Source organism: Artemia franciscana, chromosome 7, assembly GCF_032884065.1.
Source record: "Artemia franciscana chromosome 7, ASM3288406v1, whole genome shotgun sequence".
Classification (NCBI taxonomy): Eukaryota; Metazoa; Arthropoda; class Branchiopoda; order Anostraca; family Artemiidae; genus Artemia; species Artemia franciscana.
The window spans coordinates 59,652,793-59,796,971 of record NC_088869.1 but is presented as its reverse complement, the minus strand read 5'-3'; the positions used below and the strand labels follow the sequence as shown (position 1 = coordinate 59,796,971).

The 144,179-nt window shown below is 35.5% G+C and overlaps 3 protein-coding genes across 3 annotated transcripts; 2 read left to right on the top strand and 1 right to left on the bottom strand.

The window, feature by feature from the left end:
- Positions 1–9,410: 9,410 nt before the first annotated feature.
- LOC136029557 (protein lin-52 homolog) lies at positions 9,411–29,730 on the top strand. The gene is made up of 4 exons (XM_065708036.1): positions 9,411–9,525; positions 14,473–14,541; positions 20,866–20,979; positions 29,526–29,730. Exons 1-4 carry the CDS (start codon positions 9,471–9,473, stop codon positions 29,666–29,668), a joined length of 381 nt encoding a protein of 126 aa, XP_065564108.1. The 5' UTR covers positions 9,411–9,470; the 3' UTR covers positions 29,669–29,730.
- Positions 29,731–41,065: 11,335 nt separating this feature from the next.
- LOC136029742 (pleckstrin homology domain-containing family J member 1-like) lies at positions 41,066–41,572 on the bottom strand. The gene has a single exon (XM_065708248.1). The coding sequence runs from the start codon at positions 41,570–41,572 to the stop codon at positions 41,066–41,068; it is 507 nt and encodes a 168-aa protein (XP_065564320.1).
- A 46,087-nt stretch (positions 41,573–87,659) lies between these two features.
- LOC136029550 (cyclin-dependent kinase-like 1) lies at positions 87,660–143,575 on the top strand. The gene is made up of 8 exons (XM_065708025.1): positions 87,660–87,748; positions 108,709–108,907; positions 114,189–114,310; positions 120,623–120,786; positions 123,027–123,224; positions 131,263–131,405; positions 137,281–137,418; positions 138,758–143,575. The coding sequence occupies exons 1-8, from the start codon at positions 87,729–87,731 to the stop codon at positions 138,938–138,940; spliced, it is 1,167 nt and encodes a 388-aa protein (XP_065564097.1). The 5' UTR covers positions 87,660–87,728; the 3' UTR covers positions 138,941–143,575.
- Positions 143,576–144,179: the final 604 nt, after the last annotated feature.

The following is a 144,179-nucleotide window of genomic DNA, read 5'->3' as shown; positions in this document are numbered from 1 at the left end:
CCAGTCTCTCTGGCTTAAGTCACAGACATCGTTCGTGCATTGTAAGGCTGGCCATGTAGTTTTTGGTTGGGCTGGGCAAGCTAGCCAAAATCCTTCAAATATGAATTGAAATTTGAAAAGGGTCATTTGCTAGAAATGCGTCATCTTTCTGCTTAAATTCGTTAAGTTCTACAGTGAATGTGAGAGTTGTTTTGTTAATGGGGGCTACTTGGCCTTTTTTTCTCCCGGGCAGAAGAATTTGCTTGTGGTAGGGCCAAAAAATACTATGGCAGTCTGGTGATTAAAAGGCTAACATATATCTACAAAAAATTTCTGAAACTGATAAAAAAAACAAAAAACTTTGTGAAATTCCAGCAGCCTAGTAAATTCAAGCACTTTGTACTTTGGTGCGATGCAAAACTTAACTTCACAACCTTTTCCAAGATTGGGCAATCCTGAAATATGTTTTAGGGAGAATTGGGTTTTAAAAGATTTTTTTCCAGGAAAGTGTCATAATTTCCGAAATGTTTAAACTTTTACACTTTTAGTATATTTTTGGTCTTCTAAGTGTTGCCCAAACCCTTTTGCCATACCCAGTGGATACCCATGAAATAGTTTCTTTGCTTCAAGTAACTTATAACTATTCTTTTTCAGGTTCTGAATTAAATATCAACCATAGAGGTTAGATACAATGATTGCATTAATCCTTTGAACTGCTACATTGAATACAGTAAAGAGGCTGAAAATCCGTCGGAAGGAAGTAGAATTTATGCAGACCATTAACCCTTAAAAGCCATTTATTTCAGCTATTGGCGTGACATAACAAAGCTAGATACACAAGTAAACCCTTGTCGAAGCTGGACAATAAGGCTACCGCAATATCTGCGTAATATTCCGGAAATCAGTTGAATTCAGGGAAGAAAAGAAACACTTGTCAGAAAGGGTGGTCTTGAAAAGGAGAAATGGTTCCTACTGCTTTAACAAGAGGTTCTGAGGAAGAAAGTATACCGATTCAAAATTTGTAGCTATTTTGAAATGGAAAAGGGAAAACTTATTTTAAAAGGACACTTTACTTTGTCACTATTTTTTCGGTTGATTCCATTTCATTCAAAATTATAGTAAATGGATGTCTAAATAAAACTGCTACGGTAACACTAAGACATTTCCTAAAGGCTCAAGTGCGCGAGGCGAGTTTACAAGCTACAAGCCGGTATTTTCACGAGTAGTTCGTAAACTAGTCCGGTGTACCCGATGCACATGACCTCACTCCGTTAGCTACTTGTAAAAATATTCTAAAAAAGGTGAAATGTCAGTGACATGACGTACCAGTCGTCACTTTATGAGTGACCTAGATTGTTAGCCCCGTTTACTCACATTAGCTTGTGGATGAGTTGCTGGTAACATTGACATTAGGCTTAATAATAGACTTCAACACGTAGTTTACACGTACCAGTGAGTTGGCTACTGAGCAAGCTGGGAACTTTGTGTTCTCGACTACTAGCTTACTCGTCGGCTTTTTGCAAGCCAGCTTGTTAGCTCTCAAACTCGACCTATGTGATTAAGACTTAGTACACCGTATTGCCTACGAGGGAAGATTTCACCTACTTACCAAAGACTCGTGGGCTCAACTCCCGCGCCGACTGCAAAACTTGAGCTAAAATTAGTCAGATTCAAGCAAGAAACGAAACATTTGCCCAAAAGTATTGTCCTGAAAGGAAAAAAGGCTCCTGTTTCTCTAAAAAAAAAGCCTCTGAGGGTGGAAGTAGACTATCTCAAAATCAATATCCATGTTGAAATGGAACGAGGAAAACCTACTTTAAAAGGACACTTTAATTTTATTCCTAACTTTTTCTTAAGGTTCCAATTTATTCAAAATTATAGAAAGCTGATAACCGAATAAAACTTCTACGGTTTAAATCAAACACTTTTGTAGTCAGGGATGTCAAATGGAGATGTGGTCTTTGCCCTAATCTATTTTTAGGCTACTTGCGCTTCTTCCTAGACTTTGAGAATACCTGTCTTAAGCTATTTTCATTGAGAAACGTCTTTTTTCTGTTCATCAAAAAAATGAAAAACAATAAATTGTCCCATATTTTTTTTAAATAAATTCAGTTCCCCCTCCCAGATTTTTGTACATTGGTACCACTAAATACAGTTAATTTACTGTTTAGGAAGTCAGTCTTCCTAAATCTCAGCTCTAGAAAAACTCTAGATACTAAAAATATTGAGAATAATACAACAAACAAAATAACTCATAGAAAATTTTCTAATAGGAAGTGTTTGTTATAACAGTAAAATGCCAGAATCGAACGTCATAAATATTATGTGTTACTCAAAATGATAATTAATAAAACATGAGAGTAACGAGGGGTGTCACTATATATTGTCTCTATTTGGCATTCCACTATTTGGCAATCGTTTAAACATATATTTAATTATAATAGAAAAGCGGTGAGAGACTTGTGCAGCATTTCAGGAACGGGCAAGGGTTTTAAGTTACAACTGTCAGGGAATTTTTAGGGGGATGTTGAACCGAATTAAAAGACACTTTGCCCATAGTGTATCTAATTTGTCAAAAGGGTGTATCTGCAATTTCTCAAGTATTAAGGTATTAACAAAGGTATTAAGCTAAAACTTTCAGAAAATGTTGATAAAGGTGGTGAAGTAAATCCAAACACAACTTGTGCATTCTAGTGGTCAAAAGGGTTGTACCTGTAAGATCTAATGCAATATTTTCAGGAAAACTCCAGCCTCCATCTTGAACATGACAATATAGATTTAGTCGATGAATTTATCTACCTTGGTAGCTTACTGACCTCCGACAATAATCACTCCAAAGATATCAAGAGGCATCTAGCACTTGTGAATTCCAACTTTAAAAGTATGATGTCACTCTGAAGGAACAAGAAATTATCAACAATGCTTAAAGGCTATTTATCTCGCTTATCACCCCTATCACCTATCACCCGGAATCTAAAAACATATGATGAATATCGTCTTGCTGCCTTCGAAACAAAATCACTGCGACGCATTGCCAGTATCACTTATGATGATAGAATTTCCCATATCAAGCTCCTCCGTAATCTCTAGGTCAAACTAACCGTCTTCGACAGAAGAAAACTTCAGCAGCTAAGAAGACTAGGGCGCACACTGCGTGTTGACAGTACTTGTCTCCCGAAGATAGCTTTTGAAGGCCGGGTGCATGGCTCCCATCCTAGAGGCCCCCTCCCCCCCCAAAGCGATAGAAGACAACTTCTTCTCGCTTGGCCTAACGCAGCTTTTCCACTTTGCAGAATATAGAAGTGCATACAGGTGTTACATCAATAGAATGGTGAAAGAAGAGGCCCCAAAATAATCACCAAGTACATATGGGACTTCAGTCAAAGTAAGTCAAGTTGTAACTAGAATATTGCAGACACGTCTTTTTGACAGCCTGAATGCAAATAGCATCTTTTGATTTTGCTCGTTATTTACCCAACATTCTCTAAAGGTTTTATCTTAATATCCTTAGCTGTTCCTGCAATACTGAACATACGTCATTTTGAGAGCCTGGATGCATACAGTGTCTTCCAATTTAGTTGAACACCCCTCAAAATTCCCTGAAAGTTTTAGCTTAAAATCCCCAGCCGTTCCTGAGATATTGGACGCACACCCTTTTGCCAGTGGCGTAGAAAGTCTTTTGACACCTGGAGTGGAATTTCAACTTGTCACCCCCGCCCTCTAAAGGCTTTTCTCCACTTGGATTCACATAAAAGCTTTTTATTTAGTTCAGTATCCTCCTTAATATTCCGTGATGGTTTCAACTTAATTCCCTTAGCCTTTCCTGAGGTATTGTAGAAGCGTCTTCTGCCAACATGGATACACAAAGCATTTTTTCATTTAGTTCAATATCCCCCTCCCCTTGGCACTCCCCTGAAAGTTTCAACTCAAAACCGTTAGCTGTTCCTCAGATATTGCAGATATGCCCTTTTGAGAACCTGAATACATATAATGTCTTTAAATTTACTCATGGCATCTTCATCAACAGTACCTAAAAGTTTCACTTTCATATCCTCACCCGCTCTCAAGATGTTGCTCCGTTCCTTTTGATTTAGTTGAACTTCCTCCTCATCATTCCCTGAAAGTTTCAGATTATTCTACTCATCTGTTCTTGAGATCTTGCATATACGCCCTTTTGACAACAAGAGTACATAGGGTATCTTTTGATTCACTTTAATACCTTTATCAAAATTTCCTGAAAGGTATAACTTAATACCTTTAGTTGCTTCTGATTGCATATCCATCTTTTAATTCAGTTGAACATCCCCCTCAAAATTCACCGACAGTTTTAACCTAAAACCCTTGTCCGTTCATAAAATACTGCACAAGCCTCTCCCCCCTTTTACAGTGTAAAAATACGATCAAAGGATTGCCTATTGGCATTATTTACGGACTTTGCTCCTGGCCTTGCGGTGGTAATGCCATCCCCGGAGGGATATCTGTTCAACCTTTAGACTACAAGAAGGAAAAGGCTACCTAAAAATCTAATCGGATGTAAAAAATGTAAAGGATACGGCATTAGACTTTACAGTCCTTACCGGCGGTGCTGATCTCCGTTTCTTGGCCCTTCAGCCAGGAAGTGCAATGGGGGGTTGGGGGCCAGCCATCCTGTGCTTTCGCACACCCTTACTGTTTACCTTCCCCAGATTTCTCCAGGTACCCATTTAGAGCTGGGTCGACTCTGGCTAAGCTTACAGAGTCACGCCACTGACCCCCGTCCCAAACTGAAGAATTGGGTACACTGGGATTCGAACCCGCGTCCTCTCAGACAAGGGATCCCGAATCCAGCGCACCAACCCACATAATGGCAAGGGATTGGGACTGATTGACCTACATCCCATTTTGACTCCTAGAAAGGGCACTAAATTTTTAAAATTCAAGTCCAGTGAGCCCCCTCTAAGGTTTCTACGATCATCTCTTTCATATGAAGTGGTTCTGGGAAAAGCAAATAATATATTAGAGGCTTATGGCTCATTACCTTGGGCAACCAAGGTTGCCAACCACTGACGTCCAAAAAGAGTGCAAATCAAGGTAAAAAAAAGTGCACAAGTAAAACAAAATTGCACGTACAGGGTTGCCAAAGATTCCGTATCACCTCTCAGATATAAAACAGTGGATTACAAATGACTAAATGTTGAGGTTGGTGATCCTCTTTCTTAGGTTAATTACACTTCTGATGAAGTTACCAACTACTGACGTTCAAAGTGAATGAAAACTAACACCAAAAAAGAGTCATTTTCGCTCTTTGCTTCCCCTCTTTGGTTAAAAAAAGAGTTCATTTCACACAAAAAGTGTGCAAGTTGGCAACCCCGCGGCGCTGTCTCTATTAAAGAGACTTTGTCCTGAGAGCGATTGTTCATCCGCTTAAAACTCATCCAAAAACCTGTCTATTCTTTTCTTTGTGATGACTACTATTAAATGCTGGAAAATGTGGAAGATGCTCCAAATTAGGCGATGTAACTCTACAAATAGTAAAATACCAAATAGAAAGAATGCATGGTGATGCCCCTCGTTACTCTCATATTTTATAGACTTCCTTTTCATTAATACTAGATATTCAAGATATTCGATTTAAGCACTTTACTGTTATCACAAGACACTTCCTATTAAGAAATTTTCTATGATTTATTTTGTTTGTTGTATTATTATCAATATTATTAGTTTCTAGAGTTAATCTAAAGCTGAAACTGAGGAAGACTGACTTCGTAAACAGTAGATTAACTATATTCAGTGGTACCAATGAACGGAAATCCAGGGGGGACCAATGTATTTTTCAAAATATAGGGGGCAAGTTATTGTTATTGTTTTTTTCATTTTTTTTTATAGACCTAAAAAAAGAAGACCTTTTTCAATGAAAATACCCTAAATAAGATATTCTCAGAATCTAGGAGCGAGCACAAGTACATATAGTTGAGTGCAGGGACACAGCCTTCATTGGACACTCCCTTGCTACGTTCTAGATAGTAATAACATTGATTGACAACAGAATCTTGACTCAAGTATCGAAAGTTAACCTGAAGTTGTGGTTTAGGAAAATTATCACAATATTTGTACACAGCAAAGGCCCTGGGAGAACATGATATTTAATGACGATAAATAACAGTTCGATTAGGGATATAACCCTTTACTAGACAGTGAAAAAAAATAATAAAAAAGTATACTGGTTATTTCGATCACATGTACAGTGATCGTCATCGGCAGAATTTCTGGTTTTTTTTTTTTTTTTTTTTTTTTTTTTTTTTTTTTTTTTTTTTTTTTTGTCATCTATTAGGAGTCAAACGAAAAACCGATTGACGCCAAAAAGATTTCCTCAAATGAGAAATTACATATATAGAAAATATAAACTGTATGCAATGGGTTGGGTGTCAGAAAGAAAAATTCAGGTCTAGGTACACTAGCTTGAAAAAGGAAATGTTTTTTCTTCTACATAATGTTAATGCGAATTGGTTTGTATGAGAACCTAATGGAACAAAAATAAAAAAATAAAAGCTTTTGAAAAACTAAGTATATGCCTTAATAAGTAAGGCACACTTAGATATAGCAACTACTTTTCAAATAAGCCATTAAACAGCTCTTTGTGATCTTCCAGTACCGCCCCAGTGGTGAAGAAAACTAAAGAAAAGGGAAAAAAATGAAACATCAGTTCTACCTGTTCAAAAATGAATTTCCCTTGTTATTCAAGGCTTTAAGTTCTTTGGATGGGGGATTTCACCAATGATAATTCCAATGGTATACTTTTTCTTTTGGTTTCAGGCTATTTTTCGAAATTCCCATAAATTTTTCTTCGCAGTAAACTTTTATTATTAAGACTAATCGAAAAAGAAAGTTACAGTTTTTGCATCAGCTACGAATGGCAACTTATGTTACTTGAAATTTTTGAACAAATTTTTACATTTTCATTTACTAAGGCTCATGATTCGTTCTGTACATGGTTGCAGCTATAGGTACAACCATGATCTCCTTGTGTAACATTTTTTTGTCGATGCACGTGTTGCTTTCCTTGTTTAGCATCTTCACAATAAAGATTAAAATTCTAATGGATCATTCCTTTGGATGGGGTTGGATGTGAATATCTGTTTATCTGAATTTTTTGGTTAAAGTTCATTTAGAAATTTGTCTTATCGGAAACTTTCTTAATCAGGGCTTTTCCACTGCCACCAGGCAACAGCTGGTCATATCTTCTCCAGCATCGCTTTCAGTATTATCAGATTATCCTCTCAACAGCTGCATCAATTCGCAAAATTGTAGGGGGGGATTTTTACGGTTTTGTTTTAAAGAAGATGGAAAGAAAGAACAACATTGATCAAACGAATATAATATTGATATAGTAACTCTAGAATTAATTAATATATGGGTAGAAAAAAAGTAAAACCTCTTATAGGGAATGAACTAAACCAGTAGTCTTAACAAGTCTACATAAAAGGTTTGTGCTTAGTCGGCTAGCTCAAGGAGAAGATTTATGTTGTCCCAGAACAGAACGCATTGTGAATGCCTTAAACGCCTTCTAACGGAAATTCCTTAGTGTTTCCCTCTCTTTTTCATATTTTCTACAGTTGAAGATGATGTGACATATGTCTTCTTACACTCCACACGTGTCGCAATTGGGGGATGGGGGCATTTTTCAATGGAATAGTATTGATTTTGTCTTAACATGACCATAGCTAGGACGGAAGAGGGAAGTTGAAAGGATGCGAGATGTGAGGTATATTTCTTTTAATGGCTGCTTATAATCATAGAGATCCAGGAGCTGAGTACGAGAAGAATGGAGCAAACCTCTTCTTCCTTCAAAACTTTTGGACTGATTGAAGACAGAAATTCAGGACCATTAATAAGAGTTTGAGCGATCAGACCCAGTTGGGAGGCTTGTTTTGCAACCTGGTCTGCTAGTTCATTTCCTGTTATACCACTGTGTTCTGGAGCCCATATAAATAGAAATGATATACCCTTTCTTGCTAGCTTTATAACCAAATTTTCAATCTCAATGCCAACCTTTCTTGCTTGGTGTTGCTGGCGTGAAAGGTAATCCAGAGCTGACAGTGAGTCACTGCAGACAATATACTCCTTATGTTTGACCTCTGTTTGGCTTGAAGAGAAAACTTAAACGCCATAAATTCTGCAGGAAAAATTGCCAAGTTAGGGGGTGAAGGGTAGTAGAGAGACAAGCTCTGGAAGGGTATAACTGCAGCACAACAGCATTTATTTTTCCATCTTTGAACCATGTGTGTAAACTTGGATTTAGTCCTGATATTCAGCAATCTTTACCAAGAATATAATTTTCATCAATGCCTGGAGAAGACTTCCAATTTTGCAATGCTGATCTCATAAATAATCAGTCCCCGATTCCTTTAGAGGCCCTAGAAGAATCATAATCCAAATTAACAGTCAGCCTGTCTTTCTCTATGAATTCTTCCATGCCAGGAAGGCAAAGTAATCTCTGGTAATCTCTGTTGGTTTAAATCGGATATCGGGGTTGTGGTGGCTAATAAATCCTTTGTAGATAGTGTGGTCATCGAGTCTTACCCTCTTTGCAAAATATATTGCAAGGATATATTTTCTTCTCGAGTGAAGAGACTGGATCACTTTTTCATAGTACATAGCTGCAATAGAAGCTGATTTCAGGCCACCAAGGGATCTTCGTAAAATTGCATGGAGGGTAGTGTCAAGCTTCGTCAGGAGACATTACTTAGCAGATCCATAAATAAATGATCCATAGTCCATCATGGATATCACCAATGACTTGACAATAGTTGAAGCAAATACTGTAGGGGCTCCTCTTCTTCCAAGGCAGAGATCATTAATGAGGTTTTGCCTTTGTTTGAGACTACCACTCAGCTCATCTAGATGGGGTTTTCATGTCATTTTTTGGTCAAATACAGCTCCATGAAAGAGTTCATGTTCTGCAACTACAATCACCTGTCTATTCAGTTTTACCAAAGGTTTGAAAGCAGCCAGGTTATGCATTTTGTGGAAAAACACACTAACTAAATAATGGCTTGAGAAAACCATATTATTACTATTTGCCCAAATTGATAGCATATCTATAGCTTTTTGGGAGGCAGTTTCTAAGCACAAAGGGCCCCTCCCCACAAATGCAACAGCAATATCATCAGCATATAGAAAAAGCTCTGCTCCAAAAACATTTTCAGGCTTATATCATGACAATAAACTGAGAAGAGAAGTGGACTTAGAACAGCCCTTTGAGGGAGTCCAATGTCATAGTCTTTTCTCTTAAACTCTGAGTAGGAGCCCCTCAGGGACGTCTGAACTTCCCAACCCATCAAGATTCAAGAATTAGTTAATCCAATTTACCAGTAGGTCTTACAGTAGTTTCGCTTTTTTCTATTTTTAGTCAAAAATTTCAATGTATTTTGATCCCTAGCGTCATCTATTACAAGACATTAGCTTTGCTTGATTATCAATTTCATCATTTAGAATAATTGAAATTTGAAAAAATGCAGGATGGATCTCTGAAGTCTGAACATAGGTTTCATTCTGAGCAAAAAAGAGGTAATTCATAAAGAGTCCCAGCAGAAATTGTTCGGTGTAAATCTAAAATGTTGAGGAGGAAACATGTCAAGAAAACAATTCTTTCTTCATCTTATGTAGAATAATTGTAGGCTTGTTAACATGGCCTATTCTCAACTCCACCATACTTTACCTCCTCTTCTAATGTGGGAATTTGTAGTCCAAAATATATATTTGTCAAGCACCACTTTTGTTTCAACGTGTAGTAAAATTCTATTTAATAGACTTCTTGCTACCTCAGAAAGGGTTTATTTTAGGAAAATGAAACCTTCAGGGATGGGTCTACAGGCTAAAGTATGTCCCAGAAAGATATTTTAAAGTATCCATCTCCATTTCTTCTCCCTCTAGAGGGCCCTGAAATTTGCCTACATGACAGATACCTACTGAAATTTTGACAAAATGACATTTTACCATAATTTTCAGTTACTAGTTGCTTTTTCTCTGCCTTTAGTTCTGAAAATGCAATTCCTGTTATTTGAGTAGAATTTTGAGCCATATCAATGTTTTTTTTTTAGTTTAGGAAATGCATTTGCATATCTTTAAAACCTCATAAAATGGAATTAAGCAAAGTTATGAAGCTGAAAACAATTTTGTTGTACTTCAATGAAGCAGAAGATCTAATTTGCAAGGTTTCACTTTTATAACACATGTATTTTTAAAGGTCAGGGCCCTCTAAAGGGAGAAGGAGTAGAGGTAGTTACTTCAAAATACCTTCCCAGGACATACTTTAGTCTATAGATTCATCCCTGAAAGTTTAATTTTCCTAACCCAAACCCTTTCTGAGATATGAAGAAGTCAGTTAACTAGAATTTTACCCAACTTGCTTATCTGTAATTTGAATCAACTAGAATGAAGTCAGAAATCACATGGGAAATATATAATTGGGTTTATGTAGCCTACTTGCACATGAATGGGGGGAGGGGTGTTGGGAGTAAGTAAAGTGGAGATGCAGTGAAATTATGTATGCTACAATTATTCTGCATAATATGTTTTTTGAATAACACTGAGAAATCCTGCATCCCCTTCATGGAAGTTCTCTTCCCTCACAATAAATTTCCCCATGGAAAGATCCTTCTATATAACCCCCTCTCCTAACCCCACCCCAACACAAAAAAGCCCCCCTGAAAATGTCTGTACACTTCCTGATAACCATTACCATATATAAACAATGGTCAACGTTTGTAACTGTCAGCCCCTTCCCCAGGGACTGTTGGGGAGTAAGTTGTCCCCAAAGACTTAGTTATTAGGTTTTTGACTGCCAAATAAAATGGCTATCTCAAAATTTTGATCTGGTGACTTTGGAAAAAATGAGCATGGGAGGGGGTGTAGGTGTCCCTCCAATTTTTTTTGGTCACTTAAAAAGGGCACTAGAACTTTTAATTTCCATTAGAATGAGCCCTCTCAAGACATCCTAGGACCACTGGGTCAATACAATCACCACTGGAAAAAACAAAACAAATAAGCATGCATCAGTGATCTGTCTTCTGGCATAAGATACAAAATTCCACATTTCTGTAGATAAGAGCTTGAAACTTCTACAGTAGGCTTCTCTGATATGCTGAATCTAAACTGAATCTTAATCTTGTTACTAAAATATTATATTTTAATTAGATTTGGATGTAGCCTATTTCATTATGATTAACCCAACTTCACTTCTGGAGTGTGGTCAGGATAATGTGTGAGTACCAAGATTTTAGTCATATTTTCCAAAGGCATTGATTTATTACAAGAAACTTAGTATAACAGTTCAAAATAGGGATGAAACCTTTTAATTGACAGTGAACAGATATAAAATTTTTAACCTCATATTTTGAACACATATACAGTGTTCATGATCAGCAGTAAACTGCTGAGTTGAGTGCTGACTGCTGACCAGTTTAACTGCTGATGATGAACACTGTTTATTTGTTCAAAATATCCAGTAAAAATTTTATATCTGTTCACTGTCAATTAAAAGGTTTCATCCCTATTTTGAACTGTTATACTTTTGTCATGGAAAGGCAGTGCAGTCTTCAAGGTTATCTAAATAAACTTAGTAATTCACAAATCTTATGATTCCAGCATTTTAGCCATTTTCCTAATGGTAAAACTTTGTGGTACATTAGCAAACAGAACAAGCTTTAGACAAATAGCTGTTTCAGCATGACCATAAAATTATTATCAATTCAACACATTACTGTGTGAAGGTTGCACATTAATGTACCCATGAGCTACAGAAATTTTTTTGATAATAATGATGCAAGTGTTGATCTTGTAGGTACATTGTTTTCCTTTATTTTATATTAACTTAATTTTATAACCTTATGTTTGCCAATTTATATCTATATTTTCTTTATATAGTATTTTCAGCAAGGTAAATTAATGTGGAGCCTCTTGTAAAGGATCTTGCTGATGGTATGTTAGGATTATAGTCAGCCTTTTTAATTTTGCATTGATTCAGCATTGGCAAGTTTTAATTGACTCCTTTCTGGGACTAGACAATGTTTTGAGAGAAGCAGAGTGGATAGAATAAACTACAAAAACTGATGGTGATCTTGCTTGATGCAATGGAGGACCTGCAGCTTCATTACCTTAAAACCTTAAATCACAATTGTCAGCAATAAGAACAAATCTGGTATACTGGGGGGAGGGGGCTATGGTCATGCCTAACTCCAGGTGTGGACATACCATTGCATTGTGACCACACTTGGTGTTCTGGTGTTGAATGTCTATTTTACAAGCCCGGGAGCTTGGTTTGCTTTTGCATTTTGAGCTTGTGTCTTGCTGTAAAATATGAACTCATTCTCAACAATGACCCCCAAGTCTTTCTCCTAACTGGCTGCCTCAAGCTTCCAGCTTTAGTGCACTGTATGAAAAGAGAAGATGTTACAACAACTTGCTGGAAAATGACTTTTCAGGTCAAGTTTTGCACCATCTCTCTCAACCACCACAAGAGGGCACTCAAAGAAGCTGCAGGTCCTCCATTACAAAACATTCTCCAGTCCCAAACCCTAGAAGCCTTCAAGGCCAGGCCAATGCTGAATAAAGGTAAATAGGGAAGGCAGATCATAACCATGACACACCATCAGCAAGATTCCTTACAAGGAGCTCAACACTGGTTTATCTTGCCAAAAATACAATATAAGGCAATAAAGCCAGTGCTAAAATGATGAGTGCTATTCTACTTGTGTGTATTTTTAACATTGAATATAGAAAATGAAATAAAACAATAACTACATCAGAAAAGATAAAAAAAATTAAAGTGAATTAATGCAAACTTACATTTGGGGGGGGGGGATTTAAAAGATTATCAATTAGTATATTCAGAGACAATATTAAAAGGTATGCTATATTGAGTGGTTGAGTGTGAGAAATTGCACTATATTAATAATTGTACAACTAGGATATCTTTCAATAGCATGAAGAGTATAATTTTATAATAACTCAAGACAAAATAAACACATGATTATCAAATTTAAGGAGCTTGAAATAAACGAACCCCACAAGATCCTCAATATAGTTAGCTAATTTCATTCCTGCAAAATACAGTACTTGGAGGGAGAGTCATTAAACAAGGAGTGAATGACCAATGGGCATATTGAAATGAAATTTTGAAATGAAAAATATGAGATGAAATTTTATCCTCAAAATAGTTCTCACTAGCAAACACTGCTGAACTTGCATTTATCATAAAAAATTTGTAATATACAAAAAAAAATACACTGCTCTTGATAAACGAAAAAGAATAATGTCTAATTAAAAAGGTCAATGCATAGAGAGGTATTAATTATATAAGAAAGAACTTAATAATGTACACAAAGAAAGCTTGTCTGTCAATTATGAATACATTAAGAGAATAATAAATTGAAAAAGATAAACATACAACAGATGCCCAAAGATAAAAATCAAACTTAGAAAAGACCACACATAGTTAAACATTAGTATTAGAGCCGACAACCTTGTAGAAGCTCTCTTACATTTATCTCTTTTGCAATGCATTGGAATTATAATGGAGACCTTTTGGTGATTTTCTCTTAAATTTCCTGACTGGGCTTTGGTAAGGGGTGGGGAATTGTTCCTAGGTCAGGGAATTAATTAAGCCTTTTGGCCAATGGTGATGCAAAGGGACATGTATCTGTCATGTAGGATGATTTAAATCTCCCTTCTTTAAATGATAAAATATTAAAAAAAAAATTCTGTAACTGTAAGGGTGTAATTTTATCAAATCCTGGAGAGAGGGAGAAAAAGCTCAAGACAATTTTCAAAGTCAATTGAAAATGACCGTGTGAAAAATGAGCCAAATAGTACCATAAAGGAAAATGTTTACTAAAGAAAACTGATCTGTTCCTATGGCTGCATCAATTATGTAGGCTTATCTTAATTTTGAGAAGATTTTTGAAGACTTATAAATTTCAGCCCCTGTCCCATTGCAAATTACACCTATGTTCTTTTGAATTGTTTAAATTCCTACACTCACATTCTGAGTTTGGTGGTAATACTGATATTTGCTTACTATTAATGACAGGATGTGTAGTTTATTTGGTCCATTTAATACTTAAAATTTCCATCCACTTTTGTTGCATTTTCTTACTGTAGTGCCACTTTCTATGCAAAATAGGTGCCTTGCAGGCTGTTGTGGTGTAATATCAATTCTGTCCTTACTTGATATTGCATGAGCAAGGATCAGTAAGGACACTAGTTCTTGGTTGGGCCTACATCATAGTTGTATCCAGTTTTTGTTTCAGTTATTTTGTTGTCAGATTTGTTTTTGCATTACTCCACTATTTACATGTATTGTTCAGTGGGTTAAAAATAAATTATTATTATAGTTCAGCTTCTGTGATTTTTAAACTTAAGATTTGTATGTGGTTCAAGTAACTAGAGAAGAAAAAAAAAAGCAAAAATGTGTTTGAACTATTTGCTAAAAAATTTAAACTTTTTTCTTTCTAGAAGTTCTTAAAGAGTTAGTCAGCATGGAATCTCTTGACAGAGCATCTCCTGACCTTTGGCCAGAGAAAAGTAAGTATTCACCAAAACATCTTAAATTTAGATCCCCTCCCCATGTGTTTTGTAATAAATGTATTTATAAGATGTTTAAAGTTTCTGTTATTTGCTATTTTAACATCAAAACCATCTGTTTAGTGCAAGGTCTTGTTGCTAGAATGAAAAGGGGGCAGACTTGAGAAAAAAGTTTCAAAACTCATGTTCTAAACAATTGTTACTACTAGATGTTGAGTTCTATAGGAGATAGTTATGCAAAAACAATCTGAGCTAGATTTGTGCTAGATCAGACAAAGCAAAGACTTTCGTTTTGTTTGTAATGTCTGTTGAGTGTGAATACTGGTAGAATAATTATCTAGTAGCAATTGCTGCAGCCAGAGGTAAACTCTGCCAAAACCCTAAAAGTATGATCTAGGGTCTCTCTCTTCTTCAAAAACAATTAAAAACGACAAGGTTTAAGTACATGAAAGTAATAACGCCAAAAACTTAAAGCAACCATATAAACCTGAACAAGAGGGGCCTTTCCTCCCATTTGCAACATTCAAGTGTTGCTATCTACTAAAACAATACATTTTTTAGCTTTAGTTGAAAACTTTAAAATTCTTCTATTTTTTGAAAACAAATGAAACGTTTGTAATACCAGTTGATTTTTTGTAGTGAGTCTCGAGTAAAGCTCAGTTAACACTTCAATGCCACGAGTTGACAGGGGGAGATATATATATCCCTCCAGTTAATGGTGATTTTTGATTGCTTTAAATTTTTAACATTCCTCTTTGTTTGTATTTTTAAAAATTGCATTCTCCTTATGTTTGTTTCTAACTTCTATTCAAATATAGCTTTTTCCCTCATTTTCAAGGGTCAACCCTTGGTACCTTGCTAAGCCCAATTGTTGACAACCCTTGGTCTTCTGATAATGGATTTTCAGTTTTACTTACTGGGAAAAATAGAATCTCATTCTGTCTAAAGCTCTCAAAATACCTTCCTCACACTGTTGTAGAAGTGGTCATTCAGAGATTAAAAAAAACAAAAAAAAACAGGCTTTCTGTCTAAAGCTTTCAAAATATTTTCCTTACTCAAAAGAGTATAGCAGCATTTGAAGCTAACAGAAGCATTGTTTCTTAACAGAAAAAAGTTTATTATCAACTTATTTTGTTGTTTTTGCCAGTTCCTTTTGTGTTTTTATAGAAGTGCCTCATTAATTGTGAATATTTTCTTCTGCTTTTTTATATATATATATATATATATATATATATATATATATATATATATATCTATATATATAAAAATAAGTTGTCTGTCTGTGGATCAGGTGACGTCATGTTTCTGTGTCGGCTGACGTCATGAAGTTAGTTGTCGTCATTTTTGCTATGACGGTGACGTCATTAAAGATATTTAAGACATATATGTTCACGTAGAAATCTATTAGTGTTTAAGTTTAAAATGACTGATGAACTTACAATGGCAAAAGCCGATGAAGATGCTCAAAGAGTCTATGCCAAAAAACTTGCTGCTGATAGAGAAAGTCAGAAAAGAAAGCGTGCCGAGGAATCAAAAGAACAGCAAGGAAACAGGCTTGAGGCTAAAGAACGCAAAACCGCGCAGTTAGATGAACATCCACCTGGACAGCGAGAGTCAAAACATATCAAAACTGAAAATGATAGCGATGATGATTGGGTTTGGGATTTTGACTCGGATAAGGTCATCAATGCCTACCAGATTTTAGTTAAAAAAACAAAGGTTCGGCGATATGTATTTCATAGTGAAGCTGAAAAATAAAGAAGAAAAAGAAAACTGAAAAAAGAAAAATGTAAAAAACTAAAAAATACTAAAAAGAAAAAACGCTCAAAGAGAAATTACAGACTGGGACACAAATGACGACCGGGACAGAGGGAATATAAATAACGACCGGGACACTCAAAGAGAAATTACAGACTGGGATACCGGGACACAAATGACGACCGGGACACAGGGAATATAAATGACGACCAGGACACAGGTATTTAAGAATATCGTTCAAAGACAAATTTTTAATTGTAAGAAGACCGTTGAAAGAGAAATTTCTAATTGTAAAATGACTGAAGAACCTACAATGGCAACGGTACCACCATCGAAGTAGATAACCAGTGGGTTGTTCCATATTCCCCATTAGTGCGAAACGTCAACCCCAAGTCAAATTCGTGCATTGTTTGGCATCATTTTAACAACTTGCTCTCCATCAGCTCCTACAGAGTTATAGGAAAAATATAAGTCAAAAATGTCCGAAGATATACTCCATCGAAAACAGTTAGAGACGTCAGATATGACTTTTGATTTTACATCAGAAATTTATAACTACACTTTAGTTATTATAGAAGATTTGTGCGTACGTATGGCAAACAAACCTCTTCAGGATTTGGGAATGCCTTCACCTAACCGTATCGCTGCTGTTTCGACATGTGTAGAATTGGATCGTGAAAAAAGTTACAGTACGAATGATCTATTGTCGTATGTACAAAATAACATTTCCAAGTTAACATCGGAACAAAAAGACATTTATGATACGATAGACTAAATTTCAGGACGTATACAACTACCTGCTGATTTCTGTAATTTAGTGACGTCCAAAAATGAATTGATTGAAAAAGTATTTCAGAATATTCTAAAAAATTATAAAAATAATAAATGGCTAAGTGAAAGAGCGATTCTCGCACCCAAAAATATAGACGTCCACGAAATCAACAATATTGTTTTGACCAAGATTCGAGACCAGGCAGTCCTTTACAAGTCAGTCGACACAGTTTTGGAACCAAATGAAGCGGTTAATTATCCATCTGAATTTTTAAATTCCATAGATCTTTCAGGGTTTCCACCACACGTGCTACAACTAAAAATAGGCGTACCAATAATACTTTTAAGAAATATCAACCCACCAAAGCTTTGCAATGGCACGCGACTTGCCGTAAAAAAAAACAATGGAAAACCTAATAGAGGCCACAATCTTGACAGGGCCTTTTGAGAGTGAGGCTGTTCTTATTCCTCGCATTCCCATGATTCCAACGGATCTGCCTTTTCAATTTAAAAGATTGCAATTCCCAATTCGATTAGCATTTGCAATCACCATTAACAAAGCTCAAGGTCAATCATTAGAAAAATGTGGTATAGATCTTAATACTGATTGTTTTTCCCATGGACAATTGTACGTTGCATGTTCGAGGGTCGGTAAACCTGACAATCTATTTATATGCAGCGACAATTGGACAGCGAAAAATGTTGTATATTCGCAAGTTTTACGCAGTTAATTTGTATTGTATCTACCTATCTATCTATCTATATAAAAACGAGTTGTGTGTATGCATGTTTGTTTGTTTGTAAAAAGAGCGTTTGCATATGACGTCATTATTAGTACATACGGCTTTGTGTATGCACAGACAATGGGAAAGCCAAGAATGTTGTATATTCGCAATTTTTACGTAGTTTAACTCCTGCAGACGAAATGAATGCTTGCCTGAAAAATTCTAATTTATGGGCACACGTAAAAATATTAAAATTAACTACAAGTATGCGTGTCCGATTGCAAAACGATGACTCTGGTCAAACATTTTCAGATCAATTGCTGGCAATTGGAAACGGAAAGCTCCCAGTAGTGGGAAAGCCAAAAATGTTGTATATTCGCAATTTTTACGTAGTTTGAAACACATATATAAATCTATCTATATTCACAGGTGGGACACAGGGACACAACTACAATGGCGCGTAACTAATATGGCGCGTAACGACTTACGCGCGCGGGGGGGGGCTTGGGGGGGCACGAAGCGCCCCACCAACTAGGTGTTGGGGTGGGGACACCCCACAGGGACACAACTACAATGGCGCGTAACTAATATGGCGCGTAACGACTTACGCGCGCGGGGGGGCTCGGGGGGGCACGAAGCGCCCCACCAACTAGGTGTTGGGGTGGCGCGAAGCGCCACCCCAACAGCTAGTATATATATATATATATATATATATATATACATAATGTACAGTGGATATATGTAGATCGTACCGCCTGTAGCTTTCAACTGCTGAAAGTTGTTGTTAAATCTCTCCAATTGGCTAGACTCATTTATGTTTTTGACAGCCGTCTTTCGTCAACATTTGAGGTTTTTGCATTACTTAGCTTTTTTTTTTCATAAAATAATGTCTATCCATAAATGTAAAGGCTCATAAATATGTCCATAAGATTATAAAATATACATCGGTGACATTCCTCCTTTCCCAAGCATGAAAAAGGAGGATGGTTGAGCGCTGTGCTAGCAAGTTATTTCTGTAAAATAAAGTCCTCTAAAGAAACGTCAACAATAATCCTTGGATCTGAACCTTTCAATTTGATGATTACTCATGCAAACCCTGGACAAGATATTTGAATGCTAAGAAACTGCGTGTACGAACGTGATGAAAGAGCCCTTCAGACGAGTCTCAACCCAGAGGGGAGGACATCTATGATTCAGCTCACTTAAGGGACGATTAGAGGCACAGTAGATATATCTAGACAGTACAATCATCTCCTATCTCAAATAAACCAAGACAAACATAAGCAACATTAGATTTTTTCATGGATAGGCACGCGTGTGGTATCAGTACTCACAGCCTGGAGAACAGGAAAAGAAATAAGATGAATCGAGCATCTAAGGGGTAAGGAAGAATGCAATATGTTGAAGAGATAAAAAAAGAAAAAGGAAAGTAATTGGTCTGGCTGTAATAATGCAAAAGGCAAAGATAACATTGGTTTGAGAATGAATAGAAAAACAAAGAATGAATTTATAAGGATAATCAAGGTAAAAATAAGTTTTAGTTGAACAATGCCATAACGTGATGACATTTGATTAGGAAGTTTGGCGCTTTGTATTGGTATTCCGGTTTCATAGCCTTATCAATTTTTTCTTAAAGGGAAATTGTGGGGTCGACATTAATGCAAACTTGCAGCTAAATTAAATTTAGTCACTTCTGTAAGTCCTTGAAATGCCAAATAAAGGTGTGAGCTCTACAGGCGGATAGTACAGATAATACAAGCAGTGAATACTGATGCCCAGACAGATTTTCAAGAAAGGCTTTATCGACAGACTTTATTCTACATATTGCGATCACTATATTGTTTCTGTCTGGTTTGCGCCCGTTTTTTAATAATCAAGATTAAAAAAATATAAGAGCTCTGTATTTTCGTTATTGCAAATATTTATTGTATCTGCCGTGTTCTTATAGAAATAGGAAGATTATTAGAATGTTTTGTGCCACTGATATTATTTTTGTTTATTAGAACACTATGCTTGATTAGGTGCTGATGCCTCTCAACGCTTGGGTCCTTACCGCCCTTTGATTAGATTGTATTGTCTGTTTTATTTTCTTTGTCTTTCCTTTTGTGTTTTTACTCCGCTTAAATTGTTTAAACAAGTGGTTAATAAATAAATTACTATTATAATACAAAGATATTCAAAAGCAGAAAGGGGCATTACAGAACTCTGTTAGCTAACACTCAAAGCCTAAAGGACGACAATTTTCTTTGAAAGCGAAGTTAATTATGCCAAGACAGCTGAAACAAAAACTGAATGTATAGAGTCAAAAGAAAAAGAAAAACTCAACCCCCCCCCTTCTCCAAAAAGGAAAAATTCTAGAAATGCACATGACTAGAATCATTTGTTTTGGCATCTGGAAAATTCAAGGGAATATTTGACCCTTACCAAGAAGAAAAAGTTTTGACGCTCCGTGGTTCAATATTACTATCTAAAACCAGATATTACTGTGAAAACCATTAGATGATCGATGCTAAAACTATTAGGCCTTTGTGGTCATTTTGTGGCAAATTTCCAATAGTCCCGCCATTTAACGGATCCCTCCCCCTCTATATAATAAATTCCGGCTATTTTCCTCTTGCAGCGTTGATCAGAAGTTAGCACTGGAATTTTTTGTATTTGCTGAAATTTAATCCAACCCCCCCCCCATCTAGAAATCCGGGGTCCGCCACTCGTCAAGTCATAAGCCATACCTCTGAGATGGGACAGTAGCAAACCACTTCACAGGCTCATCCTCTTTCTTTCTGCTTTTGGAATTATAAATAATACAGGTTCGCACCATTTTCAAAGTTAATCGAGAAACTGTAAAATATACAATGGATCACTTAAACAAATGAAATGGGAGGAGCTTTTATACACGCCGATACTCTAGGTGAAAGATATTTTTTAGGATGATTGTACTGTCGCAGATATCTCTACTATGATTGGAGGCTACTAACTAGCGCCCTGTGGAGAAACTAAGGTCTAAGGTAGCGATTGAAGCTGTACTCTCTTATGTGACTGTGTTCTACATGTTGGATGATTTGAAATTTAGTTCCAGGTATTTCTGACTATACTAACACTGAACAAGAAAATGGTGAACCAAAGAAAAACCCGACACAAGGACTAGATGAAGAAATGGATGAGCAGGATTACAATCTCCTTGTTGGTAAGGGATTGGTCTTTGATTATTGTATGAGCCAAACTAATTAACTCTGCTTTTTATATTTCGCGGCTGCTACGTGCACACCTCGTATTAATGGAGAAAGCAAACAGTTCAGGATACGATAAAAACTGATTTGATGGTGCAATTCTTTAGATAAAAATACCAAACAATTCCGCATGACTTACGTACATCAAAAACATACTAATAATAATAAGGAGTTTAATAAATAAGGAGTTTTCCTTATTTTGTCATATAAGTATTGGAGGTAGAATTTTTCGTTGTCATCGTGATTTGATATTTTTTTATTTTTTTTTTGAGTGATAGGCCTACTTCATCTTCAAAACCGGTTCTGGAAAGAAAACTAGTTTCTCCTTATTCAGATTCTCCTCAAATTGCCAACCCCTAAAGCGATCTTTTTTTGCTCCATGGTTAAAACTTAGTACATCCAGGGGATCAACTCCTCCCTCCGGGAATGATTTTGGCTGCCATGCTTGGCTTCAGCGCACCCAGCATTCCACGAAGTGTCCTGCCTCGTGGTCACTTGGCTGGATGCTTACTTCATTTAGTATTAGTATGCCCCTATTTGTGCTTAAGCCTTCTACCCTCAGGGGCATGACGAGAAGGTTGTCATTGATATCCCGTACGGGGTGATGATAGGGGAGGAAGGGAATTTACATTCCCTTCATTAAAATACTAAAAAGTAAAGGACAACAAAGTAACAATATCAAACATTTTTGTTGTCATATAAAAAGTGTGCACGTTTATTAATTAATTAAATAAAAAAAAATTAACTAAAAGTAAGGAGCGAAATTAAAACTTAAAGCAAACAGAAACTATTCCGTATATAAAAGGGGCTATCCCCACCTCAATGCCTTGTTCTTTACGCTACAGTTTTTCATTGTTTTAAAAATTAGAGTTGTGACAAAGAATTAAACTTTAGTTAAACATGAAATATACCCCCTCAAGGAAAACTCCGTGGAAATTTCATCCTGCGTAAAGTGCACAACCCCCCCCCCCCCGTCAAATTTTGCGGACAATTCAGCCTTAAAGATTGCCCTTAGCATTCTTTCATTTGAATAAGACTTTAATCTCTAATCGGTTTCTTGATAACTCCAGAAATGCCCCCTTCCCTGGAAATTATTTCCCAAAAATCTAAAAACGCGGAAAATAGCCCCCAGATATTTCCCCTGGAACATCACATGTAAAATTTGGGAAGAGAATGTAAGAAAATTAAAAAGAATTCTTGTAGTAATTCTGTCAAATCGCCCCGGTGTAACATTTCCCCTGGAAAATTTCCCTCTCCAAGGAAGGTTATCCCTATTGAAAGCCACCCCAAGCACAACCCCCCCTCCCTCCCGAAAAATGTTCACAGTATCACAGTATTGATTCACATTTCAATGTGTGAGGACCTCTTTTTGGATTGAACCTGTCACTAATATTTGGTAAAGGATTATCGTCACTACCTGACCCATAGCCAATATTTTCATAATAATTAATTCAGTGACCAAAGAATTATAAATAAGCGGATAATTTTGAAACTTGAGTGAAAATTCTCTTGGGAACTGTGAATTCTCTTATTGATGTTTTCATGGCCTATATACGATATAAGTCAGGATTAAGCAGTTGCGAAAATAATTATAATTTCTGATATTATAGACAATTATATTACGATAAAGGTGAGAGGAGAAAAGAAAGTTGATAAGAAGTAAAGAAGAAGTCAAAATTATCTTGATCAAATATATCTACAACCAGCATTGCTTTTATTCTGATAGAGGAAAGGTCTTGTCTTGTCTATTTTATAAAACCAAGAAACAAAGGGTAGTTTACTGTATTCATTATATTGTCCTTTTTCTTCTTAAACTCTCATGAAGTAAATTATAAAAATGAGCCGAACAACCAGAATCAGGCAGGCAACAAATACACACAGTCCAGCCTTCAGTGCTACAAACAGGGGCAAAAATCCCTCAAATAACACCCCATCACACCAAACAGCGGATGGGAACCCAGTTGATTCGAGAAAGGACCCAAATCCCCCATTTACTTCAACTGGTAGACAGATAGCCAAACTCTGTGCTGAGACCCAGTTGTGCTGTATGATTTGATTAAAAGAGTTGATATTTCAGTCCAACAGATTTCATCTGAAATAACTCTGCTACGAACTGAGCTTGCCCAGAAGCCTAGCTATGAAGAAATGCATAAATATGTAGATGGTGCATCTACATATTTACTTCAACTGGTAGACAGATAGCCAAACTCTCTGCTGAGACCCAGGTGCTGTATGATTTGATTACAAGAGTTGATATTTCAGTCCGACAGATTTCATCTGAAATAACTGCTACGAACTGATCTTGCCCAGAAGCCTAGCTATGAAGAAATGCATAAATATGTAGATGGTGCATCTACATATTTACTTCAACTGGTAGATAGATAGCCAAACTCTCTGCTGAGACCCAGGTGCTGTACGATTTGATTACTAGAGTTGATATTTCAGTCCGACAGATTTCATCTGAAATAACTCTGCTACGAACTGAGCTTGCCCAGAAGCCTAGCTATGAAGAAATGCATAAATATGTAGATGGTGCATCTACATATTTACTTCCACTGGTAGACAGATAGCCAAACTCTCTGCTGAGACCCAGGTGCTGTACGATTTGATTACTAGAGTTGATATTTCAGTCCGACGGATTTCATCTGAAATAACTCTGCTACGAACTGAGCTTGCCCAGAAGCCTAGCTATGAAGAAATGCATAAATATGTAGATGGTGCATCTACATATTTACTTCAACTGGTAGACAGATACCCAAACTCTCTGCTGAGACCCAGGTGCTGTATGATTTGATTACAAGAGTTGATATTTCAGTGCGACAGATTTCATCTGAAATAACTCTGCTACGAACTGAGCTTGCCCAGAAGCCTAGCTATGAAGAAATGCATAAATATGTAGATGGTGCATTTCTGGACCTTAACTCTCGGTTGCAGAATATTGAAGAAAAATACACCTAGACTTCCCAGCAGACTGATGAGATACGAGTAATTGTAAGGGAAGAAACATTCTTCCATCATGAAGCACAACGGAGAAAAACGAATATTATTGTAAAAAATCTACCGGAACAAGAAGGAGTTGATGATGTAACTCAGGGGAAGCAAATAATTCAAAACCAGCTGCAACTTCCTGTGCCAACAGTATTCAAGACAACCAGGCTGGGGGAGAAAAAACCAACCACTCAGAACTCTGTTACAAGATACCAACCCATTCTAATTCAGCTCTCAGAATCAGAAACTGCTCTGAAAAGACAGATTGTGCAAATGTTTTATGTGAAAAGAGAAAGCCTACAAACATTCTTTCGCAATGATGTACCCAAACGGTTTAGAACAGCTGGTAGTATTAGTGAACCTCTCTCAAGAGGACCAAAAAACTAATTGAGCATGTGACCATGAGTAGCAGCTCTATTGCTGACAAAGGGAAAGTGTTTGTCAATAACCCTGGTGTGATACTTCATTTCTCCCACTCATTTCCTAGAATCCATCTTGCGAATGTAAGGTCACTAGTAAATAAAATGGAGGAACTACAAATTATTTTTGACAAAAACCAGATTGATATTGCTTGGCTTACAGAAACATAGTCTGCTACAGAAGATTCTTGTTCAATTCCTAATTATGACTCCCATTTTAAGCCCAGATTGGACAAAGATGGTATTCCTCTATCTCATGGTGGAGGAGTGGCTTTTTTTTGGTAAGTGTACCCTCCCAAATCGGATTCTTTCATTTCCTGAAATAAAGAACAAACTCCAAAACTGAAGTTTTATGGCTCTGAACCAGACCCAAAAACCTCCCAAAAGACGTATCTTGCATGATTTTTGTATTATTTATTACCCTCCTCGTATTGGATTTAAGAAGGAGCTGATGGCATATCTGCAACTTTATACTGACAGAATTCGCCGCAAGTACCCCTATGCTGCAATTACATTAGGTGGTGATTTTAATGAGCTTGACCAAAGGTGGCTTAGCGCTGCTCTTAGTCTTGACCAGGTAGTCAAGTCGCCTACACAAAGTGATAAAACCCTAGACTTGATTTTTACTAACATTGAAGATTACTACTGTGCCCCAAAAATAACCCCTCCATTAGGGGCAAGTGGCCATCTATGCATCTTTTGAACCCCTTTATCATCCTTTCCCCCTAAAAGATTGATCAGTTATTCATATAGACCCATTACTGACGAGAAGATTGTCCATTTCAAAGTAAAACTTAACTCCAAATCCTGGGCGAATATCCTATGTCTTACCAATGGTGATGAAATGGCTTCTAAGTTTTCAGCTGAACTTTTCCAGTTATACTGTGACACCTTTCCAGTGAAAAAAGTCAATCGCAAATCCAATTGTAAACCATGGATAAATGAAAAAAAAATTGTGCCTGATAAATGACCGTGATAGACTCTTTAAGGAAGGATTTTTCCAAGAATCTCGAAAACCTCGAAACATTGTTATTAGTGAAATCTGTAAAGCAAGAAAAGAGCATGGTGCTCACGTGCTCAATATGTTACTGTATTCTAACACTAAGAATTTCCACAAATGTATCCAAGATCTCATGGGAAAGGCCTCTTCTAAGTTTCTCTTACTGGATAGTAACGGTGTCCCAGTGAGTGCAGATATCATAAATGATTATTTTGCTTCAATTTGTAAAACTCACCCGCCACTCTAAAATATGCCGGCCAACAGTGCAGCGAGTGACATTCCTGTGATTGAAATACATCAGACCCAGCTTAAACTCGAAAATCTTGATACAAATAAGTCAGTATACCCAGGTGATATCCCTACCAAATTGATTGTGAAATGTGCCCATTATTTAAGTGTACCTCTAATTGCAATTTTTACCCAATGTTTTGTAGATGGTATTTTCCAGTGTGTTTTAAGCGAGCTATTATATCACCTATATCGAAAAACAAGACCCCAAAAGTTCCCCCCCCCCGACTTAAGACCAATATCAAAAACTTCTATTTTCTCTAAAATTTTTGAAAGTTTTATTTACAATTCCTCTTTGACGATATTCGAGATAAAATTAACCCAATTCAGTTTGGCTTTAGGCCGAATCGTAGCACCACGCATTGTTTATGTTATATACTTGACACTGTTTTCAAGCATTTTGAGTTAAGTAGTTCCTACGTTGAGGCTGTTTTTGCTGATATTAGCAAAGCCTTTGACAACTTGGATCATCTGACAGTTATTGCTAGCAAGGGCTTTAGGTGTCAGAGATTTTGCTTTACGTATGGTAACTAGTTTTTTATCTGGTCGTGAGCAATGTGTAGTCCTCCCTAGCGGAGATTCATCATGTTTTACCTCGATTTCCTGTGGAGCACCCCAAGGGACTAAGTTGGGTCCTTTAGCATTTTTAATTGTTTTTAACAATGTTTTACCAAACTTTGACAGCACTTTTAAATTTGCGGATGATTTGACATTACTTAACCTTTGTCAAACCTCAAATACTTTGCACGTTAAACTTGACTCACTCATTAACAACTTAAAGAATGATCTTAACAATGCTAAACTCAACCTAAGCATACCGAAAAGCAGTTTAATGCTATTCTCCTTTTAAGAAAAATATACCCCCGATAATAATTACCTTTGTATTCCAAATTTAAACATGGTTAAGCTGCTTGGTGTGCACTTGGACAATGACCTTAAATGGAAGTCTCACTCTTTTCACTTATTTAAAACAGGTCGTTTTCCCCTTAAATCTTTCTCCCTTCTCAAACGGTTCTCCATATCAATCCAGAACCTTAAAATAACTTATTGTTCTTATATAAGACCTTGTCTTGAATTCGTTTGCCCTGTCTGGCACCCTGGGTTGACCAAATCCCAATGTTCTAAAATTAAAAGAGATTCAAGAAAGAGCTATAAAAATTATACTGGGGACGTCCTATACTACTTACGATGAAGGTTTGGCTAGACTTGAACTTACTACATTGAAATTACGACGTCACTTCCTTACCATGAACTTTGGGCACAAGTGCCTTAGTTCTGACTATCATCGACGTCCTTTTCCCCCCTTCAAAGAAAATCCCCAATCCTTCCTAATACAAGAGTTAGTGCTCGTAGAGCTCCAAATTTCCAACTTGACTTGTGTCCCCAAATGTTGACCATGAGGTACAAAAACTCTTTCGTTCCCTATTTTGTTTTGCATTTAAATAATTGATTTAACTTTGTAACTATGTTTATCCCTTAACGTTTATTTTATCATTGTAATTGTTCTGACGTGCTTATGCTAGCTTGTGTGCTATTCTAGCCAATAAATTCTATTCTATACTATTCGTAAACAATGGGCAAATTTCATAGCTTACAGGCTTCTCTCGGCGGACTGTGAGGGATCATCCTTAAGACATATTTGATCTTTCAACTTAACAGAACAAAATGGCTATCTCAAAATTTTTATCAGATGACTTTGGAGAAAAATAGGCGTGGGAGGGGGGCAGTTGCCCTCCAGTCTTTTTGGTCACTGAAAAAGGGCACTAGAACTTTTAATTTCCATTCAAATGCACCCTCTCCTGATCTTCTAGGATCATTATTTCAATACGATCAGCCCTGGGAAGAAGAAACAAATAAACGCGCATCTGTGATCTGTTTTCTGGCAAAAATAGCCAAATTCCACATTTTCGTATATAGGAGCTTGAAACTTCTACAGTAGGCTTTTCTGTTACGCTGAATATGATGGCGTGATTTTCATTAAGATTCTTTGAATTTTAGGGGATGTTTTCCTCCTATTTCAAAAATTGGGCAAATTTTATGAGACTCGAACTTTTGATGGGTAACAGTAAACTCGATGAATCTTAAACATTGAAATCAGCACAATAAACTGATTGATGTGTCTATTGATATTAAAACTCCGTTTTTTAGAGTTTTGATGACTGTTTATCTATCAACTGGATTATCATCAGTTATCAAATGGCAGCTAATTTTGCCGTAGGACTGCAGAAAAATAGCATATTAAAAACTTGTAGGGGGGAAATAAACCTCAAAAATAAGGAAAGGACTTGATGCATACCTTTGCTGTGTATATCTAAATACCTGTAATTGTGATTCTTAAAGCCCTTGCACCTTTTATTGTATGATACACTCCCAATTTAAGCTACTAACCAAAGAGTATGGATAACTGCAGAATGGAACCTGGCCCTAATGTTGATAAAAAGAAACACCAAACCCATTCATCGTTTGACGTCTATGCTTTTTTTTAAGCTTCGTCCTCGTGTTTTACACAATTTTAGTTATTTAAAGCACGAGTTAAAAGATAGTATTTTACTTGGTAGTCCTGTGATAATAAAGATTCCCAGAATATCAATGGTGCAAAATCATGGAAATTTCCCGAAAGCACAAAAAAGGCATAATTCCTAGATAGGGGAGGGGGGATTAAATGTTTTTAAAAACTTGTTGGAAAGACGGAAATAAGTCAGACATTTCTTTGTAATAGTTTGTAATATAAAAGTTATTTTACTTAAAATATATTAAGTTATTTAAAAAAAATCTTAGAAAATGTTTTCTTTCTATCAGTTTGAAGCATCAAAGTTGCTTTGATAAAAAAAAAATCTAGTTAGTTGGCTTCTTGATGGGATTAATGTTCGAAGCTAATTGATTAATGGAGCAACAGCCGGCAGTGCCAACTTAAAAGAAATCTCGAGTGCAAAAAAAGAAAATCGTGAAATTGTCTTTTTCACAAAATTAAAAAATCCTCAGAGACCTTAAACCAGCTATTTTGAAATATTACCCCATTTTTTTTGTTTTTCTATATATTTGGTCCTTCTTTTCTGTCTTTCTATTCTATATATTTGGTAATCCTATTATGAAAGGATGTATAGTGCTCCCAAAAAAGGAATACTGAAAGAATACATGCTCACAGGGGGGGGGGGGAGGTTCCTCCCCGGCCAGTCCTAAGCCTCCTCTTCCCAGAAAGGTCAAACATAGTGCCTAAGAGTAAGGTTTGATCGTACCCCCCCTCCCCAATCACACACAAGGATAAAACTAGTGTGTACCTATAGTTACAAGTATTCACAGAGTAATAAAATAATGAAAAAGTGATTGAAAGACGATTGTGGAAGTTTTGTTAAAAATAACTCGCAACGTTGAAGCAAAAGTTGATTTAAAATAGGCCTAATTAATAGTAGATAGGTCAGCAGGTATAAATCAGAATAACTAACAGCGATTTGAAATGTCCTCGTCATTTGTTTCTTCTAATGCTCCATCCAAATTACAAGAGATGGTAAACTGAAAATTGACGTTAAGTACCAGGAACATGTGATATCTTGAAAAAGAATTTGCTCGAAAAGTAAATTTTGTTTGGGAGGGGGGGGGGGTAGTATATTTGTTCATCGAGATGGCGTTCAATGCAACACGGCTGATCAGTAGTTTTATACAGTTGCTATGGGGTCTTTTTTAATTTAAAAAGAAACGGTTTTTTTTTTAATTTATCGGCATGGCCTTAGATGAAATACGTCTGATTGATTGTTTTATTCATGTGATGTGGTGTGCTTTTTCATCTCTAAGTTTTATGTTTGAATTTCAGAGTATTCGTCGCTATCACCTGCTTCATTGGTTCGAGAGTACCAACGACTCCAAAATGTAGCGTACGAGCTTGGGCTGGAGGAGGCAAAGGAAATGACGCGTGGAAAGTACCTTAACGTCTTGCAGAAGAAGAGGAGAAAGTAGAACTTATGTATAGTTTTATTTTTATTTTTGTATTAAAATTCATATTTTGAAACCAAAAATAATAGGTTCGTCATAAAATAACTCCTATTTCTTCGAAAATACGACGGTGAATTCTTATAGCGCACATTTCCTAGAGTATGGATTCTTTTGTTATATCTCAGGAGGAAACCCCTCCTGTACAATTGCGTACTTACATATACTTCTGAGAAAATCTTTCGTGCCAATCTAATTTGTATATGACACTTAACATCTTTGAATCAAAATTTTGAACACTTCAGCAAAGCTTTTACTAAAAAGGGTTCGATACATTTTATAAAGTTTTACTAGAGCGTTTGATTTTTGTGTTGAAAAATTGTTCCTTTCTTCTCCAATATGCAGGCTAGATCCTCTGTAGTAGATGGGACCTGGCTAATTCTCTTCCCGCGATATCCCCCCCCCCCGAAAAATTCTCCCCACATGTAAAATTGAGCAGCCAAAGGGAAATTAACAGAAATAAAAAGAACAGTGTATAATTGTACATTAGCTATTATAAAGGAGGACCCGTGGGTCATTTTGTAGGGGGTGGGGGGCCAGATACCTAAAAAAGCACATCTCAATGCCTTACTTGTATAAGTCTCTATGAACCTTCTAGTGAATACAGTAAGGGGTATGGGAGGGAGATATAGAGTAATCTCTTATTCCACTTCATTTAGACTAAGCCTTAACGGTGCTGCTGGGTGACATCTTCCTTTTTATTGCAGAAAATTGTTTTTGATACTGATTTTTAAACTTCGTTTAATTTAAATAATTTGCTTCATATTTCATAAAATTGTATGCAATAATGCGCAAGTCCGCATCAGCTATTATCAAAGGATGGGGGGGGGACTGGATCATCAATAAATTTTCGTTCAAGGATGACATAACCCCCGAGAGCCCCTTGGATAATGGTCGTAGATTATACGAACTGTCAGTCTTTACAGATAGTTTTCGTAGTGGAAAAAAGGAGGTAGCATGTTATAACTTGGGAATCCAGTGATGTGAACCTTTAAGAGATTATTCTGTTGGTCAAAAAGATCATCAAGATCTTGCTGTGTGGAGGGGTTAGGTGCCCGGAAGTTAGCCATACAAACTTTTTCCTTATCAATTTGAAAGTTATAGCCGTAAGTCATTGGACCAAGGGGACCAATGTACACAAAATATTCAAAGGATTGGTTCCTTCTCTAAAGAAGGGGGCTCAAAAAAGAGCCGTTTTTTTTTTTTTTTTTTTTTTTGATTCGCCTGAAACTTATATGAAACCATGGGCCTAAAAGGGACTTGGATATAGAAGGAAAAAATTGCTTCCCCTCAAAATGCAGCCCAGAAAAGTGCCAAAAACTTTTTCCCACTCACTGCAAATGGAATGGGTTATTTTGGAAATTTAGGAGGAAGATCATTCAATTGAAAGTTATTGTTTCCTTTCTAAAGGCCGAAAGCTACCGGAGGACAATAAACCTCCTTCTCGGTTTCTTTCTCTCTTGTTCCTTTTCTCCTCTAACTCTTATGATGTCGAATCCAATTTTGAGATATTTGTTTTGTTGAAAAACTTCGAAATGTCTAATAATCTTTTCCTTTAGAGTTGACATAGAGCCTTAATGTTAGTCTTGCCCTGCTATGATAAATCAGTCCCCCAAAGCACGAAAAAAGAGTTAATTTAAATAAAAATGTAAAAATAAATATTAAATGGTATTCTACACCACATATTCTGCCTATACTTTGGATTATTCCAAACTTCCTTCTTTTCTTCGTTATTTTTATTTGTTATACTTCCCCTTTAGCTGTACGATTTTGAATGTGGGGGAATTTTCTGGGGGTAAATAAGTCCACCGCCGTAATAGGTCATTAAACAGATAAAAAGAGTTTTCATTTGTTGATCTTTTACTTTTTATAAAGATCCTTTATATGAGGTCCTTGTTTGTGTATTCAGGTCCTTACTTTTTCTTAAGATCTTTCACTTTGTTTAAAGATCCTCTGTAGTAGGTCATTACAGAGAGAAAGAGAGAGTTTGCTTGTATATAAATGCGACACTCCAGAAGATTTTGTTCTTTTTACTTTCTTAAGGGGTGACGATACCTAAAAGGAGCATCCAATTTCGTCCGTTATAAACCTTTTTAGTTCGTTTGGCTAAATATTTAGAATTGATTGGGTGCTTTTGCCAGAATTTGTAGAGCCTCCATAAGAGATTGGAATAAACGACAGAAAACTAAAAGCACAAAACTACTTTTCCAGAAATTTTAGAAAAACCATGAACTTCTTCCTGTTTCGTGCCGAAGAATGAGATATTCAGCATTAATGAAACTTAAATCAAGACCACACTGCCTTTCCATCACGAACATCAAAAACAAGAACAATAGGGAATTCTTTTCGCAAGACAGTGGAAACCCATCTAGAGTGAATATTTCGGCCCTCTGTCCAAGGGCCGTCCTCAGCAAAACATAAATATAGAAGAAGAAAAAAAAAACAAGATACAACCAATATAATTAAAATGAATTTTTTTTTACAGTCCCAGCATCCTTACTTCAGCGAAGTTCAACCAAGACTGATAAAAAAAATAAGGTGAAACGATGCAATTCATTGAAATGAAAGAGAATGATTAAAACCACATTTGTAGTGCTAATCTTGCTTTTTTGGCTGCTGATCTCAAAACTCTATTTGCGACAGGTTCTGTGTTAACTATTTTTTTTGTGTGATATTTTGCAAGATCGTTTTTAGTTAAATTTGTGTATAGAGCATTTAGGTAATATTCTCCTAAGTCCCTATTCAAGGAAATATTATTATTAATCTTAAGTCAGATTTCAATTGCTTCTAGAACTACTTGCTTTATGCCTAGGTCATAGCTAATAAGGGCGGATTCTTCAAAAAGTATTTTGTAGCTAGGATTTTCAAACACGTAGCTGCTTAAAGCAGAATCATAAGAAACAGCAGCAATATTGGAATTTAGAGCTTAGATGATATCATCTTTATGCTTTTGTAAAGCTCTAAATTCTAGCATTGCTGCTGTTCCGTTGGAATCCCCTAACGTTTTCCTATTTTTCTAATTTTTCCTCTCCCTTCAGCCCCCCCCCTCCCCAGATTGTCAAATTGGAGAAAACGACTTTATCAAGTCAATTTGTGCAGCTCCCTGACACGTCTACCAATTTTCATCGTCCTAGCACGTCCAGAAGCACCAAACTCGCCAAAGCACTGAACCCCACCCCCTAAGAAAGCGGATCCAGTCCGGTTACGTCAATCACGTATCTACGACATTTGTTTATTCTACTCACCAAGTTTCATCCTGATCTCTCCACTCTAAGCGTTTTCCAAGATTTCCGGTTTCCCCATCCGACTCCCCCCCCCCATGTCAACAGATCTGGTCGGGTTTTGAAATCGTTCTCCTTTTGGCTATTGATCTACATGCTTAATGTTAATCAATAGGGTAGAATTTTTTTTCTCTTTTGTATTGCAGCTAAAGGTACATAAAAAGCTTCGTCCTTTTTGACAAAGATGTAGATTAAGTTTTCTGCAAGTTCTACTCATTCTTGTCGAAAAGTACTTTGTTTACTTTCCTTCCTTTCAAATTTTACTTTTCTATCTTCATTAGTAAACAGAATGGTCATTTTTTCAGCTTTTCATGTCATTCTTCTTCTCGTCTCATGTTACAACCCATTAACCTAGTTGTAGTAGACAGAGATGCAATATATGGAAAAGGGAGGCAATCGCACCATTGGAGTCCAAACTTCTATAAATTACATTCCAAAAGGTGAATATTCAATTGAAATTTTGTAAAAAAAAAACATGCGGTTTCTATAGCCTTGTTCTTCCAAGAAAAGTAATTTCAGCTTAATCGTCAGATTGCATTTCAGAAAGTCTTTTTTTGAGCTGAAAAAATTAATTTGGCATCACAGTTTGATATATTTTTTGAAGAATACACCCTAACTGAAAAAAGTCAAAACAGCCACATACGCAGGGAGGGAGGGGGCCTAGGTTTATGTTATTTCTTAAATCAAAACTTCTATGATCTTCTTTGTGATTCCTCACACATCTCGTATAGCTTGCCTTTAGCATTTTCGAATCCCCCATTCGGCCAGTAGATTGTTGTGTATGCAGCTCATACCACTTTTTTTTTATTTTTGAATATCACATCAAATCTTAGTCTTGCTTCATGTGGAACATCACTTTAAAACTAATATTGTATAGGACAAAGATAAATTGTAGAAGCAAAATGCACATCCTACATCATTTTGCTTCCATATTTTATCACTATCTTCTACAGTATCAGTTTTAAAGTAGTGTCGTACACGAAGTAAGACTAAGATTCCATGTGATATTTTTTTCAACCTGAGGTCAAGTGCATACAAAGGAATTTTTGAGATTTCTATGGAATTATGGAAGGAATCACAGAAATGTTTATATTTCAGTAGTGAAATGACACAAAGCCAGCGGTAAACGGGGTTGGGGCAGGGTTGTCTTTACCCCCCCCCCCCTGATCTTGAATAAAAATCAGGGGGCTACTTGTATTTGCCCCCCCCCCCTCCTCCCTCTCAGGTAAAAATGTTATTTTTTGAATTCTCAATGAAAAAATGATAAATCCCTCCCCCTTATATAGAAAAACACATTTGTCCCATTCACTAAATCTTCGATTGTGAAAGTCACTCCACAAAGCCCTTTTACCTCGGTCTAGGGTCTCTTTGGCCTTCCTTCCCACTCAGGTTTTTGTATGAAAAAATCAAAGAATTTTGTATTTTTCAAAAAATGTCATTATTTGTGACTCTAAATTAATGTGTTCAGTCGAAAAAAAAAACCATTCTTTTTACTAATACAAGAATTAAATAAACGAACTTCCTTTGAGTTTTTTTTTTACAAAGCTATAGTGCAAAACGAGTAATCGCGGATAGCGCATCGACGAAGTCGAATTAGTGGAAATGTTAACGAGGGCGTTCCAGTGAGGTCGCTTTTCTTTATATGATCTTTTCCGAGGCCATCATGACCAACTTCATTAATAAAAAACGCCGTGTATTCCAAAAAGGAAGATTCATTCCTGGTCTTGATTTTAATCTACTAATCAGCCCTCAGTCAAAAACATCCATTATTTTGTGTGCTTTCTTATGTACTTAAGAGTGGAGAAAGTTCTTGAGCGTATTCAAAAATGGATTTAGTCGGATTGGCTTCTGAAAAGTTCGCGTCATGATATATAATATATCAACTATGGGAATAACTAATGCTGTCTAAATTATCGTTAAAGTAGAACTAAAACATGCTTTATTTTAAACCATGTAATAACTTACATAATTGTATCATTTTGCAGTTAGCTATTGTGGCAATACAACTTTCTAAGAATATTATTATTAGAATCATTTAATTCAGTTTTAAAAGAATATAATTGAAATTTCATAAGTTACAATCCCGACTGAAAACCTAGAAAGCATTTTAGAGGCCAATTGCCACTAACTGTTTCCTATGATTTTCATCCCAAATGGTGGGTAACTAAAACCCACGTCCGTTTATGCTTGTTCATCAGCTAAACAGGCAAATATTTTAGCCTTCTGCACTTATAACCCTAAAAATGAATCAAAAGTTTTGTTATACGATGGGCTTGGAACAACTACAATAAAAACCGATTAATAATCATTAAATTAATGACAACTGACTTCTGGAACTCACCCCAGGTTAGATATAACAATTGGAATAAAAATAACAGCAAAAAAGAAAATTATTATACACAAAACTACGAAACAAATTCGAAAAAAAACGAAGTGATTTCACGATAAAAACATAACATACACAAAAAACAAAACTTGTTTGATATTGACCAGTTTCAACATAATCGTATCATAAGCCTTTGAGTTGATCAAAATTAACATTTTAAGTCTCTTTTTATTGAAGAAAACGGGTTCAGTATCACCAACATATTTTTCTTCTCTTAACAACGAAATGAATAAGAGATAAAACCCCTCTATTTAATGTTCTATCAGGTTTGAAATTAGAGGCTTATGGAAATTCACATAAAGAAAAAACTTCGTGATAGACAAATAATAAGGCATGGAACAAATAGTATGAGTAATTTACGATAGTGAAAACTGGTGCTAGTGGCGACAAAAAACCTCAACACCATCTAGCGTTTAGCGACACTTGTATTTTTTTTCCCAGTTTGCTCAAATGTCAAGCCACACGTTTTATTTATTTATTATATTTCAAGTTTGGTTATCTAAGTAATGGATTTTTAGTAAATTTTTGCTAAATGGAGTTGGAGTAATAGGAATAATGAAAGATCCTTTGGGATCTGAATTGGAGTCAGAGTTTTGGAATCGCATAAAGGCATTTAAATTCTCAAAGGTGTTTTCTATAGGGTGCTGGCTTGTGATATGTTTCAAACAGGCTAAACTGGCTACTTAGGTCTACTTTTGCAGTATTAGCAGTCTTTAATAAGTTTTCTTCTTCATTTAAATTCTCAAAGGTGTTTTCTATAGGGTGTTGGCTTGTGAGATGTTTCACACAGGCTAAATGGGCTACTTAGGTCTACTTTTGCAGTACCAGCAGAATTTCTAATAAGTTTTCTATATTCATTTAAATTATCAAAGGTGTTTTCTATAGGGTGTTGGCTTGTCAGATGTTTCAAACAGGCTAAATTGGCTACTTAGGTCTACTTTTGCAGTACTAGTAGGGTTTCTAATAAGTTTCCTTCTTACTTTAAATTCTCAAAGGTGTTTTCTATAATATATATATATCAGACAAGGTGTTGGTTTTCTATAAGGTGTGGCTTGTGAGGTGATGCAATCAGGCCAAATGGGCTATTTATTAGTTAATTATTAGTTAACATGCTAGGTTTTGGTAGAGGACAATAGAGCTTTTTTGTGTTTTCTTTATTTTAGGGCATAAATTAAAAGGAAAGTTGTACTTTATTACAATTATTAATTAGTTGCAATAGTTAGTTAATTATTAGTTTCATGCTAGGTTTTAGCAGAGGACAACAGAGCTTGTATATGTTATTTTTGTCCTTTACTTTATAGTCTAAATCAAAGTAAAGTTGCAATCTACTGCAACTATTTATTAGTTGCATTAGTTAGTAAAATTATTAGATAATCATGTTAGGTTTTTGTGGAGGACAACGATAGGGGAAAGCCCTACAGATAGGTAGAGTAGTTCCATAGGAGGCTTAGACCAAGTAGGACCTTGTCCCAGTGGGGCCCATAACAGAAACTGGGAAACCCTCCCCTGGGGGTCATAATTAATGGTGGAGGAGGAAGAAGGCCCCTCAAATGTACACTCAGCAGGGCCAACTGCCGTGTTCACACGTCAGATGAGTTACAAACCTTCTCCCAGTAATGGGTTAAATTGCATGGTGAAGCAGAACACCATCGTGGGAGGATCCTCTATAGGAGGACAACTGCGGCAGGGCGTAAGATCCAGATTTATGGACAACGGCCTCTGTAAAGGGCTGCCTCGACCCTTTCGGGGTACCTGCAAGACTGGGAAACTTGCGGTCAATTTTTCCCACTTGAGGAGTGGCGCCCCTCGAGGAAATTATAGCGATGAACAGGTGACATTAGGTAACGAAAAGATTGATCAGGTTGGGAGCTTCAGTTACCTTGGTAGTATTATTAGTAAAGATGGTGGGAGCAGTGAAGATGTTAAAAGTAGAATAGGTAAAGCTCAGGGTGTTTTTTCACAGTTAAAAAAAGTTTGGAAGAATAGAAAGATAAGCCTACAAACCAAGATTAGAATATTGGAAGCTACAGTGATGACAGTGGTCAAATATGGCTCTGAAGCATGGGCACTCCGAAAAGCAGATGAAAATTTACTAGATGTTTTTCAGAGAAATTGCCTACGGATTGTTCTGGGTACCCGGCTGACTGACCGTATTTCAAACAGTAGGTTGTACGAAAAGTGTGGTTCAATCCCGCTTTCTGGGGCTATAATGAAAGAAAGGTTGAGATGGCTAGGCCACGTTCTACGGATGAAGGATGACAGATTACCGAAGATTGTCCTTTTTGGCCAACCGTCTGGGGCTACACGGAAAGCAGGTCGTCCTTGTCTGGGTTGGGAGGATGTCATAAATAAAGATTTAAAGGAAATGGGAACTTCCTGGGAGGGTGTAAAGAGGGAGGCTTTAAATAGATTAGGTTGGAGGAGGAGCGTGCGTAGCTGTGTTGGCCTCAGGCGGCTTGGTGCTGCAGTGAGTTATTAGTAGTAGTAGTAGTCTAACAATGAAAACAATAAATTCAATTTGTGTAGTTAGTAAAATTAGTGGAGTAATAATTATCTGATCTCAGTTCCTAACAGAAGAACGAGTACAAAGCTTGAAAAAACGCCAAGTGTTGCCAAACGCTAGATGGCGTTGATGTTTTTTTTTACAACACTAGCGCCAATTTCCACTCTTATAAGTTACTAATACTTCTTGGAATGGAACACAAACAAATTCTATTTTAATAGATTCTACTGCTTTCTAGGGTCTCAAGAAAAACGTGATAATTTTTGGCTTCAGTACCAAGCAAGTGGAGAAAATCGTTAATATTAAGTTGGTATACTCAATGGGTGTTTTCAAGACGATATAAATACCGAGATACAAACGGAGCCTTATTTGTCCATAGCTATTAAAGCCGATAGTAACAAGGACACTCAGTTATTTTAATTTCAATAAAACAACATGAACATTTTTCAATTCATTTGTGACTTCTGGCATTTGCTAGGACCATAAAAAAAGGTTTGTCACTTCTTATTCCAATCAACCAATTAATTATATTCACAAGCCATAGCAATAAAATTGATATATCAAAAATATCACTTTCTAGTGATTGGCGATGGCCAACCCTGGGAAGCATTAGTTGGTTATCAGTAATTCTAGAATAGAATCTTAAAAAATAAAATACACTGATAAAAATGCGCTTATGAAAAATTAATTTTCATTAAGCAACAATAAAATTAAGCAATAGTTGAGCAGAATTCAATAAATAAGTAAATACTTAATTATTTAATCGGAAAAATTAGTAAAGTAAAATCATAAAATCAACAGTAAAATTCATTTAATACTAAACAATATTAGGATAACGTCCTCGTAACAAAAGACATAGTCTACCACTTTTGCTGACAATGAGCGTTTGGGAAAAAAATGTATTATTTTTGGCTTTCGGTAAACCTACTAAAAAATAAAATACTAGTAATAATACGGATGAAAGTTCGTCAATACCTTTAATCACCTGAAGTGGCGTCAAATTGGGGGCTGGAGGCCAGTACCCTCATAGATTTTTAAAGTTTTTTTTTAACTTTTTAGGGTGCTTTTCATTGAACAATTCTTTGGAGGGATTTTCATTGAAAAAAAATTGAAAATAGCAACAAATTTTATACCCTCCCCTAAGTTTTCATGAATGGTCACCAACAGAGTATTTTATACTAAATATGACGAAGACCACACTGCCTTTCCATAATGCAAATACAGAAGAGAGAATAATGAGGACTTTTTTTCCCAAGACAGTGAACCAACAAAACCTGTTTGAATATTCTCTTCTGTATTTGTATTTTTTGTATACTACACTACTAACAATTCACTGCAGCACTAAGCCCCCTGAAATTTTTTTTTGTAAAAGTTGTTTACCTCTTTGATGATAAAATTAAGGTAAATATTCGAAGAATCAAGCTGTGTAAATAAACACAGCTGTTCCTTTGAAGAGTTCTAAGCCCTTATTTTATGACATTTAGCCCTTATTTACGACTATTAGCCCTTATTACCCTACGACTTATTAGCCCTTAGATTACGACAAAAGGGACTTGGTAAGATCTTGCATAAGAACAGGTTCCTCGTTTTTAACTGAATACCTTACACAATCATTTCCTATATCATGGCTTTAATATCGCTCGATACATAAGAAATAAATTAAAATCTGTACATACAAAGATCGTCACAAATTTAGTATAAAAGGCACAACAAGTAAAGGATTATGTAACACATTACTTAATGACAACTAATAACGACCGAGAATTCCTGACGAACGTAAAAGTTAAGTCACAACCTGTCTTGGGCTTTAGTAATTCAATTATAATCTGTAGTAACATATTATCAAAATTGTTTAACTTTGTTTAAAGTTGATGATTTGTAGTTTCAGTTGGTTTTGATCAGATTTGTGATAATGCCTATTTTAAGGTTTACGAAAACCAGCTTCCAAATAGCTTAAGTCTTTGCCAAAGGGCATGGATAACTTATAAGAGAGGACACTGGCGTTAGTGTCGAAAAACTATCAGCACGATCTAGTCCAGCACTTGGTGACAATTGGCATTTTATTGACCTTTGTAATCGTTTTTCTGTGAGGAGCAAAGACTAGACACTTATTACCACACTAATTAAACTAATTTTTCTCATTATTACACAAGAACAAAATGCCAAATGTCACCAAACGCTAAATGGCATTGATAGGTTTTTTGTCATTACTATCGCCAGTTTCCACTCTTATAAGTTACCCATGCTATTTGGTCTTAGACCTAAAGTATGCATAAAAAGCACTACAGATCTTAAGTAAGAAAGATCCAATGAGGGAAAATGTTTTATATATTACTTTTAAGAATTTTTTTTTAATATTTGATGACGGCTAAGCTCAATTTCAGATTTAAATATCCATAACTTTCAATTCCAATATACTGCTCAAATAATAATAATTTGGTATTAATTCAAAATTTCTACTCTTTTAACTGAAATATATTTTTGAAAACTTCTTGCTAGGGTGACATTATCAAGAGTAAAAGTGACCCTAAAAGAAGGAAAAGTAGACGCTTTCGTCATATTAAATTTTGAAATTAGTTGGCGCTCTTAAGAAAAATTTGCGTCTAAATAACATGGAAAAAGAAAAAAATAACATTCCAGAAATTAGATGTTTGTATTCGAAAATGGTCTCTTTTATTAATGTACAGCATAGTAGAAATAAGTTCTTTTGAAGTCTTTTTCTAATATATATTACATATGAGTAATTCTGAACTATTCCATAAAAACGAAAACATGTCATACAAGTCATGACCCAGACAAGAAATTATGAATTAACTTACTTTGTCAGCTAAAAGGCTACTAATAGACCGGTGGAATATATTTTTCTTGTTATTTGACAAAATAAAACAGATCTCACTAATACAAAAATAATCATTACTAAATGTAGGACTTAATCAGTAACTATAATTAGTCACAACTTTAGATTTATTAACTGAATAAATCCCAGATAATTTTGGAAACATTACAAAATGCCACCAGGTTAACAGCCACCAGACATCTAACAAGAAAGGTCGTAATACGGAACTAGATCTTAATAACCAGTTTTCTCTGCTTTAAACCCCTAAGGAAACTAATGCACGGTGGTATATTAGGGGGCTAGTCTGTTTTTAATTAACACGTCTATAGTGAGGACGGATTACTATGTCATCAAATTATCACAGGTCAATAAGGTTAACATATTTAGTAAAACTCTCTGAGCTTTCTTGATTATTTGTTTCGGATATTAAACCTAGCTTAGGTCGCACGCCTGTTTTACTCTCCATATGACCCTTTAAGAAATCATAACGGTTCCGAAGTTGGTCATACCCAGCACTGTTAATGGTCTTCACCCATTTGTCAACACTTTGTATACTACTGCAGCCAAAAATGTACTGCTTGTCTCTATCAAGCTTAAACTTTAACAAAAACGAAAATGGAAAAGTATTGTCAGTGTACTGTAAAGCTTCGCAATGTTCGAGGAATATTGCACCTAATGGCACTTTTTCAATGCCCGATGCGGCACAACGAAAGTAAAATAAACAATTTCCAACCAATCTAAAGTACCGGTCTTTGGGTGTATCTTCTTGGTGCTTTTCCAAATGCTGGGTTTTGAAACTTAGTTTTCCTTCAAGTGCACAGGGTTGGAGAGCAATGACTGAAAGTTCCTTTTCATTAAATCTCATAATGAATATACCTAAGCAAAAGAAAGTTTTAATGGAATTTGCATATAGAAAATAGATCTAATAAATAATATTTTGCACTTTTGGCTTATTGCACTCTTGGCTATTCATACAAAAAAAAATCAATGAAACACCAGAGTATTCAAAAAAATAACGCCTACCCCTGGTACGTTTCAGAAACCTTACACCCGTCAAGGCCCGCCCTCAACTTGGTTTTGAGGGCGGGCCCAACGACTTTATTGAGTTGAGAGAGAGAGAATGTGTGACCATGACAGGAAACTTCTTTCTATGTTTAGGTATATTTGAAAGAAACCTTTGCTACTACTTGATTATTTATTTATATTTCTTGAATTTATGCAGGGAAAATAGAATTTACTCATTTATCGATGCTCGTAATAAGGTTAACTATGTCCTCTCTGGTAACTCCCATTGGAATCTCGAGCGATTCACGACTTTGAATGAATGAACTTTATTACCCGTAAAAGTATAAAAAACACAAAGTACGGAGTATTATAAATAAACAAAAACAAAAACGATAAACAGCGAAGAAAAAAAAATTCAAACTAACAAAAGACAACATGGACTAATTAACCAGTATCAATATGGAAAAAAGGCTGCAGAGGGTCATAAAAGTGAATAAAGTTGATAGTCTTTTTACATGAATCCTGACTGGAAGACCGAATCCGAGGAGGCACATCAATTAAACCAAATCGAGCAATATTTTTTTTGTTTCGGTGCCACCTAGGAAGCCAGAGGAGGAATTTGCAATATCTGAAATAAGCCGTACGTAGAGTATGTCGATCTTTCTTACGAAACAGATGAGCCATGCCTGATAAAAACAAAAGCACAGGGGCGCAATAAACGTTATAAATCATGTACAAACCGTTACGGTTGTAACGGCTTTTGTTTGGGTATATTTTTCCGTAAGCGACGCGTAGGTTTTTCACGGCTTGATTCACTAGGGATGAACAGGTAGTGGAAAGTGTTGGGCCGAAACACAGACCAAGCCAACTAACTAAAGAAGAACATGGTAGAACTGCAGTCCCAGCAACGAATGGAGCGACCGCATAAGGACTATTAAAACAAATAAACTCGCATTTAGACGCATTAACTGACAGTCCAATCTTAGATAGTTCATTGGTTAATATAGAAAAATTAGAAAGCAATCCACGGCGAGTCCGGGCAACAGGAAGAACGTCATCTGCAAATGCAATAGAAGACAAATACGGCACCTTGCCGAACTCCCTTATTAATTTTTACCGGGTCAGATATTCGGCCATTCCAGGTAACTTGAATTTTCGATTTTGAATACCAAGAAGACAATAAACTTAGTACGGAAGGATTAACACCTGAAGACGCTAGGGAAAATAGAGCCTGGGAGTGCACAATATTGTCGAAAGCTCCAGAAATATCAAGAGTAAAACAGTATAAAGACATTTTAGTTTTTACGGTATATTTCATGAGTCGGCTTAAAACATGATGTGCATGGGAGCAACCGAAACTTTTCCGAAAACCAAATTGAAAAGGCGTAAAATCACAGTTCGGCTCAATTTCTGGTAGTAACAAATGTTCAAGCAACTTACTTAAAAAACACGATACTATAATGGGACGTTAATTTACGCATGACGTGGGGTCCTTGCCTTACTTTTGAATAGACGTTACACGACCACAAAGGAAACTATCAGGAACAAGCGACTGTGCTAAGCAAGACTGGAAAAATATTTGTAGATGCTTAAGTAGAGCAGGACAATCATAAGCAAAAAATCGGTAAGAAAGGCCGTCACCATCAAGGCTATTTGAACGCTTAATTTTTCTTAAAGCCCGGCGAATTTCAGATATTGCTACAGGCTGGACGTGAGCCTGCAGGAGACGGTATAGTAAAAGCGGTTTAAGCAACTAATAATAAAAAGAATGAAGAAAACTATTAAATACACTGAACACACGCTTATAATGATCAACAAAATTAGCTAGCTGGAGACAAGATAGGGCAGATGGGGAACATTTCTCACTACTAATAACCTTATTCCAGGAGGCCTTATCGGTGGGGCCTGGCCATGCATTCAAGCGTGCTCTCTTCAGACTGACCTTATATTCAAGTTTACACTTTTGTTTCACAGAGAAAACAGCTCCGGACGATGGTCGGTCACATGATATCCACATACGTAGCCAAAATTTGGCTTTTTGCTTAGCACATTTTACTTCAGGATTAACGTTCCAATTAGGCTTTCTTGTACCAATCCGAACTTTATCCACAGGCACTGCAGCTTTGGAAGCTGATTTAAGGCAACGGACAATTTGATAATAATAGCAATTTAGGTCAACTCTACTTGAAGGCGAGGAAACTGAAGTTTGCAGCAGGTGATATGGCACTTTTATGATCGACAGTAAAGCAGTTAGCGCAGCAAGGTATAGTGGGACATTAGCACGATTCCAGTTCAACTTCGTATGCCACTTCGGCTGAGCCAAAATTGTTTTGCCAGATAGCTCACAGGACAAATTACAGCTAAGAATAAGGTGATCGTCATCAATCTTCTCTTCGTCCACCCTGGCAATCGATGATATTAAGCTGGAACTGGAAGAGATAACGTGATCCAGGTTCGATTTGGAACAGCCTCTGTTATGAATATACGTGAATGGGAGACTCTTAACTGCGACGTGATATATGCTAGGAAGTGATTCTAGCATGAGATTGACCTATCGGAGGTACCAAGAATGTCACAGTTAAGGTCACCAGCTAAAACCCAGCTTAGGTCTTTCAAACGTAGACTTTCGAGTAGAGACTTTAAACTGGAGCAACATTTAGCGAAAGATGTGAACGATGCTATAGAACGTCGATCCCAAGGTAAGTAAACGTTTATAAAGGCGGTACTGTCACATTGAATCGCTAAGATATTATCACCACAATGAATCACAGAGGGCTTTGATGGGGAACGGAAGAAAATTGCTAGGCCACTGGAAGGGCGGCCTCTAGTTTTCTTGGCCTTTTGCTAAAAAAAAAAAAAGGGTGGAAAGAAGATCGCTTCAGGCTAGAAACGTTTGATTTGGTCAAAAGATGTTCTTGCAAGAACACTATGTCATGGACTAATAATTAATTAATTAACAAGTCTTTGTCTTTTGTGTCGTTAATATTGAGAGAAGCAAAACTTAAATAGTGGCTTGGTTCATTTTGGAGCAGAGTTCAGAGCCCGTTTGATCACTGGGCAATTCATACTATAGGAAACATGAGCTTCGCCGCAGTTGGCACATTTCGGAGCCTCTAAGCAAGGATTGTCTTTAGTATTGTAATGGTATCCAGAACATTTAGAGCACTTCATCTCATTCGGGGTACATGGGCATTGAGCTAACGAATGATGGATACTTTGGCATCTAAGACACCGTACGGGCAGTTCTTCGTATTCCGATATTTTAAAACACTCGTAACCCAAGCGCAGACCTGTAGCGATGGCAGATTTTAGTGCAGCGGAATCAAGGAACTCTAAACAGAATGTATGAGAAGAGTCGATCTGGCTGGCCTCAACAGGACCAGGAATGGCGGAGATGAGTATACTGCTACAAATACTATCGGGAAGTCCCCTAATTACTCCAAGAGGTTTGCGATCAATCACTTTAGCAAGAATATTTTGATAGCTCACAACTGCAGATGCGGCAAGAGAATGGGCGGAAACTTTATCCCGCGTAACAACAACCCATCTTTTCCTTACCGGATTGGACTTTACCGACATAATTCCGTCATGTCCGGCGAAAGAATCAAGCTTTTCCTTGCGAGAAACGGCTCTTAGTTCTGGAGGCGGATATTTAAGAACGACGGCGTACGAGGGTTTGCGATTGGTACCCTTACTATCTGAGACCAAAGAACTATTTATAGACGTTTCTGGACTATTGAGGTGAGCAAGCGATTTTAGCTGATCAAGGCACTGGTTGACTTTGGCGGTAAGGATAGAATAAGCTGACGCCGGAATGCTAGGGACTTCAGAGGGGGATTTGATCACGAACTCTGGAATATAAATATTTTCTGCAGAGCAGCGAGAAAGAGTAGCGATAATGTCCGACAATGAACTATTCTTAGCACTGGGTCCCGAACGACGAGGTATAGGCTCATCTGGGAAGCAATTGCTATATAAAAGTTTCTTAGCGCCAAGGACATCTTCATACGGGAAATGATCACTAGCGTATTTCACAATCGACTGATGGTCCAACCCCTCATCGAGATTGTGCTGAGCAAAATTCAAAACTGGGCAATAATAAAGCGTACTGGTATTCCAATTGTCCATGATAAGCAAATTTCACTCACGACTCGGCATCAGTCCAAAAACAATTAAGCCGAAAAGGTATATCCACAGAGAAGTTCTCAATAAGCACAATTATGAAATGATCCAAACTGGCTAAATGAATGCAATGAGAATAAATAATAACTTATCTTTGAGTGGGGCAAGTAACCCAGCGATTTGCAAGTAATCCGAATATTTCGACTCGGATGATAGTAGTGCTGAATACCAACTCAAAGCCACAATCCATAAATAATCCTTAAGCCGTAATCATATACAAGTTTATAAATTTATCTAACAAGTTTCAATTACAAGTTCAAAGTCTTTCACTCGTTATTTATTCCAAACAGGTACAGAGTTAATCTGGCTTAAACTCAATTAGTTGTTGACTGGTCAAATATCAAAAGAGAACCGTTGCAACGATTCATAGTTTAAATGAGTATATACATGTCTACGCACGGGGTTCAGTGGCATTAATTCACTCAAATCAAGGGAGGGGGCAAAAATATATTTTTCAAAATGTAAGAACGGAGGCAACTTGTGTTTTTTCCAATAAAATACCAAAAACAGGTATTTTTCAAGATCTAGGGGGGGGGAATCTCAAGAGGGGCAGATTCATCGCCTGATTGACGCTGCTATCAGTGTTATATTTACTTCTTATTGTTGATATATTACAATCATGTAAAGAAGAAATATTAAACAAATCCACATAGCACCTTTGGCAAGTAGTAATTCAAATTTCAAAAGTTCAACAACTTTTCAAAAAAATTTTCTTAAATCTTTGATGTTTTAAGTTCTTATTGTGTATCTGTCTTGATATGTCTATTTATTTTTATTCTCTATTCAGTAAAACTATCAAATCTTTGAAGGATGGAGGGGCAATGATGCTTCAACACAAATTTTTTCTCCGAAACCATGTTATTCCACACCAGTACATTTGTAATTCAAAATTTGAAAAATGTTTTATGTAATTTTCTATTTCAATTGGAAGAACTATTTTAATTTCTATACTATTAATCGTAACCCTGGCTAATAAGACTGAGTAACGTTATGATTAACACCAATTAATAGTAGAAACATGGAAGCTAAAGCTGTGGTACTATGAGTAGCCATGCTCAGTTACATAGCCCATGTTCCTTGACTATCCGGATATGGACCCCTCTTGCCCCACTCCCAACAAAAATGTTGGATCTACTCCCCTGGTAGCAGGCAAAAATAGTTATGCTATTTGTAGTGGTAGTAATCCTGGTTAAAGCAGGCATTCTCTGAATGGTAGTAGTAGGAGTAGTTCTAGTTGAAATAGCACCAATAAGAGTAGTTCCAGCGGAGTATTGTGGAACTGGTCATGGTTGAAGTAGTTGTAGCATAAGTAGTTATAATAGAAACATTTGTAGAAACAGAATGTTACTCTTTCTGCAGAGCTTCATGTATTAGATTAGAATTAGATTAGAGCAAGAGAAAAGAACACCCTCCCAATCTTTAAAGACCACCTCTTCCACACGAAGTGACTGGAGATGAAGAAAGGAAAATTAAGGAATTGACAAATAATAATAAAAGAAAAGTAAACTAACAAACAATAATATATTTTTTTACGGTGACTACTCTTGTAAATCACTGATTATTTTGCTTAACTCTTATGCTCAGAATGTTATATTGTTTTCAGAATTTTGATCATGGTTACATATGCAATAGGTCACTATTTACTATTACCAAGATCGGTTTTGAATTTAGCTTAAAGGTCCAAAAGGAATCATTTATAATCTTTTTTTATTTCATCTTTACTAGATTACCATACATGTATAGCTTCATGTGTGCAGGTTGGACGCTTTCTGCGTGGCTAAATTTGCTCAAATTGTAAATTAATTCATTATTTAAACATTTATGATTTATAATTGAAATAAATTGAAAATATATAACGATGGGTAAAACCTTTTAATCAAGACAATAAAAATGAATATCAAAATTTTATAAGTTCTAATAAAAGCCTGAGTATTTTAGCTTCACATTTATAAGCTTTACAAGGGAAAACTAATATATAGTAAATAGTTAGAATACAAGAAAATAGCATAAATAAAATATGTAATACACACAACTTGAGTGTGTGACCCAAGGAAAAATTGAGCAACAATTATATCTAAATCGCAGTTGTTCTTCAAAACAAGTCCAAAACAAAATCCAAATGGTGACAAAAACACTATATCAATAAAAAAAAAGCAATGGTAGAGCCCAATATCTTATAGGTCCATAAGGTTATTATTTCTGGTATATAATAATAATTATTTGCACTTAGAACTGGTCCCTTAGTGCTGAAATGATCAAAAGTTAGCAAAACAATTTGTCTGAGTGGGGGGGGGGCTGAAACTTGGTAAACTAAACTCTACAATAATAGAGGTATGTAAAACAATTTGGTTTTCTGCTCAATCACATATTCTAAATATAATGAGGACTATCATGACAATTGAGTCCTCAGCCCCCCTGAATTCCTGGATACAGCCATAGGCTATATCAAAAGCTTGCTAATTCTGTTTTTTTTTGCTTATTTCTTATAGTTGGCTCACAATGTCAAATAGGCTAATATCAGTTGAAAACCCACAACCAGATTCAAAACTTTAGTATAAAGATTAGGGCTGTATCCAGGCATTAGGAAGGCGACGGGACTGGAATTCAATGTATTTATTATATTTTGGAAGAGCTGTAAATGTGTGCAGTATTACTCTTTGGATATTTCAGTGTTTATTTCCAAAAAGGAATCTTATACCAAGATAATATTGGCAATACTAAGAAATCACAAAAGTAAGAAGTTATGCGTGATTGATCACAAGAAGTCCTTGCATTTGGAACAGACGATTGAGAAATATCAACATAGCATTAAATTTTTAATCGGATGATAAGCTTCTACCTTATAAGAGTAGATAAGAGTTTACAAAGGAAATTACCTTATAAGCTCAAATCAGAATTGGTAAAGGTATATTATAGGGTAGTATTCACTAAGAGAAAAAAAAATCATTAGATTCTCTCTTCAATGCTCTTTCTTAATATAATCACCACCGCTGTTGTGAATTCCCTTCCACTCCCCTCCCCTAACGGGGCAGTGAATTTGGAGCTCTTTAAATTACTTTGCTAGGTAAAAGGTAAAAACGCCACACCTTGGAAATTTGTATGCGTTTTCCAAACATACCTTAATTGCCTTCATTCACAGCTCACAGCAATTAGGGTCCCCGCACAGCCATTTCTGGCTCTATCACTAATATAGGCACATACAAATGTTACTCTGAATGTCCAAAATCTGGTTAATGTCAACACTTGCTGGTGAATGTCTGAAATTCAAAGTTTGACCTCGGCGTCCCCCTCAACCAAAATGGAAAACCAATCTCCTTTGCATCACATTCACTAAACTCCAGCTAGCAGAACTACTCGCAAATAGAGAAGGAACTTTATGATATCCTTTTCGGCTGCGTACGTTTCCACCAGTACCTCTAGGGTCAGAAATTCATGGTCTTCTCTGACCGCAAACCCCTGCAAGTAGTCCAAAATCACCCAATCAAGACTGCACAGGATACTTGTAAGGATTCAACCATACAATCTCATAACAGTATTTCGCCCCGGCAAGGAAATTCCCCTTGCCAATGCCCTGTCGCAGCCAAACTTCCCCAATTCAATTAGATCCAGTTTCGATTGGATCCAATTAGCTTTGCGAATCGGCTTTTTCAGTCTTATACAAGCTTTGATGATAAAAACTAAAGTTAGGTTAGTTTAAATTAGGTTTTCATACACTACAAATTTATATAATTTATTATGCAAATTTATATAATTTATATATTATACAAATTTATATTAATAAATAATTCCATTTGATTCAGTTTCGATAGGATCCAATTAGCTTTGCGAATCAGCTTTTTCAGTCTTATGCAAGCTTTGATGGTATAAATTAAAGTTAGGTTAGTTTAAATTAGGTTTAATATATCTAATTATAATATTATATATTATAATTCTCTATAAATTAATTTAATATATCTAATTGAACACAATTACAGGTTAGTTTAGATTAGGTTATAAATCTTAGAAATGGGTTAAAAACTTGACCTAAAAAAGTTCCGTAAGCAAAAATGGGTAAGCAAAAAGTTCCAAAGCTGCCAGTAGCAGAACTCAACAGAATTCCAAAACCTGCCAACACTTTAGCAGCATAAATTGTGTTTTGACAGCTTTGCTTTGAGCAAAAAATATTTTATATATAAAATCTGCAGAAAAGTAACAAATATAACTTAGTATAGCTTGCTTTCAGAAGTAACAATAGTTTCCTGAATTACCATTAACATTGGAAACATATTTACTAGAGCAAATATGATATAGAACTTTTGATAAAATGGTACATGTAAAATTATGGAGAATTTAATACTGTTTTGCAATGTTAAATGTAGTATAAAAATAATGCATACCCCACTACATGCTTGATACTCTTTTACCACAATAAGTAAAAGCTTTGCTTTGAGTAAAAAGTATTTTATATATAAAATCTGCAGAAAAGTAACAAATATAACTTAGCATAGCTTGCTTTTAGAAGTAACAATAGTTTCCTGAATTACTATTAACATTGGAAACATATTTACTAGAGCAAATATGATATAGAACTTTTGATAAAATGGTACATGTAAAATTATGGAGAATTTAATACTGTTTTGCAATGTTAAATGTAGTATGAAAATAATGCATACCCCACTACATGCTTGATATTCTTTTACCACAATAAGTAAAAGCTTTGCTTTGAGTAAACAGTATTTTATATATAAAATCTGCAGAAAAGTAACAAATATAACTTAGCATAGCTTGCTTTCAGAAGTAACAATAGTTTTCTGAATTACCATTAACTTTGCAAACATATTTACTAGAGTAAATACGATATAGTACTTTTGATAAAATGGTACATGTAAAATTATGGAGTATTTAATACTGTTTTGCAATGTTAAATATAGTATGAAAATAATGCAGACCTCACTACATGCTTGATACTCTTTTACCACAATAAGTATAAAAAGCATCAACTGATTTTTTAAGAGAAAAATATTAATTGGCAGTCACATACATTTTGAAGCGTTAATATTAGTTTTACCCCAATCCAATTCCCATAAGAAATAGAGAAGTGCTGCTACATTGTAACTACATTTAGGCTACTAATCTTCCTTATTCCAGTTCCATCTTTCCTATTACCTGCTTTAACTGTATGTGCACATTGATAGCTACCAGCCCTCTTTCTATAAGACAAATAAACATTTATGACAGGATTTGGGGATTTATCCAAAACTTGAGCATATATTTACTTTCAGTTGAAGAGAAATGAAGAAAGTAAAACCTGTTGAAAAGAACAAAGCATTGAACAATTTTTATAAAGCAGCAGCATGTCACCTTCTGCTCTATACTTTAAGTTATTTTTTCAAATCCTACTGCTGAAACAACTGCTTCCTAAGTGTCTCAAACGGAACTTTCCAAAAATTACAACCCACTCCGTTAGATACCAAGATACAGTACTTATCTTCGAATTTGACCTAAACTTTATCATACGAAGCATATTGAGTTACTTTTTTCAAGTTAAATTTACACAAGTAATTTAATGCTTTTTTTCTGGATTTGGCTGTATTCCAGTAGAGAAACATAACCAGGTAAAAAAAAGAACATTACAAACGAAAGCTGCTCTTTTTTGTTTTGCAGTTGCGCTTATTTTAAGTTTTTGTTACTGTTGAGTTGAGTTGCTCTTACTTACAATTTATTACTACAAACTGTTTGATCAATCTTCAAACATAGATACCAGGTAGCAGAATATGAAATAGCCTAAAGACCAACAGTTTGTGGAAAATAAGTCCAAAATAATGTAAAACTTCACAATAAAACAATCCGGTACTAATAGCCTAACTTTTTCTTTCAGCTAAAATATTGTTTATAGTTTCATAATAAAAAACGTGATTCATTAACAATTGTTTGTTTTATAAACAATTGTTAATGAATCAAGTTTCTGGGGTTGCTTCCATTTGAATCACCTGTTCCCTGACTTCAAATAGTCTATAAGTAAATTTTGTCTCGTTAGAAAGGGCAGAGGGGGTTGCAATTTTTATGGTAAGAAGATAATATTTAGGAAGAGTTTTGAATGAGAGATATAATTCTATGACAATTTTTTTTTCAATTCTAATGTTTCCATCTCAGGATTAGCCTTCATATAGGGTTAATAATTGTTCAAGCATTGAAAACAGAAAGAAAGGTCTATATTTCAGAAAGAAAGGCCTATATTTCAATGATCTCTGTCTAGTTTTGATGATTAGAAAATAATTAAGAGAAAAATTTGCAAAGCTGTGAACAAATTATCTTAAGAAAAGTGAAAGTAATAGTCACTTTTATGTGGACAGTCACTAGTGATAAATCACAAGGAAAGGCAACCCTGACCAAAAGGTGATTTCAGAAAACCATTTTTTTTTTTCAGGGAAACGGAGACTCTTGGGGAAAATCCCCCTAATTTTGGGAATAGTAGAAGCACTGGCATTCTCTAACAAAATCTGCCCACAAATTTCAAAAGACCTTAAATACTACCAAGCAACATTGCTACCATGCTACCCCACTTTTTGTATGCCTGCCTGTCACTATCAAACCTTGCATAAAACGGAAAAAGTTCACTGGCAATGCTGACTAAATCCAGGGGAAAAAAAGACATTTTGGAAATTCACTAGTGAATGTTGACATTCACCAATTTTGGACAGTCACAGTAACATATAGGTTACACACGTATATTAATCCTATTTGTGCAAAATTAGAGATGGAAATCCCAGCCATTTCTTGAAGGCTTGGCAATCTTAGTCAAATCTCTTTCTGAAATTATTATTTGATGCTGAAGAAACAGCACCCTAACTCAAACTGTTCCAGTCATTGATCACTCTTTGGTTAAAAAGTCTTTTCTAATTCTAAGGTTCACTGAGTGCTTATGAAGCTTCTTTGAGTGACCTCATGTTCAAGCTCTCTTAATTTCCAGACTAATTTCACTAAATGACAAATCCAAACTATAATACATCATACAACAGAAAAGAATACATTTACAGAGCGTGTCTAAAAAGTGAGTCATGCTTGAAAACCAGCACAATTAAAAAATAATAATAATAATAATAGTATAAAAGTATGGTAATGAAAAAAGAAATAATAATACAAATAAAAATATGAGCAGGCAGTGTAAAGAATCTGTTATTGGTTTGGTTGAAATGATGTGTGTTAGCATCATGTTGCTATATACTAGTTAGCACACTAGCATCTGCTTCCTTTATAAATTCCATTTTGAGCCCTTACAGTTCAGACCTTGTTTCTTATTATTTGCCCAATAGAAAGTGGTTATTGAAAATTCTGAAAACTACTTTAGAATAATAATAAATACTACTTATCTTATTGCTATTGGTGCATTACTTCCCTTTACCCCCTCCCTTCCTCTGATAGATAAAAACACAGTCCACTGTATATTGTTAAACTATAGCTTACAAAAGCACAAGTCTTTTCTTCCTTGTTATTTTATACTAGACGTTAACCAATTCAAAGGAAGGGATGCTGTTCAAGAAAATAGTGTAAACATACATAGCACCATAGGCTATCTATGTATCTATCGGGAAGGGAGGGTGAAGCAATGTACTTTTAGGAATGAGATAAGAAAGTAATTATGACTGTTTTAAAATAATTTCCGAAGTTTTTGGTAAGCACTTTCCACTGTCTAACAATAAGGAACAAGGTATCCCCTTAAGGGTCCTGTTAAGGGCTCAAGTGGATTCAAAGTGTAAATTGTCAGATTTGATATTTGGAAATAAGATATAATAACAAACCTAATGGCACTACTTCTATTTTATTGACATCTTTCCTTCTGTGGGGCTGCTAATAATTATTATTTTCTAAGCTTTATGAGAAATAAGTACAAAAAAGGGAAATTTGCTGAAGTTAACCAAATCTAAAGAAAATATATTAATAAAATGAATTATTACCATAAGATTCTTCTTCTTTGGCAAATATCACTTGGAGTTGCATCATTCAGGGTTGTTATGGCTTTGAAGTTGGTTGCATAATTACTTGACTTTCCTCATATGTTCTCCTCCATGGCATGGAGTTTTGTCTTTTGTTCTTCTAAAGAAAAAACAACTTTGGCTTCTTCACAAAGGGGAAAACAAGGGAAGTGTAAAATCCTATCTTTTCCCTACAGTTTAAGTGTATAATACTTGGCGAATGCTGCTACAGCTCTTGCAACAAGACCTTCCTCTTCCTCAGCTTGTCAACACTTCCTGTTACCATTTTAAAAGCTTCTCTTACAAGATATTAAGACTTTGGAAGAAGTCAGTTATCTCATTGAAAATCCAATCCATCACTCTTCATGGACTACGAGGTTTGCTTCTAGCAACAGCTTGAAATCTTCATGATTTCCCAGATTCCTTGCTGTCCTGGTAATCTTGGAGGAGCTTGTTGTCAACTTTCAGTATTCAAACAGGAGATACAGAATAATCTCAATAGTTGATGCAAATTGGCAACAGAAAGGGCTTAGGTGCCTGTTCTACATGTGTTCTTCCATCCAGAGAATCATTGCTTGGCTATTAATCTTCAAAAATGTCAAGTAGTCCCTGTGCACCTTAAAGCTGAGTTTCCATGGTCTATAGTGAGGAAAATTGTAATTTATATGTCTCAGTGCATCTCTAAGGGTAGTAGATACAGAGCTTTAACTGATACCAGAAGAGCCCTCAATTTTCTGGCTTGTCAGTTTGTTAACTTCATCATTATATGACATTCCCTGGTGACTTGGGATGTTTCGAAAAGCTAGTTCTATCTCCTCTTTGACAAGGTTTATAAAAAATTATCACAATAGATGGAAGCCTCTGTCTGTGACTTCAAATTATTTTTTTTTTTAATTTGGAAAGATGATTGGGAGTCTGAGAATACAAATACCTCTTTCCTGGGATTTAGGTTTTCATGGACTACCTCCAGAGCCTTGTATATTGCAGTTATTTCTGTCATGAGAATATAGGAACTGTTGGGAAACATTTTTGAGATGTAGAGGTTTAGCAGGGGGATGACTGCAGCAGCTGCTGCTTTACCTGCTTGTATGGCACCATCTGTGTAAATTTACAGGGAATCATTGAACTTTGTCACTCTAAGCTCTTGGAGTTTTTCTTGAACTATCACTGGGGGACATTTTGTTTCTTTTCAGCAATTAATTGTAGGAAAACATTAACAAAGGGTATAATCCATGCTGTTGGAACTGGAAGACAAGGGAAAGTAATTGGTCATACTGCCAAAAGGGGCATTTGGGAATAAATATTTTCATACCCCCATTCTCCCTGAAGATTGATTAGATACTTTACTAAATATTAGCCAATACAATGGGTGTTCTAAGCCATATGCCTGAATCCTATTGTAATGGATAACCGATTGTAATGCTATAATGTGTATATATATAGATAAGCATGTGAACAAGGCCTTGACCTTACTCACCTAGGACAGACAGTACAGCCAACCAAAGAAAAGGGTCCATGGAAATGCTTTACACAATCATAGTTGCATAACCATGGACTTAATCCTTATCCCCCCCCCCCCTCATACATAAATATATAGCCCAAATCGTATATTTGTCATGCATTTTCAGTTTCTTCATTTCATCATCCATCTGTACAGTGATACACAACAACCTAGGGCTATATCAAGCCTTATTAGGGAGATCAGGGTTATAAGACCCAACTATGAGAGGAGCAATTATTATATACATATATCTCCATAATTGTACATTTTCAGAAGAGCAAATAAAAAACTTCACAAATTTTTATTTCCCCTCAAATAACCATAAAAAATGCATTGATACGTAAAAGCAAGTGTTTTACATCATCCTTGTGCCTGAGCAGAGGCAATTGCAAATCTTTACTTAGGTGGAACAACACATATTCATTCCCTTGCATACCACTCATTTGCTTTCATTTGAGAACTGTGCAAGGCATATTCATTCCCTGAATATGCCTGAATAACAACACAGATTCATTCCCTTGCCTACCACTCATTTGCTTTCATTTGAGAACTGTGCAAGGCATATTCATTCCCTGAATATGCCTGAATAACAACACAGATTCATTCCCTTGCCTACCACTCATTTGCTTTCATTTGAGAACTGTGCAAGGCATATTCATTCCCTGAATATGCCTGAATAACAACACAGATTCATTCCCTTGCCTACCACTCATTTGCTTTCATTTGAGAACTGTGCAAGGCATATTCATTCCCTGAATATGCCTGAATAACAACACAGATTCATTCCCTTGCCTACCACTCATTTGCTTTCATTTGAGAACTGTGCAAGGCATATTCATTCCCTGAATATGCCTGAATAACAACACAGATTCATTCCCTTGCCTACCACTCATTTGCTTTCATTTGAGAACTGTGCAAGGCATATTCATTCCCTGAATATGCCTGAATAACAACACAGATTCATTCCCTTGCCTACCACTCATTTGCTTTCATTTGAGAACTGTGCAAGGCATATTCATTCCCTGAATATGCCTGAATAACAACACAGATTCATTCCCTTGCCTACCACTCATTTGCTTTCATTTGAGAACTGTGCAAGGCATATTCATTCCCTGAATATGCCTGAATAACAACACATATTCATTCCCTTGCCTACCACTCATTTGCTTTCATTTGAGAACTGTGCAAGGCATATTCATTCCCTGAATATGCCTGAATAACAACACAGATTCATTCCCTTGCCTACCACTCATTTGCTTTCATTTGAGAACTGTGCAAGGCATATTCATTCCCTGAATATGCCTGAATAACAACACAGATTCATTCCCTTGCCTACCACTCATTTGCTTTCATTTGAGAACTGTGCAAGGCATATTCATTCCCTGAATATGCCTGAATAACAACACAGATTCATTCCCTTGCCTACCACTCATTTGCTTTCATTTGAGAACTGTGCAAGGCATATTCATTCCCTGAATATGCCTGAATAACAACACAGATTCATTCCCTTGCCTACCACTCATTTGCTTTCATTTGAGAACTGTGCAAGGCATATTCTTGAGCAATGGGATGCTCTCAAATTTTTTGGGGGCTCTTTAGTTATTGCAGATCCCTCACATACAAGTGACCACATAAGGATGGTATTTAACAATCCATGCCCAAGAGCTTGAATACATTTTGTTGAATACATCCAAGGATTGAATTAATTTAATGCTATGTTTCAGGCACAGAAACCACAATTTCATTTTTTTTTTAAATGCCAGGTAGAAATGTTCCTGTGAACTTTAGGTTTAAACTTCATGAAATTTTTACATATTCCAGAAACTAATTCTTTTGACACTAATCTGCACAATGCTGCTAACTATATTCCCAACAAAAGCATTTACATTGGATATAAAGTAAATGATTTCCTTATAGGAAAACAAGCAAATATGTTGATGGTTTTTTTTGTAGCTAAAAATGGCCAAATTCATTGCTCTGTAAGATATTTTTACATGGAAGCTACCAAACAAATTCTAGATTATCTTCCCTTCAATTCTTGTTATACCCTAGTCATGATCATAGTAATGTTCTTTTGCTAGTCATTTCTTTTTCAATTTCATTTTTCATGTCATATCTGAGGTTCACTGTACACTTATCTTTACAAAGTTAAAACATTGACTTTTGATATGGAAAAATGGCCAGAAATTCAGTACAAACTCAGTAGCTGTAACCTACATGGAACTAGGTCATATCTTTTCAAGCTTAGTTCTCACTTTTACAAGCATGCTGAGCATTTGCTTATGACCTGTACCTCAGTCAGATAACTAGGAATTTTCCATTGGAGATGTCAAGCTTAAGGAAAGGAGAGCAGGATATATCAAGAAATACAGTTACAAGAACTTGGATCTTGGACACTTTTGACTGTAGATAAGGGCCTCACTACCTTTTTGTCTTTTGAGGCAGGGGAATTGGTGAGAATATGCTGACAAATAAAAATCTGAACAAAGCTGATATACTTTTTTTTAAGCAAGTAAATGGTATACTCTCTCAAAACAGTGAAGATTTGTAGAAAACTATAACTACAAATTGCCTTATTCTTAATGTTTACTTGTTTGAAATATAATTTTAGCAACTAAGCTGTGTTAAAATGCTTCTGTGGTGCAAAGGATCTAAAATACAAAAATCAGCATTTTAGTTAGAAATATTATATTGCATGTTTGCAGAGCCAGCAGTGATTTTTCAATCCGGCATTTACATCTTTTGGAAAATGTCTGTGGTGGGAAAGTGGGAGTGTAGATGGGTACTTCTGTCCTTTTTCAGTTTCTGAGAAAAAGCTAGAGAACAAAAAAAAAATGAAAATGGGACAGAAAAGAATAGTATGCACTACTTTTCTGGAGAAACTGCAGGACAATATAATGATAGACAGCCTGTACCATAGGCTTTCCACAAAACCAACCACAGCCTTTTCACAGAACAAGTAGCCTGGTTCAAGCCATTAGAGATAAAGAATGGATCTGCCCCTCCCAGACCTCAGTTTGCCCCCCCCCCAGCTGATGGTTTTTCAAAAATCTTTGTACTTATCTCTTATAGCAGCAACATTCAAGAATTATGCTATAGGCTATAAAACTTAAGAACAAACTGATTTCATCTGTCTGTATTAAGAGACAATTAGCTTATGCTCAGTAGGAAGCAAGTGGCAGATGACACAATACATTGGACAAGATATTTGCACAATAGGGGGGGGGAGGAAGGAGCAATGTATTTGGACAGCATTTTGTTTCTAAATTATTATATTTTTATCGTGTTTTGGTATTCTTCATTATGATTAACCCAGTTTCACTCTCTTCATGTTGCTCTCAGGCTATAATAATTAAGTGCCAAAATCTCTTCAAACTAAGACAATTCTGCATAATTCAAGAATCCACAGAAATTAGTCCACAGGATATGTTAACCCAAATTTTACATTTCCCATGCATTTCAATGCATTACTCTTGTTTCAGCTTGCGTTCCTGTAAACTGGATCAATGCTGACAAAATCAGAAATAGATCAAACACCTTGGAAATATATAATTTGGGCTTTATACCTTTTAGAGCCTCAGCTCTAAGCTTCTACTTTTTAAAAGTTCATTACTCTAAAACAGCTACAATCCTACAAATTTAAGAAAACCAAAACTCACAAAAGATTGAAAGCCTAGGTTGACAAAAACACAATTGACTTGTAAGTTTGAAATATATTTTGTAACGCACTATCTATCTATCGCAAGAATATTAGAGAGCGATAACTTTTAATTGAACAATTTGACTTTTCTATAAACTCCTCAATTTGGCGCTGTTTTCAAAAATAAGCACGAATTGTGTGTAAATACTTGGAAGAATTCAGTTTTAGTTAAATTGAGTGAAAACTGAAAAAAAATTGGCTGTTTTTTTAAGAATGACAGCCATACTATTGAATTACTAAGAGCTCTAGCCAAATATTTATGTCAATTATTTAAAAGTGGATATAACCAATTGGTCGGACGCATATGACTTATTGATATGAACGCATATGACCTATTGGTCAAACATGTTAATTCCCGAAAATAAAAGCAAATGTTATCTTCAAATTTTTATACCACGATGAATTATTTTTCTTTGTAAAATCAATGAAAATTCAATGTTATACAAGTATCTGTGGAAAAGTCTGTTGAAAATAAATCATGGCCTTTAAGAAAGAAGCAAGATGAGAATATATATATTTTTAGCTGTGAAATGAGAATACAGAAATTTATTTGAAAAAGAAGGTTCGTTTAAAAAAAAATTCTCCGATGAGAATAATCCACCTAAAAAAGGAAAAAATTCACGTATTTTTCTTGATCAAGGCTTAATTGGACATTGGACTTCATGTCCAATGCAGTGTTGGGCAATACTTAAGTAAAAGTACTTAAGTAATTATTTAAGTAAAAAATACGAGTATTTGTACTCTACTTAAGTAAAAAATTTCTAAAGTACTTAATACTTTTACTTAAGTAAAAAATTGAAGTATTTTAGGGTATTTAAGTACTCAAGTACTTTCTTTATGGTACGGAAAAATTATACCGGCATGACGCAGGGCGATGCGATGAATTGAACTTCATATATATTAATGGATGAATGGACTTTTGTCCTTGAGAACAGCGGCTCCTGGCCTGTTGCAAAATTTCAAAAAAGGACACTATCATGGCAGAACTACAATATATATTGAACGGACAATTTTTTTGTGATAAATGTAATAAACAGTAAGAACAAAAGGAAATCAAGTAGCAAAGAGGCTAGTGAACTTGTAGGCTCACTTTTGGGATCGTCTGAATCTGAAGATAATGCTGGTCCTGATTATAGCTCACCTTCTAAAAAAGTTAAGCGAGGTTTCTTTGCTGCAAGACCATAGAAACTGACTCAGTCAAAAGTGAATTCTTTGGCACTGGACTACATTGTGGACGAGATCCGACCCCCGTACACTGTTGAGAAGCCATCATTCAAAATCTGATAACACGTCTTGCACCTTGTGCAAAGGTTCCAGGAAGAAAAGCTTTAGCTGTGCAAATTGAAGCTAAGTTTTTGAAGTGTATAAAAGATATGGTTCATGATTTTGAACTCACCGACTACATTTCGCTGACAACACACATTTGGTCTGCCAACAACAAAAGCTACTTGGGAATGACTGCACACTTGCTCAATAAGGATTTGAAATGGAAATCTTATGTCCTTGCTTGTTGCCGGTTCAAGGGCTTACACAGTTATGACAGAATTGCTGAACAACTGAATGGCACATTTGCCAGGTACAAAATTGCAGTTGATAAAAAGGAACAAGGGATTTTGACCGATAACACCTCTAACTTTAGTAAGGCATTAAGGGAATATCTGATGGTTTCTGATGAAGATATTCAAGACAGTGATAAAGAAAATGAAAATGAAGCAGGTCAGAATGACTCATTCTCTTTTACAAACGTTGGAGAGATACTCGATTCTCATAACGACCCCGAGTATTTCCCACTTCCTCCACACTTCAGGTGTGTCAGCCACACACTTAACCTGCTTTGATCCACCAATGCTGATAAAGCCCTCTGTGACATTGTATATTAGAGGCAGTACCACTCCGCTTTTTTGAAGTGTATTGCTCTCTGGGATGCCGTGAATAAGAGTTCAAAAGCTGCTGATGCTGTGAAAGAGGTATATGACAAACAGCTTATAAGGCCTGTGGAAACCAGGTGGCACTCAAAGTATGAAAGTGTCAAACGTTTGATGGACTGTCACAAAATTGGAAAGCTTGCTAACATATGTGATGCTTTGCAAAAACCAAGGCTAACTTCTCGTGATATTGAAATTCTTGAAGAATACATAAAAATTATGAAGCCAGTAACAGTGGCATTGGACATTCTTCAGGTGGAGGAAAAATGCTACTTCGGTGCTATCTATCCTACAATTAAATCACTTGAAAGGAAGCTCAAAAAGCTGAAAGATTTGGCGAAAGTCAGCCAGCCTTTGGTACATGCTCTACTTGTGGATCTCTCATGCAAGAGACTATGTTATTGTCACGGCAAGTCATCCTTTTTTCAAATTGAAGTGGTTTCCTGATAAAGGCTGATAAAGGTGGCTTTTTGTCTGGAGATGAATACTTTGATCTTAGTGCTGAAAAAACTACTCATGATAATTATGGCAACCGTGGCCGTGAAACCAATTCTGTGAAATTTTGTCATATTTGAATGAAAAGCGAAAGGAACTATCTGTGCTCAAAGCGTACCAAAGGGCAATGAAAATTTTCAGGAAGTACAGCTGTATCTTTCCTTCGTCTGCACCAGCACAAATACTTTTGTTTGGTAGGTGATGGAATTTTTTACTCCAAAAAGAAGCATGCTTGGAATCGGTATGTTTGAAAAGCTTCTGCCATTGAAAGAAATTAAAAGTTATTATGAAGCTGTAATGAAAGTTCTTTGTAATTTTTTTCTTTTTATATCTTAATCGAAGCAAAATGCAAGTAAAACCGAAATACTTGGGTATTTAAGTACTGAAGTACTTTTTCAAAAGTACTTATTACTTAAGTATATTCTTAGAGAAGTACTTAATACTTGTGCTTAAGTAAAAATTTCTCTGAGTACTTGGTACTTGTACTTAAGTAAAAAAAAAAAGTACTTGGCACAACACTGGTCCAATGATATATTTTTTTCCCTAGAAACCGCTGGCTTTTTAAAAGGTGTTGTGTAAAAGGTATTGGAATATTTTGTTTTTCAAATTGAACGATTCTAGAAAAGAAAATATTCTACAAAAAAGTGTCATTCCTAAAAAGAAAAAATTTCTATATCATGCTAAATTAAAAAATAAAATGTCTCACATTTTATTTTAATTTGAGTGCTGAGTAGAAATATAGCTTTGTAACTATTCAAATTTCAGTGCAATAACACCTCTTTTGGACTCATTGAAAGTTTTTTTTATACAACAATACGCATTGAAAAAGTGCAAATTGGATTAGTGTAAAACTTGTCTCATTGGTTTTATCAAGACTTTAAACATTTCACTGTGAGACTGCTATGAATTACCTGAATGTATTAGAACATATAGCTTCGCTGTCATCCTAACCAAGCTATTATGTGTTGCCAGATGTTTCTGAGGAGGGAAAAGAGATGAGGAAATCGGTTACAAATTAAGGACCGATTGCTCGTGAATCTAGCTGTTCTCATTCGCTCAATTAATGCCCTATAAAGCAAAGTGCAAGTTCTGTTCTATGTGAGTAAAAAAAGGAGATTTTAGGTGAGCGTATTCTTTCGATTATTTGTTTTAAATTTATTGGAGAGGTTCATTATGAATGACGAAAAAACAGAAGAAGCAGCAAAAGCTTTACAGTTCCAACATTTCCAATGTCTCGGTAGGTGCTTCGGTTGAAGAGTTTTCAGTAAAATCATTAGATTACAGCATAACCATAATTTTAGCAACAGCAAAGGGCAATTCAACTGCTTTAAAAGGTCTAGTGGTTAGTATGAAAGCAGTAGAAAACCAATCAATGGCAGTGGAAAAATCACTGACGGATTCGAAAAAGGAAATATCCTAATCAAAGTCGCGAGTTTCTGCAGCAGAAGATGAAGCGTCAAATTTGAAGTTACAAATTTCGTTCTTGGCTAGTGAGATAGCGAATTTAACAACAGAGTTGTCTACAATTAAGAAAAACATCCATCGAGTAGAAAGTAAAGAAACACATAAGAATGTGATTTTATGGAACTGAGTGATGTGGAATCAGCAAAAGTGGTGTTCGAAAAAGTCGTCAAAGATGGGTTAGACAATGAATATGTTTACAGTTATTCAGTTTTGGAATATGGAAAGGAAATAAAATACATCAAAGTTGAGATACATATTGCAGAGATTCGACTAGCATTGCTGAAAAACGCTAAAAAATTATATAGCAAAGTTGTGATGTACTTTTCTAATATCTATTTGACAGATGATATGCCACTTTCTATTAGAGAGACTCGTCGGAAATTACTGGCACTTAGAAAGAAGATTATGGACTTCCAAATCCGAGAATTGGACGTTTGGGTTTCAAAGTTGGTACCATCTCTTCTGTGCATTCGACGTCATGTAAATGCTCCCGTGGAAAAGTATATGTCTGAGCAGATTCCAGTAATTTTTTAAGAAACAAAGTAATAAGTAGTAAAAATATGCCGATACGAGAATAGCCTATAGACTGTTAAAGTATGTATGAGGGCAGTAAAGTATGAGGATGAGTGAATTGTTTTGTGAAAAATATTGGTTGTTTTGTTTGCATCATTATTTGGTTATTTATTTTTTTATTAATTTATTGTAGTGCTACTAGATGTGATATTTAGTGTTTGTTAAATTGTTTCTTAAGTGTGAGTTCGAATGAATAGATTTTTATTTTCCTTTTTTCTTTTTCTCTTTTCTGGTTATGACTTAATTTAGTTGTTTTTGAATATTTAGCCAGGTTAGATGCTGCTAAAAGGGAATGGTGATTCGTTTTGTTTGTTTTATGTTATATCAAATTATGAGATTTGAGAGCATGTATTTAATTGTGACTGGTATTCGCCCTATTCGAAACCAATGACCATTCAGTTCTTTATTAGATAGTGGTTAGAGAACTTGTTATTCCCCTTGGGGCTCACAGCATTGTTGATTTGGAAAATCAGAGGGTAAACTTTTATGATTATTTTAATGAAAGCATTAAAAAAAATCTGGATTTTATTGTTCCGGCTTCTGAACCCCCTGAAGATACTAAATTTATATTTAATTATGATTTCAATGTATCAGCATGGCGGATCACATGATTTTAGGGTTTTTCATTTGAATTGCCAAGGCCTTAATTCAACTTTTGATTTTTTAGTTAATTTAGCTAATCTTAATTTCTTCCATGTTCTATCTTTAACGGAGACTACGCTGGGTGATCAAAACTCTTCTCGTCTGGATGTACCGGGATACATTTTGCTTACACGGAACTAAGAGCTACGTCAGCACGGGTGTCTTGTGGCATATGTACGTGAAGATCTGCATGTGAAAAACCATGATGATCTTCACAAATATAATGAAATGATGTGTGAAACACTAGTTATAGAAGCTAGATTAAATAATGTTGATGTATATTTAGTCATTGTGTATAAGTCTCTCTCTAACCGTATTCAAGAATTCTTTGAGAATTTACATGAACAGCTGGCGACAGTGCAATCTAGCAATAAACCTTGTTTCATTCTTGGTGATTTCAATTGGTGATTCAAGAATCCCCCTAAACCACGGTTTATTGCTGGAGCAGCTAAATGTCCAACCCGCATTGCTGCTACTGACCTTTCTTTAATTTTAAAGGAAATTGTAAATAAACTTAAAACCTATTGTTCTGGTATTAAAAATTTTTCGAATTTTAATCCATATTGGAGTGTTAATAATTCACTGCAGGTGATAGATTCTTTAACAATGGTTTCAGCTAGAAGAATTGAGTCTTTCGATTTTGCGACAATGTATACTAATTTATCACTTAATGTAGTGTTTGATAATTTAATTACTGTTATCAAGAAATCTTTCCTCTTATCTAGTAAAAAGTTCTTAAAAATAGACATTTATAATAAAAAAGCTATATGGACAAATTGCTTTAATACTACAGTTAACTTGAGATGTTACAGCTTGGATATGATTTTTGAGTTATTGGAATTTGTTTTATACAATACTTATATAAGATTTGGGGGTGATTTGTACAAGCAAATTGTGGAAATTCCCATGGGGGGGAATGCCAGCCCATTTATAGCTGACTTGTTTTTAAGTCAACTAGAATATAAATATATGATGGATAAGAATAATCCAATTAATTTAAAACATGCTTTGTCAAATAATAAAAGATATTTAGATGATATTTTGGTCTTAAATGTTAAGGATTTCATTGATATTTCTAAAAATATATATCCATCAGAGCTTATTCTTGAGCCTAGTCATGGTGCTGGTCATGAAGATCATTTCTTAGATTTAAATATTAATATTTGTGATAATAATAAGTTAAGTTTTAAAATGTATAATAAAACAGATGATTTTGATTTTGAAGTGATTAGTTTCCCATTCCCTGAAAGTAATATACACTCAAATATCACATCAGCGTTTTTTTCACAGTTACTTCGTTATGCAAGGATTTGTAGTAATTATATTGATTTTAAAAATAGATGTAAAATCTTAAGCCAAAAATTGATATCAAGAGGTTTTTCTGCAAATAAATTAACTTGGCAATTTAAAAAATTTAGTTTTCATTATAACGAACTTTTAAATAAATATCAAAAGAATTATCTAGAAATACTTAAAGAAATTTTCAACTAATTTCGGAGGTTCGAGAAATGTTGTCGCAGCGCCATTTATTTTGAATTGTGTTTCAAATTGAGCGGATTTTCTTAAAAATTAGACACATGGTAAAGATGAATTCTATAATTGTATAGTTCATTCACGTTTTTTGCAATGTGTTAATATTTGTGATTTGGTAAAATTTATAATATTTAATTTACCTATTGTTGCTAAAGGGAGGGATATATTAACAGGGTAAGCTTGTTTTGGTTTTACTTGGTTGTTTTGCATTTGCTGTTTTTTTTCTTTCATAGGCATATATTTTGGGGGTGATACCTGACGCGGGGATGCCATGGATATTTTGTGGTAGCCAAAGCACTGTGCTGGGTAGAGAATTTAGAGTGGCGAAACCCTATATAGGCCAGTGTATTCTCCTGATGAGCCCTTATGTTGGGTGTTGCCTCTGAATTATTTGTCTACATTATTTTTTCTATTGTTTGGTAAATGACGACTTATACTTATTGACGACATGACTGCCTGTCCATGGATTATTCTTTATGGTTGATTGGGTGTGGCTATGCTGTTTGACCTATGCGATTGTATGGATGAGTAGGGTTAAGGCCTCATTCAAGTGCTGGTCTATATTAGTCACTAATTTGGGAAAACAGTCTTCCTTTTCTCCTTCTGTCTCTCTCTTTTTTTTGTGTTTGTGCTGTTGCATTGGTGATTTCTCTTTTCATAATAAACATGTTAGATATCGAGTCTTCGGTGACTTTCAACTTTTAAATTAATATCCTATGGTTTATTACCTACAGTTAACATTCCAACTAGAGTTCTGATAAAAAAATTACCTTGTAAAACTAAATAATAATTTAGTTGAAGTTGATTGGATGTCCCTACTTAGAGAGAAAAATTATGTAAATAGTAAATATGCGCTTTTTTATAGTAAGTTTTCGGAAAAGGCTAAGGAAGTGTGACTTGTTAAGAATATGAAAGAGCGAAAATATAATGCAAAGAAGCCATGGATGACACAAGATCTTCTTCGGAAAATAAATTTAAGAGATAGATTGTTTAAGTTACAAGCTTTAAAACCTACAGATGAGAATAAAGAACATTACCTTGTTTTTCGTAATGGTTTGGATAATTTTCTCTGTGAGGCTAAAAAAAAAGGTATTGTAGCTTGAAATTTAAGGAAGCTGAAGGAAACTCATTGAAGACCTAGCAAATAATCCATAACGTTATGGGTCAAAATCCTAATATATTACCATCTGAAGTGATAGTAAATGAGGCCATAGCTACAGATGATTGTAAGATTTGTAATGAGTTTCAAAATAATTTTATTTCAGTAGGTCCAAAAATAGCCGATACGATTTCCTCATTTAGGGGAGACTCACCTTTTGGATCCGCTTTATCACCTCCTATAGATGTATCATTGCATCTAGAGTTGATTACTGTGAACGAGATAAGGGATACCGTGTATGCCATGAATAATAGCTCGTCTGGTAGTGACTTATTGGATTTAAAAGTTCTGAAATGTATTTTTCTATATATATCTAGCATTTTAACATCATTGACCAATGATTGTTTCAGACAAGGTAAGTTTCTAGTTTTTTAAAGTATGCAAGATTGCCACCGGTTTATAAAGGTGGTGACAGAAATGATCTTGGTAATTATTGCCCAATATCGGTTTTGTCAGTTATTTCTCGTCTGATTGAAAAATGTTTTAGTTCTCGGTTAACCGCATTTCTTGAGAAGTTTCATCTTTTGAATACTGATCAGTTTGGACTCCGGAAGAATAGGAATACGGAAGACGCATTGATACTTTTGACAAGTATTATTTATATGCCTTTATAGAAAGGACTGAAGGTTGGTGCAGTATTTCTAGACCCAATGACGGCTTTTGAAAGAGCTGACCATGGTCTACTCTTTAAAAAGTTTGAAGTTTATGGGATTCGAGGTAAAGCTCTTGATTTTTTACGGAGTTTCCTGAATAACCGGTAACAGTTTGTAGAGGTGAATCGCTTAAAATCTGAATTGCACTGAGTCAGTTGTGGTGTCCCACAGGGATATGTTATCGGCCCGATTCTTTTCCTTTTCTTTATTAATGATATGCCTAAAGTGTATCCATAATTGTTGTTTTAGCGTTAGTGACATGACTAAAAGTCTCCAGAATGAAACTGTGCCATTATTTGCAGATGACACAATGGCTATCATTGCTGCAAAGATGGAAGAATTACTCCTGACATCGTTGAAAGATTATACGGATAGCTTACATTCTTGGTTGCGGGTAAGTAGGCTTAAGATTAATCTTGGTAAGTCAAAATTTGTAATTTTTTATCGATCTCCCGTTTTTTATCCTTGGATTAATGAAATTGTTACACGTTGCGGAATTTTAAAGCGTGCTTCATCGATTAAGTACCTGGATGGTTTATACTGATGAGATTTTATCATTCAAATCTTATGTAGAGTCTGTCCGCCATATGGGGCAATAATCATGTCGTTAGTCACTTACAGGATAGGCGCGAACATGGCTACTGGATTCAATAAGAAATTATGCATCATCAGAAAAGAACGATTTTACATGTCACTAAAGCCTTGTTTTCAGGCCATCCACTTCCAACATGAAGATGGACACATGTATTGCAGATTATTCTTTTAAATGCCATGTTCAACATGGCAAATGTCTTCTTAGAACCCCTCTTCAACCATGCTATTTTAGTGCATCAGAAATTTGAAGAACGTTGGGTCTGATGTGGAAGTGAGGAATAAAAATAGAAGAAGAGTGAACAGCTCAATTCCATTAAATAGTAGTATGCATACAATTAAGATAGTCTAATTGAGTGAGAGGCAATTCTGACATTAATCCCCCCCCCCTTATTAGGATTACATAAAAATGATGTTAGTTGATTTGTTAATAGATATATTTATCTATTATCCGTCCATCAGTCAGTTCCTCATCAATTCCTTCAGCAAATAATTCCCAAACTTTCGAGGCATTCGGTCGATTATTTTGCTTTTATCTTTTCATATATACAAGTTTAACTGATTTTACTGTATTTTCTTACTGTTCACTGCATTCGCTAGATAATTTTGAATAGTTTTTATTTAGTTATGCTTTATACAGATAGTAACTCAAGTTTATTAACTTTTTCAAAAAACAACAGCTCTTTGTGTAGGAAGAGACCAAACAGTGAAGAGCTCAAAATCTAGCATTATTCAACACCTCTAACAAATCGTGAAAAATTAAATAAAATTCAATAAAAGACGAAAAATTAAAAGAATTAAAATCAAATACCTAACAACTATGAGCTATTCGCCAATATCTACGACTTGCGCAAAATCCAAACAAATATGAACTGCCATCGACGGATGATAATGAACGACCGAGAAATAAAAGAAAAAATTCTTTTACTCAAACGAACGAAACAGCAATTGAATAAATTGGAGAAATAGGTCATCTGGTTTCTGAATCAACCATTTCATTTCTTGCGGATACCCTTTGAAACCTAAGGGGTTGATGACATATTTGATTATGTGATTAGAGAAGTGGTTCAATGTTTGTTTCAGGGATTACTAAGTATCAGTTTCTCTTTTGATATTCTTAAATCACCTGAATCTCTGTTCAAAGCTAGACCTAAATGTTGGTATTTATAAGTTTCAACAGTTTCAGCACATATGAACAATTAGCTACCGATCACACAGAAAAATTTGTCAAGGAAGTTTGAAAAGAAATTTCTTATTTAAAAGGAAAAGGTGAAATGAAAAATAAATTGTGCAAAAGGTTTACCCACGTACGTGCACGTCTCCTAGTTTTTATGGTCTTCCTAAATTCATAAGCCCGGTAATCCACTTCAACCGGGCATTCGACCGACTTCGACCGACCGAGGGCATTGCAAGTTTGTTCTCCATGTTTCATGGATTCAGAGCTTGATCATCTTAGAGATATTTTATTTGGGAATGGTTATACAAATAGTTTAAAAAATACTCTAATCGCGAAACGTATTGAAAATTTATCAGATAGTGACACAGTAGACGCTAATCAAAGTGAAAATTCAGTTTATCTTGATCCCCCGTACGTTAAAGAGTTTCAGACCACATTTCCAAAAATCAAAGGAAAATTAATATTTTCACCTACTATAGACCCAGAAAAACTATCAGTTCCCAAATCTACCAAGGTAAGGACCCTATCCCAACAGGTGAAAACTCCGGTGTCTAGAGAATTCCTTGCTCTTATGGTTTCTGGTAAAATCGGAAGGACTGATCAACGACTTACGGATAAATTAATTCAGCACTCTACCTCAATTAATAACACCCTTAAAGAGCGGAAAAAGCCAGAAAATTTTTGCTCTGCCCTCTCAGCACACATATTTAAAAATCCAGATCATGTTGTTTTATTTAACAAAGGTAACCTAATTTCGCATGACAAAGGTATTGTCCTGCACTACAGAGAAGCTCTGGAAATTTTTAAATACCTACATTTAGGTCTAGCTTTGAACAGAGATTCAGCTGATTTAAGAATAAATTAGTCGTATTTCGGTTATCTCAAAAGAGAAGCTGGTACTTTGGTTATCCATGAAATAAACGTTGAACCACTTCCCCAATCACATAATCAAACACGTCATCAGTCCCTTAGGTCTCAAAAGGTATCCGCAAGAAATACAATGGTTAAAATTGGAAATCAAGTGGCATAGTTCTCCAATTTATTTAATTGCTGCTTCGTATGTTTGAGTGAATGATTTTTGTTGTTTTATTTCGCAGCTGCTCGTTAGTATCCGTCGATGGCAGTTCATATTTGTTCGGATCTTGTGCAAATCGTGGATATTGGCGGATAAGTCACTTTATCGTTGTTAGGCATTTGATTTCGATTCTTTTAATTTTTGGTCTTTTATTGAATTTTGTTTAATTTTTGACGTTTTTTTTCATTGGTTTTGTTTCACTTTCAGCGTTTGTTTTTTGATTTTTAGTTTTTCGTTGATCATATCATTTTGAAGAAGAGAGATGGTTGTTCTCTCAAGATATCGCTTTCCGTGTTTTCTTTAGTAATTTCATTTGGATTTTAAAAACCCCATCTTTGATCGTTTTCTTTCTATATACTACTTTCAGCTCCTTCCACTCCTTATAATTTACCAGTCCGTTACCAACAGTATCAACTTGAAAAGTTTAAATATCGATTTTCTGATACCTCCTGGTGATCTTTCACCGATTCAAGTCGGTGTGTTGATAGTCTTTTCAATCAATTCTATGATCCGTTCAGAGAGAGCTATGTTGATAGTTGCTATGTAACTTCAGCTGCTAAAAGCTTGAAGCATTCAGTTTTTCGGGCCTCTTGGATGACTTCAGCTCTTCTTAAGTGTAAAAAAGGAAAGACTTACTGGTATAAGATATTCAAGTCCTCTAACTCTCATTATCATCTTGAAAAAGTTTAAAAATATAGAAATTTATTGAGTTCCTTAACTCGTAGAAACCTGGCAACTTATAAACACAGTTCTTCATCCCAATCCCAAAAGAAGTAACTAGCCAAATAAATTAGTTTCGAAGGGGGAAGTAATAACTAATAGTAAGGCAATAGTTGAAGCCTTTTGCTCTTACTTTGCATCTACAAGAAAATCAACTTCTGAGTTATTGATTCTTGTATCAGTGACTTTAAAAAGCACCTCGGTCATTCTTGTCAAAAATCGATGGTTTTGGATCCGGTTTCCAAGTTTGAAGTTTAGAGAGTCGTCTATGAGCTAGTATGGATCCTTCTATTATGGACCTAACCAAATTCCTGCCAAGGCTTTAAAGTTTATTTTACCCTCTATTCTATCTCCTCTCGCCATTCTTGTTAACTTACCATTTTTGAATGGAACTTTTCCTAGTGCTTTTAAAATCTGCCAGATTAGTTGTTCTCCATAAGGTTTGTTCTAGAGATGATCCTTCTAATTTTCGACCAACTTCTCTTTTATCAGCCTTTAGTAAAATTGTTGAAAAATGTATGTGCTCTAAACTTTTGTCGTTTCTTGATAAAAAAAAACATTTTCCCCTTACAATCAGTTTGGTTTTAGTCCTAAACACTCAACAGAACATGCTTGTATTGCCTTTTCAGCTCATTTACAAGGCACTTAATGAGGGTAGAAGTCCAGCCGCAATTTTTCTTGATGTCAGATAAGCGTTTGACAGCATATCACATGCTCTCCTACTCTCCAAAATAAAACACATAGGGATCCGAGGAAACAGTTATCATGGGTTTAAAACTTATTTATCTGAAAGGTCTATCAGTATTAAAGGTCTATCTATCCTAAGACCTACTTTATTCCTTATATTCATCAATCATATTTTTATTGCTGTATCTGAACAAACTAAACAAAGTTGCTGTAGTATTTGTGATTAAAATTTTGTGTCACCTAGTGACGCAGCTCAAGATCCAGTGCTATTTGCACTTCCAGATGATAGTACTCTTGGGTGTTCAGAAATTAAAGATTCTTCCCTTATCAAGAAAGTGTATACTGTTCTAGAAAGAACCTTTGCTTGGTTTGATGTAAATCACCTTGCCCTACATCTAGCTAAATCTAGTCTACTTATTTTTTCCAGATCAGGCACTTCTTATCCTTTGGTTCAAACTATTTCCACCACTCATGGTGATATAACTCGTCCCCCTGATGGACATGTTCCATTCCTGGGTATTTTATTGGACGAAAATCTTTCTTTCAAACATCACTGTACTCTCGTATAACTTAAGCTCTCCAGAAACCTAGGAGTTCTTCGGAAGCTTTGTCATTGTTTCCCTGGCTTAACAATAAAGATCCTCTTGCACTCCTTCATTCAGCCGTATATGTACTACTGTCCAACAGTATGGCTATCAACATTCTCTTCTTTTACCTTTCCTGTTTTCAAAATACGTAACAGGATAATTAAACTAGTATCTGAGGTGACAGACCAGCTCAGCATGAATTTATTGGGTGGTCAATACAGATACATCTTTCTTTCCTCTTGTTTCGTTTTTAAGTGTTTTCATAAACTCCCTCCCTAATTTCTTCAAACAAATATATCTTTTAAAGTTACACTCCCACTTTCACTGGCCAAAGATCCTTTGTTGTGGGTTTAAAGTTATATAATTTTTTCTGTGTTTCTTTTGAACAAATTGATTGATAATTGGTATGAGTATCTAGGTCATCAAAATATCATATCTACACTGTCTCAGCAACGGCTTGGAAGTAGAATAAATCTTTCAAGTTCTACTGGGGAAGGGGGGACAAAAGAAAAGAAAGAAAAAGGAAGATGCAAGGGTACTTCAGATCTTTGGTTTGGGGAAGGGAGCAGAGTTTAAAAGATTTTAGTCTGTAATCCATCAAAAACCCTTCTCACTGTAGGCTCCTATGGAATTAATAATCCATGTGTGATTAAGTAGCAAAGTAAATCAAAAGACAGTATGTGCTTATAGGTTATCAAAGCGACGCATCTACAATATTTCGGATAGCTTGTCGTTTCAAGTTGAAACTTTCAGGGAGTGTTGAGAAGGGCAAAGGAGAAGTAGATCTGAAGTTTCGACTTGGGGAAGGGAACAGAGTTAAATCAAAAGACACTGTGTCATTCCAAGTAATCGAAATAACATACTTGCCTTATTTTGAGAACGACATGGAGAGTGTAGTTAGAAATTTTAAGCGTTGTCACGGAAAGGGCAGAATTGGTAGACTTAACATTCTGAATTGGGATGAGAGAGATGGGGTTAAACATTTTGTTTCTCTGATGTACACAACGTTTTGACACTGTACTTTCTTGTGGAATGTGTAATAGATGTACAATTAGATAGCAAGGTACATCAAAAGACAACATGTGTTCCCAGGCTATAAAATAGTTTATCTTCAATGTTAAAGCATCAGCTTGGGGAATAAAGATGAAGCTTTCTGGGGTGTGTTGCAAGAGGAGGCAAGTGAACATTGAGCCGTGACTTTAGGACTTTAGGGAGGGTAGAGGTAAAAAAAAAGACTATATGAATCCCGATTATCAAAATACAATACGTAGAATATCTCCAGGAATGAATCAGGGGATGCAGTTTAAATTTTCAGCTGGTTTAGGAGAACTAAGGAGGATGGGTAGGAGGACTTAAAATTGTATTTTAGGGGTTGGGCTAATTATTTTTAATTCTACTCAGTCTTGTCATTTTCGCAATTATAAGCTGCTACAGTACTTATAATTTATATAAAGGGAACTAGGAAAATCAGATGAAATTGTGTGGTGGCAGGGTATCATAATAATTTATTAGTTTTATCTTGGAAACTACTTGGGAGATCAAATTGGAACTTATTTTTCTTGGGGAGGGGCATTTACACCTCCAATTTTAACTTGGAGAATAATTCAGAAAAGGGCTAAACATATTTTGCATCAAATCCTTTTAAAAGTTTGGACGGTTTAAGCCCATGTTGGAATAGACTCTTTTCATAGCATGTTATTAATGTAAATACAAGACACTACACTTAGCATGACACTACATTTCAGGGAATGCTAGGACCAAGTGGACCTCATATTTGGCCTGAAAGGAGTGGGTAGAGGGGAGGCGTCCAAAATCCACCTGAACATTTTTGCATAATAATCCTCTATGGGACCTATCCTTTTTTTTTCATGGTTAAGTAACAAGATAAATCAAAAGACACTATGTATTGCCAAGCAATCAAGCCAGCGTATCTACAATATCCCGGGAACAGCTTTATGGATCAAGCTGAAACTTTTAGCGTATAAATCTCTCAGTGAAATAGGTTTTAAACATTTCTTTTTTTTATAATTATAAAAAGCAAGACACAAAATTGTTCTGATTTCTAGAAATTAATATAAGCATAGCCTATATTAAATAATCATGCTGCTATCATTAGTTCTATCTAGTCATCTCGACTTTTATGGTAAATTTGTTATTTTCTTTTATTAATGCTCTGAAAATAAACTGCGCTGCTCAAAATGCACATCATTTAAGTAAACGTCTCATAACGATGTGGACTTTAGAAGGTTTAGGGGCAGTAGTCCTACTCCTGCAAAGTTAGTTTCTGTTCCCTTGAGGTTAGCTTCGAGTATTCATTTTAATTTTTACTCGTCTTAGGATTTATTTATTTATCTATGTCAATGCCTGTTTTTTTGTATTCGATGGATAATGTGTATCACCTTCTTTTTGTTTTGGGTTTCATTTACTCATTGCTTGATAGTAATTTCTGGTCATTTTAAATTCGTATTGCTACATGACTTTATTTCTGCTCGTCTTAGGTTCTTGGCTCTTTACTTTTCTTTGAGATATTTCCCTTTCGTGATTTTATTTTTAGATTAAATCCTCTTTGTTTTTCATGGCAAAAGTCCCCTTACAGGCTATTATTATGAATATTTCTCCAGAATTTGTAGTTTTCTTCTGTAAGAATTAAAACATTGGATTCTACTTCAAATTATTAAGTTGCACAAAGTGATCTGAGTGTTGTCTGCTATTGTATTCAACGTACCGTAGCTATTTCGAAAATTTTGTTCAATTTGAAATCAAGATTTAAAAATGCTCTAGAACTAAGGTTCATTCTAACTCTTGAACTTTTCTGTATGTGACTTGGACGTGACTGTACGTTTGTGGTGTAGTAATGGTGTTGTATAGGGACGAGGTCATTTTAACAACGCAGATGCGCGTAATGCCTCTTGATTGAGCCCAATTTCCCTTCACCATCCCCTGAAAGTTTCAACTCATTGCGCTTAACCATTCCTGAGAAGTTTCAGCTTACTAACCTTACCCAGTTCCTGAGGTATTGCAGATACACTATTTTTACAACCTATATAACATTAGTATCTTCTGATTTAGTTATTTGTCTTGTTCGAAATTCTTTGAAAATTTCAGTGTAATTTGTCCTTAGTCGTTTGTTAGATATTTTAGGAACTGGACGTTCAGTGTGTATTTTGATTTTGCTCATCGCTCTCCCTAACATTCCCTGTAAAGGGCAACTTGATAACCTTAACTGCTCCTATGACATTCCTGATACAACCTTTGAATGAAATAGATTCACCTGATGCCTTTTGACTTAATATAGCATATCCATCAGCGTTCACTGAAAGCTTCAACTGAATACCCTTGAATAATGCACAGATTTATCCTAAGGTACTGCTGATTTACTTTTAGCAATCTGGATGCATAAGGCGTCTTGTGTTATTTGACGAAACAATTCTAATAAGCAAAGGCTTAGGAATTAAACAAATTGTCTGTGAAGCAGTTGAAATCAAACAAATTTTAGAAATAATACATCCCTATAAAGAGACTTGGTTGAGTACACACTCAAGTCTATATGCATAAAATTGATTATGAAAACAATTTAATACAGATTAGAAAGAGATTAAGAGCCAATCAAAATGAACCCACTCCCTTTACACACTTTTTTGAAACCTGGAAGCATATAATGTCTTTTGATTTAGTTCAGCATACCCCTCATCATCCCTTGAGACCTGTGGCATCCCCAGACATCTTTAGCTGTTTCTCAAATATCGTAAAAGCCCCCATTTTCATTATAAAATATATGTTTGTGCAATTCCCATTTGCATTATTTACAACCATTGCTCTAAGGCCTGTGGGGATCATGCCATCCTCAGAGGCATACTTATTGGGTCTTTCGATTGTTTTGAACAAAATGGCTATCTCATAATTTTCATCAAGTGTTGTTGGAGGCTACGAATTGGGGGGGGGGGGCACATAGATAGAAAGCTTAATGGATGGGGCCTGGTTGCCACTAAATTACTTATGACTTTTATAGAGTACATTGAACTTAAAGTTTACAATCAAATAAACCCCCTCCGAAACCTCTACGACAGATACTGCAAATAAAGTGGTCGTGAAAAAAAATCAAGGGCTCCCTCTCTCTCTCTCTCAGAAACCATATAGGCCAGGCAGCGAGTGCTGAGCTCGGTAGAATTGTGCCAAGCGTTGCGGAACTGTACCAAGCGTGGCGGAACTGTGCAGCACACCTGACGTTCTAAAATATACCCCGAGTGTCGGGAAGTCAGCACCCCCTCGAAATCAATAATACATTGAAGGCTTATTGATCTTTACAACAGGCAACACTAGAGTGTAGCTTCTGATTTCTGTTCTTTTTGAGTTTCATTTATTCATTGATAGTAATTTCTTATCCTTTTAAGTTTGAATTGTTATAAGACTTAGAACATTAGATTTATTATATGCTCGTTTCATGTTTTAATATGGTTCTTTACTTGTCTTTGAAAACTTTATTTTGAATTGTTTTCTCAATTAATCGCATGACTAAGGGTGAATTGACCTCTTTTTGTATTTGTTCAATTTCCAAATGTCATGTCTCATCCTATTCAATTAATTAGGTGATTCTCGGAGATATATTTATGGTTACCATAGACACCAAAAACAAACGAATTGGTTGCAATCTTAAGCTCATATTTCAAATGCAATAGGATGTGTTAATAGATTCACGTATTTCCATTGTTAAAGCCTGTTTAAGGTAGTAAATTTGTGATACTCTTCGTCTTCTAGATTTGGCAACACTGTTACCTCCTTGGCGTGACTCGTGCGCTCATACCATAGTAAAAGTTTTCTCAGATTTCAGCTCTGTAACCTAATAATATTTCTCGGTAATTTCAATAATTTCAAATTGACAATATTACAATAAAATAAAATTACAGTAGTGTCAGACTGAAGCGCATTCCACGATATTGTTAAAATAAGAAGGGGCATATTTCTCAGCCGCTAAAAGATAAATTGTATATTTATTTATTTACTAGCTGTTGGTGTGGCGCTTCACACCACACCAACACTTAGTTGGGGGGGGGGGCTCTTCGTGCATTGTAGTTGTGTCCCTGTGTCCCAACTGTGAATATAGATAGATATATATATGTTTTTAACTACGTAAAACTTGCGAATATACAACATTCTTCGCTGTCCCATTGTCTGTGCATATAAATAGATTGTCAGGCTCACAGACTCTTGAACATGCAACATATAATTGTCCATGGGGAAACAATCCTTATTCAGATCTATACCGCATTTTTCTAGTGATTGCCCTTGAGCTTTGTTGAGGGTGATTGCTAATTGAATATTCCTTGTGTCCCCGTCGTCATTTATATATCCCCCTGTGCCCTTCCGGCGTCCCCGTTGTAGTTGTGTCCCTGTGTCCCGGTCGTCATTTATATTCCCTGTGTCCCGGTGTCTTGGTCTGTAATTTCTCTTTGAGTGTCCCGGTCGTCATTTATATTCCTTGTGTCCCGGTCTGTACCGTCATAAAGTCTTCAATGGCTCTGGTGGTGCAGCCAGTTGAGGAAGTTTAACTCTTCCTGAGACGCAACACATTCCCATTGTTTCACCATTAAATTTCAAGGCCTTGCAATAGGGACAAATTTTAGACATAGTCCCGATTTGAACACATCTACTCAAGCTAAAATCATCGACTGGGCTGTACCTGAATGCCAGGCGATAATTTTGACATTGCACTTGTGATTCCTCGGCATGCTTTCTTTTGGTATTATCTCTTTGAGCCACAAGCCTGTTTTCACGGTGTTCTTGTGATTCCTCGGCATGAATTTTTTTAGTAATTTCTCTTTGAGCCTCAAGCCTGTTTTCACGATGTTCTTGTGATTCCTCGCCACACTTTCTTTTGGAATTATCTCTTTGAGCCACGAACCAATTTTCACGTTGTTCTTGTGATTCCTTGGCACGATTTTTTTTGGTAATTTCTCTTTGAGACGCAAGCCTGTTTTCACGTTGTTCTTGTGAAAGGAACTAGAATAATTCAAAAACCTTAAAAAGAAAATCAAAAGATGGAAGTTTAGTAGAAATTATGTTTAGAAATCGGACTCGCTGTAATAATCAAATATCTTTGAATGGACTTAGAGTATAAAAAAAATTGCCTAAAAAGCAAAAAACTGAAAATTGCAAAAATATTTGTATGTAATTTGACAAGGGATTACAATAATTCAAAAACCTTAAAACAGAAAAGCAAAAGTTTGAAGCTTAGTAGAAATTGTTATTAGAATTACATCACTGCCAAATTTCTTGTCTTTAAAGTATTCAATGTATTTATAAGCAATGTCATTTTAAGGCATGAAAAAAAGTTGAAAAACTTTTTGAGTTCAGTTCAGAATCGTTGAAGTTATTGTGCAAACTACAAAAATATTTATCGTGCCTGAACAACAATTTCAATTTTTTGATTCAAACCAGAAAAATACCCGAAAAATTCAAAATTAGTTTTTTTTTTGTTAGATAAAATCAAGTTGCTTCGTGATTAAGCTTACAAGTTTTAACTACTACTACTACTAGTAATAATAACTCACTGCAGCACCAAGCCACCTGAGGCCAACACAGCCACGCACGCTCCTCCTCCAACCTAATCTATTTAAAGCCTCCCTCTTTACACCCTCCCAGGCAGTTCCCATTTCCTTTAAATCTTTATTTATGACATCCTCCCAACCCAGACAAGGACGACCTGCTTTCCGTGTAGCCCTAGACGGTTGGCCAAAAAGGACAATCTTCGGTAATCTGTCATCCTTCATCCGTAGAACGTGGCCTAGCCATCTCAACCTTTCTTTCATTATAGCCCCAGAAAGCGGGATTGACCCACACTTTTCGTACAACCTACTGTTTGAAATACGGTCAGTCAGCCGGGTAACCAGAACAATCCGTAGGCAATTTCTCTGGAAAACATCTAGTAAATTTTCATCTGCTTTTCGGAGTGCCCATGCTTCAGAGCCATATTTGACCACTGTCATCACTGTAGCTTCCAATATTCTAATCTTGGTTTGTAGACTTATCTTTCTATTCTTCCAAACTTTTTTTTAACTGTGAAAAAACACCCTGAGCTTTAGCTATTCTACTTTTAACATCTTCACTGCTCCCACCATCTTTACTAATAATGCTACCAAGGTAACTGAAGCTCCCAACCTGATCAATCTTTTCGTTACCTAATGTACCCTGTTCATCGTCACTTATTCCTATCCTTAGTGACTTAGTCTTCTTAACATTAATTTTCAAGCCTATTTTAGCACCCTGAAGTCGTAAAACTTCTAAAAATTCATTCATTTTGCTCGAACTTTCATCTAATATGCTTAAATCATCAGCATAATCTAAGTCCAGGAGCGTTCTTCCTCCCCATTTGATTCCATGGTCTCCAATTGCCTTTCCTGTGCTCCTTAAGACGAAGTCCATGATCCATATAAAGGGGGATAGAACACAACCCTGCTTAACTCCTGATTTAATACAAAACCAGTTGCTAACCTCATTTCCTACCTTAACCGCAGCAGTATTATTCTCGTACACAGCGCAAATCACTTTAATGTATTTTTCTGGTATACCATATAACGATAAGACCTTTGTTAACGTTGTTCTATCAACAGAATCGAAAGCTTGCTCATAATCGATAAAACTAAGGACCAAAGGTGTTTGACAACGAAGGGACTTCTCAATTATTAACCTAAGAGTGAATTCATGGTCGACACATCCTCTACCTTTTCTAAAACCGCATTGTTCTTCCCTTAAATTTTGTCTACAGCATGTCTCAGTCTAAAAAGTATCATATTACTCAGTAATTTTCTACCTACAGAGACCAGACTAATGCCTCGATAATTATGACACTCACTCTTGTCACCTTTCTTATACAGTGGTTTAATTAAGGTTTTCCTAAAATCGTTGGGTACTTCCCCTTTTTCAAAAATCATGTTCATAATCTTCAGTAGCCTATTCCTAACCTCAGAGCCAACATATTTAAGAAACTCATTAATCATACTATCAACACCTGGGGCCTTATTATTTTTTAATCCTTTTAGTACTGTCGCTAATTCTTCCTCACTAAACAAATCTTCCTTCACATCCAAGGTATCACAAACTTTTTCATTTTCATCTATATCTTTTCCTGCAACTGTATCTCGGTTTAGCACATTCTCAAAATGTTCCACCCATCTTTCTTTTACTTTTTCCTTATCACTAATTGTGGCCCCATTTCTATCTTTAACTGGGACTAGTCCGGATTGGCTACTCTCTTTCAATTTATTAACATGCCAGTATAATATTTTACTATTATGCCGTCTAGCTGCATCTTCCAGATCCTCAGCAATTTTATCCATCGCCTCCACTTCACATCTCCTTAGTTCATATTTTAATGCTTTCTCCACTTTCTTTACATTCCTTTTGTTTTCATACGACCTATCACTCAGATAATTCTTATACAAACCCCTTCTACTCTCTATTAAACCTAAAGCTTTTTCACTAATATTCCTAGTTGCAGTCTTAGCACTCTTCCCTAGGACACCATCAGGAACTTCACAAATTATTTTTCTGAAATTATTCCATCCATCTTCCACGTTGTCAAATTTTAAACCCTCAAGTTTAGTACTCAACTGTTCCTGGAATTTTTTTCTCAAATTTTCATCCTGAAGTCTACCAACATCATAACTTTCCGGGAGGGAGTTACCCTTCCGAAATTTCAGCTTTAAATTAACCTTAGACACTACTAGATGGTGATCTTTACTTTTAACATCAATAACGGCACTCCTATACACCCTAGTATCTTGTATTGATCCTGCTAGTCTTCTGTTTACAATAGCATAATCAATAAGGTTTGCTGTCTTACCATCACGTGAATACCATGTCAACTTATGGGCCATTTTGTGACCAAACACCGTGTTGGTTATAACTAGGTTGTTATACCTACAAAATTGCAAAAGCCCATAGCCATTACAGTTTTCTTTTCCTACACCAAATTTACCTAGGCTAGGATACCATCTATCCCTATTTCTACCAACCTGGGCATTAAAATCTCCTAGCAAAAACACCATATTTCTACCTGGTACCCTGTCTATTTGCTCCTGTAACTGTAAGTAAAATTCATCTGAGTCACTACTATCTCCATCAGTTGGTTCAATGGGGGCATATACTACTATAACTGATACCCTAAACTTTTTAGTCATAAAATGAGCAATTAGTATTCTATTATTAATACCTTCCCAGCCTAAACAAGACTTAGCAGCTTCCTTATTCATCGTGAGTCCTACTCCCTGTCTACGTACCCCATCCTTCCTGCCTGAGTAAACAAATTCTATGTCACCTAATTTCATGCTTCCTACCCCTGGGATATGAGTTTCTGAAACTCCTAATAAATCCAGTTCAAACCGTCTGAATTCGTCAGTCAAAATGTCGATGCGATAGTCATTTTTTAACGTCGTAACGTTCCAAGTTCCAATTTTCATGTTCTTTAAATCTTTGAAATTATTTTGGCCTAAAGAAAAGCAGTGATCCCGGATACCAGTGCAGGATGGGGACCAACATATCTTCTCAAGTCTACACCGAAGCACTTAAGCCGGCTTAGAACCGGACAGCAAGAAGTCCCTGGGACCTCCAGTAAGTTGGAGGCTTTGTGCAATCCTGGGCCCATCTTGGTCACAACATGGTTTTCAGCACTTGGCGATGCTCTTCTATCAACAAGAGTCGAAATCCTGCACAGACAGTCCCAAGCCTATTACCTCCGACTCATTATATATTCATGCCTACAAATATTATGCTACTACGGGGAGGCAGCCCATAGTAGATAAATTAGCTAGGAAGAGGTTTTTCAGCCCAAAAACGCCCATCAAAACAAACCAAGACCAGAAAATTGTCCAATAATTAGAATCCCGTACGAGTGCTACAAGTTTTAACGCAACCATTTATATAATGTCACTAGGAAGGCCCAAAAAATGAAAGTTTGTAATTATTACAAATGAGGATTCTCAATTTTGACAAGGGATTACAACAATTCAACAAGAGCTAAGAGCTCTTATGGCACTTGTGACGAGGTCGGAAGAGCCAAGAGCTCATATGGCATGAGCTCTAGCAAAATCCTAAGAATCAATAGATTGATTTAAAAGGAAAATCAGAGACTTAATGCCGGTTGGGATTTAGAATAACAGCTCATTTTTGAAAATACCTTATTTTTCCAGTTTTTCCTCTCCCTTCATTCCCCCAGATGGTCGAATCGGGGAAAACGACTTTATCAAGTTAATTTGTGCAAATCCCTGACACGCCTATCAATTTCCATCGTCCTAGCACGTCCAGAAGCACCAAACTCGCCAAAGTAATGGACCCTCCCCCTAACTCCCCCAAAGAGAGCAGATCCAGCCCGGTTACATCTATCACGTATCTACGACATTTGCTGATTCTACCCACCAGGTTTCATCCCGATCTCTCCACTCTAAGCGTTTTTCAAGATTTCCTGTCTCCCCCTCTAACTCTCCTCAGTATCACGAGATCTGATCAGGATGTAAAGTAAGAGCTTTTAGACATGAGTTCCATCTAAATATCAAGTTTCATTAATTTCCGGTCACCCGTTCTTAAGTTAAAAATACCTCATTTTTTCTAGTTTTTTCGAATTAACCCCCAACTTCCCCAAAGGGAGTATCCGGTCCAGTTATGTCAGTCACGTATCTTGGACTTGTGCTTATTCTCCCTACCAAGTTTCATCCTGATCTGTCCACTCTAAGCCTTTTCCAAGATTTCCGGTTTCCAAGATTTCTGTTTCCCCCTGACAACCTCTATGTATCCGGATCCAATTCGAATTGAAAATCAAGCATCTGAGACGTAAGATATTTCTATATATCACGTTTCATTAAGATTCGATCACCCATTCTTAAGATAAAGATCCCTCAATTGTCACGTTCCAAGATCCTTCTAAATATCCAATTTCATTAAGATCTGAATACCCGTTCGTAAGCTACAAATAGTTCATTTTTTCCAATTTTTCCGAATTCCCCTCCCCTAACTCCTCCAAAGAGAGCGGATCCGATCCGGTTATGTTAGTCACGTATCTTGAACTTGTGCTTATTCTTCCCACCAAGTTTCATCCTGATCTCTCAAGTCTAAGCCTTTTCCAAGATTTCAGCCACCCCCCACTCCCCCCAATGTCAATGGATCAAATCGGGGTTTAAAATAAGAGATCTGAGTTGCGAGGTCCTTCAAAACATGAAATGTCATTAAGATCTGATCATTCCTTCGTAAGTTAAAAATACATCATTTTTTCTAATTTTCATTGCATGAACCTAATCTTTTGTTATGATTTCCCTCTGTGAAATGTAAGGGTCAGCCTCCAAATAAATTTGGTGGATCAAAAGTTTAAAACTTTTGCATAGAGAGGAGGGCTATCATTCATCTACATGTATCTTTCACTCAATTTCTTTTTAATTTTTGGAAGAAATAAAGAAAGAGGAAAAAACAACAGGGATTTTACGTATAGACTACACATTTTAATAGGGCTGATTTTCAATATTCTAAGACTCTCATTTTTTTTTTCTTTAAACATCTCGTCGACTATCAAATTTGCATTTGCTTGCTCTGTAGTGTCTGAAGTGCTTCTCCTTTAATATGAGATTCAAATTTTAAGAAAAATATATGAAGTAGTAAAAGATATTACTTTACGTTCTCTATTATTTTGGTCTCTTTTTAGGGCTAATATCGCTTTTGATGGATGCAAAATGGCTCTTCGGAGACTTAAACAAACCCCCTTGGATGATGACCCAACAAGAAAGGAATTTTATCGGCTTTGAACATTTTAGGCATGTTTACAAGTTTTATTCTTCAATTTGCCCACAGGGAAAACAATATTTTGTATGCCGTTCACTGTGCCCCTTAGTTCAAAGAATGAAAGGCCAGTTTAATTACTTTCACATCATAGGGGTAACCAAGGGATAGGGTTTATATAAACAAAATTCAAAGCGCCACAGTGTTAAAAAGCTTGTAATTTTCACCCCTGGGGAAAAAGAACAAAAAAACAAACAAATAAACACGCATCCGTGACCTGTATTATGGCAAAAAATGCGAAATTCCACATTTTTATATATAGGAACTTGAAAGTTCTACAATAAGGCTCTCTAATACGCTGAATCTGATGGTGCGATTTTCGTTAAGATTGTATGACCTTTAGGGGGTGTTTCCTCCTATTTTCGAAAATGAGACAAATTTTCTCAGGCTCTTAACTTTTAATGGGTAAAGCCCATCTTGATGAAACTTATATATTTGAATTCAGATTTAAAATGCGATACTTTTGATGTAACTATTGGTATCAAAATTCCATTTTTTAGAGTTTTGTTTACTATTGATTAAAAAAAGAAAAAAAAGAAAAACAGTTCTTTCAGCTGAATACTTTCAGTTGAAAAACTTTGTTATTTAGTTTCTGATTGTTTTTTAAATAATTTCAGAAAGCCCCCCCCCCCCTCCACTCCATAAAAATTGCCCTTCACGCAAAAAAATCCTCTATGGGAACTTCCTCCCACGTTAAATTCCCCTTCCCCAGGAAAAATCCCGCAGATAATTTCATTCTCGCTATTATTCACCTCATAAAATTTCCTGCGGAAAATTGCACCCAGGAAATCCTCCTTTAGCCTACCTTCATTTGAAAAAAAAACTTTTTTTCTGTTTAATTTCTAATCGCTTTTTAAATCATGTCATAAATATTCTCCCGTGGATATTTTAAGCATGGAAGATTATTTGAATTAATTTTTGCCCACTATTAGTCTAATGGAGCTTTTTAATTTTCTTTGAAAAACTTACTTTGTGGAAAAAGTTCTTTAACTTAATTTCCGTTTTTTTATTGACAATTTACATTTCATGAAAAAAGAAAATAATACTTTAAATCTGTTCGATTGTTTGCTATAAGAATCCATTGTTTGGCTTTACCTCCTCAAGTTGACCTGAAAAATAAAACTTAGTACGATTCCCAAATAATTGTATCTAACCCGCCTTACTTTAGTCATGCTTTTACTCGTACTGCTACTCCTACTACTACAACTTTTATTTACTAAATGGGTGTATCTATGCTCATTGATAACCTGGATATACTTACACTCTTTCGATTTAGTTAAATTGTAAGAGCAGAAGTAGTAACACTTGTAGCCGTCAAAGTTTCAACTTAGTACCTTCAATCGTTCTTGGGATATTGCTGGGATTTCTTATTGGTAACTAGCATACACATAGTACCTTTTGATTTACTTTTAAACAATATTTAGTTACAAAGTATAATGGCCACATTGCATAACTGTCGGGGGTGGACATGAAAAATACCCCTAGAGGCATAGTTACTCGACCGTTCAACTATGCTGAACAAAATGGCTCTCTCAAATTTTTATTGGATGTGTTTGTAAAATTAACGGGCTTGGGAGGAAGGCTGCTTGCCTTCCAATCACTTTTGACTCTTAAAAAGGGCACTAGATCTATTGGTTTTCAATCGAATTAGCTCCTTATAAGTCTCAGTTATGTCGCTATCTATGTTAACACTACACTACCACAAATGAAACTACAACAATTCACCATCAATAAATAAATGAAACTCAAAACGAAGAGAAATTACAATAAATAATCGAGTCAAACTCAAATCGAGCTTCTAAGATATCGTAAGTTTTAAGACATCGCAAGAGTACCGTCAACCGAAGTAACTTCGTAGTTACCTTCAAATCTAATAAGGTGTTGGTTTTGTTCAAAATTTATTACTCTTGTTGAAACTATTGTATACAGTCAGTCACTGGACGATGGCATTGGAAATTTTTAACGAGCGTTAGTTGCCTTATACTTCGATAAAGAACTATGAGGATACTCATTAAATATTTAAAAGATTTGATCCAAATCTTGAACAAATGATGAAGTATTTTTCAATGTAAACTATCAAAGAATGATACTAGCCGAGTGGTTAGCACGCTAGACTCACAATGCGCTGATTATATGGCTTGGAACGGGGGTAAGTGGTTTCCAAAGTTTCAGTGGTGGCAAATTAGTGTTAAGAAGAGTGAGTCGTTAAGACTAAGAACAAGTGAAGGTAAAGAAGTAATGTTGGATAATGGGAAGATCGATCGAGTGGACAGCTTTACTTACCTAGGTAGCATTATTGATAAATACAATGGGGACAAGGAAGATAGTAAGGTAGAATCGTGAAGCACTGCTGAAGAGAGTTTGGAAGAATGTGAGGTACATGTGTATTATTCAGAACACACTTAATAAGTGAAGTTAGGTTCTTTCGTGAAACAAACTACGATGCATGTACATTTTATGAGAAAAACCGGTTTCATAGCCACAAAGACAAATCTCCATTTTGTTTGCTACGCATGACGATAGAAGATAATGTCTGAACATCGATTTCAAATGAAGATTTGGGATTTGCCAAAGACTGAAAAATAGGCAATTATAGTTTTCCAGGATAAGGGGTTGTTGCCCACAACAAAACTGTGCGTCAATGGACACAACATGACTTTGTACTCTTACGAGAAGGAACATTACGAGAGGGAACGCATAGTGATAGAAGATACCTAACCTAACTTCACTTATTGAGTGTGTTCTGAATAATACACAAGTACCGAATAGGAGGATAATTCAGCAAATCAAGATTAGAATATTAGAAGTTTCAGTGGTGGCAGTGGTCAAGTATGGCTATGAAGCGTTGGTGCTCCGAAAGACTGAGGAGAATTTGTTAGATGTTTTAAAGAGATATTGTCTACGGATTGTTTTGGGTATCCGTCTTACTAACCGTATTTCAAACAGTAAGGTGCACGAAACATGTGGTCTAATCCCACTTTCTAGGACTAAAACTAGAGAAAGTTGAGATAACTAGGAGACGTTCCGTTGATAAAGAAAGAAAGATTGCCAATGGTTGTCCATGTCATCCGACTATCTAAGGGCAAAAGAAAAGCAGGCCGTCCCCAAATGGGGTGGGAAGAGGTCATAAGGAAATATCAAGGGGAAATTGGACCTTCCTTGGAGGGTGGTAAGAAGGAGGCTTTGAATAGATTAAAATGGAGAAAGAGTGGGTGTAGGTGTGTGGTTTCAGGTGGCTTGGGGCTGCAGTGAGTAGTTTATGGTATTAATAGCAGCATATAGGGAAACAGATCCATAAAATGACGCAAGAGATAAATGGAAAAAACTAGACATGGACCTAATTCAGCCTCCTCTCCTTCTTCTCGCAGAATACCTTAAAACAGTGCCAATGCTCTTTTGACCTTTCTATATTCTGATGTTTCTGTTCATTTTTTTATACAACTGTTGCTCAATAACAAGCCTGGTAATTATTATTCAATGGAGAATAACGTCACCATAGAGACAATATATAAACAATCTACTCTTACTCTGGAACCTTTCTACTTGAATAGTATTTTTATACTAAGGAAAACATGTAGATAAAATGCCTTTTATGTGGCCAGAGTAAGTGAATTTCTTATGGTTTGCTTTTTACTAAATTATGCTATATTGTAAATAGGTCTTGTTAGAGAATTAAAATGAAGGTACAACCGAAGTATGCACATGCAGGACCCTAGTGGAGCTGCACATTCCCTGTGTTCCGTGTATGCACAATTTGGAGTGTGAACGATTTTTTGTATATTCTGGCGCTTGTGTATTATCCTGACTACACTCAATAAGTGAAGTTAGGTTAATCATAGTGAAATATACCCAAATATGATGAAAATATAATACTTTAGTAACAAAATTATGGAAACTACAACAGAGAATTACAGAAAGCAGCCCGCCAAAAACGCATCATGTTAAAAACCTAACTTAACCAACTCTATATATTAAATATTTATCACAAATTTACCCGCATCATAGTTTATCTCACTCAAGCTAAGCTGATCACCTGAGAGTGCAGATAGAAAAACCAGTTTTAAACAGATCAAACTCCTTGAGTAAGGACGGAATAACACGTAAGTACCTATATTCTTTCAGTGTGTCTATTTTGTTTTGTTGAAATAATCGTGCTGAAAAATGAATTCCAATAATTTCTCTATTTCATCTCCAATCAATTTTTTTGGTGAATCTGCCTGAAAATTTTGAATCATAATTTTATTATTAGATTTTTCTTATTGAAACATTATGATGGGTTTGAAAATTGTTAATGACTTAAGATTTTTTGTTAAGAGAAAAAAATTCTTGAGAAAAATGTTAATGGCTTTTGCGAGGGGTTCCCGATTCTCAATCACCTAATGTACATCTTGGACATGCAGGAATTACTTTCGCCAGTAGCGATGGGTTAATCTATTTAAAAAGACACATAGGGGGTGTACAAGTGGAGCTACTAGTCCTTCAAGACGTTATTACGCACAAGTCGGTCTTACACAATACCACAGCTTATCTGTAACGGTATAGTACACCTGTATGTCACGTAGTGGGGTATTTGTGTTGCGGAGCAACACTACTGCTTTCGTAGGTTTTTTTTTTTTCACCGTGATCAGCGACCTGTACCTCCGAAGTGGTAAGAGTTAAAAATTTGAGATTTTTCAGAGGGAAGGGAAACGTGAAACAGAGTAAAAAAGTTCCAGAGAAGTTCCTAAAATTTCTAACAGTTTTCCATAAAAAAAATAAAACCGTTTTTTTCTTAGAAACTGTGCGTTCGATGTTTGGCGTCAAGTTAAGACGACCCTAGATTCGGAAATAAACTTGTTAGAAATACAGGTATGCTGAACTCATTTAGAACTTTCATTTGTCTCTTCGAGAACCGGAGCACAAAATTCCGTAGCTCTTACAGATTTCCCGGAAATAATTCCGGAAAAGTCCATCTCGTTCCGATTTTTTTGAATTTTCTCAAATTTTCGATTTTGATGTTTCTTATATTTTTATCGAGTAGTGCTATGAAAAGTATGCAAGAAGAAGTGAAGTGTTCTGTATACCAAGTTGCTTCGTTCTCTAAGAAATAATTTCCGAAGTTTCGACGTTCTAGAGGTAACTTCTGTTCTGGACCAGCTAGAATTTTTTTTCCAACGCGGTTCGACAAATCTCGATCTCCTAACAACTGGGGCTTACAATAGTTTCTCCGAAATAAAATTCCTTCTTTGGGTTTTTCTATTTGGAAGTTTTGTCATGCCCTCGGGGCAATTTAAATTTTTTGGTGAATTTGATTTGTTTTATATTTTCCTAGTTTAGACCATCAAAAGTTAAGCAGAAAACTATAAGACGTTATTTCCGTATCTCTTTCAGATTTCCCGGAGATAATTCCCGAAATGTGCGTCTCGAAACATAATACTTCGAATTGGCGTCAAGTTAAGACGGCCCTAGTTTCGGAAGTAAACGTTTTAGAGATAAAATAATTATGAACTCATATAGAACTTTTATTGATGTTTTCGAGAACTGAAGCATGAAATTCCGTAGCTCTTACAGATTTCCCGGAAATAATTCCGGAAAAGTCAATCTCGTTCCGATTTTTTGAAATTTTCTTAAATTTTCGATTTTGATGTCTATTTTATTTTTATCGAGTAGTGCTATGAAAGTTATGCAAGAAGAAGTGAAGTGTTCTTTATACCAAGTTGCTTCGTTCTCTTAGAAATAATTTCCGAAGTTTCGACGTTCTAGAGGTAACTTCGGTTCTGGGCCAGCTAGATTTTTTTTCTCGTTTATTTCTGGACCAGTTAAATATTTTACCAAACTCAGTTTAGTAGGAGCTCGAAATAAAACCATATCAAAGATGCTTCAAGATAACAATCGAAGCCGCATTAGAAAAATGTCCTCTGAAGGACATAATGGAGACTGTTGCTCCGCAACTGTGTCCCGTAGGGCACAGTTGCACGTGTTGCTCCGCAACTGTGTCCTAAGGAACAGGGCACAGTTGCTGCAACACTTCCCGTTGCACAGGCAACGGAGGTCTAGTTTTCTTTGGTTGTTAGGTATAACGGTTTGTTTACTTTTGGTTGTTACGTAATATGGAGTATTTTCCTTTGACTGTTACGTAATAGGGAATGTATTAAGGATGACGCGATCTCGCATGCCATGGTACATTTATTGAGGGTGACGTAATCGTACGTAACTTGGTAGAGGTCAGTGCCTCGTGGGAGTTCTCGCTTGTAACTGAGCACAGCGCACACGTGGTTGTTACATAAGGGTGTGGCGCACACGTGAGATGCTACGGGATAACAGCGCACATATGGGATGTTACGTACAGGCACCGTACACGTGAGATGTTACCTAATGTTGTTGCACACGTGACTAATACGTAATGGCGGCGCACATGTGGGATGTTAGGTAATGACGATGCATAAGTGAGATGTTACATAATACTTCAATAGATTTTTTCTTCAGGATTTCATTTTTCTTGGGATTTCATTTTTCTTTCAATGTGTTTTTCTTTTTTTTCTCATGTGAACCTTTATAATCTAAAGATTTTTGGCCCCATCAGAATTCGAAAGAGATTTCCATCCAATCAAATGGAGCGCTAGACAGCTGGACTATGAAAGCCTTTCTAATATTATTATACGGGTAGTTCTTTTTGTGTTATAGCCTATTTAACGCATGAAGAATTCCCTATCCTGCTTACTACAATCATAAAATGAATCGCGTATTTTCCTATGACTGTAATAATTAATGCAGGGGAAATATCGATTATTAGAAATTGCTTACATTTGAAGTGAACCCGCTTGTTAAAAAATGCTTTGCAGGGTATTATCAGACAATATTGGGGGTTGCTCTTAGCGCTTTTTTTAGTTACAGACACACTCTATTGGAACTTGAATGTGCTATCAGACATGAAATAAAAGCAAGAGTATCATAATGGCTAGAATATGGTGTGCTTTCATATATGACAAAAGTCTTCTTCTTTTCCTCTTCGCTACTCAGAATTCAGCACTTATATTAGAGGCAATATTGAACGAGCATACCTATGTTCATAGGCACAGGTACTTAAATTGCGTAGATGATCACGCATTGATGTTTTATCCTGGAACAATAGTTCTAAAGAATGAAGCCTTTTTATTGTACATACAAGTTATATTAACACAAACAAATTTACAAGCATTATTAAAACAAGCAAAAAAGTGATTAAAACTCAACAATCAGAAAAAAACAAAACGCAAAAAATCTGATACAGGATAAAATATAAGCAAAAAACAAGCGTGAATTAAAGAAAGCCTGGTCCTATCAAGAAATTGCGGGGGGGTTAGAGTGTATGGTTGATATTAGAGGTAAACGTAGGCCACATTCAGAGCTGTTTCTGTGAGGTCTTAATGAAAATGCTTCGTTTGTATTGCTCTATTAGAGGCAGCTGCAAGAAAAAAGAGACACATTTTTGCGTCGAGGTTTTAATTAAAATATCACGTTTCTTTGAGCCAAGACTATGCATATTAACACCACCATGAGAATATGTGGCTGACCCACTCTAGCAAGCAATTAAGGGGGATGGGGTTATTATTGGAGGTTAATTTAAGCCATATTAAGATATATTTCTGAGAGATCTTAATGAAATTCCATAGTTTCTTTGACTGGGTCTTACATATCAGTCCCCCTCAGTAAAAAAATATTTTTAAGACCTTCCAGCTTAACTTTAAGCTTTAGAACAAGTTTAACCTTGACATTTCACGCCACCGTGGCAATATGTTGTGACATATTAGTAGAGACTTTTAACCAAAGTCAGAGAGAGATGAGCTGGATATTTTCCCAAATCCACAGACACAAACACACACACATACACACACACAAAAATCCTTTCAAGACCTCCCAGCCTAATTTTAAGCTGTAGAACATGTTTCTTCGATATGAACACTCACACACACATACACACACACACACAAACACACACATATATATATATATATATATATATATATATATATATATATATATATATATATATATATATATATATATATATATATATATATATATATATATATATATATACATATATATATATATATATATATATATATATATATATATATATATATATATATAAACACACACACATTCACACACACACACACACACACACACACAAAACACACACACACACACACACACAAACACACACACACACACACACACAAGCACACACACATTCACACATACACACACACATACACACACACACACACACACATAAACACATACACACACGCACGCACACATGGACACACACAAACACATATAATCAGACAAGAAAAAACACAAAGACAGACATAGAGGCATGCAAACAGCCGATCAGTCACGCAGGCACGGTAGGGGAGAGACAGAAACATACACAAAACACAATGTCAGACGCACAAACGCACAGAGTCAGACACACAAAACACAAAAACAGACACAAAAACATGCAATCAGACGCTCGGTAACACATGCACGGCTGAAAAGAGACAAAACAAACACAAAAACACAAAGTCAGACACACAAACACATGGAGCCAGACACATCAGAAAACAAAGATAGACACAGAGACATGCAGACAGACGCTCAATAACACAGGAACAGTGGGGGAGAGACAAAACGCATAATCATACACACAAACAAACAAGAGTCAGACACACAAAGACAGACACTGAGACATGCAAACAGAAGCCCATTCATACAAACGTGGTGAAAAAGAGCAAAAAACACACACACAAAGACAGACACACAAATACGCAAACACACAGAGTCAGACACACAAAAACACAAAGACAGACACAAATGCGCAAACACACAGAGTCAGACAAACAAAAACACAAAGAAAGACACAGAGACATGCAAAAAGAAGCCCATTCATACAAACGTAGTCAAAAAAACAAAAAACACACGCACAAAAACACAAAGACAGACACACAAATACGCAAACACACAGAGTCAGACACACAAAAACACAAAGATAGACACAGAGACATGCAAAAAGAAGCTCAGTCCCACAGGCACGCTGGGAGAGAGAAAAAATTCACAAAAAACACAAACTCAGAGACACAAAAACACCATGTCAGACAAATAAATACACAAACACACAGAGTCAGACGAACAAAACACAGAGACAGACACAGAGAAATGCAAACAGATAATCAGTCACATAAGGACGTTGGAAGAAAGACAAAACACACATAAATACATAAAGTCAGACACACAAACAAACCTAGGCAGACGCACAAAAACACAAAGACAGACACAGAAACATGCAAACAGATTATCAGTCTAAGCATTATGAGAGAGACAAAAATACACACAAAAAGTTATAAAGTCAGACACACTAACATACAGATTCAGATATACAAAAAACATAGACAGACACAGTGACAGGCAAAGAGATGGTCAGTCACACAAATACGGAGGGAGAGAGAAAAAAACCCACATAAAAGTATAAAGTCAAACATGCAAATATGCAAACGCATAAACACAGACAAAAACACACACACACAATCACAAAAATACACACACACATATACACACATACGCATACACACCCCCAAACACACAAAGACACACACACACACACACACACGCACCAGCACAAACACACACACGCACACAAGAGCACACGCACACGCACAGACAAACACACCGAGTCAGAAACACAAAAACACAAAGACAGTAACACAACCACATAGTCACACACACAAAGACAGACACAGAAATATGCAAACAAACGCTCAGTCACACAGGTATTTTGCGAGAGAGACAAAAAACACACACAAAAACACAAAGTAAAACATTCAAAGATTCAAACACACAAAACAGAATGGCAGACGTAGAGACATGCAAACAGGCACTCGGTCACACAGGCATACTGGGAGAGAGACAAAAAACACATACGCAAAAAAAGGCAGATGCTCAGTCACACAGGAATGATGGGAGAGACACAGAATATACACACAGAAACACAAAGACAGACATAGAGACATGCAAACAGACGTTTAGTCGCACAAGCACGGTGAGAGAGAGAAAAAACACACACGAAATACAAACCCACAGATTCAGGCACACAAAAACACAAAGACAGACACAGACACATGCAAACAGACGCTCATGCCCGGTGGGAGAGAGTAAAAAAACACACACAAAAACACAAAGTCAAACTCACAAACACACAAAGTCAGACACAGAGACATACAAACAGACGCTCAGTCATACAGGCACGGTGGGCGAGAGACTAAAACATATAAAAACACAAAGTCAGACGCACTAACACACACAGACATGTACAGAGACATGGAAACAGATGCTCAGTCACACAGGTACGGTGGGAGAGAGAAAAAAATACATACACTCAAAAAAAAAGAGCGACACAGAGATATGCAAACAGTGGCTCAGTCACACAGGCATGGTGGGGAGAGATGAAAGTATATAAACCAAAAACACAAACACACAAAGAAGGGTACAGAGACATGCAAACAGACGCTGAGTCATACAAGAACGGCGTGAGAGAGACAAAAACACACATAAAAACACAAAGTCAGACCCTCAAAGACAGGCACGGAGACATGCATACAGATAATCAGTCACACTGATTATCACCACGGCTCGGTGGTAGAGAGACAAAAAATACATAAACACAAACAAAGACACACACAAAAACACAAAGTCAAACTCACAAACACACAAAGTCAGACACAGAGACATACAAACAGACGCTCAGTCATACAGGCACGGTGGGCGAGAGACGAAAAACACATAAAAAAAACAAAGTCAGAGACAAAAACACATAGAGACGGACACACAGGCTTGGTGGGAGAGAGACCAAAAACGCACAAAAATACAAAGTTAGACACACAAAAACCCAGATTCAGACAAACAAACACACAGAGTAAAACACTTACCATTTTTCTTACATTCTATTAGGTTAGGTTAACCTAATATATCCTAGACAGGCTAAATTGGGTTGAGTTAGGCTAGATAACGTGCTATCTAACCTAAGTTAACCTAGTCTAGATAACGTGCTATCTAACCTAAGTTAACCTAACCTACCCTCTGTAACGTCTGCTTGCATGTCCCTGTGTCTATCTTTGTGTTTTTGTGTGTCTGACTCTTGTTTGTTTGTATGTCTGACGTATGTCTGACTTTGTGTTGTGTGTGTGTGTGTGTGTGTTTGTCTCTCTCTCGCCTTGCTTGTCTGACTGAGTCTCTGTTTGCGTGTTTATGTGTCTGTCTTTGTGTTTTCGTGTCAACTCCCAGCGGGAAATTCTTCCCGTAGAAAATCCCCCCTACGCAGAAAATTCTCCCTCTGGAAGAATGTATGCATGCTTCTCAATAACAAATACTATATTTGAACATTGGGCAAATTTCATAACTTTCATCCCTTTCCCCGGAGGCTCTGGGGGATCATTACACCCCCAAAGACATAGTTATTGGACCTTAGAACTATGCTGAAAAAATCACTACCTAAAATTTTTGATAGGCTAACTTTGAGGCAAAAGGGCGCGGTAGGGAGGCTAGTTGCCCTCCACTCTTTTAGAGCACTTTAAAAGGGTGCTAGAACTTTAAATTTACTTTTAAATTAGCCCTATCTTGATCTTCTATGACTATTGGTTAAGTATAATCACCCCTGCGAAGAACAAAATAAAACAAAAATAAAAAATGGGAGCTTGAAACCTCTACAATACGGTCCTCTGACACGCTGAATATGATGGTACAATTTTCAATCTGACTCCATGACTTTCAGGTGATATTTCCCCTTTCAGAAAATAAGGCAAACTCTCTCGGGCGCGTAAGTTTTTATGGGTAACATTAAACTTAATGAATCATATATGTTAAGAATTTACTAATTCTTTAGATGTACCTATTGTTCCGTTTACAACTATTCTGTTTCGCAGAATTCCGTTCTTTAGAGTTTCGATTGCTATTAGGCCCTGACACTCCTTACATGCAGTTCGATACCACTAATGGTTTGATGGAAAACTCTGTAGGATTATGAATTATAAAAAAAAGCCCATTTAAATTGCTTGATTTATAGCTGTGAGCTACTGTTGTACTTTATGGTTTGGAATGCTCATTTTATGCTTGTTTCAATACTTTGAATAGTTTTTTCTTTAATCTGTGTTTACATTTTCCATTTGACGGTTTTAATTCTAAACCTTGAAGGTTACATTTGACAGTTTTATTTTTATGTAAAACGTGTGTTTTTGTATCTTGCTGGAACCCCTTAATTTGGCGGCGTGAATTTTAACTAGCGACGTTTTATTTGACCAGTGGCGTAAATTCAAGGAAGTTAGGGGCCAGGATACATTTTCAAAATCTAAAGAGCGGGCATCAAAATGCCGAAAAAAGGAATTTCTTGAATCTAGGAGGGAGGGAAATCTTAGAAGGCGTAGTGCCCCCAATATTCTTGCTGCTCAAAATTAAGGGTCGTATCGTAGCTCTCTTCCGACTTGCCTTTAGCTGCTGAAATGAAAGCGTTTATCGGTTGTGATGTCGACACAGCTTGATTTGTTGTCAAAAGAGGCAAAATAAAATTCGTCAGAATTGTAGCTGCAACGGCTGAAGCAGTTGATTTCTGAACGGGTTAGTAGGCTACAGTTAAATTAAAAAGCTAATTTGAGCGTTCATAATCTTCGTCGCATTATTATCTATAGTCCCTGATTTGCGTTTAAAAACACGGAAACTTCCCTTATGATTGAAAATTTACAGAGCCTGGCCAACACCTAAGGTCTTGTTGGGGGAGGAGGCTACCAAAAAAAAACCTTCTCATGGAATAAAAGTAGTTGGCCTTGGTTAAGAATTGAGCCTGAACTACATTAATGCATTATCTTTCTATTGGAGGAGGGTAAATACTTTTATTAAATCCGGTGTTGAAGTTGGGAAACAAATTCGGGAGAAAGGAGGACCATAGACCCCCACCCTTGGATATGACCCCACACAGAGCGTGAGGTAAAATTGTATTATAATGTTTTTCTATACTTTATTGTAAAACTATTTACCAAACATTGTGTGTTTGCAAGGTTCCTTGATAATATTAAAATTTTTAAGCCCAAGATCTTCTTTTCTTGTGTGAAGTAAATCCAGTAAAAAGAACAAAGTTAAATTTACCTGATTGGCTCTCCTCTCCCAAGTTTTAACCCAATAAAAAAAAAGAGATGCTTTGAGTCTTAGGATTTTTTACAAGTAGCCCTTCTGTTTCTCTGTGACATAAATCTAACTAAAAAAAAAAAATCTTAGAAGTAGAACATGGACTCATTTGAATGATACTTGTAGCCCTAAAAATCCTGACTTTTATAAAAAGTTGAAAAAATCTACCTTGTCAAAGATGATTTATTTTCATATATTAAAACATGTTATTTTAGAATGTTATTACTATTATTATATTGTTCTTATTCCTTTTTATTATTATTATTCTCCTTTTTGAAAATAAAGTGTTTCTCTTTTTTGAGTCTGAGACATGACGAACTGCAATTTGGAAAAATTGAAAAATGGTAAGAAAGGTCACGGTAAGAAGGGATTCTTGTGGTTGGAGAACGCCTCTTATTACAAGAATGGCAATTTATTTATGGATCAGTTTTTTGGAGTATATGGTGGTTTGAAGTGTGTCCTGTTTGGCTGCTGTTTAATAGTAAAAAAATAGGAAAAATGTAAATGATGTATAAGGTTTAAGACTAGATTTGTTTTTGTAGTTGTCGTCACTGAGAGGCGTGGAGGTTGGATTCTAAAAAAAAACAAAATAATAAAAAATAATTTACACATACAGAGATGATAATTTTTGCAGCCAATGAATCTCAAACAACTCCAAGTTCAACTTCTTTTGTGATAAATTATTAAATAAATAAGGAAGTCTGTAAATAGATAATAAATAAGTAAGAAACTATTGAATAAAAATTTTCTTTCAATAAATCATCAGCATCATCATTATTTATTTATAACACATCACGATAAAACTGGGCAGAAAGCGCAGAAAAAGACAGAGTAAAAATCAAGAAAAAACAAAAAAGAGACAAACAGAAATAAAAACACACTTGGATGACTACAAACAAGGGACAAACAGAAATGACCAAAGATGGGAAGACTTCTGGCATTCGATAGACAAATCACAAATACGCTTCTCAATAACCCCAGCTGGGTTTACCAACTGATACTTTCTTTGCAGAAAAGAGTTACTTGTCCCAGTTCGAAGTTCCATTAAATTCTTTGCAAGTTTAAAGTAAAGGAGATGAACTTGCTTTCTCTTGCCACAATCAAGGAAAGACCAAAGAGGAGCGAGGGCAAGTAAGTGAGGAACTGTTAGGCTATTATATAACTGAAAATAATGAACTCTACTTAGATACGAAACGTTTGAAGCTAGGGAGGCATACGCAGCCCAGATCTTACTGGCATAATTTTTAATTACCAGGCTTACAGTTTCTTTCAGGTTTGCTCCAATAGGCATGCCCAGGTAAGTAAGGCTGCTAGCAAAAGGAACCTCAGAACTGGATAGACTTATTGAGTTCCTGTTCCCTTTATAGTTGAATGGTAGAACAACTGTTACATCAATATTAAAGCTCAAACCAATCTGTTCGTACTCTTCTTGGAGAAACTCAAAGGTTGAAGAGCATCCTTGAAAAGTGCAGGAAAGGCTTAGTAGGTCATCTGCGAAAGTAACTAACGAAGGTCAACTTCTTTGAAGATAAATGTACAGTTCAACTTATCCTGAGCACCGGTAGCACAATTATTAAACAAAACTGGAGAAGTCAAAGCTCTTTGGCGTGCACCTCTTAGAATAGCAAGTAGTTGACAACCATCTTTAATTCCAGCCTTCAGATTTCTATACATGTATCTTAAATAAGCAATTACCGCGGCATCAGTACCTTTCAAAAGGGCCTCAAGCAAAAGTTGTGAAAATGTACACGAGTCAAAAGCTCTTGCAACATCGAGTGCACATAAGACCAAGAAATCGCCTTTTTTTTCAATATCCTCCAGCACATTTATAAGCAGAAAGAGAGCATGCTAAGCCACGCTGGTACCCAAACTGACGAGGAGGATGGGAGTTATTTTTCCGATACAAAACTGCAAAGGGACTACACCACAGACAATGATCATCTGAAACAGTATTGTTAAATGTTGTTCGATTAAAGAACCTGCAAATTCCAGGGGCTTTACTGAAATAGAATCAACACCAGGGGAAGAATTTTCTTTGATTTGGAATCAAAGTGTGAACAGCACTTGGCAACACAGCCAGGAAAGGTTTCGTCTTATTTGAAAGAACAAGATAAAGCTGTTTTTCAAAAAACTTCTCTATGTTTTTGTTGGGAGCACTTAACTCCCTCGCGAAATATTCAACCCACTTTTTTTCAGGCACACTAGCACTTTGGGCTTTGGTAGGCTGGCTGTACTTCCACAGTTTGGAGGGGTCTTCAGTAATAGGAATTACATTTTTCTGGATCAGCATTAACTTATGGTTTTTCAGTTCCTTGTTAAATTTTCGTTTCATACGGAGTCTCAAGTCATTAACTAAGCTATCTCTCGGTCCAAATAGAAAGCCATAGCTTGGCCAAATTACACGTATTCACAAGATCTCTGTTTTTTGACCAATCTTCTTGCTGATACTTTTTACGAACACGTCGAAGAGGAACGGTGCTTATTTCATCACATTTATTTTTGCCAAGTAGGAAGTGAGCTCAACTGAGATGTTCTTTTAACTTTGTGGCATCACAGCACGATCACATAAAAGATTGAAAGGCACTTTGATTTTGCTCAGCATCTCGTCACAAGCTTTACTGAAATTGACACATTTTGACACACTTGACACATTTTTCCAATCTCAGTACGAAAACCAATTCGATTCCGTATTTTTATCCATTGGTGGGGATGAGTAAAATCAAGTAGAGACAGGAAGGTGGTCGGAGTAGAATCCTTCTTTTAAAATTTTGACCTCGTGACTGCCAAACGAAGCAACAATATGGTCTGAGTTAGGAGTTGAGAAAATCGGCTGAATATATGAAAAGTTATCATTCTTAGGCCATACACAATAGTCGGAAGGAACGCAGCCCCAAAAGATTTGTGACCCGTGAGACATTGTGTTTGTTATATCTACATGAAAATCTAGATTTAGAGGAAACTTTTTTTTAAAAACCTGCCTAAAAGCTTGCAGGCAAACGCAAATCGTGAATCAGACTGTTCAGTGTTATAATATATTGGCAGATAAAAGTTAATTATTTCATGATTTTCAAGCTTAGCGGCAATAAATTAATCATTCCCTATTAATAGCTTGCAAGGGAATCGGGATAGGATAGTGAGAACACCAGATGGTCTGCCTCGCGGTCTCACAACTGCACTACAATAGAGGAGATAAAAATTAGAAAATAGTGGTAACAGGCTCTGGTGGTCTTTTGACATGACATGCTACTGAATCAAAACTGGGTCATGGGACTGCAACAACTGCGAAAGAAATAGGACCCGATCGGTATCTTTTCCATTAATATTCCATGATAAAATTCGGCATCTGAATCTCATTTTCAACTTGATTTACCTTTCAGCAGAGCCTGTGCAATAGGGCATTTGTAACTGTAACAAGGGTGGCTGTCTGATTTGCAAAGAGCACGTTTTTAGTTTCTGGCAAAGGCTGTTTTAGAGCTCCCGTGACCTTTTTCTCCACAGACAGAACAACAAATTTCGTTTATACATGTATTTGAAATATGTCCGTATGATTGGTACTTATAGCATCGAAGCGATAGAAACAAAAACTCTTGAATGGGGAATCGTTCGAAACCGATCGCTAATGGGAACTTCATTGCTTGTAGTAAATCCTTTTTTGTTTCAAATTTCAGACTGAAAAATCTGGTATAGCCACTTTGCTTTGCTTCACTACAATTTGACAAAAGAGACTTGACGTCATCAGAAGTCAGATCATTTGGGATACGTTTAACTATTCCAAAGTGAGAAGGACTTTTAACCTTAACGCTAATTGTTCTGCTAAAGCTACGAAGCGCATTTGGAAGCAGTGATAACTTTCCAGTCACCTCAGGTGCACTTTAGCTCAATAATTTTTGAACTAACGTCACCACATGCTTGTTCTAGGAAGTCCTTCCTTGATTTTGGCTTGACTAAGTTACTTTGTAAATTTTTGGTAGTCACGGCATAGGATGGTTTGGAAATATAGTCAGCAGGGATTTCAGCAGTTCCAGGTTTACTTTTTGAGAAGTTTTGTTCCATCAGAATGTCTAATTTGTTTCCATAGTCTTGTGTATAACAATCACTGTATTTTCACCTGGGATCGAGGGGACTTCATCTGGATAAAAAATTAGAAAAGTAGGCAAAACAGTTTTATATATATATATATATATATATATATATATATATATATATATATATATATATATATATATATATATATATATATATATATATATATATGTATATATATTATATATATATATATATATATATATTATATATATATATATATATATATATATATATATTATATGTATATTATATATATTATATATATATATATATATATATATATATATATATATATATATATATATATATATATATATATATATATATATATATATATATATATATATATATATATTATATATATATTACATATATATTACATATATATATATATATATATATATATATATATATATATATATATATATATATATATATATATATATATATATATATATATATATATATATATATATATATATATATATATATATATATATATATATATATATATATATATATATACATATATAAACTTACATTAAAATGTGAGAATAAAAACTAAAAAAACTAATAATATTTTTAAAAACTTTTTAAACAGCCCTAGCATCCTTAGTTCAACAAAGTTCAACCAGGACTGATAAATAGAATGAAGTGAGATGATAAATTCATTCAAACAAAACAGAACAAATTGATTAAATGCAGGTTTTCAAAATTATCTTGTTTTTTGGCAGCTTGCCTGAAAGGCATTTTTGTAACTGGTTCAATACTATTATAAATTGGTTTAGTTAAATATTTTGATAGATCATTTTTAATTAAATTGGAGTATAAAGAATTTAGTGAGTACTCCCTCAAGTCCCTATTCAAAGATATTATTATTTATTTTGAGACTAATTTTGATTGATTCCCAAACCACCTGTTTTACCCCCTAAATCATTACTAATGATTGAAGATTTTTCAAAAAGTATTCTTTAACATTTGAATGACACAACTACACATAAAACAATAACTCATGATCCTACTGATCAGTTTGATAATAATATTCTGCAGCTAAAACAGAATAGTAAAATCACCCCACATTTATACAATAGATTTTTCCCCGTGGTATTTTCTGTCCCAAGCTCTACGGTTTACCAAAAATACATAAACAAGGTATTCCCTTAAGACCTATCGTAGCATGTACTAAAGCCCCCGCTTCCAATATAGAAAAATGGCTTTTCACAGCTTTCAAACCTTTACTGTATTCCCAAAGTTCCTGTATTCGTAATTCGGCATAGTTAGTTTTAAAACTTAGTAACACAAATATTTTAGAAAACGCAGTAGTTAGGAATTAATTATGAAGTTTTAATGACTCTAGTTAAAATTTGTAATAACTTTTCAATGTGTTTTCAGTTTTGTGATTCCTTTATCAGCATTGCAGTTTTGTGATCCCAAAGAGAGCGAATCCATCCCGGTTACGTCAATTATGTATCTAAGACATTTGCTTATTCTACCCACCAAGTTTCATCCCAATCTCTCCACTCTTAGCGATTTACAAAAATTTCCGGTTCCCCACACCAACTACCCGCAATGTCACCAGATCTGGTCGGGATTTAAACTAAGAGCTCTGAGATATGAGTTCCTTCTAAATATTAAGTTTCATTAAGATCAAGTCGCCTGCTCGTAAGTTAAAAAATACCTTAATTTTCTAATTTGTCCTAATTAACACCCCCCAACTCTGCCAAATAGAGCGGGTTCAGTCTGGTTATGTCAATCACGTATCTAGGACTTGTGGTTATTCTTCCCACCAAGATGGATCCCGATCTCTCCACTCTAAGCGGCTTCCGAGATTTCCCGATTACCTGTCCAACTCCCCCAAATATCACCGGATACGGTCAAGATTTAAAATTAGAGCTCTGAGACACGAGGTCCTTTTAAATATTAAATTTCATTAAGATTCAAGCAACAATTCTTAGTTTAAAAATACCTCATTTTTTCTAATTTTCCGAATTACCCCCTTCCAACTCCCCCAAAGAGATCCAATCTGGTCTGGTTATGTCAATCACGCACCTCTTTTTTTTAGATACCTCATTTTTCTAATTTTCCGAATTACCAAAATAAGTCCCCCCAACTCCCCCAAAGAGAGCGGAGCCGGTCCAGTTATGTCAATCACATATCTAGAACTTGTGCTCATTCTTCCCAACAAGTTTCATCCCTATCTCTCCACTCTAAGCGTCTTCCAAAATTTCCATCCTCCCTCCAACTCCCCCAATGACACTGGATCCGTCGGTATTTAAAATAAGAGATCTGAGTTACGAGGTCCTTCTAAATATCAAATTTCATTAAGATCCGATCACTCCTTCGTAAGTTAAAAATACCTCATTTTTTCTAATTTTCAGAATTAACCCTCCCCCTCTCCCGCAATTCCCTCAAAGAGAGCGGATCCGTTCTGCTTATGTCAATCACATATCTAGGACTTGTGCTTATTTTTACCACCAAGTTTCATCCCGATCCCTCCACTTTAAGTGTTTTCCAAGATTTCAGGTCCCCCCTCCAACTCCCCCCAATGTCACCGGATCCGGTCGGGATTTAAAATAAGAGCATTGAAACACGATATCCTTCTAAATATCAAATTTCATTAAGATTCAATCACCCATTCGTAAGTTAAAAAGATCCCATTTTTCTAATTTTTCCGAACTAACCGTCCCCCTACTCCCCTTCAGATGATCGAATCGGGGAAACGACTATCTATAATTTAATTTATTCTGGTCCCTGATACGCCTGCCAAATTTCAACGTCCTAGCTTATCTGGAAGTACCCAAACTAGCAAAACCAGGACAGACAGACAGACCCAAAAAATTTCCGGTCGCTATATGTCACTTGATAAATATCAAGTGCCATAGAAACGGCTACACCAGCACAAAGATGACATAGACAAGGCTCAAATAGTTCTAATAACTCCTTTGATTCTGCTTTAGGTTGGCATATATTTATTAACCCTCCCACACGATACTTTTTGAAAAATCTTCACTCATTAGTAATGATTTGAGGGTAAAACAAGTGGTTCGGAAATCAATCGAAATTATTCTCAAAATAAATAATAATTTTCCTTTTAATATATACTCACTAAATTCTTAATGCTCAAATTTACTTAAAAATTATCTAACAAAACATTTAACTAAACCAATTATCAAACAGTTCGTGGTAACGAACTGTAGTAAGGAGCGATCCGGCTCAATAGTAACCAAAACTCAAAAAAATTGAATTTTGATATCAATAGCTACATCAAAAGAATTGCATTTTAATGCTGATTTTAAATATATAAGTTTCATCAAGTTTAGTCTTAGCCATCAAAAGTTACGAGCCTGAGAAAATTTGCCTTATTTAGGAAAATAGGGGGAAACACCCCCTAAAAGTCGTAGGATCTTAACGAAAATGACACCATCAGATTCAGCGTATTAGAGAACCCTACTGTAGAAGTTTCAAGCTCCTATCTACAAAAATGTGGAATTTGCATTTTTTGCCAGAAGACAAATCACGGGTGCGTGTTTATTTGTTTGTTTTTTTTTTGTTTTTTTTTTCCCCAGGGGTCATCGTATAGACCAAGTGGTCCTACAATGTCGCAAGAGGGCTCATTCTAACGGAAATGAAAAGTTCTAGTGCCCTTTTTAAGTGACCAAAAAATTTGGAGGGCATCTAGGCCCCCTCCCACGCTCATTTTTTCCCAAAGTCAACGGATCAAAATTTTGAGATAGCCATTTTGTTCAGCATAGTCGAAAATCATAATAACTATGTATTTGGGGATGACTTACTCCCCCACAGTCCCTGGGGGAGGGGCTGCAAGTTACAAACTTCAACCAGTGTTTACATATAATAATGGTTCTTGGGAAGTGTAAAGACGTTTTCAGGGAGATTTGTTTGGTTTTAGGGGTAGGGTTGAGGGAGGGGGCTATGTGGCAGGATCTTTCCTTGAATAAATATACCATGGGGGGAAAAAATTCAATGAAAAGGGCGCAGGACGAATCTGGTCACGTTAGAAAAAAACGTCAAATTCAGAGCTTAATATACAATGCTGGGTGTTCGGAGCTTCCCTATTATGGAGTATAATTTGAAAATAACACAACTATACGAGCGATAAAACATATATACCACAACCATAACTCAACTAACGAAAGAACTGCTAAGAGATAACACAACTATAAAGCGAAAACAGGTGAAAACTAACGGGAAAATAAACGAACTAATAGGTGGAAGGGGCCCAGAGAAAAAATATAATCCTTTTTCAATTTTGAGCCTAACTTCTGCAAAGGAGTATAAATGTCAGAAGCCCCAAAATACCGAATTATTTTCATTTCAAACAGTTCGTGGTAACGAACTGTAGTAAGGAGCGACCCGGCTCAATAGTAAACGAAACTCTAAATAATAGAATTTTGATGCTAAAATATACATCAAAAGAATCGAATTTTTATGCTGATTTTAAATATATAAGTTTCATCAAATTTGGTCTTTGTCATCAAAAGTTAAGAGCCTTAGAAAATTTGTCTTCTTTTAGAAAATAGGGGGAAACACCCCCTAAAAGTCACATAATCTTAACGAAAATCACACCATCGCATTCAGCGTATCAGAGAACCCTATAGCAAAATTTTCAAGCTCCTTTCTACAAAAATGTGGAATTTCGTATTTTTTGCCAGAAGACAAATCACGGGTGCGTGTTTATTTGTTTTTTTTTGTTTTTTTGTTTTTTTTTTCCCAGGGGTCATCGTATCGACCAAGTGGTCCTAGAATGTTGCAAGAGGGCTCATTCTAACGGAAATTTTACGGGAATAGCTTTGCTGTGGCTAAAGTAGGAATCGAGTTTAGTATCTGGTTTCATATCAAACAGTTCGTGGTAACGAACTGTAGTAAGGAGCAACCCGGCTCAATAGTAAACGGAACTCTAAAAAACGAAATTTTGATGCTAAAAGATACATCAAAAGAATCGAATTTTCACGCTGATTCTAAATATATAAGTTTCAATAAATTTAGTCTTTGTCATCAAAAGTTACGAGCCTGAGAAAATTTGCCCTCCTTTGGAAAAAAGGGGGAAACATCCCCTGAAAGTCATAGAATCTTAACGAAAATCACACTATCGCGTTCGGCATATCAGAGAAATCTATAGCAAAAATTTCAAGCTCCTATCTAAAAAAATGTGGAATTTCATATTTTTTGCCAGAAGACAAATCACGGGTGCGTGTTTATTTGTTTGTTTGTTGTTTTTTTCTTTTCCCCAGGGGTCATCGTATCGACCAGGTGGTCTTAGAGTGTCGCAAGAGGGCTCATTCTTACGGAAATGAAAATTTCTAGTGCCCTTTTTAAGTGATAAAAAAATTAGAGGGCGAATAGGCCCCCTCCCACGCTAATTTTTTTCCAAAAGTCAACAGATTAAAATTTTAAGATAGCCATTTTGTTCCGCATAGTCAAAAACCATAAAAACTATGTCTTTGGGAATGACTTACTCCCCCACAATCCCTGGGGGAGGGGCTGCAAGTTACAAACTTTGACCAGTGTTTACATATATTAATGGTTATTGGGAAGTGTACAGACGTTTTCATGGGGATTTTTTGGTTTGGGGGGTGGGGCTGATGGGAGAGGGCCTTGTGGGAGGATCTTTCCTTTGAGGAATGTGTCATGGGGGAAGAAAAATTCAATGAAAAGGGCGCAGGATTTTCTAGCATTACTATACAAAAAAAAACAATGAAAAAATAAACATGAAAACGTTTTTTCAAATGAAATTAGGAATAGTATTGAAATTTAAAACGAACAGAGATTATTACGCATATGAGGGGTTCTAAAAATACTTTAGCATAAAGAGCGAGGTATTTAGGAGGAGATAAATACCTCGCTCTTTATGCTAAAATATTTTTAGTAATTTCAACTATTTATTCTACGGCCTTTTTGATTCAGGGGTCATTCTTAAAGAATTGGGACAAAACTTACGATTTAGTGTAAAGAGCGAGGTATTAACGAGGGTACAAACCCCCTCGTAAACATAATAAAAATATAAGAATATAAAAGTTTGTTACGTAAGTTAATTCTTAAGTTACGTATATTTTTTACTAATAAAAACATTCGTTGAAAATTAAAAGTTCTAGTAGCCTTTTTAAGTAACCGAAAAATTGGAGGGCAGCTAGGCCTCCTTCCCCACCCCTTATTTCTCAAGATCGTCTGATCAAAACTAAGAGAAAGCCATTTAGCCAAAAAAAATAATATACTAATTTTATTTCAATAATTTATGTGCGGAGAGCCAAAATCAAACATGCATTAATTCAAAAACGTTCAGAAATGAAATAAAAAAAACTAGTTTTCTTAACTGAAAGTAAGGAGCTACATTAAAACTTAAAACGAACAGAAATTACTCCGTATATGAAATGGGTTCTCCCCTCCGCAGTCCCTCGCTCTTTACGCTAAAGTTTGACTCTTTGCCACAATTCTACTTTTTAAAACAATTAAAAACTTTAGCGTAAAGAGCGAGGGACTGCGGAGGGGAGAACCCATTTCATATACGGAGTAATTTCTGTTCGTTTTAAGTTTTAATGTAGCTCCTTACTTTCAGTTAAGAAAACTAGTTTTTTTTATTTCATAATAGTATTGAACCAGTTACAAAAAGACCTTTGAGCTAAGCTGCCAAAAAAGAAAGATTAGCTTTGAAAACTTGCATTTAATCATTTTGTTCTGTTATGTTTGAATGAATTTATGATCTCATTTCATTCTATTTATCAGTCCTGGTTGAATTCGTTGAAGTAAGGTAGCTAGGGTTGTTTAAAAAATTTTTAAAAACATTATCAGTTTTAATTCTCATATTTTAATGTAAGTTTATATATATATATATATATATATATATATATATATATATATATATATATATATATATATATATATATATATATATATATATATATATATATTATATATATATATATATATATATATATATATATATATATATATATATATATATATATATATATATATATATATATATATATATATATATATATATATATATATATATATTTCTCGCGTTGTGCTAAAGACGGCCCTTGGACATAGGGCTGAAATATCCACTGAATTGAATCCCACTATCTTGTAGAAAAAACATTTTCCTGTTGTTTCTACTTTGTGTTTGTTCAATATGGAAAGGCAGTGTGGTCTTCGTTACTATTTTAGTACGTGCTACCGTTGTTGTTTTTCTTCTTCTTCTTCTTTCTTTATGCCTTTTGTTCGGCAAGCTCTTTAGCTAGTTGCCAACAAAATAGAATCTTTTAATTGAGCCTATTTTTCAGTAATCGATCCAGTTCCAATTATAATCGCCTTCTTGATCGCTATGAAAAGCTTGTTCGCATGGGAGAGGGCTCCTATGGAGTTGTATACAAATGCCGAAACCGAGAAACTGGTCAAATCGTTGCAATCAAACGATTCGTGGAAACAGAAGAAGATCCCCTTATACGCAAAATTGCTTTGCGCGAAATACGTATGTTGAAGGTAAGTATTAAAGTTAAATTCTAGCATGAGATGGTAAAATCGTTCAAATGAAACGACCATGTCAGGTCACTTTGTAATCCAGGCTTGTATGTCTGACTGATAGCAAAGTTCTCTGGAGACTCCTTTAAAGATTTCTATAGAAAGAGACTCCTTAAAAGATTTCTATAAAAAGAAACTCCTTTGAATATACGTTTCAAAGACAATATGTGTACCATACGTAAATATCAACACCTAAATTTAACAGAAGGCGGCAATTTCATTTAAGCAAAAACGACCATTCTTGATCACTTTGCAATCCAGATGTGTATGTCTGATTGAAAGAAGAGTTTTTGAAGTCTTCTTCCCACTTGCGGATCCTGAAAAGAAGAGACCCCCCATCCAAGATTCGTTCGGGTGTCCTCATTCCATTATTTCATCCTTTTTTTTAAATAATATGAATTTGATGAATTATTGATCAAATTGATGAATAATTCATCAATTGATGAATATTTCATCAATTCGTGAATTGTGAATTGGCAATATGACATCTTTGTCATATTGCCTCTCCCCCAAAAATTTCCTCTAGATCCGCCTTTGCTTCTTAGAGAAAAATTTATGAAAAAAGAGAGATGAACACGTACGGTGAATTCTTACGAGTGCTTGACTATAAAACTTTATTTTAGACACAATTTTGACGGCCCGAGAAAGAAATTTTTCATCTCTTATCTAAAACAGAAGTAAACGAAATATTTACCCTTATGGACACATAGGTTTCATCAGCAGACGTAAAATTCGGCTACCGAAGATAAGTTAAGAGATAGACAGACGCAGCGTTTTATTCCAGCATCTTAAAAACATAAATATGGGAATGAAAAACTGGCTACTTCACAGAAAAGGTATCATATTTCTGGCATCTAACGAAGACATCTAACGAAGAAATTTTGATTGAGCAAGCCGTTATGTGGCATATTAAGTGAGTCAGTAAGTAACTCTACAAATCCTACATTAAGAAAATCTCTCAGAACTCAAAAGTTAGCCTAAAAACTCTCAAAATGATTGTTAACAAGGTACTTGTCGGTTTTTGGAAACACCCTAAAAGTGAAGTTAGGTTAATCTTAATGAAAAATAACAAAACACAATGATAAAATAATATTTTAGAAACAAAATTTTGGAAGCTGGCATAAAATACACCTGCATTGAATAGATATTGCCATTCTTGGCTTGAAAGACGCTATGTCTGTCCAGCTCCAAAAACTCATTTGAAGAACAAGCTTTTTGCTAACGATTTAGTCTCATTTTGGACTGGCAGAAAAAAGTCTGATAGCTATCAGATTATCTCTGTATTGAAACAAAACTAGAAACAGGAACAAAAAGTCTTTATTGAAGAGTCCACCTTAATGTCAATCACTAGTACGACATGAAATACTTAGAAGCATTATACGAGACGGCTAAGTCTCAGGAATACACAACTGTCTTGAAAAATGTTCTTGGATGGAGAGAATATCGAAGTCTGAGACCTTTTGATCGATAGAATGCCATTTATTGCCATTTATCTTAAAGGAACAAATAAGCACTCCCTTGCTAAACATTGTAGTGGAGACTTAGATTTCTTCTTGTCTCAGAGAATACGGAACTTGAAGCTATAAAAGAAAGGTCTTCATTACAGTTTGCACATTTCGGCGGATTTTGGCATCGGGAATTGCGAGAAATACTGTGATCACCAGTACATCACGAACAGCATTGCGGTCCGTTACTGTTTGACTTTAAGTGGTTTGAAGACTGGCAAATATGACAGCATCGAAGGGTTTCAGATATTCTGATGCACGTAGGCTGAGACAAGACAAAATATAAGAAAAAAAGTTAAGGAAATGAAACAAATGCTAAAAATCAAAAATTAAAGAAACACACTTTATAATATATCTGAAACATCATAGAATAAAACAGAAAATTAATAACAGTTCATTGCAGCGTAAAATCGCCACAGGCCAAAAAACCAGCGCATAAGCATATTAGTTTACCAGGTAGACTAGGGTGGTCTACAGAGACTGGACTACAGTAGACTGGGTGAGTACCTTTTGTCAGGTAGATTTGAACTGCAGTTCATATAATTCTTAGGCAGGACATTATCGACTTCACTTAGGATTATTAAGAACAAAATAAATAATTAAGCTATTGACAATAATTAAGAACTCAAATTATTTTAAATTGCACAAGAGAAAAATGTTGCTATGTTCACAGGGCAGTAAGCGTTCACGACAATACTAGCGAAGGTTAGCACGTAAGGAACGTCAGAAACCAACAAAAACAAGCGATACTAAATTGCATTGAAATTTTTGGTTTAATTTTTCATTCATCAATGGTTGATCACAAAGGGGCCAGCCATCCATAATATCACTGGAAGACAGCAAGTTCTTTCCATATGTATTTTTTCGAATTATTTAGAATAGCCGAGTAATATTTTGAAGGCAAAAGTAATCATTCCAGATACAGTTTTTTTAGGGGCCAAAAACCTGGAGCCTTTGATGTCCATTAGGGTCAGTTTCGGACCAGCATTCGTATCTTGAAGCCAGTTCTATCATAAAGTATGGAAAACTGGTAAAAGATGAAAATCGATCAATTTACCATGGATTCAACAGTAATGAAAAATTAATAGTGCCAAATATGATGCAGTATCGGACAGGGGCGTAATTCACAATGGGGCAGGGGGAGGGGGCAACAGCCCCTCCCAGATCTCACCCCGCCCGATCCCAGCTTACCCTCCCACCTGAATTTTTTGTTTCTTCAAAAATCTTGTCAAAACTTAGATAGGCCTGTATAATTCGGTATCAACAGAAACGGATCCGTTTTCTTTAGATCATATTTATTTTATAGTACTATAAAGCACCTTTATAGTACTTTTATAGTACTATATAGTAACTTTATAATACCAAATGGCTCATTTTTCAGTTTTTACAGTCATTTTCACTTGATTTGGGAAAACTGGCTCCGACTTTGCCCCCCCCCCCCCCAGAAGTTTGACGAAACTACGCCGCTGGTTTCGGCAAGCAGAATTTTAAAGAGTCAAAATATAAGTTCACTTTCAACGTATTAAAACTTGGACTTAAATTGACGATAAAAGTTTATTTTCATTCAACCTGGCAGCTCCTGAAACGATCAGCTTGATCGTTTTGTTTCTAAACCTTGTCTGTATGATTTAATGAATAGGACAGTAATATTTACAGCACAGAAACAATTGTTTAGAAAAATTGTGTTTAGAAAAATTTACACAAATGCAGCTATTTTCCCATTTAAAAGTATTTTTTGTGATTTTAGTCCATTGGAGGATAAAACAAAAGCCGGCTCTTAAATTAAAGTGGGTCTGGTAATTTAAAGCTGTCTAAATCAGAAGTGCCAATTGTACCTTTCGGTGCTCAGGCAAATCAATAACGAAAGAAGATAACATTTAGATAACACAACTACATCTGTATAGAAAGGCTACTCGTGGGATCACTATCTGTTAAAGCAGTTGCGCTATAAAAATAAATCTGTTCCCTAGACTTTCGGCCCCCTCCCTACTTGATTTAATAAAAAAACATGTTTTGGGAGGCATTTCGCTGAGAAATCCCGTTGCAAAGGCAGTAAAACGACTAATTCCCTCCTCCCCTAAGATTTTTACAAACATTTTCCGTAAATTCCTACAAATCATTAAACGAGTGAATAGTGCTGGTTGACGAAAACTAGAAACAATTATCTGTTACTGTACCTCCTTCATCCCTTCCCCTTAGAAAAAAATAAAGTAATGAAAATGAGAAGTTTTTTTTACAAGGTAAAAAATAATTTGGTTTTTGTAAAAATGAAAAAATCCAGATAGAATTTCCCAGGGGGTGAGTACCTTGGAACTAAGCAAAAATCTTGCTGGAGTTGAAATATGATTTTAACATTTCTAAGATTACACTGATAATACACGACAGTCGATAAATGAAGTCCAGCTAAGTGATACAATTTCCAAAGAGAAGAGGAAGTTCCTTATATACAGGAAGATCATATCATGCCCCATTTTATTTATTTGTGCTGGAATCGGCAAGCCGATTCTGAAGTTTACAAGCAGCTACCCCGATTTATATCCCAAAGAGCATCAGTTTGGGTAACGAAGACCCGATTTTAGAGAGAACCCCTAATGTAACTGAAAAGTAGAGGAATTGCATTATGGTTAAATTTAAAAAGATTCACACAAAATCAGCTCTTCGGTAACCGGGAAGGTGCTACTTCGGATTTGAACTTGGGGTAGCAGCATGCTAATTTTACGATATAAAGGCACATGATATCGATCTAACCACTGCATCTCCCTGTAATAAGGTAAGAAAACCCTATTTTTAATATTTTTCAATTCCTCGGACTTTATATTTTTGGCACTCATCGGGGGAGCGGAGGACGTGGAACTTGTACTTCCACAGATATGTGTCCCTATTTTATTCTGTACACGCTATTGGCTTTTGTTTTCCCTATCGCAACGGTTTTAGCAACTAGTTGTCCCATCAGTACCCAATATACTTAGATGCCCTGTCATGCTGTCCACATTATCTTATTGATTCTGATAAGCTCAAGTTAGCCATCGGTATCCCTGATTTGGATATCTTCAATTATCTTGGGAACCGAAACTACCAAGCTGCTTCCTGGACTTTAGATCCAAAGAGGCCGACCCAGGCGCAAAAAAATCGACTTAAGTTCTACCGTTCTAATAGTAAGATATCCAGGCGTTACCAAAAAGCTACATTTTCACTGGCACTGTTATCGACATACTGCTAACCAACGGAAAGGAATGTTTTATCTAGTGGATCTCACCGAAACCAAGGGGGTGCCCACTTTCCGCCACCTGGTATGTATCTCAGAACGCCAAGTGTGTCGAACAGTTTTGCCACGCTGGGCATGGTTTCCGCCAGGCTTGGCATAGTTTGTGCAGTACTTGGCAGAGTTAAGCCGTGCTTGCCGCACTTTTGCCACGCTTGAAGCGCGCCAATAATGTACATGATTTCTGAAAGTAGGTGACCCCCCCCCCCGAGTAAACCGTAATTTCTCTTTCAGGAGTCCCGGTAGAGGATTAACAAATGATTGCGGCTTGAGGGAATTAGATGTTAAGTGCCGATTTCGTATATATGAAAACTGTGAATTTAGGAATAATTTGTGGGTACACTTAACATTGGCATATACTTCTTGAATTTCGATTGAGTTTATATTACAAATCTTTGTTTACAGCTAAAACTTTATTTTTCCTGCCCGCAATTGTTATATTGCCGATGTAAAGCCCACTATGCTTCTTTTTCAGCAACTTCGACATCCAAATATAGTCAGCCTAATTGAGGTGTTTCGCCGGAAGAAAAAGCTACATCTTGTATTTGAATATTGTGATTTTACTGTTTTAAATATCTTGGAAAAGCACCCCAAAGGGTAAGTTCAATAGACAAGGTTGGAGGGTAGATATATAGATAAAGTGTACGTTCAACATAAGCCCCCCCCCTGTACTACCCGAGCTGCAGTATCCCTAAATGTTTGCAAATGAGGAGGCTGTTCAGTGTACCCTTTAATACGAAAATTCTCATGGTTCAATCGCCAATAATATTAATCAGGAGCTTTCGGACACCTTCAAGCAACGAGGGCAGAAAGATAATTTTTTATATTTAACCGAAAAGGCCATATAAAAAAAATATTCCAAAATTCTAATAATGAGTGGCCATTATGCAAATAGGGACTAAAGAATATTAGCTTTAAGAATTGACTTCCGACATTGAACAAATAATTATGTAGAACAATTATTTTGCGCAGATACAAATTCAAAATAATAATGTTCAGAAGCTTCTTTAAGGTAAATTTTTATATTTAGCGAAAAAGGGCCTTATAAAAAGCATATTCAATCATTTTAAAAATAATCAGCAAACATAAGAATAGGGACCGAAGAGAGTCTTACATTTAACTTGCGGCCTTGAACAATTAATTGTGTAGAAAAATTATTTTTTATTACAGATAAAATAAAAAAATGACAATTTCAGCCATTTTATTTCTTAAACAAATTGTATGTTTAGCCGGAACAGGTTATATAAAAAGAGAATTCATCATTTCAAAAATATTTGGCAAGCATGCACATAAGGATTGAAGAGAATATTAGCTTTACGGGTTGACGTCCCACCTTGAACAATTAATTATGTCGATCATTATGTTTTACAGATAAAAACTCGAAAATGACAACATTTATTCAAATTTTTTTTAGTAGATTTGCTATATATAGCCAAAAAGGGCCTTATAAAGAGAGTATTCAAGTATTTAAATTATGTGGGAAACACAAAAATAGGAACCAAGGATAATATTCCGATCTTGAGCAATTAATGGTGTTGGTCAATTATTATTTTTTTTTTTTTGAAGTTCAGAATTTAAAAATGACGATTTTTGGCAAATTTTTCATTTAAGCGGATTTTTGTGTTTAGCCGAGAAGCTAAACATTTTATTATATTGAATTTTTATACTTAGCCATAAATGACCTTATAAAAATAATGTTCAAACATTTCCAAAATATGTGCCAAACGCAAAAATAGGAAACAAAGAGAATCTTACCTCTAAGGCTTGACTTCTGACCTATAATAATTAATTATGCAGACTAATTATTTCTTACAGATAAAACTTCAAGATGACAATATTCAGCCATCTTTTTTTTAAATAACTTGTATATTTAGCCGGAACGGGCCATATAAAAAGAGCATTCGGTAGTCCCAAAACATTTGGCAAGCAGGCAAATAAGGACAGACCTGGAACATTTGATTATGTAGATCGTTATTTTTTGCAAGTAAAAATTCAAAATAACAATATTTATCTAGATTTTTCGTTTTTAGTAAATTTGCTAAATATAGCCAAAAAGGGCCTTATAAAAAGAGTATTCAAGTATTTTAAATTATGTGGGAAACACCGAATTAGGGAACAAAGATAATATAAGCCTTAAGGGTCCACCTTTGACCTTCAACAATTAATTATGTTGATCAATTATTTTTGCAGTTATAGATTCAAAAATGACAATATTTAGGCAAATTTTTATTTTAGCAGATTTGTATGTTTAGCCTAAAAGGGCATTATAAAAAAGTCTTTCACGCATTCAAAAAATATAGGGCAAACACAAAAATAGGGACTAAAGAGTCTGTTGTCTTTAAGAATCTATTGTCTTTAAGAGTTTACTTCCACCTTGAACAATTAATTACGCGGATCAACTTTTTTTATCAGATCAAAAATAAACATTAAAAAATTACTAGCCATAAGCTTCGAAGAAGGCAATATCAACAAATATAAAGAAGGCAGTATAATATTGCGGATATAAACAGAAGAATCGTGTTCAAACGAAGGTAAATGCGGGAAAAAATTTACTTTAAGACTCTAAATTAACTTTGATCAGGGTGTTAAAGCAGAAGCAGAGGAATACTACACTACTTCCCCCAAAATAAATGTTAATCTTTAAATGAATCCCAAGAAAAAAAAGTTTAATTGTCTCTTTTACAAAGGATTAGCAGGATCTTGTAATTTTTTCAAGAGGATTTTAACTAGTGCCAATAAGAATGATCAAAATATAAGTAATCTATCAGATAATTTATAAATAATAGGGGAAGAGTAGTCCCTTTGAAAATAGGTATTAGGTCTAAATATCCCTAAAACATTCCATGCTGGTCTTCTGGACGGATCTAGGTGAATTTTCCTCAACACTTCTGTGTCCATCAACTCCTTTCTGTGCTTTTATAAGTAGTATGGGGGGCAATACTTCTAACAGAGGCCTATCCCTTCAAATCCCTCTACTGGCACTTTTTTAAGACCACACAGAAAGTGAATTCGCTCAGTGTTACCATCTATATATTCCAAATCATAGATGGGGATACTGTTAACTATAGTTATGAATGGTGACATGTTTTCTTTTCCAACGACACCTTTTTTAGCTTCTAAGCAGTTTTCAATTGAATTTATATAATTTATTTCTGGTGTAGGAATCGAACGCGAGACCAAAGATCTCCTATTGTAAAAGAACGACCAGATATTCTTCTGAGCCAACAAGTCATTGCTGATATCATGTTCTTAGAAATACATTATAGGCAATCAACATATTATTTTTGGGCGCCAGCCAACTGGTGTTAAGAATCATTGTATCAGGTTGGATTAATTGTGTAATTGATGTCTCAATTAGAGTCAGATTTTTAGGTAAATTCTATCTGTGATTTGTTTCCGGGCGCCTTTTTGGCATCATTCTGAGAATATGCATACCACAGTGATTTGATATGCTTACTAGAGAGACATATTTTCTTGGTGGTCAATATCACTTGTTTTAGTCCCCAATAATTGTAATGACTACAACCAGCCAGGTATCCTTTTTTGTAATGTAATGGTCCTGAGCACAATGGTATTCCTTTACCAGGCTTGCGCATGAGATTGGTTCCCCACATTCCCATCCAGGGCCCCGTGTTCCCTTCCAGGAAACTCAACGTCACCCCCAACTTACCTCCCAAGTTTTGAAAAGGGGAATTGTAGTTTTTGGAGTACTTAGAATTTCTTTTTTTTGACATAAAATGTTTTTGCGACTTAGAAGTTTTAGGGGGACTTTTTTTTAATTTGGAATTTCCTATTTGGGATGTAAAATTTTTTTGGACTTAAAATTTTTGAATTTGGAGTTTTTTAAACTTAGAAATATTTTTACACACAGGAAGGCAGTCACACACAAAAACAGACACAGCCATGAAGGCAAAAAAGACAAACAAACAGACAAACAAAAAGGACGCACACAGACAGATAAAAATTGCTTTATTTTAAGGAAATGTTTGGTGTTACAAGCTAGATGTAGTAGTATCCACTCAATCCATTTAACAAGAGCCCTATCCTGGTGTGCTATTGGAGTTACTAATTCCTCATATTCACTCTATCTGTACAACAAGAGTCCTATCCCATTGTGCTATTGGAGACTTCGTGTTTTTTCAGCATATGGTACTACGCAATCATTTTTGGTTCATAAGGAAATTTCTGGAAGCATTGTTATCTTAGTTTTGTTTGCCAAGTATGCTGTTCAATAACTGGAATGAGGTTGAAGTAACATAATGTCTAATAAACGAAGTTTTGATATGGATTTTAATATACAATTGGAAGAGATCTTTTTGTACTCTAATGGTATCGAGCCGATTATTAGTTATTGGTTATTGATAATTGATTGTGACTACAACTGCCCAGGTATCCTTTTTGTTATTTAATGGTCCTGACCACGTCAGTTTTCCATTACCAGGCTTGCGCCTGAGTTTCGTTTCCAACGTTCCCATCCAGGGCCAAATGTCCTTTTTTGTCCCCGTCCATGTCCCCGTTGGTGAATGACCCGAATGTCATTCACCAACTCCTCCTCCCAAATTTTTTGGTAAGTTACGAATTTTTGGGGGGTACTTAGAATTTCTTTTTTAGACATAAAATGTTTTCGGGACTTTTTGAGGGGTACTTGGAATTTTTCTAGGACTTTTTTTTTTACTTTTTTGACCATAAAAAATATCATTAACAATCAAAAGAATATGTTTGTGAAGCAAGCATGTCAAATTACAGTGGTATGCGTTTCCCTCGAATAATTCCAAAAAGGTGCCCGGAAACAAATCACTGATTGCATTTACCAAAAAATCCAACTCCAATTGAGGAATCAATTACGCAATTTACTTAGCACAATACAATTGTTCTTACCTCCAGTGGACTAGCGTCCAGAAACAATACGCTGATTGCCTGGAAAGTATTTCTAAGGATATGATATAATCAATGTCTTGTTGGCTCAGATGACTAACGTATCGTTCTTTTACCTATAGGAAATCTTGGGTCTTACTTTCAATTCCTACACCAGAAATATGTTTCATAATTTCACTGGAAAACTGCTTAGAAGCTAAAAACTGTCTCGATGGAAAAGGGAACATGTCGATAGTTAACAATAAATCCATCTATGATTTTGGCTATGTAGATGGCGGCACTGGGGGAATTCCCTTTCCGGGATCCGAAGGGATAGGGTTCTGCTCGGAGTATTGCTCCTCTTACTGCTTGTATATGCAGTTCAAATTGTCTCCATTATTCTACTTAAAAGTAATTTTTCCAAAAATAGTTAATGATTGAAAAGGCTCACGTCCTTATAGATGAGTTTTTCCCTTCTTCTCTAGGTGCAAATAATATTTTCCCTTTCTGGGACCAGAAGGTCATTCCATGAGCAAGTGTCGTTCGATGTTCCGTGTGTGGGTCATTTTTCCATGTCTTGCCTTTTTTTATCCTTAGGAATAAAGAATCTATTTCAATATTTTTCGAGAATTACCAAGAAAACTACCGGAAGATTGTGGGTCTTTAAATGCGTTGTTACCTGTATCATTGTGCCAAGTAAAGATGTTATGATTTGTACTTTAGGCTAAACAAAGCTACATACAATAAATTTTACAAATTTATGATACTTTGATTTACTCTTATAGCAGTCAATATATAATGTTTATTATTTGTTTTGATGCGATACAAAAGCCGCTGACAAAGTATACTAGGTTAAAGTTTCTTTATTATTTTTCTTCTTTCTAAAATAGAATAAAATTGCACTTCTAGCCAAATTATGCAACCATCGGGGTCATGGATTGAATCTTTTTTTCTTCTTTTTCGTCCTTTTTCTCTTTTTCTTTCTTTTTGTACGATTTTTATAGCCAAGGGCTTATGTTCTGTATCTCAAATAGTGTAATTGCCTTCGAATAAGTTGCTATTTCTTCAGATTTTTTTTTTTGATGTTTTTAAGTACTTTAACATAGAAAGTTAAATAAAATCACATATCCCAGGCCAAATTTACAGTAATGTTTTTGCCACGATAATTTTTCACACATAATTTCAATCTAATTGCTGTTCAATATTCTTTTTTCAAGACAAAGGAAAATTGGCTGTTTGGATTTGGAATAAATTTCTCTATATTCAGTTAAGACCGTAAGATATTTCCATTAAGGCTGAATTGCATGGTGAACTTAAGTTTGACACTAGGCAAAGAATTTCATCTAAGGGATTTAGAAGAGTTTCTTTACTTTTAGTATAGTAGAAGAGCATATAATAGATGGCTTTAAAATAGGAATTTGGCGACTAGATTGTGGCTAAAAGACTAGGGGAGGGGGAACATTTCCAGAAGAAATGTTTCACGCTCGGAATTCCACTTTTGTAGTAATGGTGAAATATCAATTTGAATGAGCTTTTTATAAATCTCAGCATGTTCTTAATACAACAAAAAGTTAGAATCTACAAATTATCAAGATTTTTCTCGAAATCCTTAGAAGTCCTTTCTCTTACAAACTTTAAGATTAGCAATTTCTAATCTTTATGGAATTTAAAACCCAAGAAAAGTCTGGCTTTCTTAAAATTAATTTCTCCAGAAAATAATTTTTCGATTTGAAAACTCTTCTTTGTAATTGACCTGAGACTTACAATGACATAACAACAATGTCACATTTGTACGTGTATACTTACCGTCAATAACATTTGATTTTAATATATGATTGTGTTTTTGAGAGCAGTTTAAGATGAATGCAGTTCAACTTTTGACCGAATTTGATGTGGTAAGTAATTCATCAAGTAAAATTATTTGAATTGGTAATTGATCAATGATATTGGTAAACTTATTAAAATGAATTTGTAATTGGTAATTGAAATGGTAAAATTTCCCTATAATAAAGAAGCCGAGTATCTAGTTATTAATAGAGACGAAATTTATTTAAGCGCCCCAGAAAATTTGACAAAAAAGCTGATTCGCCAAATCTTACAAGCTGTTAATTTTTGCCATCAGAACAGATGTGTTCATAGAGATATAAAGCCAGAAAATATCCTATTGACCAAAGATGGCGTGGTCAAGCTCTGCGATTTCGGGTTTGCTAGAAATCTGAGTAAGTAGATTTATTCTTTCTTTTATTTTCTTTTATTCTTTCTAATACGAACGTCAGTTGAATTTCATATTTTTGGAGTGTCTTTACACTTTTTTCTAAAATGTTACACGAGTAAAATGTAGCGTTTTAACTAAGTTGGTGTCTTACCATTTGTTTTGAAATTATTAATTTTATTTATTTAAGCATAAAATACATGGAGAGATTTTCTAAATTGTTTTATATTCTGTGTATTAAAAATATAGCTGTATTTAATAAATTTCTAATTTGAACCGGAGTCTGAAGTTTGTACCGATACATGTACCAAACACAACTGAGAGGCAAAAATCAAAATTTTATGTAATTTCCCAAGGCTGATTACTAAGATGCGTAAGATTTTACTCAAGTTCATACACATAGCTCCGTCATGCTTAACAAGGTTTTTCCAAAGTGGTTCTAATCAGCCTCACAGCCCACCAATATCAAACATCAAAAACATGATTTGTCATTGCCAGATCTGGGACAAAGCTAAGTCAATAAATGAAATTATCCTCACATATATAAATCGCTCTCGTGGTAGCACTTCGTTTGCCACTGTGTATAAACGATAAATCGAAATCCCTCTGAAAAGTTTTCTAAAAAACGCATTGTTTTACCGTCCAATATTGTGATTCTTTTTTATGAATGCCTAAGTACAAAAACGTTTCAATAAGATGTTTATCTTATTTGTGAAAATGCTTCATATTGATTGGACTCAGGCACGTACGCAGGAACTTTTTTCGGGAGGGGGGCCGAAACCTTCGAAACAGCAGATATAAGATGGCACTTTTTTTATTCAGTAATGCAAAAAGCACGTATATCGGAAAATAGAGGTTAACTTTAATCTGTAGTATTGTAGCGGATGGGGGGAAGAAGTCAGAAGCCTCAAAAGTACGTTTTAGGCTCAGGTTATGTTCATAGCGATTTAGGACCAGTTACTAATCTATTATATCCCACTAAAAGGGAAATTTTAGGGTTAACAGTTCAATATGGGTGCTTTGGGGGGTAGTTCTTCTATTGCAAAAACGTAGATTTTAATGAAAAATGAAAGTTTCCAAAATTGATCCATTAAAAGCTTTACTTTATCCTGAAATGGGGGGATAAACGCCCTAATATCAAGGATAATTCTATTTTGCTGTGAAAAGCAAACTCTCTTTACAAAAAAGTAACAGTACAATTGCTAATTACTTCAAAGTAGGTAAAAATTTAGACAGAAAATGGGTTGATAATTGGGCAATGACTTGACCGGGTAAATTGCATGCTGTAAAATCCTCCCCAAAAGGCTTCACACATGTATCTAGATTCTTAATAAATGTCCTACTTTTGCCGAAAATCCCAAGAAACCGTTGGGAAATTAAACATTTCACAAAATTTCGGGGGGAGGGGCGGGCCCGAAGGCCCCCCCTGCGTACGTGCCAGATTGGACTCATTTAGTTTTATTTATTTTAAACCATAGCACTTCCAGTTTAAATTTTTTTGAACGGCAACCGATAAAAGCACCACATACTATTATCAGCTTGCTATATATGATGCACTTTAAAATGCTTTCAGAAAAGTTCTAGTCAAAGTTAAAGCGTAAAGAGTGAGAAGGGGGCGAAATTTTATCGAGCAAAAATATGTAAGAATAGCTTGAGAGAGTTAAATCACACTGAAATTGGAGGTTTCAGTGCTCCTTTTAATTAAAAAAACGATCCTGTTACAGTAAACGGCCGAATCCTGCCTCTCATCCCATAAACGAATCATTTTGTTGAGTAAGGCCAAAACAGACTAATAGAGACAGTCAAATTTCTGGGACAGCCAATTGTTTTGCAACTATTTAAATACTATTTAAGACTCCCCTATTTCCGAGGTGATACTCGGTTTGAAAATTAGGAAAAAAACTTAGAAAGATATTAAGAAATGAAAATATGTTCTCTTTAGAAATTTTACTAAAGACATTTAAAACCGATATTGGCTGATTATTAGTTCTCTCTTTTTGTGGCCCATTTTTAAATAAAATGATACTTCAAGCTAGCTTGAATGTGGTGAGATCTTCTGACTGTTGTGACTCAACAAAGCAAGAAAAAAAAGTCCTATTAAAGTCCCAAGTCATTTTATCAGAATAAGAAACAAAGTTGGCTGGTGTATTTAAAGGTTAGGACACATTAAAGAGGATATACATTTTCAGAGCATCTTTGCAAAGTGGTTTACTGACGATTGTAGCTGACTTTTTTGTCTTACTATAGGTCCTAATGAGTCGTATACCGACTATGTGGCGACTAGATGGTATCGTTCCCCAGAACTGTTAGTTGGAGACGTCCACTATGGGCCACCGGTTGATGTCTGGGCGATTGGCTGCGTCTTTGCTGAGCTGGTTAGAGGAGAAGCACTCTGGCCTGGGAAATCTGACATTGACCAGTTATACTTGATACAGAAAACTATTGGTAAGTATTCATAGGTGCAGTCAGTGGGCAGTTGTTCAATTGTCCCCCATCTGAGACGCTTAGTTTGGGGTCTAGGTTGATGTGTATCTGCCCTACTTTGACATCTGATTTGTATAGAACTAAAACAATTTAACTTAAATTACGATTTTACTTCCTATTGGAGCATTTTAGATGTTTATTTGCTACCATCAAACCTATTCATTCAGTACAAGTCGAATTGACAGCAGCCAGAACTCATTATTTATTACTAACATACACAGGCGGTATTTCTAAGATCATTTTCACCCCCACCCCCGTATAAAAGTAACATTTTAAGACTATGATAAACTTGTCTAAACACATGAAAACAAGAGCTAAGAGCTCATATGGCACTTGTGACGAGGCATGAAGAGCTAAGAGCCAAGAAATCATATGGTATGAGCTCTAACAAAATTCTTTGAATCAACAGATTGATTTAAAAGGAATATAAGAGGCTTAATGCCGGTCAGGATTTAAAATAAGAGCCCTGAGTCACGATGTCCTTCTAAATATCAAAATTCATTAAGATCCGATCACCCACTCGTATGTTATAAATACCTAATTTTTTCTAATTTTTCCTCTCGCTTTAGCCCCCCAGATGGTTGAATCTGAGAAAACGACCTTATCAAGTCAATTTGTGCAGCTCCCTGACACGCCTACAAATTTTCATCGTCCTAGCACGTCCAGAAGCACCAAACTCGCCAAATCACTGAACCCCTCCCCCCAACTCCCCCAAAGAGAGCAAACCCAGTACGGTTCCGTTAATCACGTATCAAGGACATTTGCTTATTCTATCTACCAAGCTTCATCTTGATTCCTCCACTCAAAGTGTTTTCCAAGATTTCCCCTTCCAAATCCCCCCAATGTCAAAGATCTGGTCGGGATTTGAAATAAGAGCTCTGAGACATGAATTCCTTCTAAATATCAAAATTTCATTAAGATCCGATCACCTATTCGTAAGATAAAAATACCCCAATTTTCACGTTTTCCAAGAATTCCGGTTTTCCCCTCCAATCCCCCCAATGTCACAGGATCTGGTCGGAATTTAAAATTAGAGCTTTAAGGCACAAGATCCTTCTAAATATCAAATTTCATTAAGATCTGGTCACCCTTTCGTAAGTTACAAATACCTCAATTTTCAAAATTACCCCCCCCCCCCCCCCAACTCCACCAAAGAGAGCAGATCCGATCTGGTTATATCAGTCACGTTTCTTAGACAGGTTTTTATTCTTCCCATCCAGTTTCATCCTGATCTCACCGCTTTAAGTATTTTCAAAGATTTCCGGTACCCCCAACTGCCCCCCTCCCCAATTATGCTGGATCCAGTTGAGACTTAAAATAAGAGATCTGAGTTACGAGGTCCTTCTAAATATGAAATTTCATTAAGATCCGATAACTCCTTCGTAAGTTGAAAATACGTCATTTTTTCTAATTTTTCAGAATTAACCCCCACCCACAATAGAGCGAATCCGTTTCAATTATGTAAATCACGTATCTAAGACTTCTGCTTATTTTCCCCACCAAGTTTCATCCCGATCCCTCCAATCTAAGCGTTTTCCATCATTTTAGGTTCCCCCACCCCAAACTCACCCAATGTCACCAGATCTAGTCGCGACTTAAAATAAGAGCTTTGAGACACGATATCATTCTAAATATTAAATTTCATTGAGATCCGATCACCCGTTCGTAAGTTAAAAATACCTCATTTTTTCTATTTTTCAGAATCACCCCCCCCCCCCCAACTACCCCTAAGAGAGCGGATCCGTTTCGGTTATGTCAATCATGTATCTAGGACTTGTGCTTATTTTCCCCACCAAGTTTCATCCCGATCCCTCCACTCTAAGTGTTTTCCAAGTTTTAGGTTTCCCCCTCCCAACACCCCCCCCCAATGTCACCAGATCCGGTCGGGATTTAAAATAAGAGCTCTGAGACACGATATCCTTCTAAATATCAAATTTCATTGAGATCCAATCACCCGTTCGTAAGTTAAAAATACCTCATTTTTTTAATTTTTCAGAATTACCCTCCCCCCCCCCCCAACTACCCCAAAGAGATCGGATCCGTTCTGGTTATGTCAATCATGTATCTAGGACTTGTGCTTATTTTTCCTACCAAGTTTCATCCCGATCCCTCCACTCTAAGTGTTTTCCAAGATTTTTTTTTGGTTCAATTTCCCACTCTACATGCCCTGAGAGTTTTCACTTAATACCATTAGTCGCTCCTGAAATATCACAGATATACCCTATGGATAAGACTAGATGCACTTGGTGTGTTTAGCTTTAGTTTAATATTTCCCAAGAATTAGACACACCAAGGACTGGTGGGTCTACTTTTATACAACTTTTTATACGAGGATTGTATAAAAATACCCTGAATGACTGGCGTAATGCCCTGAATTTTTTTTTTTTTGGGGGGGGGAGGGAGATACTGCATAGGCAAGCTTTTTACAATCTTGATACACATGATTTATTTTAATTTAGTGTTACTCCCCCCTCAACTTTCCATGAAAGTCTGAATCTAATACCCTATTCCATTCCTAACCCAATGCATTTGTGCCATTTTGACAACCTGGATAGGCTTAAAGTCTTCTGCTTTTGTTAAATAGTAGGAGTATTAGCAGTAGTTGCAGTAGCAGCAGGAGTAGTAGTAGTACCAGTGGTAATAGTAGTAGTAGTAGTAGTAATATTAGTTGCAGTTTTAATAATAGTAATAGTAGTAGCAGTAATGGTTACAGTAGTAGCAGTGGCGTCCCAAGGGAAGGTGGGAAGGGGTGCACCACCCCTACAGCTTTGTTGACATTGGTTAACGGGAATTGTGTAGAAACAATCCGGCAGAAAAAATTTCGGCAGACACGGGCATTGTGGCGAAGCCACGATGATCATTTCTGTTATTTCTTTTCTGTCTGTTTCCGTGTAGCATGATTTAATGCATGTATTTCATTCCCATTCGCTACCCAATTTATATGGATTCGATAGTTTTATCACACTACTTCCGCCTAATTGAAAATTCGGTGATCTAAAATGTTCATTTGATTCCCATTCGTTATCAAATTTTGTGAATTCGGTAGTTGTATCGGAGTAGTTCCACTAGGTGGCGTCTTTGACGGGAGCAAGGGGATGCAGTTACCCCTCAACTGGAAAAACTATAATTTATTAAGTAGCTTTAAAACTATTGCTAGTTTTAACTGTCAAATTTGCTCTTTACTTTGAGCAGACATTTTTTTAATTAATCCATGCTCGTTTTTAACATAAGGAAAACAAGAAAAATAGGGGTCCATTACACTTCATAATGTGTTCCACATCAATATTTTTCTAAATATGCTGCCTTCGAAACCAAGCAAAAATGTGAGCCTAGTTAATGGCAAAATGCAAAAATATTCTATGCTTCCTCTTTGGCCACATTTGCTCATGTCAATTTTTTTTTCCTTGATATTTAAAGAGCTTTTGCTTCCTAAAATCTATTAGCTAATTATTAGATTATTTTGTTTTGAAACTTAAAAAAGGGAAGATGAATCATCTGCAAATAGGAGAAATATGGAATCATTGAAGAATAAGAAGGTAGATAATTGACTAAATGTAAAAGAAATCGTTGAAAAAGACAATAAGACTTAGTGTTTTTTATAATGATATTCGTAGTATAACTAGATAGGTCAAATCGGTTGTAGTTTGGTAATAGATTTTGGTAGAGGGGGATCCACTCTAGGGATTATTTAGTTGTTTTAAATTTATACTCCCAGTATTTAAATCAAAACTTTAATTTAGCTCCAAATCCTCTGATTTGTAATTGGAACGCCTAATAAGCGCTGATAATGTCCTATTTCTTACGTTTTGGATTCACATACTAACTCATAAACGTAGAACTGCCTCTATGTATAATACCATGCTGACTTCTTACTATTTTTGCTTTTCTAAATAGTTCTTGTAACCAGGGTCCAAAAAACGAATTGAAATAAAATGTGATAAGAATTATGACTGAAATTAGGGCTATTTCACACAACACCAACGCTGCTTTTGGGACATTTATCTCTGCATCAGCATGGTGTAAAAATGTTTGCTGAGATTTGTGTACCTATAAGCAGTCCTAACACATTCTTTTTTCTATTATTATCAGTTTGATCGTGCAGCATTAGGATACGAAGCTTAGCTTGTGAAGGGAATTATACACATAACAACGATACTCAGTGTAACCCCCTTCTGGAAATGTATACCCCACATACCCTGATTTACTTCAGAAAAACTTTTATTAAATTTTTATAGAATTTGTTCTTTAAACAAAGCTACAAAAGGGAAGGTATTTTTCAAACTTTGAGAGTCAATTTTCCCTTTCAATAGGTATCACTGGCAATTTTTAATTAACTTAGGGTTTCTGCCGCGATGATGCCAACAATTCCTCGGTTTTCTATATATTCTGTGCCCAACAATGCCCAAGAGATAAGTTAATAATTCTTATTTTATTTTTTGAATACTATCAAATTTGAAACATGGTCGCTATTTAAATGTGAGGAATATGTCACAATATAATGTTACACAATCTGTGGTAATACTTTGACTTTTCCTCTACCTTCACTTGGACAGCGCTATTGCGATACCCATGATTTTTGTTTCGGCTTTATGTGGTCCCAATCCTCTCTGGGGTGAAACAAGGCTGTGTCTTATCGCCACTACTGTTCTAATTGGTCATCGACTATATATTGAGGAGCATCGAGTCAACTGGGCTACGCCTAAATGATCGCCCGCTCAGCGAACTACATTTTGCTGATGACATTGCAATACTTGAAACCTGCAAAACACGACTTCAGGAATTACTCTCGAATATCCGAAAAAAAGCAGGTGGATCCGGGCTTAATGTAAATGCCAGTAAAACTAAAGGAATGGCGACAAGCGACTCGCCTATGAGTATCAAATGCGGCGACGACGATGTAGAGCAGGTAGTCAGCTTCAAATACCTTGGTAGTACCATTGAAAACACAGGATCCACAGCCAAAGAAGTCATTGCTTGAATTGGTCAGGCTAACAGCACCTTCAACAGGCTTAATAAAATATGGAGATCGAGTACTTTCTCTCTCCGGGTCAAACTCCGCCTGTTCAACAGCAATGTCCTGCCTGTCCTGCTCTATGCATCGGAAACTCGACATCTTAACCAAGACCAAGAGAGGAGAATCCAGTCCTTTGAGAATGCTTGTCTCCGGAGGATGCTTGGTATTCACTGGACTCAGAAAGTCACAAATGCACATATAAGGAACATCACGGGCTAGCCGTCCCTCATCGGAACCATTCGAAGACGCAGATCTAGGCTACGTACTGCGCATGGACGACACCAAAATTCCCAAGCAAGCATTCTTTCGGCTACCAAAAGGTAGCTGTCACAGAGGATGACCCAAAAACAGATTCCGTTGTACCTTCAACAGTGACCTTCGTTAACTTCGTGCCTCCTTACAACCAGAGTGGGAAGACATTATCGCTGCCGTCTGTTACAGAGACGATTGGACGCTCTTCTTAGATGCCTTGGGTGCCTCTGGAGGCACAGGAAGATCTAAGGCTTAAGGTAAGGTTATGTGACCAGCTGATATCAATGCTATTTATTAATGTAAATCAGGAACCCACAAACAAATCAATTTAATAAAAAATCATAAATAATGTTTCATTAAATCACGTATATTAAAAGTTTAGTACAATAAATTAAATCTTAAAGGGTCAAAATCCATTCAAAATTTCTAGCAAATAAATAGCTCGTTTTCCGGGATTATTCGAATAGAGCATGGTTGAATTATGAGATTGAGCATCCTACTCCAGGTGTAAGGTTTGGGAGGAGTGGAGGGGGGAAATATACTGCGACATTAGTGGCGGAAATGGCTGAAAAATGCCGTGTGTTTACGACATTTACCCTCGCCTATCCGATAGTTTGTTTGCGCTATACAACTGTCGTCTATAGCAACTCATTGATGACAGATTTAGTAAAAGCCAAGCGCCAGCACTTATGTACGATTGTTTAATGTGTGATGATTTTTTATAATGTATCGCTTAATGTTTTGAATTCATCAAACAATGTATTTATTAAATAGTTTCTTTTCTTCACTACTACTTGAATAGCACCTACTCCAGTAGCACCCCTTCTTTTCCCCCTCCAATAAAAATACCGTAGCTACGCCCTGCTTCCACTCATTTGCAAATTTGGTAATTTGACAAGTCCATTTGGTTTTCATTCGTTACCGATTTCGGTGGATTTGGTAGTTCTATTGCACTAGTTCAGCCTATTTGTAAATTTGGTGATTTAAGGTGTTCATTTGGTCCCTTTCGCTACTATAGCACGAACTTGGTGAATTCGTCAGTTCTATCGCTCTAGTTCTGCTCGTCTGCAAATTGGGTAATTTGACATGTTCACAACAATACTTTGGACTTAAATTGCAATTCAAACATTCGTAAATTTTGTTCTTGTAGGCATTTAAAAGACAACCAAATTCGGTTTTTCTACTTGTCCTGGTCTGTCACTAAATTTGTCAAAGTTTTTTCTTGGCTCCTATCTGAACCGTAGCCAAACTTGTTGAGCTCGAGCATTGGGCCCATCCCGATACTGAATTGCATTGGTTTAGTAATTCCATATACAAGACTCGATAATTCCAGCTGGCTCACATTTATAACTTAGCTGTGTAGTTTTGTTATTAGCCAGAAATCAAACTGAGAAGGTTAACGGAGAATTGCAGACAAACGGATAAAATGGCAGAAAATTCAAAATGCAATATTACAAAAAAAAATCGAAAAAAGTAAAAACTTGCATTTTGCGCAAAAAGCTTTAACCAATTAAGTAATTGATTTTCTATGAAAATCATTAGGCTATGGAACAAAAGGCCTTTAAATGATGTCTGTTTTCCTCCATATTTTTTAAGAAGAAACAAATAAGTTAATCATACTGAGCTTGAGACTATCCAGCCAGAAGTTTTCATTTCTTAGACTCATTTTATTTTTGTAAGCATGCATAACCAAAAATGTTGACCTTTCTGCTGGAAATTCTCTGTTAACTTAGGAGTGAAGTTTAAGTCTCTCCAAAAATTCCAAAGATGATTGGGTACGTGTCTGTTAACGGAATAAACTCAAAAATTAGCTCTATAATATCCGACAGAACCCACTTTGCCTCTCTGGGTTTTGAGTTGGTAAAACTACAATGTATGTATATTTTTACTAAATATTTCATATACAGAGGTGGTTAGGGGCTAGGTTAGGTTAGATATTTATTATAATGTGTTCTGTGCGACCTGCTTTTCATAATTCTTTGTCTTAGTTTCAATAATTTTGTTTATAAAGTACTATATTATCATCATGTTTTGACATGTACAGTTAGAATTAAAATAACTTCACTTATTGGCTGTGCTGCGTTTGACAGGCAAGTACCGACGATTTATCACTCGACTGACGAACAACTTGTCAAATCAAGCGCTTTTTCATTTAGTTTACAAGAAATACAATTTGAAAGCAACTTTAATCCGACTTTTTGGGAATTTTTACAATTCTATATAACTATTAATTCATCTCTCATTTAATATGTTCTATAGATTTTTCACTCCCTTTTGAAGCTTATTACGAGTTGAGGTTACCATTCCTTTATCTTACCCAGGTCGGCTGTTCAGCATCTTCGAAAACAAGAAAAAAAAATAATTAGACAGCATTTTTGTCAGTCAATCAGCCAGTTTGAAACGGGTTTGAAAAGAAAGGCGAAGCAGAATTTATTGCACAGTTACATCATGGTTGCAGCAGTAGCTGCAACTTAGTAAAGAGCGGACCACAGCCCATAGTAACTAAAAGTTAAATAACACGTTTTGATAAAAACTACCTAGTGAAAAAAAGCCATCTGACACTGACTCAGAAATGGTACCTGTTATTTTGCTTCGTCTTGAAAGTAAAAGTTTATTGCGAAAAGAAATTTATGGTGATTTCGAAAAAAAACTGAAACCCCTTGAAAATGGCGACTTCTTGTTTTTATTATTTCTTCTTTTTATTCTGTTGTCTTTTATTATTTCTGATTTTAGGGGAATTGTTGCCGAAACATATGCAGATTTTCAAGAAGAACGAATTTTTCCTGGGGCTAGCGATTCCAGAGCCTGAAGCTAGAGAGCCACTGGAAGTGAAAATGCCACGAGACTTCCCACAAGAAGGACTTGATTTACTTAAGGTAAGTTTGATATTAACCGATATCATGGACAAGCAACGATTTAGTAGCAGTAGTAGTTTAGTAGTAGAACAACTTTTATTATCAAAACGATGATATATCATATTAATAGCAGAGCAAAATCATAGCTTGCGAGGCTGTGCTGTTAGACAACAAACAATTACGAGAAAAGAAAAAAACTGAAAAAATAAAAGAGAATAAAAAAGGAATAAGGGGATGATACCACATACAAAAACAATCCACATAATCAATTATTTTACAAAAAACATAACACATTGAAATCTCGAAACAACAAAATAAATAAACAATAAAATATGTGTTTCAAAAGTATATTTACCAAACAACTCCAGTCGCAGCTGAGATTTAAATTGTTTAAAATTATCCAATTCCTTTGTACCTGTATTAGGCTTATTCCAAAGCTAGGACGCTCTATAAATAATAAAAAAGAAGACCTATTAGAAACTAAACAAGGAATCTCAATATCACCCCTTGCCCGTGTATCTTGTTGGTGAACATCTGAACTCTCACAGAATATTCCTACAAAACAATCAGGATGAGATCCATTATAATACTTATAAATAAAAATCAATGTATAAAAACCACACAGTCCAGCTGCAGGGATTGAATTAGTGCATAAACAACATATTTTGAAGAGCGTTAGGATTTGGTCATAAATAGCTCAGGGATCTTTAACTGTTCTTTGATACTAGTTTACGAACGTTCTGCATTTTACAAGGTAAAAGCTAAATTTTACAATTCATTTGTACATAGGATATGTGTGGTACATTGTGTAAAAACCTCGGATTTTTTGTCATAAACTTAATTTTTTCTTTAAGATTCAACTCGAGTGTTTGGCTATCCGTGTCACTTGAGATTTGCCCAGCATCGGCTTTACAATTTCTCCTGTTCAGCTGGGACGCCAATTGACGAAATTTTAGGGGACTTCAATTTGACTTCAATGGGTGATAATTCTTTTATTCTTTGATTCGAATGCGGTTGGAATATTGGTAACAATTGGTTACCTATATTAAAATCATGGAAAGTTTGCAAAACTTCTGAGAAAACCAGTAAAGCTGTGGCAAATTCAAATATGTACCCCCTGATGTTATTACTTACCTCACTTTTTAGCGACTGATCAAAACAGCGTCCCCCTCCTACTTCCTCCCCCTGTGAGTCTTAAATGTTGTCGTAAATTGTTAGATGAACCAAACGGGTTAACTCTGTTTTGCATATTTAGATGTTAGTATCAAAGCAGCATATTAGCTAATAACTTTTTGACTATTAACCAAATTATTTAAAACTCCCATAAAACAAACATAATTAACAAACTACTGCCAATGTAATGCAACTAAGTACCTGATATTCAATAAACTAGTTTTTGATTTTGTAATACAATATGCTAGACCATTTTTAATCAAACTGTGGGTAATGTATTAAGTGTGAATTCTCATAGGTCTTTATTTAAAGAAAAATTATAATTTCAATTAAGTTCAGATAAGACAAGATACTATTCATTTTCAAAAGACTATCACAAGCTCTAATTGAGCTCAATTCACCATGTATGTCAAAGTAAAAAAAGAGAAAATAGAAACAACCACGACCAAAGACTAAAGTGAAAAACTAACCAAACAAACAAAAAACTTGTGCATAAAAATTTAGCACAAATTAGTGAAATACAACTTTCAGTAATTCCATATCCAAAAACTAAAATGAACTTTGTACGATTGATGGCAAAAAACAGGTAGAGGGGGGGGTAAATATATTTTTAAGATAATACTTTGTGATGAACCACTACCATAAGTTGAAAAAAAATCGCAATCTAAGTCGAATACTAAAAAATTGAACTAATTGGAATCAAAAAGTCTAAATAATCTAGGATACAGTAAGAAACGAATAAAAAATATCGACAATTATAAAAACGATTGCGCAAACGACTAGATTAAAAATAAAGCTTAAATAAGCATCAGACTGGACAAAATCAAAAGTGGTGACAGGGAAGGGGGAATAGTTATCGTCACGTTACACCATCAAGCAAAAAAAGTGACAATGGGTCTGGTTTTGTTTATGGACATGTATCAAGAATTATTAAGGTGCTCTAAAATCAAGGAGATGAAGCTTCTTCGGAGCCTCTCAGTACCTACATAGAACGGAGAGTAGGATGGGATTGCTAAGTAGGCTAAGTGGAAGAGTCGGGGTATAGTGGGGATGGGAAAATTGGAGAAAATGTCCCCAAAGTAAAAATGCCCCATAGTAAAAAGTAAAATAAACCATGACTACTAAAAATAGAGTCGGAACAAAACAACAAAACAATTTGTTGTTTTTCGAACATTTTGTTTAATACCTATATCATTACTTATGAGAGTGGTGTCTTATAATCTTAGTTAATGAGTAGAGTTTTCAAAAATAAGGTTGCTCAGGACTGGATAAAATGAAATAGAACTATAGTGGAATTTGGATACTTTTTGTGCTATTCTTGTGTTTTTACAGATGTTTTTTCCAATTTTTGGTTAGTGCTACCGACAGAAGAATTATTGCAGTCAAATTGTATTTGGTATATCCCCCCTCCTTTGACAATTACGGTCTTATCTTTGCTAGAAAGGATGAATTCAAATTTTGAAGTAAAATAAAAAATCCAAAAAAAAATTAAAAAAACAAGAAAACTGAAAAATCGGCAACAATGCCAGAATGAAAAATCGTTTCTCGGTCAAAATAATTCAAATTCAGTGCCAACTTAAGTTAAAGAGGTAAAAAACTGGTAAAGGTGAAAAATATTTACATAATTTACAGAATAATATAAATATATTACGTAATATTATATGCATAATATGTAATAAAAATTAATGGACTTTAAAAAAGGGGGGAGAAAGCGAACAAAATACAAAACTTGGACAACAAAGTTTGATCTTGATCTAAAAGACTTCTGATTTCATCTTTTCTATAATTCAAAGTAGCATCGCATCATCAATGTAAAGTACCCACTAGATAAATTTCGAAAATATGAATTAGATCTAAGTTCTCAAGGTACTACACATAATTACTCGGTAGCAAACCTGATAAGGACACTCCAATGACAGGCTCTTTATTTAATTTAAAAAAGAATTATGGACCTGGAAATGTATTGAATATTTGTCACTTGACAGTACTATATTCCAGCATTTTTGACCGTAAAACAGCAACATTGGATCTAACAAGGCCAAAATTCTATCGAGCGAAAATTCTGAGAACGATCGAAAGAGTACTTATATAGCCTCCTAGTCTCAAAGGCCATTCTGGCAGGCAGTTTTCTTCCCTAAATATACATTCGGTCCATAAGAATGAATCGTCACTATTGACCATTTATCCAGTTAAACTTACGACCAATGAGTATTGGGTAGTTACAAGCTGTCTGCAAGAGTGTTGGCCAATTAATTCCACTATAAGAAATTAATTCCATTATCGGTCCATAAGAATGAATCGTCACTATTGACCATTTATCCAGTTAAACTTACGACCAATGAGTATTGGGTAGTTGCAAGCTGTCTGCAAGAGTGTTGGCCAATTAATTCCATTATAAGAGATTAATTCCATTATCGGTCCATAAGAATGAATCGTCACTATTGACCATTTATCCAGTTAAACTTACGACCAATGAGTATTGGGTAGTTGCAAGCTGTCTGCAGGAGTGTTGGCCAATTAATTTCATTATAAGAGATTAATTCCATTATCGGTCCATAAGAATGAATCGTCACTATTGACCATTTATCCAGTTAAACTTACGACCAATGAGTATTGGGTAGTTGCAAGCTGTCTGCAAGAGTGTTGGCCAATTAATTCCATTATAAGAGATTAATTCCATTATCGGTCCATAAGAATGAATCGTCACTATTGACCATTTATCCAGTTAAACTTACGACCAATGAGTATTGGGTAGTTGCAAGCTGTCTGCGAGAGTGTTGGCCAATTAATTCCATTATAAGAGAAGATTTACCCAATGCCTGAAAAAAAGGTTTAGTCCTATACTTTTAAACTTTTTATGAGAGGTGTTTCAAACAGTTTGTGGTAGTGCGGCTCAATAGCAACCGAAACTCTAAAAATGGAAATTCGGCACCAATAGACATATCGAAGGAATTGGCTTATTATACTAATTCCAAATATATAAGATTCATTAAGTTTGGTGTTGCCCATCAAACACTCCAATCCTGATAAAATTTCCCTGATTTTCAGAAAAGGGGGAAAGGCCCCCTAAAAGTCAAAGAATCTTAATGAAAATCACACAATTAGATTCAGCGTATCAGAGAACCCTGCTGTAGAGGAATCAAACTCCTATGTGCAAAAAGGTGAAATTTTGCATTGTTTCCCATAAGAAAGATCGTGGATGCTTGTTTATTTTTCGGTTTTTGTGTTTGTTTTTTTTTAGGGATGATTGCATTAACCCAATGGATCTAAAATATCAGGAGATGGCTCATTCAAGCGGAATTTAAAAGTTCTAATCCCTTTTTCCAGTGGAAAAATTGGAGGGCAACTAGGCCCCCTCCCATTCCCCTGTTCCCAAAATCTTCTAATCGAAATTTGAAATAACCATTTTGTTCAGCATAGTTGGAAGACTCAATAACTATGCCTGTGGGGGTAACATAACTTCCCACAGCCAATGGGGAAAGGCCTTTAAGTTTTAAAGTCTGTCCAATGTTTACGTGTAGCATTTGTTATAGAGAAAAATGCATACATATTTTGGGTGAAAGGGGAGGGTGAATTTTCTGCTTGGGTGATTTTCCATAGAGAGAATTTTCCATGGGGAAAGAAGTTTCCTGGGAATGAACTTTTCAAGAGAAATTTGCTTTCTCTCTGCCGAGTCAGTTTTACTCGTTAAGATGTTAAGAATAATTGCCCAGGGTAAATTTGACTGGGATTGAATTTATGTGGGAAGGGAGATTTTTTCCGTGGAGATAAAGCTGGATTTTCTAGCATCATTTAAAAAACGAACAAAAATTAAATAGAAAAGACAAGTTTTTTTCACCGAAAGTAAGGAGCAATATCAAAACTTAAAACGAACAGAAATTATTTAGTATATGAGGGGGGTTGCCCCCTCCTCAACACGTCTCTCCTTATGTTTAAGTTTGAATTTTGTCCCAATTCTTTATTCATGACTCCTGAAACACAAAGGCTATAATAAACATCAACAGCAAGAAGAACAATAGGGAATTCTTTTCGCAAGATAGTGGAATTTTATATTTGAGGTCGAATTCTATTCTGTATAGTGGAATTCTATATATTCCAATTCTATTTACAAAGGTCGTTTAAATGGAACAATAAGGAACGTTTTTGGAATTACTAAGAAAAAATTAGCGTGAAGAGCGAGGTGTTGAAGAGAGGGAGCCCCCCTAATAAACTTTTTAGATTTACTTTTAGAAACTACTTTTTGAGTTTGTATTTCTGCTCGTTTTAAGTTTTAATGTTTAATATTAATTTCAATGTTGCTCCTTACTTTTAGTCGAAAAAATTTGTTTTTCCATTTTCATGTGATATAACTGAGTGTTACTTTATATAACTTCATATAATTTAAAATTTTTGTGTCATAAAATCATTCATGTTATAATTTCATTTGTCAAGAATGTCATTTCATGTCATAATGTCATTTGATATAACTGAATTTCATGTGATACAACTTAAAAATTTAAAATCAAATATATGATAGTTCAAAAGCTGCAGTGCCAATATACTTCACCAGTAGAATACCAAAATTGAACTGGAATAGTGCAAATTCTAAGGTAGAAAAATCTGTATCTAATGTTCTATCTGTTCTAGAGATTCCTTGATAAAGATCCAAATCAAAGATGAGATTGTGAGCTGTTGTTAGGACAGTCTGTAGAAAAATCTGTATCTAATGTTCTATCTGTTCTAGAGATTCCTTGATAAAGATCCAAATCAAAGATGGGATTGTGAGCTGTTGTTAAGACATCCCTACCTTCGTCAGGCCAGTGGTCGAAGCAGTGGCCGTATGGAATCAGGAGAGAGTGACAAACTACGACGGAGATATAGGGTAAGATACGATAGAAAATAAATGGAAAAAATGCAAAAAAAATGCAAAAAAAAGCAAAAATCATTGTGATAAGCTACAATAAGCGGAAATAGCGTCTCATTTGAATTTGGAAGATATTTAGTTCATTTCTAAGCACTGTTTTGGCCACCCTAGACAGGATTGCCAACCCTTTTGATTTTCAAAAACAACTTCGTTCTGGTATTTGAAGTGAGACCCCCTCCTATATCAAGGAGTTTTCTTTTGTATCTACTGAAAGGAAAAATTCTTCCCCTCATCCTCCTAAATTTCGTGAATTGGTTACCCTGTTTTATCTGGTCTCAAAAATTTTCAAAGGAATTTCCAGAACTTGCTTCGTTTCGCTTTCTTAGTGGTGAAATTGGAATTTCAATTCGTGAAAGATCTATCGTATTTGGAGGGGGGTCTAAAAACTACTAAATTACATTTTATCAATAATTCATTTAATTACATTTTACATCATTTAAAGCATTGGCATAGTTAGGAGAGCAAAGGGGAAAGCTGATATGCTAATAGCTTTGCTAAAATATCCCTTCTTTTAGATAGGTACACTAAGTTAGTATTTTTTGAAGACAAGTAATAAAAGGCGACCTTGATAGGGTAAATAATCCAGAGAATACGGATCTCTGTGTGATTTGGACAAAATCTTTTCTTCCCTGAATTTCCTGCACAAATTGTTTAAGAGCCCTGGACTAAGGAAAACTTAGCAATGAGCCGTATTTACTTTATGTATTTTTTTTTTATTTACTTTATGCATTTTTGAATCTATTATCCTGCATACAATGAAAGTTATTTGACACATTTTTGGGTATACAAATGTATATTATTGCATGTTTTTAAGTATTTTGTTTACAAGTTATTTTCTTCTTTTCCGTGCTAATTCTAATCTACAGATCTTTTAGTCTTGCTTCTGAGTTTGTGTATTTTTTTTTATATTTTATGCAATGCATCATTTTTAATAAAATAGTCTAACAAATTCTTGTTCACCCAATATGAATGTTCCCCTTCTGAAGCAACATGATTTTAATTCACTTTTTTCTCTTTTTTTTGTATATCAGTATTTGTGGTACAATTAATTTGTGCTTATAGCCAGTATTATTTTTTTTTCTATTCTTGGCTTGTTCCCAGGACAGCTAGCATTTGTAAGCTCATGGGCAGGCTAGAAGATTTAGTTGAAATATTTTTTTCCATGCATTATACGCATGTATTTATTTTTTAAGTATTATTCTTATTAATGAACTTAGTTTGAATAAAAAAAAATATACTAACAAAGTAAAGAAAGACCGCACCATTGTCATTATTCCTATATGGATTTCTTTTTCAGAACCATGGGTCCATGGGCATAAGTCAAGCAACACTTCCCTATTTGCCTGGACCTGGAAATGGCCAAATGCTGCTTGGAGATCGTCAGATGTTTGGAGTTGGTTTAAATCGTGGTTCTCCTGCCGAAATCCAAATCTCGTCGTTTAACAGAATTAAGAAGTTTGAGCATCTACCGTCTATATAACATATTTCCTCTGTTTATAATAATGGCACAAAAATCAACCTTGATTTAAGAATTGCTATGTAAGACTCATATCACTGATTAAGCAAACAAAAAGGACAAGCCGTTAGACCAAGGACGTCAAGTAACAAACATGGGACTTTTTAACTACTGTCCAAGCCATGGACTTTCCCTGGACCTGAGCATTTTGCGGCTAGCCATGGCTTGTGGTATCATCTGAAAAATATTAATTACAATTTCCAGTGGAAAATCACAAAGTGGAAAGAATTGATTCCTGTTAAATCTTTTAATCGAACTGAGATATTTTTTCAATCGCGTTAAAATGTGGGCAAACATGTAAGAAAATATAAAATATATTTTTTTCTGTCATTGTTCAATATTTAAACCAGTGATCTATTAATTTCTGCGGCCACTAAATATATTTCTTTAGCAACCAAGAAATTCCTATAACCCCAGTGCATCCCCTTCCCCTAAAAGGATCAATAATCCAAGTAATGGTGTTCTAATCACTTGGAAGAATCCAAAAATAAAGCTGATTTGGTCTCCCTTCAAAGAAATTTTTTTTTAGGGGCGTATTATCCTCACTGAGAAAACTTTGGCTACAAGCAAAGGTGTTCTTAAAGTAGCCATCACCACCCCTATGGGCCATTTAGGACTTTTTTAAAAGGGAATGTGTTTTTACCTAAAATCAATAGACTTATAAAGGAAAATATTTTTTAGCATTTTTTTCTCTCTTTTTTATGCTCATTTGAGACAGTAGAACTTGGGTTCGGAGGGGCACAGCTGGTGTATTTTCACGCAGGGAGTAGTTGAGGAGCTAGAAGCCAAGTATAAGAGCAGAGTTATTTTAGTACTCTCTCTCTCTCTCTCTCTCTCTCTCTCTCTCTCTCTCTCTCTCTCTCTCTCTCTCTCTCTTCTTGTCTCTTCTCTTCTTTTCACTGTCTTTACCCCTGATAAGCTCTGATTGTTTTTAAAGTAAATAGGCTGCAGTTACATTAGTTTGTGGAATTCAATTTTTTTTTTATTGTGCTTGATTGTAAAAATTCTATTTACCTTCCTTTGTTATATTGTTGCTAATAATGATTGAGCTATTTCACGTTTGTTATTGAGCTATTTATTTCATGATTGACTTGATTTTATTTGCACGATAATAGCTAAGTAAATGAGTTCAACGAAAGTAACCGCTTTAATGAAAGTAAATGAGTTTTGTCAGGCACCTGTCATAATTCTGTAAAGTTAAGAAACGACACAGATATAATTATGTAAATATCTTTCATTATATTATTCGTTCAACTGTTTCAAGATACCCATAAGTTATTATAGATAGAGGAAAAAATTGTTGCTAGAAAAACAGGCTGGTTTCGAAAAGACAACATTTAGACAGAGAATGTTATTGTAAGCAGCATGGCTTCCGAAACTTTAAGACCTGTATGCTGAAAGCTATAATAAATTAGTATATAAAAGAGTATATTGAAACATCGCAAGAGATGTCCACAAAAGTTGTTTAAGTTAGCTGACTCGTCGTATTTTCAAAAAAAAGTGTGTTCTCCTAGAACCAGAATATTCGATGAGTAGCCTGAAGAAAATACAATACTAGGTTATAAGTCCCTCGATAGTCTTTCACCAACCATCATGACGATAATTTTTAGTATACAATTATAATTCCTTGAGAGAACCAACCAAGCTTAGTTTTTAGAATTCTTTAGATATTGGAAAACATGCCAAGCGCGTTTATCTAAGCTAGTTTGGTAGAAATATTTTTCATTATCTGCAAAGCTTCAACTTTGGTCTTTACCTCCTTAAGGAAACATTTGTTTTCTTATATTAATTTTGCTTTTTTTAATTATTTCTTAAACACACAAAATAAACTTTAAAAGGTTCTTTTTTAATTTAGGTGATGAGATGAAGGAATTCAATACGATTATTGTTTAAATAAGATATTAACTGTATGCTTTATTTTTTATTTTTCTTGAAATTTTTCACAAGATTTATGCAATTTTGTTACAATACTAGAGTCCAAGAGGTATGCTCTCACCGGTATAAGAAATTGTATAATTTGTATGAAAAGAAAAATAAATAGAATTTGTTTTAATCGGACGGTTTTTTTCAAAATGTGTTTTTCAATTTTTTCTTTCTAACGGGGATGGGAGGGATGTATACCAAAATAGTGATTGTAAGCCTCCGTTTAAGGATTTTTGACAAAGGAGATTACAACTGGAACCTCGTTATGCCTCTCAGGCTTTCCATTGCAGTACCATATGGCACTGTACGATGGAGATATTAAGACGAACTTATAAGAGGCACGTGAAGAGAGACAGCAAATTATACATCACATCTGCGATCTTCCAGTAACATGCTACCCCTGGTAGAACAAAAAATTAGATATAAATAATGAGATGCATTCTAACCATCCAAAAAAGTGATTTTCCTCCTGCTTCATGATACGGGATGAAAATTTCCAGTGAAGGGTTTTAGACCACGGAAAAAGATGGGCTATCTTAGGATTTGATTTATAAGGTGGATTTAAAAACGAAAACGGTCACAAAATCCTCTTAAAATTTTTGCTTGTAACGCATGAAGAATGTACTCGGATAATATCATGATTACGGAGCAATCCACGATGGAGCTTTCCTGGCACTTTTTACTAATTATGCTCTCAGTTCCATAAAAATTCTACATAATAAGCTTTTGCTACAATTTTTAGACCCTTGAAAGGTCTACAACTATAAACCTTCAGAGTCCTACAAAACGGTTGCTATTTCTTTTTTGACATAAATTCCCCGTATTTTTTTATAGCTCTAAGAATTAACATTTCCTGGCATTTGATCATTTCAGAAAAAAATTAATCTTCTGTGGCACAAAATGGCAGAAAATGCCCCCCCCCCTGCTGTGACACAATCTTTTTTGTCACTTAAAACAAGTAATCATCTGCTGACAATTTTTAAAAACCTTGGTAATCATTAAAGCATTCATATAAATATAAGCTTACGCTCTACGAAAAAACACAGACACAGAGCTCATGGGATTCAGATCATGCTTTAGAGCCATTTTTCAAAAACTAAGACTCAAAACCTTCTGTTTAGCGTCCTCGCTAAAGATAAATTGACTGGATCTACTATAATATGTATCCCCGGTATTGTAACCCCTTTTGGGCGAAATTTGATATCTTGTGGCAGGTAATAGCAGAAAACGCCACTTGGTTGCGATTTTTCAAGATTAGGGCTGAACAAGTTAATTGAACGTGGGAAATTTGTGGCATTTTGATCTACTTCGGGCAAAAATTGACATTCGGTGGCACAAATGACAGAAAACGTCACCTTGTCGCAAAATTTTCTTTCCTAATCAAAAAGAGGGCTAGATATGGTGATTTCCTCGCAAATGACCTTCACATCTGGATACCACCACTCCTAGAAAAAACAAAACAAAAAAGGACATGTAATGCAAATACAATAGGAAACAAATTTCCATGCAAAAAATTTATTTTTTCTTGCCGACTGTAACCCACATGACAAATTTACGAAAAGAATGGGAATCAATGGGAAAACCAAAACATTTATGTTTTGGGATGCGGGATGAGCACAGAAAATGCGCTCATCCCGCCGGGACGGGTAGCAATCTCAAACAATAGAGGCAAGCTTGTCTTCAATTTAACCTCAAACTAGAATGATACCCCTTACGATATTTGCTGCTTTTTGCGTTGTAGTTTCATTTTGCGTTGTACTTTTTGCGTTTTGCAACGTTTTTCTAGCCAACCTGTTTTTCTTTTTTTACTTTTTAATCATCTGGAAGTAAATCTAATTGAAACTTTAAGCTCGCAAGTTGTAATAAATTTCTGTTGATTCACTTGAAAGGAATTTTCTATTAAAGATTCGTGTAAGTATAATTCATTGTCAGAATTTTCGGCGTCCATTTTCTGTAGGCCATTGGTAAGGCACCTATAGCCTGTGCCTTACCAATGGGTATAGCCTGTATAGCATTGGTATAGCCTGTAGTATGGTACACAGAACGGTGGAGCTTTATCACAAGTTTAAATACCCTAAAAGCATAAGGACTGTCTTTTGAAGGAATGTTACTTTTTCTCAGGCAATGATGAAAATGTGCTTTAAAAAATATTATTTTTACGTATTTTTGATACTTTAAACACATTTCTCTATCTAACTAAAATGCAAAATAAATATCAAAATTGCAATCCGGTAGAAAGATAAACCTGTATCTCAGCTATGGAACAAAACATAATTGTTGTCTGACGTTGAAACATTAAGCCTTAGGTTTGCACAAGGAATAATATAACAAATATTTGTATTAAAGTTTTGTTTATTGTCTGTCTTTGCCTACATCCCCTCCTCATTCAACTAAATCTCTGTGCAGTTTGTTTATATACCTTTTGTGTAATTTGTTATTTTGATTAAGTAACAATTTTGTATAATAGTTGTTTTGCATATTAGAGTGTCATCTTTCGCAGACGCAATAATTAATAAATAAGAATTTGTTGTGAAATATAAATAGGCAATAAAAAATATAGTTTTTTCAATGAAAAAAACAAAAATTTCTTATCATGAGATGGGTGGTACCCATTTTGCATATTATTGAACTTTGGACAATTTTCAATTCAGAAATAAATACTGTTTTCGGCTTGTATTCGTGGTCTTATTTTTCCGTAGAGGAAGCAATAATTCTATATCGGTAGATTGTCAAAATTGCATTTAATTTTGCTGTTATCAAAAATTAATTTACAAAAGGACATAAATATGAGCGGTACATGAGCAAATCATTATTAGATATCCCTCTAAAACTTTATGGTAGCCTGCCAGCCTTGACAGGAATAAAGAAATAAGAAAGGCATCACTGCTGCCTATGCCAAAAAAAGCGGTTGTCAAGATAGTGTCTGAAAACGAGCGTCGAACGAGGAAACGAAAACGAGGTTTTAGAGCACAGTGATTCCATGGTTCCAGTGATTCCAGTGATTCCAATGGTTAACTTTCTTTTTGGCCCCACTACCGTTTCGAGGAAATTCTAGAAGAGTTGTTATAAACTCTTACTATTAATATAGACTTTGATAATATTTATAATTCCTAGATTACCTTCAAATGAAAATTTTTATTACTAGACAGATTTTTTCAAATCGTGTTTTTATGCTGTTGGTAACTGTAGACTGTAGATCACTCCTAACTAAGTGGTGGCTACTGTTTTAAAAATGATTCCGAAAATACTAATATTTGTGTTCCTTTGTTTCATTTACTTT

Coding starts and splice junctions, on each gene's coding strand:
- LOC136029557 (XM_065708036.1), top strand. CDS start 9,471: ATGCAGGATGGATCTCTGAAGTCTGAACATAGGTTTCATTCTGAGCAA. Junction 14,542..20,865: donor TGACCTTTGGCCAGAGAAAA/GTAAGTATTCAC, acceptor TTTGAAATTTAG/TTCCAGGTATTTCTGACTAT. Junction 20,980..29,525: donor GGATTACAATCTCCTTGTTG/GTAAGGGATTGG, acceptor TTTGAATTTCAG/AGTATTCGTCGCTATCACCT.
- LOC136029742 (XM_065708248.1), bottom strand. CDS start 41,572: ATGAGATTTAATGAAAAGGAACTTTCAGTCATTGCTCTCCAACCCTGT.
- LOC136029550 (XM_065708025.1), top strand. CDS start 87,729: ATGCCTTTTATGTGGCCAGA. Junction 114,311..120,622: donor TTGGAAAAGCACCCCAAAGG/GTAAGTTCAATA, acceptor AATTTATTTAAG/CGCCCCAGAAAATTTGACAA. Junction 131,406..137,280: donor AAGGACTTGATTTACTTAAG/GTAAGTTTGATA, acceptor TATCTGTTCTAG/AGATTCCTTGATAAAGATCC.